Below are 120,541 nucleotides of genomic sequence, written 5' to 3' on the forward strand. Positions count from 1 at the left end.
GGCCATTTATAAAACAGGATGGTCTCTGGGGATAATATGCCATGCAATGTGATCCTATTTGCAGGTATATGATGGGCATAATAGAAAAATGACAGGAAAATTTATCTGTCTGCTGCTGTTAGTTCCCCTAATACTCTGACAACCTCTCTCAGTTCAGTACACCATCCTGACACTGATATATAGCTGTTCTTCAGTTTGAGAAAGCAGCCATTTAAAAACAAAACTAACTTCCATTTGTATTAGGGACTAGTAGCATTTGCTTTCTGTTGATATCGTTACACTAAAGAATTAGCCTAAGGTTTGAAGCATTATTTTAACAATCTATAATCTGTTAAAAGTTAATATTGTTTAAAATCTATTTTGATTTGAAAATAACACTTCGTTTAAATGACCTTCTATTAAATTATACTAATTCCACTGGCTTTTGTCCCCCTAAATAAATACAGACACACATACACACAATTATTCATAAAGCAGTTTTAGTTGATATCACTGCTACTTTGACAATCACTGATCTAGTTTAATATTTCCTATGATTTGAAGAAAACAGAGCCAATTTTCATCATTAGAAATGCTCATATATGGGGGCTGGAGAGATGGCTCAGAGGTTAAGAGCATTGCCTGCTCTTCCAAAGGTCCTGAGTTCAATTCCCAGCGACCACATGGTGGCTCACAACCATCTGTGATGAGGTCTGGTGCCCTCTTCTGGCCTTCACGCATACACACAGACAGAATATTGTATACATAATAAATCAATAAATATTTAAAAAAAAGAAATGCTCATATATTACATTTACTGTGGAGCACAAATTTATGCTTCTTATTCCTTTTTTTTTTTTTGGAGATGGGGTCTCACTACATTGTCCTGGCTAGTCTAGAACTTGTCACATACAACAAACTGGTTTCTAACTTACAGAGATCCAATTGCCTCTGCACCCTGTGTGCTGGGATTAAAGGCAGAAAAAGCTTAATTTAGAACAATACAGAACAATTCTACTCCCCTGAGCCACAGTCACACAAATATTTGAAGACCTCTTCTTCTTAAACTTACTCTCTTCAAAAATAAATACCACCTATTCCTTCAACTACATGGTGTCCTACACAAGCCTGTTTCTCTTACTTCGTAGATTTCCAGATTTAATCCAATGATGTACAATTTCCAATCTAAACAATGTTTGTGTCTCCTCAGTACAATTTCTAATGACCAGCTATTTTGGCAACTTTTAACAATCTATCGAAAATGCCTTAGGTCTACAGGACTGACAGTACCACCTGACAAGGTGTTCTGTGATCCTTAATGATGAAATAGTAGTTCAATTAAAGTTATTTAGATTAAATTTCTCTCCTTTATTCTGAGTTTATTAGAGGACACTGTTTCAATAAAGTAAGAGTGATAGAACCGGGTACTTTTTCAAGTCTTTACATGGCAAAAGTCAACAATCATTTTCAAAGTATCTGTCTGAATCCTAAAATACTCATGTGAAACAGTTTCCTTGTGACAGGCCTATGGATGCAGACCTATAATCCCAACACTAGGGAGGTTGGGGACAGCCTTGGCTACACAGCAAGGCAAACAGCACATCACTTTTACTCCTGGTTAGTTTATAGCAGCAAAATAAACTCAATGTATTTCAGCAAATACAAGACATCAAGGTGCTTTGACATCAATCTCTAAGAGTTCCTAATTTTCCCTACTTCCCACTTACCTTTGTGAACATTCAGTAAGAAATCCAGCCACTGAAAATGCATCAAATTAAAAGAAGGCTAACATGGCAGAAACATATAACCACCTGCTGCAGACTATGGCTAGATTATTAGCTGACTTTAAACTACAAACAAATTATATCATTTAGGATAAGAAATATTAAATTATGGTCTGCAGGCCAATTGCAGCATTCCATCTTAGTATAAATTAAATTTTTATTAAACATACACACTTTTGCTTGGTTACATGTTGTTTATGGCTGCTTTTGTATCACAATGGCACATCAGAGGCCAGTGTGGCATATGAAGTCCAGAAGGATTATCGGGTCTCTCAAAGAAAACATCTGCCAACACCTAGTCTAGGGGGGAGGATGAACTACATGTTTCCAAAGCACAAAGTACAATAACTATAGCCATAACCATTAATTAGAGCTCAAGAAATAACATCCATACTGGACTGCACAAATACTGGCATTGGACTCTCACTGGTTCTTTATTCTTTATACGGGCTTGTTATTTCCAGGGCAGAATACTTACTTACCTGCTCAATTAGCTTATCTCTAGAGTAACATTTCTTAAGGACTGACTAGTGGGAGAGAGGGGACTCCACAAATACGCTTTTCTGTGTGATTTAAGGTAAATAAAAGGTTGCTGAAAATAATTCATACATTTTTAACAAAGGAACTGCATTACAGAACTATATATCTCACATTTTATATTTGAAATACAAAACTTTTAAAGGCACTTAAAATAGGAAGGCTAAGTCCAATGATTTAGATGTTACCTCCATTTAATAAATTAATTCCTACTTTCTCTGAAATAACAAGGTTTTCACTTTCATAACCTGAAATAAAATATTCAGAACTGAAATAAAAATCTAAATATCTAAATCAATCATATACCTATCTAACATGTCATGCCAAAATCTATTAAAAACTAAAGTTGCAAAACCCAGCACTCTGAAATAAGACGGTGCTTAAGAGGTCATCTACACAATGAACAGACAAGGAAGCGCCAGCAGGAAATGGACACCACTTCAGAACACTGATTAGGGGCAGGGGCAGAGCTAGACTTGAACACAGAATCAGTTTAGAACTGTTTCTACTCCAAAAACAGATAATTAAAAAAAAACACAAAACCTGTTCCTTCTAAGAAATGACAAGCTGATGCAGGAACAGTCTAGTTTTAAAAGAGCAGAACAAGCTGGCGCAGCACTGCATGCCTGCAATCCCAGCACGAGGGAGGCTGAGAAGCAAGGCTGGTACATGAGTTTGAGGACATCTTGGGCTACACAAAGTTCCAGGTCAGTGTGGTCTACACAGGCAAACCACGTCTCAAAGCAAACGAACATACAAACATGTGCAGTATGATGCACTCCTAAGACTAGACGTCTCTCACGATGTTTTTCAAAACCCATTCTACATTTATAGAAAAACAAAAAATGACTAATTAGAAAGGAACTCTTTAAAAAAAAGACATAACCAATTACTTGCTTAACAATTTGTCAAAAATTAGAAGAAATTATGCAGATGAGGGGACACTGATAATTTGGTGCAACTAGAAACATAATTTGGCACATTTTAGGGGGCCTAAGAAATTCTTACTATGTAAACCACTTATTTCATTATCATGATATTATCCTAGAGAATAGGTCTAATATTGAGATCATATTTTACATAGAAGGTCCATCCCATTATAAAACTGTGGAAGATTAGAAACAGTCTAACACGTTCAAATATAGAACTGGTTATTTTCAAACAGTGTAACACATTAGGCAGCCATTTTTTAAACTGAGTTTTCAAAGACACAGGTAGTAGGTTCTTAGGCAAACAGGGCATAATGCCACTGTATGAGCACTATAATCTCAATTCTGTTATTGCACACACACAAACACATACACACTCATAACAACACAAGGACTAAAAGTAAATACAGAAAAACATTTAACAGTATATCTCTGGGTAGTGAGATTGTAGATAATTTTTCTTTCTTCTGACTTTTCAGTATTTTCAAATTTTATACTCAGAAAACATTATTTTAAAAATTCATTATTGTCAATTCAGAAATTTTTATAATATGTATTAAACAAAGAATAAATATTTATCATACTCAAAAGATTATCTAAATAATAGAAAATAAATCGTTGATGTATAAGAGTATAATCCCAACGTGTAAGTAGGTAATTTTGAATCTCTCATTCTTGAGTATATAAAATTGATATTTAATAAATAAGAAATGCAAATCTCCAAAGGAAATTGGTGCAAGGCATCTAAAAATTGTGCTACTTGGGCATTAACACTGAAGATATAACACTCTCCAATGTGATATAGACACCCATTGTTCTGTTAAAATAGGTATAATGGAGAACATGCAGGATAGCTTAATGAACTATAGTTTGTTTTTGTTTTTTTTTTTTTGCCAAAATGACTAGAATAAATCTATGATAAAGAATACAACACCATACCATTATTTTAGTTGGAAGAGCCGCACCAAAAATCATGCCCCCCCAAAAAAACACAAATTTGCAGGACTATCACAAGTCCAGTAGGCCTTGTTACTGTTATTGTCAATGATTTCTTGCTAAAAATTCAAGTAAAAGAGTCAAATTGCTTAAAGAGGTGAAAAAACATAGTGGTGTACAGTCTGCAATGACTTGGAACACACTAATAACACTCTTCAATGTTTCCTCATTTGCAGACTCTCAAACACAGTATTTGAAGGACTTCATCTATTTGTTTTTAAAGCATTCATGAATTTATATTCTACTACAAAAACGGGTATTTCACACACAAAAAAGCAAATAACTATTAATTTTGAAAGTTAACTTTAAAATTGTATGACTACAATTTCTGTGATTTAAAAAAATCACATAAATATAAAAGTAAAATATATTCTAATACTCTTACATAGGAGCTGAGGTTTGCCATTTCAACAAAAATTCTGAGATGGAATTAATAAAAATCAAATTTCCATTTATAACACAAAGCAATAAGTTTAAATCAGACTATTTTGAGTTGTGTAGCCCTTTATTAGCAACTAAAATAGAAGGTATCTGTTGTACAACATGGGTCGTCATTGTCTATAACTGGAGATTTCTTATATTCTAATACAGATCATTTATAAATGCAATTTCTTTTATTAAAAAGCTTCCACCCTTTTGTCTGTGTACAATCTGCAAAACTATTCTGAAAGCGGAATATATGTGCATGAGTCTGCAAAGAGTGCAAATTTCAGATATGCTAAATGCTTTACAAGTCATTTTCAAAAACTGTGCCAATTGGGCCTTTACACTGTCATCTTTTTTTTTTAAATCAAAATATTTTGATCCCAGCCTTCCTTCCACTGCCCCAAACTATAAAGCATTTTTTAAATGAGTTGAAATTAAGGAGGACTACACCTACTAGAAAAGAAGAGAAGAGAGTTCTATTAGTCTGAGGTTTCAGAATCCCCCCACACCAGAACCAACATCTTGGTAAAGGCTAGGCTGGACCCTGGACAGAGTATGAGTCTGTGCAGGTGGTGTCCCTGAGGGTCGGAGCTTCAGTGGACCGTGAGTGCTCCAGCTGCATAACTCACTGAACTGTCTTGCCAGCTTCTACACTGACTTGACTGGGCATAATTCAAAAAGGAAAAGCTCATATTCATTCCATTCTTCTGGAGTTCTGTGATAGCCTAAAAAAAAAGAAAAAAAGTTGATGAGAGACATTTTTTTTAAAAAAATGAACATTGTAAATGTTTGTAAAAAGCTTGACTTTGCACATTTGAAAATCAAATTGTTTTACCCTTTCTTAAATGTCTCCTGCCTCATGCTAAATTGAGAAAAATCTCATTATTTCACCCTCACAAAGATTATGCTCTAACCTAGCTTCTTAATAATTGGTATATGTTTTTCTCTAGTCTTTAGATCTTAGCCACCTCTGTCTTAATATACTAAAGGCTTTATTCATCTGACTTAGACCGAATCTGTCTATATAACTCATAGACATAAAAGTATAATTTTTACTTTAACTTTGTACTGGTTTATAATTTCTTTCACACAAAAAACAAATCTATTTGATTCTATTCAGACTTTAGAAAATTAGTGTGGCAAACTCTAACCTAAGTTCCAGAAATTAATTCAGGTCCTTGAAAGGCTTTTCCTTCAATCAATCTAAACTATTTTATTTTTTTTCTTTATTTATTATGTATACAATGTTCTGTCTGTGTGCATGCCTGAAGAGGGCAGCAGACCTCATTACAGATGGTTGTGAGCCACCATGTGGTTGCTGGGAATTGAACTCAGGACCTCTGGAAGAGCAGGTAATGCTCTTAACCGCTGAGCCATCTCTCCAGCTCCCAATCTAAACTACTTTAACAAAACAAAAAAAACTTCATAAAAATCCATAATATACAACTATCAAATCATGTGAACATCAAGCGCCTTGTTCCAACTGTTGGTTAACCCTCTTCTACACCTTCCGAAACAAATGAGCCCACTGAATCTTCCTGAAACATTTTCTTATTCCTCTTAAAGAGCATTACATTTTCTTTAAGAAAATTCATGTTTATTTATTAAGAGGCAAACAAATGTAATTTAGCTTTATAAATCCAACTAAACCAAAACTTCTTTCTTAAAATTCTTTTTGATTGTTTTGTATATTTTGAGACAGGGTCTCAACTATGTAGCTTTGGCTGTTCTGGAACTCACTATGTAGATCAGGCTGGCCTCAAACTCACAGAGATCCTCCTGCCTCTGCCTTCTAAGCGCTAGGATTAAAGGCATGCACCATTCATTATACCTGGCTTCTACTGACACCTTTTAAATAAAGTTAAGTTTTACCATTATTGTTTAAGAGAAAAAGACATATACAATCTATTTTACATTATTAGATAATGAAAAACATCCATTTAATTTCTCAGTGTCTAACACATTCATGTGTATATGCATCCACATGTTTGCATAGACACACAAACCCAAAATCAATCTTCTGAAAATGAAAAGTGTATCAGCACTGACTGAGTCAAGAGAAAATATGACTATCTCTGTGTTAACAAAAATTATTGATCTGTGTTCCAGTGGTAAATTTATTCAAATAAACAAAGTAGTAGAAACCTATAATTATGTTAAAAGTTACCAGGAAGAAACTGACACTATGTAACAAAACCAACAAAGTTATCGTACCAAAATGGTAATATTTTAGATATTTTGAAATAGGACAGCATCAGATGTCAAAGTTCGAGACTTCCTAAGTATACTCACATTTAATAACACCCCGATGGGATGTCTTCCACATATAGTATTATGATATTTCTTCAAATAATTGCTAAAAGATACAGGATCTAATTGTTCTATAATACTCATACCCTAAAAGAGGGGGAAGGGAATAAAAGACAAAATTTATTATGTCTTAATTATATTTTAAATTTACTTATAAATTTCTCAGTTAACAAGAGTCAAAATATATTAAACAATCCTTGGAAAATATCAAAATCATTCATAAACTGTAATCTCATAATAGTCAACCATTGGCAGAAAAAAATCCCAGGCTATATTCTAAGTCTGGGTACTTATAAGTCACCTTGACCAGTCGACATTCACCTCACAACACACTTTACAATGCTATATTTTCCTCTAAAGAACAGTTACAAAAGCAAATCAGTGAAAATTCACACAAAATAATCTGAAACTAAATTTTATTTATAGCTGTTTAAAGCTGTAAGTTTGATTTAAAGCTGTATAACATTTTAAACAGTTAATGGTTATCCAGGTACCTGATAAAATACAGCAATCTAAGAAAACATTTTGCATAGTTATTTCAACACCCCTATGGCCAGTGATGAGCTTAGTGACAGGTTGGGATAGGCCAGCTTGAAGAAGGAAAGCTTTCACTCTCTCTACTTTAGAGCAGTGTCTTTGAAGGTTATAATTAAGACATTTTAGAGTACTGCTAAACAAACCACCATGAACTGAATACTTGTTTATACTAAATTCTGCAGTCTCCAAAAGCATTAACATATTTTTGTTTGGCATTTATTTTTATATAGGTACACATGCACAGATAAGAAACTATAGCCATTCACTTGCCATGGCATGAGTTAGAGACAATTTGGGGAAATCAGTTCTCTTCTTCTACCAGTGGGTTCCAGGGACTGAACTTAGGTGGACAGGGCTTGGTTGCAAGCATCTTTACCAACTGAGTCATTTCACCAGTCCATATAACATATTTTTAATCCATTAAAAGAGAGCCTCATTGTTTACTGAAGTAGCAAGTAAATCATTGAATCTAACTAATTACATTATTTTATCTAGATCAACCCCTTTTTATATTTGTATTTGCTATATTAGATTAATGTCTTTGAGAAAAATGTAAGTGGTCATTTCACTGGACTGAACTGACAATTCTATGTGATTGCTAAAGTCTAGTCAAGTCTTAACAGTCTACAAGTACAGACAATAACCAGGCAAATGACTCTAAATAAAGTCATCTGGAAAATGGCAGCCATTAATAAGTGATGTAAAGCTTTATAATGGAAGCTTCAAAACCGAAACTGTACAAGAAACTTTCTCGGAATACCTAAATCTTCCATAATCATTATCCATTCTAGAATAAGACTTAATATGAGTGTAGAATCACTTTGCTTATATATTAATTAGCCAATCTGAAACTAGTTTTTAATGCTATCTTGGTTTTCTTCTGACAAGCAGGGGACGTTTTTGAGTCAACAATAACATTTGGTACAAGATTAAAGAAAAATTAAACATTAAAACTAAAATATACAATATGATGCAAAGAAACAGTGCAATTCTAAACCAGTAAGTAGTAATACTAAGATGAAATTATAACTCTTCCAGAAATATGGATAGTCAAGATATGGTGTGGGACAATTCTGTATTCTGTCAATTATGTTGTAAATAAACACTGACTGGCCAGTAGCCAGGCAGGACGTATAGGTGGGACAACCAGAGAGGAAGTAGAGGTGGGGCAATGAAAACAGGTGTATTCTGAGAAGAAGGAAGCTCTCCCGCAGTCCTACCCAGACACTGAAGAAGCAGGATGTGACCTGCCCCACTGAAAAAGGTACCGAGCCATGTGACTAACATAGATAAGAATAATGGGTTAATATAAGTTGTAAGAGTTAATAAGAAGCCTGAGCTAATGGGCCAATCAGTTTATAACTTATGTAGAATCTCTGTGTGATTTTTCTTTGGAGTTTACCAGCTGTGGGAACTGGGCAGGACAGAAACCCTAACAAGCCCGCTCCTCATGCTACAAAGATATAACTTTTCTATGCATGAAAATGGCATCAAAAGTTTCTAATCCTAGGCTTTGTCTCCATAATCACTGGCTTTACCACAGTATAAAAAGAATTACACTAATGATTCTTCAAACATCAACATAACTACAACTGGTGTACACATTATGAGAAATCTAATGCTCCTGAATGAAGCCATAAACAGAATCCACTTTTAATAAGCTCTAGGATGAAAAGTTTCAACAAACATTTTAGTAATAAAATTTCCAAGCACATTTGAAATAAGCATCATACTTATATACTGATATGAATTCTAAGAGAAGAAGATGAATTACATTTAAAGCAAGGAATTATAAGTAACTGGCCAAGAAACCCTTAGTGAAGAGATAAAATACTACAAATGTAGAGAAGATACTACTAAATAAGGAGCTCAAAATGAAGATTAAACTGGTTAAATTATAAAGATAAACCAGAAAATACACAATGAAAAAGTGGAAATCAAGAGATAAAATATGTTAAAATTTTAATTCTTTAAGTGTATTAAGTGCCTACTACTAGATAGGAATTAATTCGATTCAAACCTGTGACAAGCATGATGGTTTAATGGCATGTCTTTATAAAGAGAAGATAAAGGGAATAGGAGCTTTTCTCGTGAGTGAACCTCTTCAACCCAGAAAATTCACAAAGTACATAGATAAAAGCATGAGGATAAAATTATAAAATGGGACATCCACTGACTAGTACAGAATACTAACAAACACATCACATATACTTGATGATAAGTGTAAAATTACTTGTTCCAAAATTCCAAAAATGTCAGTTCAATGTTTACTTTCCAAATTCCAAGATAATGAAAAACAAAATGCTTCCCAAATATGCCTAGACAGCTTACCTATTCTTAACAACCCTGGAAGATATAATTAGTGAGTCTAAAGATCAGGCAACAGATAGCTCTCTAGGGCTTGTACAGTTTAAAAACTTGATTATTTACATAAACCCCATATACAAAGAAATGAACCAACACTTATTTCAACCAAGTCTGTCTGTCCCTCCAGAGTATGGAAATACATCATAACTGAGCAATTTCCGCTAGAAATTTGCAGAATACATGTTTCTAACTTTGGGAGTATGTGTGCTGAATTTATTATTTTGCTGACTCTCAAACAAATGGCTAAAAACCCATGATGCCAAGTCCCAAAGGTCAATCTGAAACTGAACAGTAGATACTGAAAGAGCTGCAAATTCAGAATTCTGATAACTACTTTCCCATTTTTAAAACAAAAGTAAACAAAAATGTATCTACATTAAACAAAAGAAGAAAATCTTATTAAATATCGAACACAAAAGAGTAACATATATTTTACATGCATTTATAAATAAGAAAAATCATGCCTTTTTAATAATGACCACATAATTAATGAGCACATCATCAAGTATCAGAAATATAATCCATTCATTTGAAGATAACTATATGTTAGAGAAAAGGAAATGTCCTAGTTTCCTGAAGAGAAATCAAGATAAAAATTTTAACAGTACAAGTAATTCTATGCCAAAAACAAAACAAACCCTATTCTAAAGTAGCAGTGCTAAGAGCCAATGTACTAATAATTACAGAGAATGCAGCCAAACCTAATAAAGAAGATATGGTATAAATTCAAGAGAAAGAAGCATGACTTAGTAAATTGCAACAATTTATCCTTTTAAAATAGTAGGAAGAAAGGAAAGCTGCTGATATTCAAACTAAACAAAGTGATTAATAAATTAATAAACTAGATGGCTGTGATGACATTTTCAGATTCTCCCTGCCAAATAATTTGCCAATATCAGTAATGAAACCCCCTAAACTAGCATAGTAAAATGGTATACTCCAAAAAATTAGCATAGTAGAAATGATATCACATACTATATATTAAAAATATGTGTAAATATGGCTAATATTTTAAGACATCAAAATTTATAAGATTAGTTTCTTAAAATACATTGTTTGTCAGTATAAACACTGAAGTTACAAGAGACTATTTACCAAAAAAGAAAAGCCAATAAAATCATAAAACTTTCAAATTGTCCATATTCTACAACATAGCTGTTTTCCCAACTGTAACATTTATGAGACATAATTTTCCTATAAACATTTTTGTTTTTTCATAATTAGTTTCTAGATATTCCATGGTTACAGCTGTGAACAGTTTTCAGAAAGAACAGAAATGTTTTTGGCAACTTGAAAATAGCTTACTAACATTTTAACCGTAATAATAAAAATTTTTTCCATTAAAAAACAAAGCAAAACTTGATTAACGCAATTAATTCTGAACAGATACGTAGCTCTGACAGAGTGAGCGTTCTTTATTCAATACTTGACAGCAGAAGTGTTTCAGATTTGCTTCTGGTAGATTTTTGAGTATTTTCATGTAAATACAATATTTTGGGAGTGGAACAAAAGTCCTAAACACAAAATTCATTAATATTTCACATATACTTTCTATGTCCCATTGCCTTGGGTGACTTTACATAATACTTTCAGTGTACTTTTAAAACTGTGATCAGTCACATGAGAGCAAGTGTGCCCTTTTCACCTGTTGGCATCAAGAGTTTTGGATTTTGGAACATTTCAGACTTTAGATTTTCAGATCATCGATACTCAACTTTTAATATACTCAGAATTACGAACATTTTTACATACTTAAACAAAAAGCCATTTGAGTTTATTGAGATCTTACCACTATTTTTATTCATATACTCTAAAAATTAGCTCATAAATCAAACTAGCAATATGCTAATAAAGACAGACATTTGCGAGCCTTTTAAAAATTCTACATATAACAAATACTCTATTTATTTTGAAGTTCTATCCCATGATTTTTTAAATAAAAGTTTCAAGTAAGTTTTGGTAATTTGCCATCTAATGGAAGGAAATCTGGGGCCGACTTAGAAGTCAGCCTGGGCTTACTGGTTCTTGACATACAGCCACTCACGTAATTTAGACAACTTTCCTTTCTGAGCTAAACAGGAAAAGCTCTAAGAAGTCTGCCCGTGTTCTATATCAGCACATCAGGTAGTTTGCACAAATTCACCGACAGAGTCACAGTGAGGAAGATGCTAAGACTATGCTACAGAAGGGGCGGACATGGGCAGCTCCACTCTCAGGCTCCCATGAGTGACTGCAGTGTAAAGACAGGGTTGCTTAAAACCACCATGGGCAATCTCTTCCTGGCTGCAGCCTTACTACCAGTATGGTAAGACTTCCCAAACTCACACCTCTCTGAGCTGCAGCCAGTAAAGAGCCTATTAGCAAAGATCCTCTGCCTCTTGTTTATAAGTATCTTAATTTGATCCACTTCTTTCCACCTTCACTGCCACCATCTTTTATCTTTTCCCTTAACACTGCCAACTGGCCCCCCGTTTGCTACACCTGATCTTGTAGTATCTGCTTTCTCTACAAGAATGATCTTCAAAACCATGTAAATTACATCAGTACACTTTATACCTCACATAAACTTTCACTGTGAATGACAACACAGATGATAGATAGATAGATAGATAGATAGAGATAGATAGATAGACAGACAGACAAAGAGGCAGTCACCCAACAAAATAGAGAAATGGAAGTCTCATAGCACCAAGTATAAATAATGGAAATAAGCTGGGCAAGTTGACACACTCTTCACAGGAAGATCACAAGCAAATATTTTTGGCTGTCCCAAAACCAAGATATTTTGAGGTTCGGCAGGACTAAGGAGTCCTACCAATTCTATACACAGTTTCCCGCCCTTAAGACTTGACATGTAACTTATACAGAACTCCTAATTACCTGTACCATTTCTACCTCATATGACAACAAGAAAAGTTTTCCATAGTTTTAATAAAGAATGAAATTCCCAGGAATACTCATCATCTAAAGTGAGGGAATATTATGGTTTCTTTTATTTAAGTTTTATTTTATTTTTTTTATTCTATGTATTTCCTAAGAATTACTCACCTATTGGAGAAAAAAAAAATCAAGTCACCCAGCAGTGACTTACAGTAATTTGAGCAACAAAGGCAAGAGCCAATTGGAAGTCTGTGTTTACTGCTGTCTTACTGACACTTTATATACACAAGAATCTAACTACTTCCTTGTGTCTTCTAACATTGCTGTTTCTGAACACTAACATTTAAGACACAATTTATTATAAATTGCCTTCCTTTTATTTCACTTTCATATTAATGTGCTCATGTTTTTAATTATATATATAGAAAGATTTTATATTCATTCATTCATTTGAAAAAATATTTGAGTTTTTATGTTCTAATCACTATTCAGGCCCTTTGGATACATCAGAGAAAAAAAAATAAGTGCTTGACTGACGGAAAATGCAGTTCTTACACGTGAAGTTCTTACATGTGAAGAAGATTAAGGCAATTAGGGAACAAATGCTGTCAGGGTGAAGTACAGAATGTAAAACTAAACAAGGTGGCCAGCAGATCCTACTAAGAGGATAGATAAGAAGCCAAGCATGATGGATGTGCCTTTAATCCCAGTACTGGGGAAACAAAAACAAAAGCAGAAGCAGGTGGATCTTTGTGAGTTCAAGGCTAGTCAAGGCTACATAGTTGGACACTTTTTAAAAAAGCACAGCCTAAGCAAAGACTTGAGCTAGGTAAGTGAAATAGTTAAGTACAAAAAGAGCAAAAGACAAAAGCTGGAAAAAGTGTGGCAGTATCAACCAATAGTCTACCCACAAATCTGCTTGGGGCTTGGTGGTGGTAGTGCACGCATTTAGTCCAAGCACTCAGAAGGTAGAGGTAGGTGGATCTCTGTGAGTTTGAGGCCTGCCTGGTCTACAGAGAGTTCCATGATAGCCAGGGCTACACAGAAAGGCCATCTTTAGGGGCTGAGGGGAGGGGGTCTATTTGGACTTTATTTTCAGCTACTTGAGATTGAAAATGACAATAGCAGTTGAGAAAATGTAAGCCACCATCAAGTGACTTAGAAAAGACATGTCGAGAGAAAATCAGAAGTTCTAATTGTTGCTATGTTGAGGTTGCAAATTATAACATTACAGAGAAAATACTAAGCTAGTACCTAGTAAATAAGAAGTATAATAGAACAATCCTCGACCAAGGTGTTTTTTACTGGTTTTGGTGTTAAAAGTACTGTTTCATAAAAATCAAATACAAACTGTTAAACATAAACACACTACACACATGCACACGCACGCACACACGCATACACACACCTACCTACTCACTTCAAGGAAGGCTATTTGCTTTGGAAATCCTTTGCTCTTAAAGCACCTTTGAGCCTAGTGTTGAGGTAGGGTGTTCTGGCAGATGCCTACCAGGCTAAGACCAGGAGGTAGCAAGTCTGGGGTCAGCTTAGACTATAAAATTACCTTCTGTATAGTTAAATAAACAAGTGAAGATAATTCTAATGAAAAGGAAATCTTTACATACATACCATTAATAAACAGTTTCTATTTCATACATACACAGTCATTCTTCCTTATACATATTTGTGGGGCAAAGGCACATACTAGACCCTGTGCATGCTAAGTGTGTTACTCTACCACTGAGCTACCAAACCCCATCCCCTAGACAGTCATTCCTAAATAAATAGAAGAAATGAAGAAGTAAGCCAGGTGGAATGGGAACCACACTAGTGATAATATTTAGAGTCAAAAAAATCTGAGATTTAGTGATTAATGCTACTGGGGATTTTGAAATGATCTCAACTTCCATCTTGATTTAGAACACAAAGTTGGTATGAATGTAGATACAGTTTTGTATTATTGTCATATAAAGGATGGATATTGTCCAAAGAGAGTACACGGAGTAGGAAGATAAGGGGAAAGACCACGTCCTTCTCTATGTTTGATGGATCAGCTTATTCAAGCCAGATAACACTCAAACATTGGTCCTTCCTATCACAGTCAAACTGACAGAGAACATTATTGTCAATTTGATACCTCTTTGTTCCAATTTAGCTTCTAACTTGAATAATTCTTCTGAAACTGCTCTTATAAAGTTCCTAACTTGATATTCTGTCCCCTGTTAGTTAAAAGCTTTTTCCTCTCATCATCCATTCTTAGTTCCCCTAAGCAGAACTCTTAATGGCTGTCCTCTGAACTCCAACACTTATGTCAGTGTATTCTTTGACCTAGCTACCCCTTCCTGCCCTCCATTCTCTCTACACGATGGCTCTGACCACCTTTCTACCTGTCCTCCACACAGCAATGATTTTTAAACATTTATCTCCAGCCAAATATAAGCACACAAGAGGAATTCTCTGAATTTGAGGCCAATCTGGGGTATGTAGTAAGTATCCAGTCAGACAAAAGCTACACAGTAAGACCTACCTCTCAAAAAAAAAATTTAATGTTTACCACCATCCAGATATACCTTTCTGTTCTAAACCAGAAATGCACAATTAAAATATAATATAGGCCATATGTATAATTTTAAAATTTTAGTGGCTGTATTAAAAGATAAAATGAAATAAGTGGAATTAATTGCAAAATATTTAACACAATCTATTACGTTTTAATTTCATTAAACAATCAAGATAAATCATTTTTGAGGAGGTTTTGTTAGTTTGTTTCATTCTAAGTGAAATAAATGTATATTTTATACCGGCAGTAGATAGTGAGTGACAATACCCATATTTCAGTACTCAATAAATACACATGACTAATGGACAATTACAATTTTGAAAGGTGCAACCCTATGCCATATCTATTCCTGTACAGTATATTCAAATGCAGATTCCTTACTTAAATAAATTAATTACTTTTGACCAAATAATATTCTACCAAAATGTATAAAATTGATATAAACAAACCACAGACTTGTAAACAGAGAGACTCAAACAGTGACTCAGATATCTAGACAAGGGTCTACTGTTAACAGACAAATGAGGCTAGAGAACAGAAAGGGCCTTAGAGATCACAGAGCAACTGAGGGACAGTCCTGCTACAATGACTATTCCTTAGGAATACACACCAAAATTACTTATGTAACTTTTTAAAATTATATTTAATAAAAATCTCTGTAATAATAGTACACATTCAGGTGTGGCTAATGCTCAAAGAGGAGCTAGTCTGAAATAGAGTTTACTCACTTATGTACACCTTAGGCTTATGCATCCCACACACCCTGTCATCCTTCAATCACTTCTGAGTCCTGGTCCCAGGTTACACTTTGAACAATTAAGCAGGAAAAGAAAACTGCAAGTCTGACCACTTAGGAAGAGGGAAGAGTTATTCCCCATAAAAAACAAGATAAAATCCAACACTGGAAAACCCAGTGGCATAAATAAATAAATAAATAAATAAGAATAAAAGACAAAAGGGGAGAAAAGCAAATTATTGGTACTCATAAAAAGTAATCTAGCTTTCTTAAGGTACTTTCTCTAATAACCTTAGAAGACACAGGCTAAAGACCACAAACACTTCAAGTTCAAATTTAATATAAGTGAAAAATGAAACTAAAATTCAATATATAACAATAAGACTTAAAGGAGGTTTTATAGAAGTAAACCAAAACAACAGTTTTAAGTTATTAATTTCACTAAGGTCAAATTCACTTTAGGAGGTTTTTGAAAAATCTGGAATATAGTATTAATTCCTAAGTATTTCTAGAATTTTAAAAACTTTAAAACATTAAAATGATGTCGTTATAAAAGTTCCTGCGGTACAGCAGACAAAAGCTAAGTTTGCTAAATGCCTAAAGTCTGTCATCACAAACTTAAGTCACCAGACTCGGCATGCGGCTTAGCAGGACAACACTTGCACTATATTCTCAAAACTCTGAATTTAATACCCGGCAAAGCAAAAACATAAAATGAAAAGGCTATAATAAAATTAGTTCCAGAAGGAAAAAGGTAATAAATGAAAAATTGGAGTATCAAGCAATCAGACATTTATGATTTTAGGTTATATATATTTTATCAAGTAGTTCATAAAATCTTCAGCATCACTCAAGAATAAGTTTGGCCTATTAAGAAACCAAATCTAAAAATTAAATACTAAGTTACTTAATAAATTTCAAAGAACAGTAACAGTTCAGAAAGAGTCGAAATAAGTGACTTCAGATGGCCATCAAGGAGTTACAGCCATGTACCCCACCACTTCCTACTGTTGCAGCTTACAGAGTTAATAGCATTAAATGCTGCTGCCCCTTAAACCAAATTCATCTCCAAAAATATCATTAAAATCTATATCCGAGTGCTGTTAAATATTCTCACTAATCAAACAGAAGTAAAAGAAAGTTCTTAGAGAAATTATTCATTTGAGGATACATTGCAGTTTGAACTTTTAATTCAAAAAAGGGAAAGAACTGTTAGCCCGTTGTATATTTTAACATATTAAATCTCGAGTCACTAATCTGGAATGAAAGAAAATATTTTTAGAGCATTAAAACCCCACACCTGAAAGACTTACCATTTTATCTAGATGTTCAATGGATCTATAAATCTCCCCCTGGGATTCATCATAGTAACTGTAACGGAACCTTTGACCTTGAAACAAATATCATGTACAAAATAAAATAGGGAAAAATTAGAAGCTAAAAAAGAAAGCAAGCGCTTACCAAATAATTTCAGTTCTCACAAAAGGCAAAGCACAGCTAAAGCCTCTGCAAGAATCAATTCCCAAAAGCCCTCAACATAAAGATAAAGGGCTTATTTGGGAAGGCAATAAAGAAATGACACATCACCAGAATTTTAAGATGTTAAAAACTATTTCATACTGCAGAAACTTTAAAATCACCAGCAATACAAGAATAAGGAAACAAAAGAGCTTAAAGTTAGAAGCATTGTTAAACATTCTAACAGTCTATCATTGATAGTAAACCCACAAAGAGTATGAATCAAGAAAATCTGACTTCCAGGATCCTATCTCAGTGTAAGAACTCAGTGAGTTTACCACTGTTGATCTCTCAGACAAAGCAAATGTGTGTCAGCAATACTTGAAGGTTGTGTGATTTTTATGGCTATCATATTTTTAAGGAAAAGGATTGATACATGTGTCTTATGCAATGTGAACAGAATTCACAAAAGAGTCAACTGTCCTACACTGACATGAAATCCCGGCTAAGAAGAGTATAAGCACAAAATAGTCAATGTTCAGCTGTTCTTTAAATGCAGAGATTAAAAATAAATTTAAAAAAGAAAACAAAAATTCCAAAAATAAATTGCTTCCTAATATAATATGAAACTCAAAAATTAATACCCATAACAAATTATAGATTATTTAACTATGACGTACTTGAGATACATCTAATATAGCTTTCAAGAGTACCATTCTTATTTATTTTTATGTTTCTTTGTTAAATTTTAATTATTTTTATGTATGTGGGTGTTTTGCTGCACGTGTGTCTGTTTACAACATGCATGCCTGATTCTTGTAGAGGCCAAAGGAGGGCATCAGATCTTTTGGAACTGCAGTTACAGCTGGGCGCTGGGAATCAAAGCTGGGTCTTTTGGAAGAGTAGCCAATGCTCTTAACCACTCAATCAATATTTTAATAATTTTTTTTAAAAAATTAGGCTTGAGTTATTTTTTTTAAGATTTGTTTATTTATTTTGGATACAGTGTTCTGTCTGCATGTGTGCCTGCAAGCCAGAAGAGGGCAGCAGATTTCACTACAGATAGTTGTCAGCCACCACGTGGTTGCTGGGAATTGAACTCAGGACCTCTGGAAGAACAATCAGTGCTCTTAACCTCTGAGCCATCTCTCCAGCCCCTATTTTCCTAATTTTTAAAGCTTTGCCAAAATGCATTTCTAATGGTATATCGAGTACACACAACTGTGCCTTAGGTGTCATGTCTAGAACTATTAATAAGTCCAACTTCTAGCCTCACAACTGAGAAAGCAGATTCGGTTGGATTATTATGATATTTTTAAATTTCCTGTTCTTCTTATTGAAAACAGTATTGTATATATAATAGTCAGGGCAAAGTTATAAAACTCTCTTTGGTATATTTTTTAAAAAACATTGTATAACTCAGTATTTCATCTGTTCATGCTAACCTTTTTTATGCTTATTTTCCTAAAATACAACATATTCTTTAATTTTCATATTTTAACTGTTTACATTATCTCCTAATGCCACTCAGTATAATAACTATTCACTTCCCACAAAGCTATTGTTGAAGTTCTCTTATAACTGGTATCCTAGAATTGGACAGGCTGTGAGCTAAAGTCTGTTTTCTTGGAACGTAACAATGATGACTGACTGCATGCATCCAGCCATGGTTTGAGACGTACTATAGTCTCTGAACTGGAAGGATTCTTAAAGACACAATGATCACCTAACACTCAAAGCCTCTATATTTTAATTTATTTTTATGTAGGTGCACGTCCAAGGGCACACACATGCTGCAATGTGCAAGTGGAGGTCAGATGACAACCTGCAATGTCTGTTCTCACCATCTGCCTCATGGGTCCCAAGGATCAAATTCAGATTTCAGGTTTGTTGGCAAACACTTCTACTCATAAGGTCATCTTGCTAGCCCTCGATACCTTTATATTAAATACATCAAGTATTTCTTTCAAATTTTTGGAAAGATAGGTATTGCTTTTCTTTTCTTTAGAGAATGTGTATTACACATAAGGACTGTCTGGCCATGAAGACTGCAAAATTGGCCCTATTTTCCACACTTGCCGAGCACTTGTAACAAGAATACATAAAGCCAAATCTACATCTCAATCAGCCTAGCCTACTGATTCAACTCATTGGTACTATATTCATGTCTATTTCAAAGTTTTTTTGATAAAATTGCCAATCATTTCTGAGACAATTAAATGAACACCAAACAAGGAAATTCTGCTTCCTTGCCACTATTCTAAAAATAATATTCTAAAAGCAATAAAAGTACTCTTCCTCGACTCTTTGAAATCTGGGCTATTTCAGGTTTAGACAACTGTTGTTACTTTCAGCTACTATCTGTAGCCCTATGTCTATGAAAGACTGCTATTGCTGGGTACTTTGTGACAGCCACTCCAAAGTCCTTGCTCACTTCCAGGTGAGGAACTGTTTTCAAATAACAGCCCTGCCAGAGAAGAGAGAGGGGTGACCGCATGTTTATGTGATGTTCTATCACACAGATAACATTCCAGCTAACTTTAAAGTATTGCTGAAGAAAGGCACAGATGTTTGAAATACTTTAAAATACTGGAATCATTATGTAATTTAATGCAAATGAGAGTATACATTAAAAACCAACTGGAACACATGTTTAGTATTTTGCTACCTTTTTTTTAACTAACTCACATTTAGTGGTATAAAAGTAAAAAATAAAGATGACTAGCTCTTATCAATAAAGAACTAAATTTTCAGTACATGTAGCTCCTGAATATTTTACTCATAACAGTCCATAATGTCTGATATAATTTTTAAAATTGTACAAGTATTTTCAAAGTATCTGAACAGCCCATTCTTGTTAATAAAGATACAGTATCTAATCTGAAATAATAGTTGCCTTCATATTACCTTAGCCTGGATGTGTATATATGTATGCATACACAAAATCATACATATGCATGTGCATACACACACAAATACAAAAGTCAACTAACTGCTGTTTGGAAACTGAATTAAGATACTTATTATTTAAAAATTAATTTCTCAAGATTTTGTTCATTAATAAAGAAAATGATTGTATTTGCATAATACAAATTAGCATAATGAAAAATGTACCTTTAGTTTTGAATCGTTCATCTTAAATAAATTCTGCCTGCGTGTATCTCATGAGAAAATATTTTATTCTGTAAATTTTTATATCTGACTTTCAGGGCAATTATGAAGCTGACTAAGAACAATCAGCTGTCTCTGTTAACTGGAGGACAGGAAGTGTACACCCTTTTCTAACTAAGTATGAATAAAGCATATCACATAGTAGAGAAAATTACTTACCTGAAACTTATCCTTTCAGAAGGTACACTGGGAAAATGGATTCTCTGAGCCCCTGTTTCAACGTCAAGTATGAGCTTTCTAGCTTTAAGAGCCATGGACACCGCCCTAGGGGCAGGACAAGCTCTGGAACTCCCTAGTGAGTATGTCAGTGGTTTCTTCAGGTGCCTTCCCTCAGTTCTTTTCAAATTCAAAAGATGAGAGGAAAAAATAACCCAAGGAAAAAAAATCCTGTAAAGCAGAAACCTTACTCTTTGAGGGAAGGAGGGTAGCTCATTTGTGAATCCATTCCAGAGCACGCTTTCTGAGAAAAAGAAATACAGGTAAGTAATTTTCCCATCTCCAAAGGTGACTGGTGATTAATGAGTGGATTCACAGAGTGTGGAGAGGAAGCTCCAAGGATGTCTGTTTAACACACAACAGTCAACTAATGAGGACAAACAACAATGGATGGTACAACAACCAACACTATGTTTTAAGTATCTCAAAACAAAAAGAAAAAAATTAAATACCTCAACATTAAGCTATACACTAGACTGCTGAAATAAGCAATGACCTAATAATGTTAATCAAAAAAAAAAAAACCCAAAATATCAGGCAGTAGGAAATTCTTTCAGATACATGACTAGTAGAAACTGTTCTTAGTACATTTACTTATCACTTTGCTAATGGTGAGCCATTTTCCAAATATTTGAACCCTTATACAAATCCATTAGGGAGATTATCAGGTCATTCTACAAGGAGGTCCTAAACCTGGAACACCTACACCTAGAATCACAGTCAAATAAAATACTTCACAAAGGAAACACTATCTATGTTCTATCAAATAAGATCATCCTTTCTAACAACTAGATGCTGTCATCCGTTCACCCTGAATTTTGTTACAATGGGAAAGAAAGTATCAGTCTTATCCCAACACTGCTTAAAAGGTCAAAAGCCTGTGATAAAGATGTACAAAGACTTGAGAAGACTAATGTATAGGCTTGGATAATAACATTTTAGGAATTAGATAACATATTCAAATCAACTTAAAGCATTTAGAAAGTAGAATTATCCTTGCACTAAGAAACTTATCAGGAAAAAGAGTATATACAAATCACTTAATGAACAGTACAGGAAAATCTGAACATAATATAAATCTTACAAATACTTTGGGTAAGGTCACTTTGAGTAAGTAGCTAAAAAAGGTGATATAATGCTGTGAGGGTTGGTGGCACACGCCTTTGATCCCAGCACTCGGGAGGCAGAGGCAGGCGGATCTCTGTGAGTTCCAAGCCAGCCTGATCTACAAGAGCTAGTTCCAGGACAGGCTCCAAAACTAGAGAAAAAATAAAAGTGATACAATTCTAAGAAATTTTTAAATTGCTGAAGATACTACAGTAGATTATATTCATATTCTAACAAAATAGTGTCATAAACATTTACTTAGTAAATTTATTAAAACTGATTTGTAAAACCACCATAAAGGCAAATTAATAGAAGAGTACTTCACGTTCAACTTCTTAGGTCTAATTTTGTTTAGAAATTTGTTAATAGTTTGCTAAAAATTATATTAATGAAAGCTATTAATCTGAACTTGGAAACAAATTTCTGTGAAGGCATAAAACAAATAATAATAATAGTATATATGAAGAATGTCAGATTGACTAGTTAGATAACTGAAAGAAGTGCAGGCAATTTTCTCCTACACAGAACCATCCAGAACTTGGTAAGTATGTTAAATAGTAAGAGAACTTGATAAGTATATTACTTATTAATAGAACTTTGTATGATTAAAGAAAATCAAAAGCTAGTAGCTAAGGTGAAAATTATTACTATTATCCCATACTGTGGTGCTGATATGCATTTTTCTATGTCTAAGATGATGACAAGCACAGACGACTAAAATGCAGAGCTACATTTTAGGGACTCCACTGCGGAGACCGAAAGAACACGATAACAGAATGTAGCTTCTTGACCTTCCCATGTCTTGTTTCATTCCAAAAAAAGACCAAAATATTTTAGTCTCTATGTTTTTATTTTTCTGGTGTCTCTTTAAAGATGATTATCTATTAAAGCAAAATAAATGTATATAGAAAGAATCATTTTTGTAAAGGGATACTGGCCAATAACAAGGAGACTACACTTTATCAATCAGCTTCCCAACCACCTCTATGAGAAAGGTTTTCACTATTTCCACAAAAGCTAGACCAAAAACAAAGAGAATACCCACCAATAAAAACAGCACTACCAGTAACCTAATTCAATAAAAACAAAGGCCTACTATGTATAGCTACCTAAGTAATTTGTGAGGGATACCAAACTCAAGATAAGTAATTATACTTCAAAAGCCAGCTACTTAAAATTATGAAGAGCCTAAAGCAATGATATGCTTAAGATCTATCTATATACTGAAGAGCTGAATCATTTCTCTGCAGTTACTGAGAACTCACCCATTACGATTGCTTTTATATTGTTAAAAAAACAAACAAACATGTGCCATATCTTTACAAGCAGGAAAAAAAAAGCATGGTGCAGTGGTACGTGCCTCTGATCCCATTTAGGGAGACTGAGGCAGAAGGATGCAAATCCAAGGTCAGCCTAGGATGACAAGATTCTACAAGAGGGGGAAAAGGAGAAAGAAAAAGAAACGAGGCCGGGCGCTGGTGGCACACGCCTTTAATCCCAACACTCGGGAGGCAGAGGTAGGCGGATCTCTGTGAGTTCGAGACCAGCCTGGTCTACAGGGCTAGTTCCAGGACAGGCTCCAAAGCCACAGAGAAACCCTGTCTCGAAAAACCAAAAAAAAAAAAAAGAAAGAAAAAGAAAAAGAAAAAAGAAACGAAACATCAACTGTCAAAGAGAGCTAAATTGTTGACACGAAATATAAATTTGAAATATATGAAATTTGATTCCTACGATGGCTTAACTTGTAGTTGGCTAATGATTCAGCTTAATAAGCATGGAAAACAAACTGTTATGCTTTACAAAGTGGCAATTACTACCTCCTGTAATGTCAATTTCCAAATATTATCCATGTCACACCTAACACTGTCTGCCATACTACTGGCCAAATTACCCAGAAAGACTTTGTGCCTTTTGTAAGTAAAGTGAGCACATAATGAGATTTAGTGATGATTGTGTCAGCTAAAAATGGAGCACTAGAAAAAGCTCCATCACATAATCACTGAATGTAAACACACACGCTTGGATGGTCTTCACTGCTAGCATTTACCAGCCTTAGAAATTTTTGAGGGTTTTCCTTTCTTTTTATAATTATCACCTGGAAATCCTATATTACAAATGAAATATTAATGTTTTTAGAAACTGAAGAAAACAACCTATAACTTTCTAAGAATCTTGTTTAACTATAAAAAAATTATTTTTTTTCTCTCAACTATAGAATAATGTATGTTTGCATTAAGTATTCTTTATTAGCCAGGTGGTGGTGGTACACTCCTTTAATCCCAGCACTCAAGAGGCAGAGACAGGCAGATTCTGAGTTTGAGGCCAGCCTGGTTTACAGAAGGAGTTCCAGGATAGCCAGGGCTACACAGAAAAACCTTATTTCAAAGAAGAAATAATAATTCTTTATTGGTGAAGTAAAAAGGATGATGACCCACACATATGTAAAGCAGGAATATTACATCTATTATCCAGGCATGGTGGCTCACACCTGCAATCTCAGCACTTAGGAGACAGATGCAGGAAGACTGTGTGTAAGTTTGGGCTAGCCTGGGTAACACAATGAAAGCTTGTCATAAAACAAACAAAACCCCCATATTTTATGCAAGTTTACTTGTGGTTGCCTATATTGCCAACTAGAAAGACAATCTGGAGAACAGCATCAAGAGAACAGTATTAAGTGATTCACAAGAGCCTTCAAAAATAAAATAGGAAAAATATTTGCTTCACAATTTTTATTTACAAAACATGAGCATGTCATGTTCCTGAGAAAAACTCACAACACTGAGAAAAGCAGTTCTTTTTCCTAACAGTACTCCTTACTTCTAAGATCAACTATGACTAAATTTCTAATTCCTGAGTCAGGAATTCCCTTCTAAGCCTCTACTTGGGCCCTAGAGTCTAAATAATATAGTTACATGAATATAAAATTACTTCTGCCAGAAAGAATAATGCAAACTAGACAGTTGAATGAGTTACTGAAGAACCCAGGGAAGGTCTTTAGAAGGATGCTCAGTTACCCATACAACCTAAGGATGGGTTTCTAACCTCAATCTATAGACACTTTGGACCAGACCTTTCATTGGGTGGAGGTTGGGGATTGTTCTGTGTATTCTAAAATGTTTAGCAACTTCCCTGAATTCTACTCATTTGATTCCAAAGCCTCACACCATCCTTCAAATCCCTTCCCAGTTGTGACAATAAAATCTAAACGGTCTTCTGGTATTCTCAAACTGGCCCTTGGAGGAAAACCATACTCATGGAAAACCAATGCAAACAGTGCTAATAATTTACGTATTCTAATATTTATACCATGGAAGAGAGTCAAGTAGAGAGTACAACTTAAGAAATCTATTCAGAGAAGAATGCAAGAGAGAACCCAAGCAAGGCAGATAAAATGCTGACTCAGTTCTCACAAGAGAAAGCAAAGGGCTCCCTAAATAACTCACTGAGGACGCTGTCTGGTATCCTAGTGTTTTATCCTAAAAAGTTTGGGTTTACACTCCCTTAGAATAAAAGTGGAAGAGTATGAACAAATAGATATGACTTAAAATAGTGAAGAAAAGAGTCAAAGAGATAGAACTTAAATATTCTGAAACAGTTAAAGGTAAATGAGAGCAAATAGCATTTAAAGAATGCAAAATCAGTTGCCAGGAAGGGGATATCCACAATGCCTCACTTCTTTACGATCTAGCCACTGCAAAATCCCCTTCCCTCTTAGTTTACAATAATCACAAAACCCACTTAAGAAACCATTTTATAAAGAATTACCAGTGAAGATCACAGTGCTGATAGCCCATATGTTCTAGTATTAGAGAAAACTGACTGAAATCTTGGACAAAAAATATTCACCAAAAGAAAAAAGAGAGACTAATTACAAAAAAGGATAATCAGAGAAGGACCAGTATAGCACACAGTACTCATCTACATTGTTAAGAATTTGTTCTATCTACCAAACCTGACCTCCAAAACTCTACACCATACATATGTACACAAATATGGGGCTAACAGGTTTTAACTCCCGCTAACAGAAGTGTTCAAAAGCAAGGATGCCCTCACAGTGTGAATCCAACTGTACCAGTCGCCTTTGGAAATGGACCTATCTCCTCTCCTGACCCTTTTTAAATGACCAAAAGGCTGTTTATTCACTTTTAAACATGGCTGCTATAAATAAAACTTTGTGAAGAGTGATAAAAAAATTGAGACTCGGAGCTTGGAATGAAAAGAAACCTTTAACCACAAATACATAGCATCTTCCGTATGTTAAAATCTAGGACTTACCCCAGTGGCAGAAATCAGAAGACACCACAAAGAGATTACTAGGATCCGCTAGATATTTACTGAAGAGTTTTCCGAATTCCTGTTCTTTTGACTCACTCAGAGCTCCAACCAGTACAGGAATAATGGTAAACTCATCTTTATGGCTTAAAGAAAACAGAAAAAATAAAAATAAAAATACAAGTCATTTAAGCTGTTTAAAATTAAAAATATTTTTCCAATTGTGTTGGCACTAAAAAGTGGAACATTTATTAACAGTGATAATAGTAACAGATATTTTATTGTTGAATTCTAAAAAATCTACAAAAGAAAATTTTAAGGAAGCTGATTTAAAAACAAGTACAGAATACTAAAAGTATCTATTTAAGTTACCAAAATGCACATACTACTGTAAGCGAAGCTACTGTACTGCTAGGTATAAAATGTCCAAAAATAAGTCCACCAGATCATCCCCAACTACTCACAAAGGATATAGCCACCTACCCAGTCCTGCCATTTTCACAGAGCATTAAAGTCTTCCTCATCTACTTTAATTTGATCCTATAAACATATACCATTTTTGACGCTTATTCTATAAACCAAGTGTGACCTACAGAACTTGAACTTGGCTCCTGTGAGATTCGTAGATTGCACTCTCATCACTTAGCCTTAACAGTCAGATACATGCCGGCCTCGACACAACTCAAATTTCACTGACATCCACGTTAACAAAAGAATTAAAGGATATATTCATTTCTAGTACACTCCCCAAAGGCACACCCACCCACCCACACATTGATGGTATATTCAGTTCCTTCTGACTGACAAATTAATGGAAAAGAAACAAAACAGATTAATAACTGATTTAAGTAATTGTGATTTACATCATTTTATAAAATATTTTACTATAATAAGATAGTGTATATATATATATTCAGTATTATTTATATACCAGTTATCCTAAGAGTTAAGAGTTTTAGAAGCATGAACTGTTTGTCTAAACTTGTTTTGAATAGGGCTTTATGAATTCAGCATTATAACCACCACTCTTTAATGTTAATAACCAGACACAGGACAAACAGACTTCAAAAAAGGCTTTGTTTTTAATACTAACTTTAAGTAATCTCAAAATAAATGTTGACTAAACTATATACCACTACTTCAGGGCACCCAAATACCTCCCCCATAGTAGCCCTCTTACCCTCGTCAATTGCGAAATAAACAGATCATACAGACCTCCAGTCCCTCTGCAATGCAGGGGCTCCTTGGGCAGAATCTGCATCTATGGTGTAAGGAAAAAAAAAAAAGAAGCTGGCAGAGGAAGCTGCCATGGGGCATCTTTCTGTGATTCTTACTAGTTTGCTAAGTAACTACACAGAGCAAACAAGGGCTTTCTCTATAATCGGGTTAATTATTAATCCAAAGAATTTTGGCATCGAATAAAAATTTGGTAACTGCCATGAATTAGTCTAACCTCAAAAGTACCTCCAAAAATAAATAACAAAAATCATCAAAGAGATTGCAAATAATTATAATACGGTAGGGAAGTAGCTGTTTTGCAAATTATAAGGAGCAAAGGAAAGATGAGTTTAGAGACCATCTCTAAGGCACTTAAAATGACTGCCCATATCTTTAGAAGGATCACACCTACAAAAGGTATTTGATAAGTTATCACATGACGCATGTAGTCATAAAGTGTCAACTACAGATGGCTTGCTCTGAGACACAACAACAAATCTACTCTCCACAGACCCACCATCAAAAAGAAAAAGTCTAGTCCTCCACAGAAACGGGTGGAGTTGGGATCATTGGCTTGCCATTTCTCAAAACTTACTTTTTCTCTGTCTCCATGAGCATGAATTATAATAAAAGAACATTTGACTTGGAAAAATAAGTACTAGGACTGGAAAGATGGCTCAGCATGTAAAAGCATGGACATTGAACCTATAGTTCGCGATCCTAGAAAAGCTAAGTAATAAGGTGAACCCAAAGAAAAACATACATAGACCCTCCTAGAAATTGGAAACAGACAAGATCGCCAGGCAAAAGTTGGGAGCATGGGGGGGGGGGGGGGTCAGAGAGAGAGAGGGAGAGAGAGAGAGAGGGAGAGAGAGGGAGAGAGAGAGAGAGAGAGAGAGAGAGAGAGAGAGAGGAGAAGGGGATGGTTGGGGAAAGCTTGGGGGAGTGGGATGGTTGAGATGGAGGAAGGACGGATATGGGAGCAGGGAAGAAGATATCTCAATTAAGGGAGCCATTTTGGGGTTGGCAAGAGGCTTGGCTCTAGAGGTGTCCCAGGTGTCCATAGGGATATCCCCAGCTAGGACCCTGGGCAGTGGAGGAGAGGGTACCTGAACTGGCCTTGTCCTGTAGTCAAACTGATGACTATCTTGAATATCACCATAAAACCTTCGTCCAGCGACAGATGGAGATAGAGACAGAGACCCACATCAGAGCACTAGACTGAACTCCCAAGGTCCAGTTGAAGAGCGGAAGGAGGGAGAAGATGAGCAAGGAAGTCAGAACCACGAGGGGTTGGTCCATCCACTAAGCCAGTGTGCCTGATCTAATGGGAGCTCACGAAAGCCAGCTGGACTGGGACTGAATGAGCACAGGATCAAACTGGAACTTCTTAATGTGGCTGACAATTGGGGCCGACTGAGAAGCCAATAATAATGGCACTGGGATTTGTCTCTACTGCATGTACTGGCTTTTGGGTTCCTAGTCTATTTGGATGCATACCTTCCTAAGCCTGGATAGAGAAGGGAGGGCCTTGGTCTTCCCGCAGGGCAGGGTATCCTGCCCTCTCTTAGGACTGGAGGGGGAGGAGGAAAGGGTGAATCAGGTAGCAGAAGGGAAATGGGAGGAGGGGAGGAAGTGGAAATTTTGAATGGTATTAGTTATAAAGCAATAAAAATTAAAAAAAAAAACTGGGCTCAAGAGACCAGGTATGGCACTGCACCAGCACTGAGGAGGCTGTCAGAAGAGGATTGCAAGGCAAGACCAAGAGCAGCCCAGGTCACAAAGAAGACCTTGTCTTAAACTAAGGGGATAGGGGGAAAAAAAGATTAATTTAAAATATTATCTAATTTGAACAGAAAAACTACTGAAGAAATATAAAGAGAATTAGAGAACTTAAGACAGTATGAAGCAACCGAACTAGCACCAGTCCCAAACAGAGGAAAGAAAAAGGAATAGTTGCTGAAAATGTTCTAAATCTCATGGAAAACACTAACCAAACAAATCTGATGAAACAGAATTTAAAAAAAAATAAAATAAAAATAAAAAGATTCTCACCTACTCATTTAAATAAAGATGAATGAGGTTTTGCCACCAAAAGAAATATACACCTTCTGCCTCACACAGTCACAAAAGTCAGTCAAACTGGAACCAAGGATTTTAAGAGCGAAACCGTAATTCATCTAGTCTATGGGATCAGGGAACATCTTTTTTCCTTTTTCCTTTTTTTTTGGAGAGGTGGGGTTGGCAGGTGGGGGTAGGACTGATTTGATTTTTCAAGAGACCGGGTTTCTTTGTGTGGCCCTGGCTGTCCTGAAACTCATTCTATAGACCAGGTTGGCCCCAACTCACAGAGATTCGCCTGACTCTACCTCTCAAATGCTGGGGCTAAAGGTGTGGGCTACCTCCACCCTGCTGAGAACATCTTTGTAAAGGGCCCATAAAACATTTAAGTTTTCTGGGCCATACGATACCCAGAACAAAATCATCCAATATTACTACAGAAGGACAGAAGATAAAGACCATAAAGGAGTTCCCGGGTGTGGCTGGTTGCTAATAAAATCCTACTTACAAAACAATTCGCTGACACACAGACTTGTACAAGACATGTTTTAACATTATACATAATAACAATAAATAACAGCTTTCATTATTTAAATGGACCATGCAAAAATGAGGGCGTTTTATAAGAATCTCCAAAACAAGGCTAGAGAGATGCCTCAGAGGTTAAGAGCACTGACTGCTCCTCCAAAGGTCCTGAGTTCAATTCCCAGCAACCACATGGTGGCTTACAACCATCTATAAATGAGATCTGGTACCCTCTTCTGGTGTGCAGGCAGAACACTGTATACATAATAAGTAAATCTTTAAAAAAAAAAGAATCTCCAAAATGTTATCAATCCTAGCCATGATGAACCTTTAAAATTGGAAAGAGCAAATCAAAGAAGAAGATTAAAAAGCATTAAGAGCACGCTCCAAGTCGTCCATGTCCAAAACAATGGCAATAACAAAAGTAGCATATGCTTTAAGGAACCTGAACAGTTAGTTGGTGATGATTGTGTTTTGGTTTAGTTCAAAGACAGGTTTTGCTATGCCATGCAGATTAGGTTTCCCCATCTTTGTTTTCCTAAATACTAGGATTTCAGGCACACACACTATCCCATGCCCAGCTATGAATAGTTTTTATGCTTGTTTATTTTTAGAGTTTTTTTAAAAAGATTTATTTATTTTTATTTTATGTTCATAATGGGTGTTTTGCCTGCATGAATGTCTGTGAACCGTGAACAGGCAGTACCTGAGTAAGCCAGAAAAGAATGTTGGATCGCCAAACACTGGAGTCACAGACAGTTGTTTAAAGCCATATAGGTGCTGGGAGCTGAATCTATATGAGTTTCTCCATAAGAGCAACAAGTGCTCTTAACTATAAGTGAATGCTCCATCCCCAAAATACTATGTTTTTTAATCAAACCCTTTCAATCCTACTTTTCTTATTACTTGTGTACATTTTTTAAATTAAAAACTTTAAGGTATAAAAACCATAATAACAAAAAAAGTAGTAATTATAAAAAAAAAGATCAAATTTAAACTCCAAACAAAACACCAACAACAACAGATTCCCCCCACAGGAATTATGATTTAATAATTATTTGAAGTTTACTTTTTTAAGGTATAATTTTTATATATCCTAAATCCTCAAAATCAATTAATTGTTTGATAATAAAATCTGTTATGAATTGCACTATAAAGATTGTAGATTTATAATCAATAAAAATTGATGGTTTCAAGGTTGATGGCCCACGCCTGTAATCCTCGCATTTGGAAGGTAGAGGCAGGCATACCTCTGAGTTCTAGGACTGTCAGGGATACACAGAGAAACTCTGACTTGAAAAACCCTAAATAAATAAACAGTTGTGCATATATATTTAAGTGACATTAAACTACAAGATGAGGCTTGGTCAGTCACACATGCCTTTAACCCCAGCATTCAGGGGGCAGAGGCAGGCGGTTCTCTTGAGTTCATGGCTAGTCTGGTCCACAAAGTGAGTCCTAGCACAGCCAGAGCTACACAGAGAAATGAGAGAGAGAGAGAGAGAGAGAGAGAGAGAGAGAGAGAGAGAGAGAGAGAGAGGGAAAGGAAAGAAAGAAAGAAAGAAAGAAAGAAAGAAAGAAACAAAAAATTCTATGTATAAAAACTTATATGCACATGTTAGTGTATTGTTAACAATGTTCACTCGTGATAAATAGGTTAAATGGGACCAGAGAGACATCACTGTTCATTTTATATTTCAAGATACTATTTAAAATTTCAAATCACGTATTGTTATTTTTAAGTATCAGAGGAATAAGCTGCGCAATAATGAGTCATTTTATGTTTTCTTCTATACAGTATTTTTTTCCCAGGCAGTGTAAGGTGGAGTCCAGGGTCTTGAACATCTATGCAGGTACTGTACTATTAGTCTGCAGCTCAGGCACCCACTGTTTTAAAGGGCTCCGGTGAGGGCTGCCAAGACAGGCTGGTCAGTAAACAACTTGATGCAAAGCATAAAGACCTGAGTCTTATACCCAGCACCCAAGTAAAAAGCTAGACATGTGATATGCATCTGTGACCCTTGTTTTTGGGAGACAAAGAAAAGATCCCTGGAGCTCAGTGGCCAGCCTGTTCAGTCATGCATTGAATTCTGAGTTCAATGAGAGACCCTGTCTCAAAAAGCAAGATAAAGAGAAATCAAGAAAGACATCCGCCTCTAGCCTCCATCACTACATGCAAATGCCTGCACAATACATGTATAGAAACACACACACTAAACATGTAAAATAAACAAAAGCTCTAATAAACCATCATTTTTTAAATTTAAGATAACAGAAGCCGGATGGTGGCGATACATGCCTTTAATCCCAGCACTTAGGAAGCAAAGGCCAATGTGGTCTACAGAGCAAGTTCCAGGACAATCAAGGCTACACAGAGAAACCACGTGTTTGTGTGGGGGTGGGGGATGGGGGTGGAGGATGGGGGTGGGGGGACATGGACAGACGGACTCTGTGTGAAACAGAATTATAAAAACAGAAAAATTAAATACATTTATAAACAAAACATTAGATAATCACCTTTTTAAAAAAATCATGTATTTGTAATAATAAAAACTGGGAGGGAGGATTAAGTTAAATGTTTAAAAAAAACTGATTTAGGGGCTGGAGAGATGGCTCAGATGTTAAGAGCACTGGCCTCCTGCTCTTCCAGAGGACATAGATTCAATTCCCAACACCCACATGGCAGCTCACAACTGTGTGTAACTCCAGTTCCAGGAGATCTGGCACCCTTACACAGACATACACGCAGGCAAAACACCTAAACACATAAGTAAAAATAAATAAATCTTTAAAAGACTGATTTAAAAAGTAAACCAGGTGTGGTAGCTCTTACCTACAATCCCAGCAAGAGGCTAAGAAAGAGGACCACTGTGAGTTCCAAGCCACCCTACGCTACAGAGTGTAACCCTGTCTCACACAACAAAGACAACAACAAAACTCACAAGCATTGTGGTCATCCCTCCTCAGCCTCCCAAATGTAATGATCAGAGGCATGTGCTGTTACAACAACTGGATACTAGTAATTCTTGTGTAATCACATGGAGCAAGAAAACTACCATGGATATGCTTCATTATATGAAAATCATTTCTTAAAGAGTATTTGATTCTATATTTAAGTAAAAGTTTTAAATCAATTAATAGCTATCTATTTCCCATAACTAATAACTGAAATTATTTGAGCCAGGGCTTATACTGGGCACAGGGGATATGTTATAGACTAGCTGCTCCAATCAGAGAATTTACTAGAGAACTATCATGGAAGAAAATCAGAATTACTTATCATCCAAAGAGCTATTCAACTTTACCATCTGCAAATATGACCATTCAAAATGACTCCCACCTCCAGGTTCAAAGGCCTTCCCCCATCACATGTAGAGACTACATTTCTACTCCCTTGAATTTAGACTCATAAATTGTTCTGAACAGTAGAACACGATGGAAGTAAAGCTGTGCCAGTTCCAGACCTACATTTATGAAGTCATGGAAGCTTTGCACAACTGCTACCTTCAACTGCCAACCTAAAGTGCAAGACTATCTCACAGGAAGAGATAAAGCCTGTAAGATGAAAGGCAGGTGGAAGTAGATGAAGAGCAAGATGAGAACTGTGAAACCTCAGAAGGTAGTCAGCATCACAGCTCCAAGGCGGGAAGGCATTCTGCAGCCTCCAGTCCATACCATGCTGCCTCAGCAAAAAATTGAGCAGACAAGTCATCACCACAGCCTCTGACCAAACTCCCAACTCAAAAACAGACAAATAAGTAAATAAGTAAGTAAACAAATAAAACAGAAAGACGACATGCTGACATGATTCACTATGCAAAACAGACACAGAAGAAAACAACATTCTTATCTGGATGAGTTTAGTGTAAGACAGATACCTAAACATCTCACAGAGGCCTTTGTCACACAGAGTAAAGAGAAGCTGAAAGAAAAAAAATGACCATGGAACTGAACGAACAGTGTAAGATGGAATGAAAGGGAATGAAGAGAGGAAAGAAGAAAAGGAAAGAATAAAGATAAAGGAAAGGTAGAGAGAGCAAACAGCCAGCGTGGGGAGGGGGGAATAGAGTAGGGCTCATGCCCACCACACGAAGTGCCTCTCTAACTAAGCTCCCTTCTTAAGAACTTAAGAACGCAAGCTTGCACAGCCTTTCAAGCTAAAGCGCTTCCCTGTCAACCATAACTTAGGTCCAAAGAAGAGAAAAGGTCAGTCTCAAAACAAATCTCAGGTGGCATTTTTTCTTAACAGAATCAGCTCTTATTTGATATACAAAAAACCTATAAAATACTTGGTCAGTCTGAACTCAAACACTGAGTGAGGCCTCTGGCTTTCAAACTAATACACTGTGAACCAAATGGAAACTGAGGTACAAAACAGAATACACACACACACACACACACAAATACACACACACACACACACACACACACATACACACACACACACTTTTTTTTCCAGTTTTTGTTCTTTTCCCATTTTCTGGCTTGGAACTGTTTTTAACTTTTTTTTTTCTTTTAGTGGGTAGCAGGGTCTCAGTCTATTGTCCACATTGGCCTCAAACAATGATCCTCCTGCCTCAAGCCTTACAAATGCTAGTACTACAGGCTTGCACTATGCCAAGCCTGAAAGCCCATTTCTTAAGGAAAAGTAAAGAAGCCCAAATGACCCAGCTAAACAATTAAAAGCAAACAAATGTGGCACTGAAAAAAGAAAATTCGAGAGACAGTTTATGCTTTATTTTACCAAACAAATCAACAATTATGTATTGGGCAAAAAGTGGGCACTGAAGCATCTTGTAGAGAATTCACTTCGCATCCAGGAGCACCTGATCACAGGAAGACCTTAACAGGCACTACATCATTATCACCATCATGCTCAGGTAAGGGTAAGAGTCTTATGTACCTTTACAATATTCTGAAGAGTGACTTTTAAAGATATTTCCAAATTTAAAGTTTTACAATTACTGTACTGTACTACAAAATAATGATTATCCTAAGATATTGAAATGTCTATTTGCTACCATGCAAACCAAGATACATCAACCCAAACACACAGATGGGTTGTTGTTTTAATTTTCACATTACCAAAAAAAAAAAAAATTCAGATCAATTCATATGTTCAACCTTAATAGACATCTAGTTAAAAATCAACTTATAAAGACATTGAAACCTCCAATTTTATTTCATTTTAAATGAGAAATTTTTAATCTCCTTACTCTGACAAATTATCCCAGGCTAAAATAATTCCAAAGACATTAAGATCTATGACTTCTCTGGGAGTCCTTCTATTAATCAATATACCTTTCCATGGCTTTAGCTGTATAAGGCAAATGCATTTCAATACTGTGTTCATCTTCATCTGTCTGCAGAGACATGCGTTCAAACATTCCTGTCTTCCATAGTTCTCCGTAAACTAAAGAGATTTCAAAATATATTAAAACAAATATTAATGCATATATTATTTTATGAGCTCCCGCCCAGTAACACAAAATTATAGGCTATGACAAGAAACAAAAGCACCACATACTCTATTTTTTCTATTGTAAATGAAGGCACAATGACTAATTTTATTACATAAAATAATGTATGTAAAGACTTACCATTTGGAAAGAACACAGTATATTTTCATTAGTTCCTTTTAATATTTCTAAAATAGAGTATAGTTCTAAAACCATTCTCTGGATTTTAATCTAAATGTTCTAGCCAAAACAGCTCATTAAAATTCCTACTATAATAGAAAAATCACCATCTATTTACATAAGATTAATAATATCATTTTTTAGGTTTGTTTTGTTTTTGTAATAAATTCTATAGCTTTTTATTTCACTTCATGTATCTACCACATGAACAACATAAAGTTCTCACTTTTAATACTATTTTTCCCAAAATTCAAACTTTAACTTATGGCAGAAATCATAAATCTACCACAGTACTATGCCAACTTAAAATGATCTAGCTATCCAGATATTTCTGATGACCTATACTTCAACATCAGTCTATCAGCTGGATTGATCAAGGAAGACTCCCAGCATTAGCTTCAGATTCAATTCCTAGCACCCACACAGTGGCTCACAACCATCTACAGCTCCAGTTTCAGGGAGAATCCAAAGTCCTCTTCTGACCTCCTCAGGTACTAGGCAGGCCCATGGTGCATGGGCATGTATGAGAGCAAAACACTCCTGCCCATTAAAAAAATAAACAAATCTAAAAATATGAAAAATAACAAAAAAGGAAAGTGTGTCCCTTAAGTCATCTCAATCAGGAAGGGAATAATTTAGTTTGATTAATAATATCTATTCAAATAACAAACTGCTAATATTCTATGAGTCAACCTTAAATTATAAAAATCAAGGCCCAAATAAGGCCTAAAAGAGTTAAACATATCTTTTTCAGATGATACCTTTTATTTAATGTAAATTACTGCAAACTTTAACAAAACAATAGCATCTCTTACATATTTAAAATATTAATTTATTGAGCCCAAGTTCATGAAAGGTGGTTATTATACAGAGTCAGGAGGGAAAATCCAGTGTAAACCATGGGTAAGGAATATATTAATATTTACTGTTCTCTGTATACTGTTTTATAACCTTTTACATTACATATAGTGTAAAAGAAACAACTAAACAAAAATATGACACTGGGGACTAGCATGATGACAGCTCAGTGGAAAAAAAGCTTTTCAAGACGGCATGAGAACCTGAATAAGAATCCTAGAATCCAGACAAAATGTCTAACATGGTGATGCACGCTTAAGATCCCAGGGGAAGTGAAGACAGTCAAATCCCTGGGGCTCCTGGGTCAGCCAGCCTAGTCTACTAGGTGAGGTCTAGGCCAATGACAGACATGGTCTCAAAGAAACATACAGCATACAAACACAAATGTGCGTGCACTCACTCACAGGAGAAGACACACACACACACGTGCGCAGACATACACAAACACAAAATATAACCTCTAAAACCCTAGAAGGAAAATCAATGTAACAGACATAGGAGCTAGACAGATGTCTTAGCAGTACAATGCTTGCCACATGAGCCTTACGACTGGAGTTTGGACCTGAGAATCCATGTAAAAAGCTGGGCAGGTGTAGAATTCCATCTACAATCTCTCACAGAGGAAGAAAGGAATCCCAGATAGATAGATAGATAGATAGACAGACAGACAGACAGACAGACAGACAGACATATATATGGCAAGCCAGGTAAGCCAAAATACCAAGTTCTGAATTCAGCAAGAAACACTGCCTAAGTATATCAGCTGGAGTGATCAAGAAGACTCCCAGCATTAGCCTCAGGCTTCCACAAAGCACATAAATTCACCTTTACACACCAACATACACACACGCCCACAGAAATACAAGCACATATGTATGTATACATGCATATGCACAAAAAATAAATAATACATGTTAAAACAAAATATTTAAAATTTCTATACCACCGTTCAGAGCCTCAAAACCTATAGAATAATGTTCCCAAAACAAAAAAATGAGAGGAAATGAAAGTATTATCACCATAATTTAAAGTGAAAAAAGTGACACACATAAAAACAGAGTCAACTTGCTGAGTCTTTCATCATGTTGTCATGTATTCTAATTTCTTGTGTCATGGTGCAACACAAAAAAAGTATTTCTCTAAACATAAATGTAACCACTATGTTATGGAGCCAAGTGCCTACAACAGATTTTTGTTATGAGGAAAAGTCTACTTTTGTATGTCTGATTTATACAGATTAGTTACAACAAAATATTTAATTAAATAGTATTTAATATTTGTATCTCTAAATGTTTTAATTAAACTGTGATCCTGATTAAATGAGTTTCAGCTTTTTGAAAACTACATGGTTTCTATATACTTACTCTTTTGGTCAATACGAAGATCATACAGAGGAGTCCTATATATATCCACACTGGAGAGTGCACATCGAGACAGGGGCACATGGTGGGAGGGCCCAAGGATGAAAATTCTCCGGCTGGGAGATACACAACAGAAACACAGAACAAATGTACTTCTAGACAAATCTTATTAAGTAACTGTACTTGTTTTTCCATGCTGACTACCTGCATTTACTACATTCTGTGAACATAAGAGCTAAACTATGTTCTCACCAAAATTCATATAGTGAAGATCCAACTTCCCATATCTGACTACCAATTTGAAGATAAATTTTTCAAGAGCAATGAAGTTGAAATGAGGCTCTTATCAATGTGACTGATGGACTTATATAAAAAAGACTCAGGGCCAGGAGTGGTATCCCATATAATCTCAGAATTTGGGAGTCTTGAGGCAAGGACTGCTGCAAGTTTGAAGCCAACCTGGGCTACATGGGTGGGTTCTAGCCAGGCTGGATTATATATAACAAGATCCTGGGGTCAGGGGTGGAGGGACACATGGGACATGATCACAACATATGACTCCAAGAACATGCCTAATAGTCATGCAGTAGGGGGCCTGGCAGCCTCAAAGCAAGAACCTCTACCCTCCCAGGCACCGTGACGCCAGACTTTAGCTTCCAGAACTGTGAGGAAATAAGACTTCTGCAAGCTGAGCACACAGTCCTTGGAATTCCATGTCAGAGTTGATTTGATGGTTTACTCCTTAGTTTTCAACTGAATTTATATCCAATAAATGGAAATACCAGCTATAAATTTTTATAACATGCTATACATAAAATCATTTCTACATATATAACTAGACACATTTCAAAGCATACTGTTAGCATGAATATTTCACAGCTATGAAAATTTAAAATTCTAAATTTTTTATAGAACAAAATATTGATATAAATTGCTAAATATCTATTTCAAACAGCATTATAAAGAAGCATTCTAATAAAGCTATTTTGACATTATTTTATGGTAGCTAAGAAATAGGACATCTAGTTGAATTCTATGTAATCAACTTTCTCTATTCTCATTCAAATATAAGTCATCATCAAAAAAGCAACTTTTTAATGTATGATTTGTACTGTAGACTATCCAAAAACAATAACTGGGCTACATAGTAGCTACAATCTTTACAATCCTTTTGTCACAGCAACAAAATTAAAATTAGCTTACTATTATTTCATATCAAACATCCAAATTTGTCCCACAATATAAATTTTGAAAATATTAATATTCTGTTTTCTAAAATTCAAATAAACCAATCTTATCATACCATATACAAACATAAATAAGTTACAGATCCAAAAATTGCAAAACTGTGAGAAAGAAGAAAATGGGTAATGGGCTTATGTATCTAGAAAAAAAATGACCTAATTCTTTCACTGTCAGATGTTTGGAGGACAAGGACTGTGTGCTGTAGCAATATGCTCTGACAAAAGTCTATTACTGTACCAAGTGTGATGGCATTCACCTACATTCCAACACTTAAGGGTCTAGGATGATTAGGAATTCAAAGCCAGAGTGGTCTACAAAAATTAGATCCTATCTCTAAAAGAAAAACAATGCCAAGTAAAGTAGACACATCTTTAATCCTAGCACACAGGAGGCAAAGCAAAAGCAGGCCTGGCTTGCACATTGAGACGATGACCATGGATATGGATGGATGGATGGATGGATGGATGGATGGATGGATGGACAGACCAATGAACCAACCAAAATCTATTACTAAGATAAGAAAATTAATTGTTTTTTTTTAAGATGCATCACTTAAAGTTGGAGAAGGAAGGAGGAGATAAGGAAGTTTTGGATTGTTATTCTCAGGAGCCTCAAATTTGAAGAAATCACACAGAAAACTATTTTATCCTAAGGCCAAAGAGTGAGTAAGAAACTCTTCTTCTACCCTCTCTCTTCTCCATCTTTTTAAGAAGATTTTATTTATGCCTGCACACCAGAAGAAGGCACAGGATCCCACTATAAAAATGGTTGTAGATATCTTTTGAGGATGGAAACTGATCTCAGGACCTCTGGAAAAGCAGTCAGTGTTCTCAGCTGCTAAGCCATCTCTCCAGCCCCTTCTCCATCTCTTCAGCATTGTAATCCATATTTATCACATGGATCATCAGAGAGAAGGGTCAAATTCAGATTATTAAATGAACTAAACCAAGCGATACCATTCTGTTCTATCAGTAGTATACAAATATTAATAAATTTTTATTAATGTCTAATGTGAAATATGTATAAAATGATAACCTGGGAATGTTTAGGTCACTTGATTAATGCCAGGGATTACATGAACTCAAAATCAACAACATTTGACCAGGGACAGTGGTACAAGTCCATAGTCTACATACTCAGCAGATTAGAGCAGGGCACTCAGTTGAGCTCAGGAGCATAAAGCTAGCCAAAGCAACTCAGTTAAAACCTCACTTACAAAAGAAAAGGAAGAAGAAGCAAGGATAGAGCAGGGAGGGAAAGGAAAAACTCAACACGAAGGGGTGTGGTTCTCATTAAGGAATCAATTTCTATGAGAAAAAGGCTTTTGGAAAATTCTAAGGTACATCGTATAAATGATAGTTTTATTTATACTTTATACTGGTGGCACACAGCTTTAATTCCAGCATTCAGGAGGTAAGGCAAGCGGATCTCTGTGAATTCCAGGCCACCCTGGTCTATACCCTGAGTTCCAGGACTAACAGGGCTACACAAAAAAATTAATCTGTAACACTGTGCATTGCTCCAGAAATGGTCTTCTGGGAGCCTAACGGCCTTCAACTGAGAGGCCTGGGTGCTTTCTTTGCCTACCTTTTGTCAAGCCAGTCTATACAGAAGAGCCCCCACCAATGGAAATTAGCCAGATATTTTCCTAATAAATTCTTTCCAGTATGGTAAAAACTCACCCACAATCAGTCTAGTACAGTTCCAGAACTGATTTAGAGAAACAAGAAAAAACTGTGCTATCAATACAAAATTCTTAAAACTGGCATACACGAAATACAGAAGGGTAGACATTACTGAAACAGTTAAAAGGGGCACATTAAGACAACAGTGACCTCAACAAAGGCCTCTGTGTTAGCTAAAGTGCTAACAAAAGAAAATTAACAAGGCACACTGAAGTTCATGTATTTCCTCCTCCACAAACAGTACAGCAGCTACAATGGCTGGAAGGAAGGCAAGTCAGCAAACCTATGCCCCTTCCCTTTAATTAACTGCAAAGTGTTTAGTCTTTAAAAAAAAAAAATCAGTACTGGTATTCTAGCTGTGACTAGATTGGAAGAAGAAACCTTTAATACTAAATATCAGAGAGATGGCAGGGTGTCATTTTCCTAGAAACAGTCCACACACTACAGCTCCTGAGAACTCACCTTTTCAAAATTACTATAATAAATATGGTCTATGAGCACCTGTCCTCATAGTTTTCAACTACCTATTCCAACTAATAGAACATAAGTAAATTTTTAAAGATGTTTCACAGGGAGGACAAATTTTTTAATGGAAGACTAAAACTGTCATGAGCTTTTACTCTTTGACCTGCAAAGCTCTTTGAAAACTATAAATTCAAGTTTCTGCCTAATTGCCGGTTGAATTTCAGATTTTAGCTAGTTTTGTTAGCAGCCAGGAAAGACTTTACAACTGTCAATATGAAAAATAATTTAATGAAATGCCCAAAGTAATCTTTGGAAACTCAAATCTGATCATTTCACTGCCACTTGTCTTTTTGTTTGTCTGATTTTTCAGACAGGGTCTCTCTGTGTAACAGCCCTGGCTGTCCTGGAACTCACAGAGATGTGCCTGCCTCTGCCTCCCAAATACTGGAATTAGAGGTGTGCACCACTTCATCCTTGCCCTTAAATCCTTCCTGAGCCAGGCTGTGGTGGTGTACTCCTTTAATCCCAGCACTTGGAAAGCAGAGAAAAGCAGAAATCTGAGTTTGAGGCTAGCTACAGGACAGTAAGAGATACACAGAGAATTCCTGTCTTGAAAAATAAAAAACAAACAAACAAAAAAAAAACCTTCCTGGCTTTTCATGGTTATGAAATCAAGTAAACCCCTTAAAATAAGTGGGATTTGGCCGGGGGGGGGGGGGGGGGGGGGTTAATCCCCTAGTATATGTGTATGGCTTTGGGCAGGATGTGAGAGGCATAGATGCAGAATGAGGGGACATGTTGAAGCCAGAGTTTGACACCAGGTATATCTTCCACAGTAGCTCTCCACCTCATTATTTTTTGAGACCAGGTCTCTAGTTGAAAGAACAAGCTCTAGTTTCAGGTGAACTATCTAACCAGCAAGTCCAAAGGTCTTCCTGTCTCTGCCCCATCCACCCTCCCAATTCCCTGCACTACGTTTCAGAGGCACACCACCCCACAAGATTTTACAGGAGTTCTGGGGATCAGAACTCGAGTCTTCAAGACTGTGCAACAAACACGACCCAACGTAGTACCCACTTCCTATTCCTAAAATGAGTTTAAAAGGCTCAAATAAACTAGCAACTTCTTGTACTCCTTTTACCTCCCCTTGACTGTTAACATCTATGAATACAGTGGTCTTACAGGTCCTAGATGAACTAACAACTATACATTGTCATTCCCTTTGATTGGTTGGTTTAACTTAAACACCAATTACTCAGTGAAGAATGCTTTCCCATGCTTGAAATCAAATAACCCTTTTAAGGTCTATCATATCAATTATCATAGTGTGAACCGTACATTTGTAACAACATTTGAGACCCTGTAAAGAAATGTAAAAGCAATGTCTCCTTTCCCACTATCTTTCACTATGATAGGGGGAAATGTTCTTGTTTCACATTTAATGTTTCATTTAGTTCATGGTATTTGGGAATTAAGGATAGTAGAGAGTTTTGTTAACATGTATAAGATCCTGGATTTGATTTGCCTCATTACACACACACAAAAAGTCATTTTCACTAATAACCAATGATTTATTGTTTGATAAATAGCTTTAATTTTATTCTAATTTTTTAAACATTTTTTATGTACTTGATTATTTTGTCTACATGTATGTATGTTCAAAACCTGCATGCTTGGTGCCCTTGGAGGTAGAAGAAGGCATCAAAAGCCTTGGGACTGGAGTTACAGAAAGTTGTGAGCTGTCAAGTGGGAAGTAAACCTGGGTCCTCTGGAAGAATAACTAGTGCTCTCACTGCTGAGCCATTGCTCCAGCCCACACAACTATTTCTGTACTTGGAAATTTTTTATTTTTCACCCTGAAAATGATTTGATAATTCTTTTAAAATTAAATATTATTTTAAAGAGTTTACTTATAATTTTAGCTTATTAAGATCTTTTTTAATTAAGATTTTTTCATAAAAAATACTCTAACCATGCTCCTTCCTCCCCCGACCTCTTTACCTACCCAACTTTGTTTTCTCTTGAAAAAAGATACCAACAAAACACAGAAACAAAAATCAAAATAGGAAAAAGACTAATATGATAAAAAAAAGTCATGCCCATTATTATCATTAATATTTTATAAATTCTTTAGAAATTTCATACATTTTGATCATATTCACACACTCCATTACTCCCCAATTTATCCATTCTTCATATTTAAAAAATACTTAGGGGCCATGCAGTGGTAGTGCACACATTTAATCCCAGCACTTGGAGGCAGAGGCAGGCTGATCTCTGTGAGTTCGAGGTCAGCCTGATCTACAGAGTAAGTTTCAGGACAGGCTCCAAAGCTACAGAGAAACCCTATCTTGAAAAACCAAAAAGAAAATAAATAAATAAATAAATAATAAAATAAGTAAATAAATAAATAAATGCAGTGCCCTGAGGAGTTCTGTGGTATCATAAGCAGCCAATGGTTTCTGGGGAAGAAGGAGTCATCCTTAGTGATATGATCACTCATGCTCATGCATGCAGTCCCAGGTAAACTTGAATCAGCTCATAAAAAGAAGGGACTTGGTGGGATGGGGGTAAAAATACAAAATAGGGAGTAAATATGATCAAAAAACTTTAAATACATGTATAAAATTATCAAAGAATAAAAAATTTCAACAAACATATACAATATATCATCCATAAATAACTGTTTTTTTAAATGTTCTTATGAAAAATTTTACTTAATACAGTACATACTTTCTCCTCAATTCAGTACAAATTTATAACCTCCTTTTAGTTTATGATGTAGTATCTTCTAAAATTACTATAATCTCCCATAGCATATTTCATTTTATTTAACAATGGTCTCACAGTGTAGCTCCAGCTGTCCCCAAACTTGTTATCTCTTAGCTCAGCCTCCTCACTTCTGGGATTACAGGTGTGCATCACCATGCCTGGCAATATTCATTTTCATTATCTATAAAATATTACATTAATTAAGCTGTCATATTATTTAATTCACTATTCAATACTGGATATTAAAACAAAATGCTATTATTGCAATCTTAATACACTTAACCTTCTGCATTTTAGGACTCATAAAGATAGTTTAGAACTTACTTAAAATTCAAGTCAACAGTTATATGTTTATTATCCAGCATTTATTGATATTAAAATGATTTAATTGATTTCTAAAATACTAACATGCCATCTAATATCAATTAAACTGTTTAAATACTTTAACCTCCTCCTCTTCTTTGTCCTTTACTCTTGGCTTTTTCCCTTACCTTTTCCTTCCTCCTTTAACTAAAGTTTCCATCAGTCTGCTTAAGGCCCACTTTTTACCTCCCCCAGCACAGTTATACTTATTTACATATTCCTAAACCAACCTAATACTAACGCATACCTCTAGCATCATCAGTAAAAATTCTACCAAACTGAGAAAAGTTTAGAACTATTACTTAAAATAACCTTGATTATAGCTGACTTTCAGACCAAGGTGAAATAAAAAATAACTAGAATCTTTCAATTTAATTTCTCTTTACTGCTGTAAAACTTTTGCTTTTAGTAATTACAAAGGAAATGTCATTTTTCTTTAAAATTTTCACATCTAGGTTTTTAAATGAAAACTAAAACTCAAAATATTTTAACTTTGTAGTAGTTTCAGAACTAAAGTCAAGGTAAAAAGTAAATTCTCAAAGAAAAAGTATTAAGGTATGTCTTAACCAACACAAGGAATGACAGATTCCTGGAAAGCCCAAGCAGAAGGAACTCTTGCCATTACGACACTCCCAGGCTACTCCTAATGAACTTACGTAACGGATGGATCCACTTGTTTGTAAGCATGGGCAGCACAGGAGCCGCAGTACGTGTATCCTGCATGGCTACAAACAAAACAATTTTGATTGAATCTCCATGTTCACAATCAAGGTAGTCCAAAGAAAAGAAATCTTACAGTAAGAAATATAAAAACTATGATATATATAACAGAATTGAGCATATAAATTAAAAAGTAATATAATTAATGTTGCAACTTCTAGAAGGTAATAGAAAACATAATTGTTTCATACTATATTCCAATTACAAACCTCGAAAAATATTTTTAGGTGTCAGTTATGCAATTCAGTGATCGAGCACCTGCTTAACATGTTTAAAGTCTTGAGTTTAATCCCCAGCACCAATTTGAGGTGGAATAAAGGATGACCAAGAGATAGTTTGATTTCGGGTGGGAAGGACAATAACATCTGGAGATATTCAAGGCTTACTTTAAATTGCTAATTTTTGATATTCCTCTGTAGTGAATTAGCAGACAGCGCCAAAGCAAATAAATATCTCTGCCTTTAGCAGTAAAGAAACTGAGTTGGCTTCTTGTATTATACCTCTCGTTTTCTCTTCCTTTTCTCTTTTCACCCTCCAGCTTCACATTCAGTCAATTCTCTTATCACCTACAGAACAGTTTTGTTCTCTGATCATCTCTCTTGAATCATTCCTGCTACATGAGTCTAGACACTTCTTTTAGACAGTGTATTCTGTACCACTGTCTAAAGGGCAAGAAACTTGGTGAACATAGCTCTGGCAGGTCTTACCCTTCTCCCTGTTCCCTCTGCCTTCAGGGAAAAACAAAACAAAACAAAACAAAACAAAACAAAAAAACTGTTACATTGGTTACATTCCTAAAGCTAGCCACCAAGGTCTATTCCCTTATTTGGCCATTTCCTCTTCCTGAGGCTGACTACCAAGGTCCAGCTATCAAAGTACTAAAGTTCAGCAATCAAAAGCCCTTTGGGTCACCTTAATGAACATGCCCAATTAAAACTGAACACTTCATCTTAACACCAGGTTCTCCCTTGTACCTTTATAAACCAGCATTTGCCTCTCTATCCAGAGGCAGGCCTTTGTTTCCCCATTCCACTCCCTCACCATCAAATACCCCTTCTCCTTTGTCCTTATTCCCTTCCCTTTTTCCCTTTTCCTCTGTCACGCGCCTTTGTCTCTTATTCCCTGTCCTTTGTTCTTCTGGGGCAAATAAAACTCCTTTGTGCTGAGAACTTGGTCTTGGGGTGCCCTGAGCCAACACCAGTCACTTTCAGGTACATCACTGTAGATAGTATACTGCCCATAGGGTAAATATTTTAACAACTGACTCTGAAGGAAATGAAAACTGTACATTCATATGCACATAAGCTTTTACACAATGTTACTGAGATAAAATGTAAATACAGGAGCTGGAGAGATGACTCAGTGGTTAAGAGCATTGACTGTTCTTCCGAAGGACCTGGGTTCAATTCCCAGCACCCACATGGCAGCTCACAACTGTCTGTAATTCCAGTTCCAGGGGATCTGACACCTTCACACCAATGCACATAAAATGAATCTAATTATACACGCACACACAAACACACACACAATTTATTGTTATTGTAATATCGAGTTGGAAGTGTCACCCCAGCCCCTGGCCTGGGAATTGCCAAGCACTTGGACTCCAACTCTCAGCCTGCCAAGCGCTGACCCCTCCCCAGGATGGGTCAGGACCACACCCACAGGGTACTTAAGTCTACCTGGAAAAAGGAACTCTTGTGCTCTCCCTCTGTCTCAGTCTCTTCTCCACATTCATTAAATGTGGGCATTTTTGACTTGGTCTAATCTGGCTTGATTGGAGTTCTTTGCACCATTAGAGAGGCTCAGTTAGGAAATATTCCTAACATTTATGAATAATGATAAAAATATGTAATACTTTATCATAAATTCCATAGTCTATTGTTTATATATTATACGATATTATTTGCTGAGCTCCTATAAGCCAACTATGACTGCAATAATAGAGAATGGTGGACTGGGTGTGATGACACATGCTGTGGATCCAAGCACTACAAAAGCAGAGGCAAGCAGATTGAGTCCCAGGGTATCCAGGACTACACAGTAAGATCCTGCCTCAAACCAAAACAAACAAGAAGACTGGAACAAATCCAATAGTACCACATCTGGTGATTTACATAAGATGTGAAACCATATATTATAAGACATGTCTTCAAGTCCATTTTCACTACTGACAAAACCAAATGAAGCTACAGAATCAACCTAAGTGTCAGTCAATAGATGAATCTATAAAGAAAACAGAATACACATATATATTTTACTTAAAAGAAAGAAGTCACAAGGACCAGGGAGATGGCTCGGTGGGTAAAGCTCATGTGTCAAACTTTAAGGACTTGAATCCCAATCCCTGAATCTGTGCAAATACAGACCCAGAGGCATACCAAATTCCGGTAGTCCTCAAGCAGGCTTGGAGGTGGATACAGGAGAATCCCCAGGAGCTCAAGTGTAAGCAGCAGCAAAAAAGAGACTCTGTCTCAAACAGGCAGGAGAAGACCAACCCCATCAAATCATCTGGTAGGTATGTCCGAGAGGTAGTTATTTGTTAATGTCTGGCATGAGAGGGTCCCCCAGGTTGTCTAAGAATGCAAACAGGTAAGCATTCATGATCTTTACACTTCTGCCCCTGCCTTGAGTTCCTGCCCTGACTTAGTTAGCTCAGTAATGAATTTTGATCTAAAAATGCAAAACAAAATAAACCTTTTCCTCCCCAAATTGTTTTTAGTTTTTAGTTTTTGTTTTTTAGTTTTATCATAGCAACAGAAAAAAACCAATTAGGATACCATCCCACCAAAAACATGGATTCTTCTAAATCCACAGAACTCACAGATTGTAGAATCATAGTTATGGGGAAATAGTAACAAGGTTACCAAGGGTACTGATGCCTCAGCCAAAGAATTTTGATGAATAGCAACAGTTGAATACTTTGTGTTTCAATTTCACTTGAGGCTAGATATCAAATATTACCACTACAGATGTCAAATGTTTCAAGTGTACTGACTGGCTTGGTCAGCTCATGTTGCATTCAAAACTGTAACATCACTCTGCATCCCATCCAAAACTGAAGCATTTGTCAACTTCAAACTTGAAAGTAAGAGGAACAATGAAGACATAGGCATGAAGTTCAGTTGTTATGAACAATTTTACCAATTTTGATGATCAGATAATAGTTTTCCCATACTAAAAAAAACTACCCTGGGGGCTAGAAATGTGGTTTGGTGGTTAACAGAGTTTGTTGTTCTTCCAAAGGATTGGACTCTGGTTTGCAGCACCCATATGTTGGCTATGGGGAGTCCCACACCTCTTCTGACCTCTGAGAACATGGGTTTGATTTCAGTAACACATTCTTTAAAAGTGAAAGAAATAAAAAAATGTGTATAAGGAGGTATTAATTAGCATTGTATAAAGTGAAGATCAGGAGATTAATAAACTTGCACACTACAGCTTTTTAAGTGATAGAGTCTGACATCATCAATGTTGTATCTCACAAAGTATTTGGCATTTAAAATGCTTATCTACATCATCCACACATTAATCTAGGTTATTGGGGGGGAGGGGGAGCACACATATGTCCAAGCGCATGTGGAGGCCAAAAGTTAAATGTCTACCTCAATCGTTCCCAATTTTTTTTGTAAAGATGTATTTGCTCATTTTATTTTATATGTATATGTGCCTACTTGAATGTGTACAGATACTCACAAAGCCCATGAAAGGGTGTTGGATCCCATGGAATTGAAGTCAGAGGCAAACTTAAGCTGCCCAACTCAGGTGCTGAGAACCAAATAGACCTCTCCAAGAAAAGAAAGCAACATGGATCCATCTCTCCAGTTCAATATTTGGTTTTTAACTTTTAGTTCAATATACACTCATTTTTATCAATAATAAAAATGCTAAAGGAGAACTCTAAAACTTACGGTGCAATAATGGCTCTAGCAGGTCTTTTTGTAGACTGAACTTGTGAAAGCCAACCTTCTAACTGGGCATTTAGCTGAGGTCCTATGAAAAGACAAGTGGAAAAAAAGAGTCAGCGAAGCAATGTATTACAGACAACCACACATGTTGCAGTGTCCTCACTGAACCTCCACAGTACTAAAATAACTTACTAGACAATAGAATCATCAGTCTGAATGTTTAAAGTTTCAGTTTAATAAGTCGTAGGTTTGCTACCAAACAATATGATAGGGCTGTATATTGACAAAGTAAAATTTTGTTTTTATCCATTTACTTCTTAGAAGCATCTTCATACAGATCAATAATTTACAATTTGAGGTGATATTTAAACAAAATGCAACAGGGAGTAGTATACTCTTAAGTAAATGAAAAAAGTAATTAAGCAAACTTGTTTTTTCACAGCACAAACCCTAACTTCACTTGATCGCTGAAATGATATCTATGTAATTGAAAACTCACACACTCAATGATCCACCCCATCCATTCCACCCTCTTACTCCCCTATCAATAAATAACTAATAACTCCTTCACGTCAAAAAGTTCTATTTCCAACAGCTCACTCTCTTTACTCTTTCCAGTTTACTACTCTAGGAATCCACTGACTTCAACAGATCAAGATTTATTTCATGTCCTTCATCCTCTCTTTCTTCACTTCTTGTCTTGTCCAAAGCGAAGCAGTCCATCGCTATAATCATGTCCTTTTATATGGAAATATAAATAATTTAATATGAATGTATCAGTCAAAACAAAGTTTTTAAACTTCACTTAACACAGTATCTCTGTGAGTTTGAGGTCAGCATGGTCTACAAAGTGAGTACCAGGAGAAACCTTAGCTACCTAGAGAAACCCTGTCTTGAAAAACAAAAACAAGCAAAAAGAAAGAGAGACAGAGACAGAGAGCGCATAAGCAAGCAGAGGTGGAATGTGCTCCTGCTGCAAGCTGGAGGTAGAGACAGGAACATTCTCTCCTTTTTCAACAAACTGCCCTCACTCCTACTAAAAGCCATACACACCGAGTTCCATTATGATTATCTTACTCAAAAATTCTGTTCTCACAATTGTTTCAAATCTCCTGCATCAACCTTGTCCTTTTTGGACTTGACTCTCACCACTAAAATCTAAGCATACCACTGATTAATTTTTTCTTCTACTATATCCCATTTCTCTGTGCCATTCTTCAGCAACTATGAATGGATATCCTTATTTCCCTCCCACTATTTATTTTGTGTTTTTTTTCTTATTAAATAGATTCATTTTCTTCAAGGTGTGTTTTGTTTGTACATATGTGTATACCAGATATATGTTTGGGGCCCACAGAAGTGAGAAGAAGGCATGGATCAAACCAAGGCCCTCTGCAAGAACAAGTGATGGAGGAAGGTCATTGGTTAGTTAATAAAGAAACTGCTTGACCTGATAAGTTAGAACATAGGTGGGTGGAGTAAACAGAACAGAATGCTGGGAGGAAGAGGAAGTGAGGTAAGACGCCTCAGACAGACGCCATGCCGCTCTTCTCTGGGGCAGGTGCGATGAAGCTCCGACCCAGGATGATGTTAGGCTAGAATCTTCCCAGTAAGCACACCTCGTGGTACTACACACATTAATAGAAATGGGCCAAGCGGTGTTTATATGAATACAGTTTGTGTGTCATTATTTTGGGGCATAAACTAGCTAGGCGGCCGGGAGCTGGGTGGCAGGAACGCAGCCCACCGCTCCTTCTACAAACAAGTGCTGTTAACCTCTGAATAATCACTCCAGCCTCTTTAAACTTTTGAGAAGACCGGTCTTGCATTTGCTAGGTCTGTATTCTAGATCAGGCAATAGCAAGAGAACAACTACCATCTGTTTTTAAAAGATGAATCAATTTCAACACCAATCCTATAATACAGTATTATGTTCCTATTTTAGAGTATCTTGCATTAAGATTTTTAGATGGGCCAGGCAGTGGCAGTGCATGCCTTTAATTCCAGCACTCGGGAGGCAGAGACAGGCAGATCTCTGTGAGTTTGAGTTCAGCCTGGTCTACAGAGAAAGTTCCAGGACAGGCTCCAAAGTTACAGAGAAACCCTGTCTTGAAGGAAAAGGGAAATTGAGGGTGGGGGGAGGTTTAAATGGTCTAACATTAAATCAAGCAAATTAACCAGACACCTTGGTTTTCCTTTTATAGAATCCGAATTCTTCTTCCTGAAATAATCCAGAGATGGTTCACACACCAGAATCACCTGACCTGCTCACTTCAGAAAAAAAATCTGTCAGTGTTGCCAGAGTTAAGTCAGCATGATCTCTGGGGATAGTGCTAAAAGATGTTAACAAGCTCTCCAGGTGATTCACACACTGAACTGTGAAGCATTTTGCCAACAAGGAGTTTATTTACACATGCTATAATGATTTTATCTAAAATGTCTGCAAGGTTTATGATTTTTCATTGGAAATCATAAATTACAGATATTTAAGTTAAAAATAAAGAGTACATCAAATTTACCTCCAAACTACGTTGAAGTCTGAAGTGAAGTGACCTACACTATTTCTCAAGATTTACATGTTCACTTTTTTTTTTCTTTCTTTCTGTGACAGACTCTCACTATATAGCCCTGGCTGACCTGTTTTTAAAAACTTAAGTAAAATAACAATTAATAATAATAGGAGGAGAAGAAGAGTGGACAGTGGAACTTGGTCCAAGAATGGAGTGGTATGAAAATTCTGTGTGAGAACACTCCAAGAAAACAAGAGTCTTATGGCCTCAGTTTCTTCAAAACACGGAATTGTTCTTGGAATGTGTCTTTGTGCTCCTCCCAGGTGTGGCAGGTAGGGCTAAGCTGACTTCAATTACTTACTCAGTATTGCTTGCAGCTGTTATTCAATTACGTGTTTAAACTCTCCTTCATTGGAAAACACATGTCGTCACCACAGCTTGTTTTAACGCTTGAGAACATTACTCGGGTGATATATTTTTTTTTCTTAACCTCAGAGTATAAATTGTCTGGTGCTCTGAGTAAAGTTGGCTATTGCGTGAGACTTCAGTCTGCCTCATTTATCGGCTCCTTTCTCCCAGGTCCCATGGCACCTAGAGTGCTGACAAAGACTAGTTATAAACAATGATGTTGCAAACATGATCCACTCAAAGCTTATTCTAAAATGAAGACTTTGGGACTGGAGAGATGGCTCAATGATTAAGGCCACTGGTTGCTCTTCCAGAGGGCCTGGGTTTAGCTCCCAGTACCCACATGGAAGCTAAAAATGTCCTGTAATACCAGCCCCACCCAAGGGATCCAACATCTCTTCGGGTTTCCATGGCACTGCACTCACATGGTACACAGACATAAATGAAGGCAAAATGTCAATACACATAAAAAAATTTAGAAAAGAAAAAAATGGCAGCAAGGTGGTGGTGGTGGTACAGGCCTTTAATTCCAACACTCAGGAACCAGAGCGAGTTCCAGGACAACCAACCCTGTCTCAAAAAAAACAAAAAACAAATAAAACAAAACAAAATAGAAACTGATTTGAGACAAAATAAATTATAGTACATAACTCTAGATGATGTTCAAGTGGTAAAAAGTAAGACTCTAGGGCAGGAAAAGGAGTTGAGAATGAGTCATAGATTTGAGAATCAAGAGAAGAATTATGGGGTGCATGGACAGATGATGGCAAAATAAATGTTAAAAGAGACCAAGAAGCTGTGCACTGTAGTATATGTCTGCAATCCTAGCACAAAAAGACCAAGAAGAATTATGGATTCAAGGCCAGCTTAGAGAACACAAAGTGACCCTACATCAGAAAGGGAGGGAAGGAAGGAGGAGGGGATAAAGTATGTAATAAGATCGACAACTGGGCACAGAACCAAGAAGATGTACTAATGAGGGAGGGGAAAATGATTTAGAAGACTTGGGCAGAAGAAAGTAGGTCCAGAAATTCTCATTCAAAGTCTTATAAAATTAGCATATAAAAAAACAAGTAGGCGAAGAAGCAAGCTGGAAACCAGTATCAGACAGAGTATGGCTAAAATTGCCCAATGATACAGATGAGAGGCACTCCAGTGTGTCAAGACACACCCTTGAGTAGACAGCGAGAGTGAAGTTGTATACAGAACCACAAGTAACAGCATGCACAGAAAAGCCTGCCTTATACTAATGAGCCAAAAGCCCTGGGTAAGCTAATATAAAAACACCAACTCTTTGTACTCTGGCGCCCTTTGAGCTGCTGAAATATATCCTTGGTTTGGCACACTTCCTCTCTCATAATAGTGTAATATATCATGTTTCAGCTACAAATGTATGCTTGTGCTCTATTTCTTCTTCAGGAACAAAAGAACCTGGAATTCCTCTAGAAATGTATATCTGGATTATCAGCTGATATAAAAAAAGAAGCAATTCAAAAGATTTAAAAAAAAAAGTACAAGCAAGGCAAAAATAAGAGATCTTCAAAAACATTAAAAACATCCAAAACTCTTTAATGAACAAAACAACACAGCTAGGATGAACAAAAAAAAAATGCTCATAAGGTAACCTTGCAATGGCTACTTCTAGGGATTAAAAGCTCTGTGTGCAAGTAGTTATAGACAAATGGGTCTACAAAAAATAGAAAAAGGCAAATGAAAACTCCAACAAGGAACTGAAAGCAGTTCTTCACCATATCTTAAGATATAACCTGCCGGCCGATGGTGGCGCACGCCTTTAATCCCAGCACTCGGGAGGCAGAGGCAGGCAGATCTCTGTGAGTTCGAGACCAGCCTGGTCTACAAGAGCTAGTTCCAGGACAGGCTCCAAAGCCACAGAGAAACCCTGTCTCGAAAAACCAAAAAAAAAAAAAAAAAAAAAAAAAAAAAGGATATAACCTGATGACTGCAACACTTCAGGTGGGATAGATTAACTTCATGAGCATAAAACTGGGCATAAGCAATCACATTTTCATACCTCATGGCAAAGAAAGCTATCTATAAATATCACATAAAACCAGCATTCTGAGATTTAACGTTTCTAAAACTGTATCCATATAGACAGCAAATAACTTGAATCTAAAACTGCATTTTTCTGTACTAACATGATTGCCTTTCAAAAAAGTTAAGCACTTCTGTGATTAAAAGTAAAGTCAGGGCTAGAAAGATGGTTCAGCGGTTAAGAGGACCTGAGTTTGGGTCCTAGAAACCACATAGTGGTTTACAACATCCATAACTCCAGTTCCAGGGAATCTGATGCCCTCTGCTGAGCTCTAAAGGCATCAAGCTCACAATTGGTATATATGCATACATGCAGACAAAACACTCATAAAATAAAAATGAATAAATCTCATTTTAAAAACAATGTTAAATATACAAAATAGTTTTTACAGTCTATCTAGGAGCAGCAAACATCTAGAAAATAAATTTTTTTAAAATTATCTAAATATCCTCAAATAATACAATTTTAGTGTGTGTGTGTAATATGGGGGTGGGTACATGTGCCACAAGGTGTATCTAGAGGTTTAAAGGACAACTTTGTGAAGTTGGTTTTCTCCTTCCATTTTTATGAGTTCCAAGGATTGAATTCAGGTTACCAAGCTTATGCAGAAAGTGACTTTACTTGCTAAGTCATCTCATGAGTTCCAAAATATTAAAATTTTAAAGATAAATTTTAGACGTAATTATCTTTATCACTACACTTAGGGGGTGGGTAGTGATCATTTAATAAAATTTAACGTCCATTCCTGTTCACAATTCTTTGAAGCGAAGGAAGGCCTAAAGAAGGGAAACACATCTATGACAAATCTATGGCTGCCACCGTATTTAACAGTGAAACCTGAATTCTATTATCCTAACATCAAACAAGGATATCTACTCTCAACACTTAATTTATTAATTTCTAAGTAAATGGATCTTGGATCTATGTTTAGAGATTTTTAAAAAGTGCATTTTTGAATGATAAGCAGTTTCTATAATTTTCTCTACATATTCACATTATGTATTACAGACTAACAATCCTATAGTTAGCTCTACAGAACTCAAGCCAGTATTTCACGCTAAGGAGAGTATAATTAAAAACACTAGCATTTAGTTTTAGTAGCACAATTTCTATCTATAGATATCAAAGCAACTTTTAAACATATTAATTATGGCCTTTCTAAACTATCCCATCTACCATTAACAAGTATGAACATGATTCTACTACACCAAGATTAGACAAAGAGTATAAAATTAAATTGTGAGACTCCATAATTAAACACTATTTTGTATGATGTTCTGAGAGAGGCCTAGCTTTCCCTGAGTACTGGGCAGTAAGTAATACAAACATTTTAAAAAAATTAAAATCACTACTTATTGGACTGGAGATGGCTCAATTGTTATGAGAACTTTTTGCTCTTTCAGAGGACCCAGGCAAAACACCCATACACATCAAATAAAATAAAATAAAATAAACCTAAAAATAAAAATCACTAGTATTAATGCTAAGTTCTTTATCTTCACAGTTAATACAACACTTTCTGACATTTATTTTCCTGCAAATAAACAAGGACCCTGGGGATGGGCAATTTGACTCCTTAATTAGCAGCTGCTGGACTGTCCCTTGCTGCCCTGGCTGCCTTGAAAAAAAGACTATCAGCCTAACAGTCAGCTAGACTACTCTTTTGCCAGCACCAGCCATCCTGAACACACTCCATGGATACCTTGAGACAACTATGAAAAGACTACAGCTGACTGCCCTGGCTCCTGAAGGCACAGCCCCAGACAGAACTGTGTGAAACAGTTTGCACCAATTTTTTTCCTTTCACAATCATGAATGAAATCTAGATGACCTTGAAATCATTTCCACTTTGGCCAGAGGGGAAGCACTTTCCCCTCACAAAGGGACTACAAGAGGCAAGCCATGATTGGTCCAACTCAATGACTACGATGGGTACTAAAAGATAATGCTAAAAATTAGCTCAAACAATTGGTACAAACACCCACCCACTCTGAGGCTAGATAAGGCTGGTCAGGCCAAGTGAGCTAGCCAGGAGTCAGGCTCCTGTGCAGCTTCCCCTGAAATTGAAGCACTGGTTTCAATAAAATGCTTCTCTAAGGAGTCTTTTCTTGCCAACTTTCAGAAGTGTGACTCAACTAGTCACAAAGAGGGAAGTGGGAGAGGGAGAAAAGCAGCAGCCACAGCAGCCGCAGCAGCAGAAACAGCAGAGAGCAGCATTAAGTGAATGGCAGAAGCACCAGAATGGCAGTGGTGATGACAACTGAAAGCCTGACAGATGAAGAGGCTTAAATAGCTGAAGAAGCAACTGTAGTCTGGCATAGAGGCAGTCCTGGTGGTGTGCTCTTGCCTCCAGTGTCCCAGCTTCTGAGTAGTTCTCTCCCAAACGGCCCAGTTCACTCCCACACCCTAGTTCATAAGCAAACTTGATGTGGGAGTGTCTTCTTTCTATCTGTTGCTTTCATTGGTTAATTAATAAAGAAAACTGCTTGGCCTGATAGGGCAGAATTTAGATAGGTGGAGTAGACCGAACAGAATGCTGGGAAGAAGGGAAGTGAGCCAGTCGCCATAGCTCTCCTCTCCAAGATGGAAGCAGGCTAGAATCCTTCCCGGTAAGCCACGACCTCGTGGTGCTACACATTAATAGAAATGGGTTAAGCAAGATGTGAGCATTAGCCAGTAAGAGGCTAGAGCTTATGGGCCAGGCAGTGTTTAAAAGAATACAGTTTCTGTGTAATTATTTCGGGTAAAGCTAGCCGGCGGCCAGGAGCCGGGTGGGAATGCAGCCCACCGCTCCTCATTATATCACAAACTACTCCCAAAAAGCCCAGCTTGCATCAGAGCTGGAGGAGGGGGGTAATAGACAACTGAAGAAGCAACTAAACAGTTGAAATGGGCAGGGAAGGAAGAAGAGAGCAGAGAGACACAAGCGGCAAGAGGAAGTGGAGCATAAGAATAAAAGGTATGTGCTACTACTAAAGAAGAGATCCTACAGGTCACCAGATTTTCAGTTCTAGGTCTTCATAGCCCAGGCTGAGGATGTACCAACAACCACTGAAGGGTTATGGCCTACACAGGGACTGTAACAATTATAGGGCTAAGAATTCAAATCCCCCAAGACTGCATGAGGACTATAACCCTACAGGGTGCCTCCTGCTGCTGCTGCTGCTTCTGCTTCTGCTTCCTTACTGCTACAGCCTGTAGATGCAAGACACCAATGCAAACAACAGCTGCTCAGAATATACAAAATTGTGGGTTCAAGTCCCCAGCACCACAAAATTAAACAATTAGGTAACAAGGGCCATCTTAACAAAGTAGCATGACAGCACAAACTTGTAGCTTTGGGACTTGGGAGCTAACAAACAAAGAGTTCCCCAAATTCAAAGCCATCTTAAAGTATATAGTGAGATGAAGGCTGGCCCAAGGCAGCTTTTACTCTAAGTAAATACTCATCCCATTTAAGTCCGTCCATAATAAGCTATACCAAATCCCAGCTCTCCAGAGTCAAAGTATCTCACCAGCAAAAAAAAGAAAAAAAGAATTTCAGCACAATTAACAAAACTTCAATTTTTTTAGAAATCTCACCAAATATCCAACTTACAGGCAAAGGAATATATATATATAAATCCCTGTGTTTCCCAGGTGGCTTCTAGTTTCCCCTAATAACATCATTTCATAGCATCTCCAGAGCCACCTTTTAAGCTTGCTTTGAAAAGGAAAAAGAAGCCAGTGATGGCTCAGTAGGAGAAGGTGCTTGTCACCAAGCCTGACAGCCTGAGTATCAGGACCCATACCCATTTGGTTATGGTAAAAGAGAATCAACTCCTACGAGATGTCCTCAGATCTCCAAATACTCACCAGGACATGCATTCACCCACACACATACACACAAATAAATAAATGTAATTTTAAAGAGGAGGTGGGGAACAGATTATCATTTTTCCCCACTGAAATTGGGCCAAGGTAAGAGAACGCCTAACTAGTTAAGCCCACAGTGTGATCAAAATTGACCAGTCTCAGGACTGGAAAGATGGCTCAGTGGTTTAAAGCATTTGCTGTTCTTGCAGAGGGCCGGGGTTCAGTTCCCAACATCCATATCAGGTGGCTCATAGCCATCTGTAAATACAGTTCCAGGGGATCCAATGACCTCCCTTTGAATCTGTAGGAACTGCACACATGTGATAAACTTACATACATGCAAGCACTCATATACAACATATACAAAATACTCATATACAACATTTTATGATTTAAAAAACAAGCACTCATATACAACATATACAAAATACTCATATACAACATTTTATGATTTAAAAAACAAAAAACTAACTAATCTCAATAAAGATTACTTCAGTCTCCATCCAGTTCCTACCTAAGACCCTTCAAAGGCCAGTGGGTAGGGCAGCAAGTAGTATTCCTCCCTTGGAACCTCTCTCATTTGGATTTTTCTCCCCTTTCTTAATAAATCTATTCTGCTAATTCCTTGTCCAAATTTTCTTGTCCAAAGTCTTATTGACCATGAAATAATGAATTTGGAAGCCACTGGCTCAGGGTAGACTGGGTGGCCACTGGTCACCTAGAACCCTTGCTCCATAAGTTAAGCCCACCAAGAGCTAAGAAAGGCCTGTCATTCTTTAAAAACAAATAAACGAATAAAATAACTGGCTATGTCTTAACTTTCCATTGTACTGTGTTAGCAAGCAAAGCCACATTTAGTGTATCTTTCTGAGCACCTCTTTCTCCTTAACCATCGTACATGAGACCATTTCATAATATCGTTAATAAAATCCCAACTCTATTTCATTATACTGACTAGTCCTGAAATTCTTTTCAGCACTGAGGCCAAAATTCAGTTTTTTACAAACTAAGGTCCCAAAGGATTAAGGATTTGGGCTGCAAAGGGTTAACAGCATGGGTTAGGTCTCTGCCCCTTGTAGTTAACAAATTAACAAAAACACATGATTTCCTCGAGGTAATGGAGCTAATAAATGACAACTATTCCAAGTCAAACAAAGTCAGTGTGACTCTGAACTGTGGCACACCCACTACCAACAATGACCACAGGCAAGCGATTCAGGTTCTAGTCCTTGTCCACTAAGCAGATGGATAATTCTATGCTATAATTTATTAAGAGAATTGTTTAAGTTGATACTGGGAAGAAGGGAACACGTAGTAAAGTTCTACTAAGGGAAAACTAAGTCCTGCTGGCCAAGAGGATGAAATTTATCTAGCCTGAGTGGAGACCTAACATTCCAAGCTACTGATAATATAAATTATAATCCAACGAGGCCATCAATCATCTGGCCAAGGAACCGGCCTTCAAGGTGGGGCCACCCCTAAGAAGGTAGACTCACTTTAAGCCCTGATAAAATGAGAGGTATAATAATTATCCTTTTAATAAAATATTGTACTTTTCCTTTCCAGAATTCTTGTCCTGCCTAGTACAGTGCCTGTAAGGAGCCAAGATAGGCTGGGTTTGCCTATCTTTCTCAAGAGAAACATTCAATTCTTCCTTTTCTTCTGTCTTCAGTTTTTTTTTCTAATTTTAATTTATTAGTTCCTTGACAATTTGTACAATGTGTCTGGATCATATTCACCCCCTCTCCTACAACTCGAGATCCATCTCCTTTCCCCATCCCCACAATTCTGTGGCTGTGTGTGTGTTGACTCCATGTATGTATGTGGACCATGCTTTTCCAGTGCCTACCAGAAGATGTCTGATCCCCCAGAAATGGAGTTACAGACAGCTGTGAGCCATCATACAGGTCCTGGAACCAAACCTCAGCCCTCTGCAAGAACATCAGGTGCTCTCAACTGCTGAGCCATCTTTCCAGACCACACTTTCTCTCTTGGATGATGGCCAGACCCCTAGCATGCTTTTTTCCTGTCATTTGGGCTTCCTTCCCACCATGTGACTGATCTCCACAAGAGCCTTAGTCAGAGGCTAGAGAGGCTAGAGCCTTTCCCTCCTCTGCCCCAGTCTCCTCTTGGAGACAGCTATAGAGATTCACAGCTTGCCACCCTGGTGTTTCTCTTTTAAAATTCTTATTAAAAACTGGCCTTAAAATTCCATTTGAATTTATTTTAAAATTTTTTTACTAGTGAAATTAAGACTCTGAAGATAGGCTCCTGATTTCCCTGGTCTCATCTAGGAACCCAGATGGAGCTCTCGATAGCTCTGGAACCCCTCTCATTCACTAGGAGTCTGCTTCTCTACTTGTAATTGCCACTTTGAATAAACTCTAGACTTTCAGATTTTTTCTGCCTTTTAATTCAATGGAGAAAGTGAACCTGGTCCTGCACCTCTAGATAGTACCAATATGAAAGTATAAGCATTATAATTTTGTGTGTACATATGTATCTCCTCTAGATAATCCCATGTCACTGTTACTAGGAGAGCTGCTTAGGATCATCTAGTTGGATTTTTACCACATCCTAATCTTATTTATCTTAGAGGCTAAAATACCTGTAGGCCATTTCTTTTTCATGTAGGTTTGTTTCAATAGCTTAGACTAAAACTAATACCAGAGTAACTGCCAGACCACCCCAACTTCACTATAACTCTGTCTCCATGCTAAACGATACAGCCACTCAACTATCAGGACAGCTGACAACCACAAGAAAAAAGAGAAGAAAAAAGGAGTTGGCACCTGTACCCCTGGAAATTTTCCAACCATTTCAAAAAAAAAAAAAGAATATTCCTGTCATTTATTAATCTATCCCTCCCCTTCATTTTTCACTCAGCATTTATAGCCTCTCAACCCCTAAGAGCAGAAAAACTGACTTGCAAAATTATCTACTATGGTCAAGAATAAAAAAGTCTACTTGCCTATGCAGTTGGTGCCCAGTTATGTTACTGATTCCATAATTTTGAGAAGGGAATGAATGGGCTCTGTTTGAAGGCAAAACTTGTAACACATGCTTTTCTTAAGCTATAGTAGAAATTAAGAAATAACAACATGGCAGTAACAGAGTATACATTTATACAGAGCAGGAAAAACTGGCTCAAAGTGAGAAAAGAAATAACAATATCACTACTTAAAGACAATCTAATAACTTTCATAAAAAAATCTTTAAACATTCTGATGTAAAGCTTTGAAAATTATTGATTTCAAAGTGTTCTGTCAGAAAAAGATACCAAAAATATTTACTGATTTTCCAAATTTTTGAGATTTTGATTTTTTTTCAAAGTAGTAAAACTCCTTACTGATTTTTTAAGCACTAAAAATCAGAGTTGCTTGGGAAAATGGTAGATTATGTACCTGTGACAGGGAATGTACAAAATGAGTCCAGTACATTTAACTAGAAGTGACATTTTATATAAACTTTGTCTAGGACACCCTGTATACAGTATTTGATCAAATATTATTCAGAATCTATCTTTAAGGGTGTTTCTGAATGAGACAAACATTTAAATGCTCTTTCTAAAAAGTGAGTGACTGTCATCTAATTAAGTCTAAAAAGAACAATGACTTTCAACCTGTGGGTTATACCCCCTATGGGGGTCAAATATCAGATATGCTGCATATCATATATTTACATTATGATTCATAACAGTAGCAAAATTACAGTGATAAAGTAGCAACAAAATAATTTTATGGTTGGGGTCCTAACATGAGGAATTGTATTAAAGGGTCACAGCATTAGGAAAGTGAAAATAGAACATAAACAAAATAGAACAAAAAGTTGATCTTCCTCAAAATAAAGGAATTCCCTGGCATAAGTGCCAAAAGGCTGGAGCATCAGACTTTTCCTGTCTTCACATTCAGCTCAGGTCATGGATCTTCCAGGCCTGAGAGTCTTTAATGGGCATCCGGAGCTCTTCCATTCTCGTGGGTTCTCAGGCCAAAGCAACCACTGGCTATTATTCTGGGTATCCAGCTGGCCGACTACAGATCTTAAGCCTTGGGGTCGGGCAGTGGTGGCTGTCAGCCTGGTCTACAGAGCAAGTTCCAAGACAGACTCCATAGCTACACAGAGAAACCCTGTCTTGACAACATCTTACTTAAATACACAACATCAATAGCAGAAAACTGACGTTGGTTCAATGACATTTCACTGTCATTCAGTGACATTTCACGTGAGTAAGACACAGGCCTCTTCTACCATAGACACTCCTTCAAGATGCCCTTAGGTCACACCTATTCTCCCTGCTCCCTTATCACTAATACCTAACAACCAGTTCTGTTCTTAGTCACTATAATTTTCTATCTGGAGACTATTCATAAGTAAAATCATAGAGAATATAAACTTTTTTTTGGTTGCTGGGATAGGGTTTCTCTGTGTAGCCCTGGCTGTCTTGAACTCACAGAGATCCACCTGCCTCTGCCTTCCAAGTGCTAGGATTAAAAGTGTGAGCCAAAACTGCCCAGGTTCTGTCTGTTTTTTTTTTTTGAGACAGGATCTATTATGTAGCTCTGACTGTCTTGGAACTCACTCTGTAGAACAGACTGGCCTCAAACTTACAGAGATCTGCCTGCCTATGCCTCTCAAGTACTGGGATTAAAGGCTCTGCCACCAACATTAAAAGAACAGAATGAGCCAAAGAAATGAAGAAATGACAGAAAGAGGAAATGCCAACGGTCTTTAATCATACAAAACATGCTCAGAAAATAGCCCGTGGGAAAATTTTAAAACTGAAGCATTTTTGTCTTTGAGAATGTGAATAAAAATGAATATTTTGGTGTTATAATAAAAAAAAACCATGCACAAAAAAAAAAAAAAAAGGCTCTGCCAACACCCCCACCCATTTACTTTTTTTAACAATTTAAATTTGTCTCCAAGATGGCTCAGAGGTTACGAGCATTGTCTGCCCTTCCAAAGGTCCTGAGTTCAATTCCCGGCAACCACATGGTGGCTCACAACCATCTGTAATGGGGTCTGGTGTCCTCTTCTGGCCTGCAGACATACACACAGACAGAATATTGTATACATAATAAATAAATAAATATTTTAAAAAATAAAAAAAATTTGCCTCCAAGTACAAATTAAAACATTTGCACAGAGCGATGGTGGCACACGCCTTTAATCCCAGGACTCGGGAGGCAGAGGCAGGTGGATCTCTGTGAGTTCAAGGCTAGCATGGTCTACACAGTGAATTCCAGGAGGAAAGGCTCCAAAGCTACACAGAGAAACACCATCTCAAAATAACGATCAATCAATCAATAATACATTTGCCAATGCATAGTTTCTATATTCATCTAGCATCTCAAAGAAGGCATCAATAAACATATGAAGCATCTATGGCAACAGAGTATGTCTTTTGGTATTACAGAGCCAAATATTAAATCAACTGAATCTGGTGTTTATAATGCTGCATGCCAAACAGAGAAACAAACAAGGCTCATAGTAACAGACACAGGTAGGACATCCATCAAGGAATATCATTTTAAAATTACATATATGGCTGGACATGATGGCACTTGCCTTTAATCCTAGCACTTAGGAGGCAGAGGCAGGTGGATATCTGCAAGTTTAAGGTCATCCTGGTCAAAATAGTGCAGTCCAGGACAGCCAAAGCTATAAAATGAGACCCTCTCTCCAAAAAAAAAAAAAATGCATACATTATATGGATTTGGGTGTGGTAGCACATGCATAAATGTGTATTACTTAAATCAAGGCAAATATTTCTTAAGATTATTCTTGCTGTAGCTAATTTTAATTAACTTTAACAAGCATTTTTCCTGAAATTAGTGCTCCATAACTGAGCACTGGGGAAAAGATAATGTAGCAAGAGAAAAAAGCACTCTCTCGCTCTATCTTCCCACCCTCACCCCCCACACACACACACACACTCTAAAATGTAAGCTTTTAAATGGAAAAAAAATTTTTGGTTTTTCAAGACAGGGTTTCTCAGTAGCCAGTCCTAGAACTTGCTGTGTAGACCAGGTTGGCCTCGAACTCACAGGCCTGTCCCTGCCCCCAAGTGCTGGGATTAAAGGCAAGTACCATTTAAAGGTCTTAAAATAAAAAAATTTTAACACTGGACATAGTGACACATGCCTTTAATCCTAGAAGCAAGTGGATCACTTTGAGTTTGAAGCCAGCCTGGTCTACATAATGAGTTCCAAGCCAATCAGCACTACAAAGTAAAACCTACCTAAAACAATAAAATTTTAAATGGAAAAAATTTAAATACAGGGTATAGGGAGATGGCCTAGCAGGTAAAATATGACTTTGCAAGTGTAAGGACCAGAGTCTGGATCCCCAGAAATGACATAAAAGTAAGGCAGCTATAGTGGCCCACCTGTAATCTCAGAATGCAGGAGGGAGAGAAGAGAGAAGATTCGACAGAGCAGGCTGGCTAACCAGAAGAGCACAAACAGCAAGCCCCCAGTCCAGTGAGAGCCCCTGCTTCAATACATAAGGAAAAAAACAACTGAAAAAGGCAATCCTGGGTTTCCATATGTGTACATATATTTACATGAGTGAGCACACACACACAACACACACACTAGAATTAAAACTAGAAAAACACTAATTAACAGCACTAGTAGGCTAAATTTAAAAGCTTTCCGGGGCTGGAGAGATGGCTCAGTGGTTAAGAGCACTGCCTGCTCTTCCAAAGGTCCTGAGTTCAATTCCCGGCACCCACATGGTGGCTCACAACCATCTGTAATGGGGTCTGGTGCCCTCTTCTGGCCTCCAGGCATACACACACAGAATATTGTATACATAATAAATAAATAAATAAATAAATAAATATTTAAAAAAAAATAAAAATAAATAAATAAATTTAAAAGTTTTCCAAATGGTCACAGAGGCACACTGTAGTCCCAGCTACTCAGGAGACCGAGCCAGGTCAAGTTCAAGAGCAGTTTGATCAACAAGAGCCAGACCATGTGTGGTGATTTAAATGATATGCCCTCCATAGACTTAAACATGTAAATACTTGACCTCCAGTTGATAGCATTGTCTGGTAGGCTTAGATATGGCCTTGACTGAGTAAGTATGTCACTGGGGGAAAGGCTTTTTAGGGTTTCAAAAGCTGTATGACAATCCCAGTTCACTCTCAGTTGCTGCAACAGTCACTGTGCCTGCCTGCTGCCATGCTTCACCACCATGACGGTCACAGACTCTTATTCCTCTGGAACTGTGAATTCAAATAAACCTTTCTTTTGTGAATTACCTTGGCCATGGTGTTTTATCACAGCAATAGAAAAGTAACCAACACACCATGTCTTTCAAAACAGAAAGTGTAAGAATAAAATTGTTTACATACATTTCAAATTTAGAAAATATAATTCTAACAGAGAAAGAACTTAATTTTCAAAAGAGATGGCCATGTGTGGCAGAAGGATCAGTAGCACAAGACCCACCTTAACTATATAGAAGCTCAAGACTAGCTTGGGCTACAGGAGACCTTATCTCAAAAAAAAAAATTATCAAAATCAGTAAGATATTCAGAAAATTTGCTAAGTAAATAAACAAAATTTCTAAAGACTCAACATTTGACTTTACTAGAATCATAATTTGCCTTGATAATTTGCTTAGAAACATAAAGTACAGCTTTTTCCTTCTGGAGTTATTTTTGGGGGATGGAGTGAAGACATAGATTCTCTGTGTAGCCCTCACGGTCTCTGCTATGTAGATCAGCTGACCTCATCAAGGATTCACCTGTCTTGGCCTGCAGCTACACCAGGCTCCTTTTGGAATTCCAATGTGTCATTTCACCATGAAAGGAAACACCAGCCTCTCTCACAGGAACTTAAGCGTCAAGCTGGGCACAGCACTCAGAAAAGCCGTGACAGGAAGGTCACAAGATCAGCCTGGGCCACAGGATGAGACATGTCTCAATCAATAGTTTAACAAATACACCACAAAATGGTGGTCTGAACCCTAAAAAGATTCAATTTTTAGGCTATCAACAACAAGTCAATAGGATAGCTTCAGCGGGGGAAAAAAACTCTTACTCAAATAGAAATGAGGACTAGATAAACAGTGTCCAATTGGTCCTCCTATTTATCTTCATCATTCAGTTTTAAGTTGGTCAACAGCATCAATTAAAGGGAGCAAAACTAAAAATCTAATGTGTCATGTCAACACATTATAGCAAAAATACCCATCATAATCACCTCACATAAAAATCACACAAGCTCACAATCCAAGTCCTGGAGAAGTCTGACTGATCTAATAGACCTGCTATTGAGCAAGGACAACCCTCAAGACAGCCTCCCTCCAGCAAGACCACTTTATTAGTGGAGTAGTTAGGACTCCCCAGTTTCAACCACAGTTCCGGCAGACACCTGATAATGCAGGAGCGAAGGGCTCTGTGTTTCTTCCTTCCCACAGTAATTATTACTTAAGGTAACCTAACTCTCTCATTTATAATCTAAATATGAAAAGTATCTCACAGTATCTCCAAGTATTCAAATGTTAAAAGCAGTCACTTGGCACATGTGATTTCTGGCAATGTTTAGTCTGAAAAAAAAAATGAATGAAATGTATGGCCTGGCAATGCTGAAGTGTGCATGGGCAGCCCATATATGGTGATTTGGTTGAACTTGTCCTGTCCATATTGTGTTTCATGGTCTAAGTTGATGAGGATGACTGGCCAGGTCTCTTCCTCAAGAAGGCGCCAGATCTCATTACAGATGGTTATGAGCCATCATGTGGTTGCTAGGAATTGAACTCAGGGCCTTTGGAAGAGCAGGAAGTACTCTGAACCACTGAGCCATCTCAGAGGTCAAGGCAGCAGGAAAAGAGACACTAGGCTTGGTTTGAGCATTTGAAACCCCAAAACCCACCCCAGTGGCACACTTCCTCCAACAAGGCCACACCTCCTAATAGTGTCTACGGGGGCTAATCTTATTCAAATCACCACAGGTCTACAGCAACATTATCTGATTTATATTTAAGCTTTAAAGTATAAATTTATGAGACAAGTACAGCAAGAAAGCACGATCTAATAATACATAAACTAAGAGTAACTCTGCTATCACTTATACTCATCTAGTCAGATGAGTCACTATCATTCATGATCATGAAGCATTCTGTGAACTCCTGCTCTGTGCAGAAGATGCCCCAGGAGCTGGGAATACAAAATTCACAGTGGTGATGTCACCTTCTACTCAGAGCAGTAAATTTTTAAAAAATAACTACTACTCTCAATAAACCAATTTTCTTTCTAGAGGCTCCAAGTAGTAGACAGACATCTAACTGTACTGTGTACTACGACTATTTTTTAATTTTTTCTTCAAGAGCAATCTGGGTCTCACCTTTACATAATTCTACTTCAATGGGTTTCTGATCATTCTTTACCACAAGAAGCTAGGAAATGCATCAAAATCAGGTGTGACATAAATTACTCTTCCCATAGCCCCCTTGAGAATTATATCAAAATAAAGCTACTGTAATTAATGGAAGGGATATATAGTAACTCGCACAGGATATGCTGAGTAGGGAGGTATAGAGAGGAAGATTAAATCTATAACCATGGATTAGAGAGACCACTCAGCATTTAGGAACACTTACGACTCTCCAAAAGGACCCAAGTTTGGTTCCTCTCATCAACATCAGGCAATTCACTAGTGCCTGTAACTCGAGCTCAGGAAAACCAACATATTCATATGCATATACCCACAGATATATACATAATTAACTTTTAAAAAATGTAAATACCTAGAAGGAAGGAAGGAAGGAAGGAAGGAAGGAAGGAAGGAAGGAAAAAGGCAGGCAGGCAAGCTGGTAACCACTATAATGAAGCATTCTAATCAGGTGCAGTGGCAGAGCTGTAATTCCAGCACTTAAGAAGAGGCAGGCGAGAGCTGGAGAGATGGTTCAGCGGTTAAGAGCATTGCTTGCTCTTCCAAAGGTCCTGAGTTCAATTCCCAGCAACCACATGGTGGCTCACAACCATCTGTAATGAGGTCTGGTGCGCTCTTCTGGCCTGCAGGCATACACACAGACAGAATATTGTATACATAATAAATAAATAAATATTTAAAAAAATAAAAAGAACATTAAAAAAAAAAAAAGAGGCAGGCGAATCTCTGAGTTCAAGGCCAGCCTTCTCTTCAAAGTGAATTCTAGAACAGAAACCATGTAGAGACTCTGCCATAAAAATTATTAAAAGAGTTCTAAAGTTCAAAGATGAAGTGCTTGCCTTTGAATGGTGCTTGCCTTTGAATGGTTTCCAATGAGGAATGTCCCCTATAGGCTTGACTATAAAAACACTTGGTCCCCTGGTTGATGGTGCTGTTTGGGGAGATAATGGGACCCTTAGAAGGTAGCCTTCCTAGAGGAAGCATGTCACTGAGGGTGGAATTTGAGAGTATACAGTCTCACCCCACTTCTAGTTCTTTCTCTCTGCTTCATATCTAAGGTTAAAAGTGTGAGCCGGGCGATGGTGGCGCACGCCTTTAATCCCAGCACTCGGGAGGCAGAGGCAGGCGGATCTCTGTGCGTTCGAGGTCAGCCTGGTCTACAAGAGCTAGCTCCAGGACAGGAACCAAAAGCTACGGAGAAACCCTGTCTCGAAAAATCAAAAAAAAAAAAAAGTGTGATCTTCTCCTGCTGCAATGTCAAACCCCAAACCTCACCATTATAACTTCTCCCTCTGGAATCATAAACTAAAACACCTTCTTTCATAAGCTGCTTTTGGTCATGGTATTTTATGATAGCCAACAAAAAATAACTAATACATCTCGTATGGACAAGGCCCTAGATCTAATCCTTAGCACTCACGAAAGAAAATGTTGGGTATGATGACACACTTTTGTAATCCCCGCATTCAAGAAGCTGAAGCAGGAGGATTACCAAGAGTTCAAGGCTCAAAGCCAGTCTGGATAACATAGCAAGACTTGTCTGAAAATAAAAATAACGGGTTTGGGTTTTGTTTTGCTTTGCTTCACTTTGCTTGTCTGGCAATGATGGATTAACCCCATGTCTCACGCATGCTGGACAAGCACTCCACCACTGAAGCACATCCTAACTTCTCTTCTTTCCTTTTCTATAACTGCCATTGAAGAAGATAGTTCTTTTATGGGGAGGTGGTGGAGAGGTTCAAGACAGGGTTTCTCTTTGTAACAGCTCTGGCTGTCCTAGAACTCACTCTGTAGACCAGGCAGCCTTGAACTCACAGAGATTCACCTGCCTCTGCCTCCCAACTGCTGGGATTACAGGCATGCGCCACCATGTCCTAGCTCAGAAGTAAGCATTTTTAAAGCCTGGGGTTCTCACAAGCACACTCTTCCGGATCCCCAAGACTCCTTTAGAAAACACAACTTTCATAATTATACTACAGGTCAAATTTTTCATAACACTGAAACACTCTTTGCTGCCTTCACTAGACTGGTATTTGCCCTTATGTTTCCTTGACAACCTGGAGGCCTTCTCAACTTAGATTGCCCCATTAGCAGGTGCAAAACTGTAGTAGCACTCACTGCATCCTTCACCACCACACCTTCAACTAACAGTTCATATAGGAAATGCCCCAATATAGCTCTAAGTATTACGCAATAGATCTCAATCGTTGGGTGCACAGCCTTTCATATTCTGCACACTAGAATAGGAGATGGCTATGTCAAGGAAGGGCATGACTGAGCTGCAAGGAAACTAACCACTTAAAAATGGAACACCACTTTTCTTGAGAGAACAACTGACAAATGATGGTTACTTAATCTTGAGTATTTAGCAGACATTTCTTTGAAAGTGAACAATAAACCTGTCACATCAAAGGAAAAAGTGACAATATTTATTGCTAAATTATACATTTCAGGCTTTTGAATTTTGCAAATGTTGCTTCTACCACTATGGGTTTAACAACTTTCCAAGTCAAAAAATGTTCTGAAAAGAACAGTGATTTAAAGTGATTCTTTGAGGGCTGGAGAGATGGCTCAGTGGTTTGAGAGCATTGCCTGCTCTTCCAAAGGTCCTGAGTTCAATTCCTGGCAACCACATGGTGGCTCACAACCATCTGTAATGAGATCTGGTGCCCTCTTCTGGCCTGCAGGCATACACACAGAATATTGTATACATGATAAATAAATAAATATTTTTAAAAAAATAAGGTTATTCTTTGATAAAGAACAATGAAATACAAACAATTAGTAGATCTTATAACTCAAGGAATAAATATTTTCCAAATGACTAATGCATGATATTTAATGAAAATCCTGGCTAGATTAAAGATTAATTCAAAATAGACAACACACAAAACTGATCTTAATAAAAACTAAATATTACAGTGTCACTACTGTGGCTTCAACTTCTATACTGCTATTAATCCTTAAGTAGCTACCCTTAGGGGTACACCATCTTGACTCTGTTGACAGTTCCACATGTATATGAAATGTTGTGTAATAATGTCAGTCAACAGGATGGTAATAATAGGATTTTTAAAGGGAAAACTACCATTTGTTGAGTTTCAGGATGGCATCAAAAGGCATGTGTAAGTATCTGAAACATCTTGAAAAACATTTTGCCTTTTCCAAACACTTACCTACATGGGGCCAGATACTACTGACATGGCTCAAGAAAAATAATGTATCACAAGAGTAGCAATACAGTAGGAGATACAGGAATCTAACTATTTTCCCTTAAACAACACATTAAAGACATTTGTGAAAATATAAATTAGGCTAAACTCCAATTATTATTGTTTTCAAGATCATTATTTGCATTTAAAATATCATTTTAATTAACAGGTGTACTGTCATTTTTTAAAATGCATTAAAAGCAAATATCTTTCCTGGGTAATGGTGGCACACATCTTCCATCCCAGCACTCCTGAGGCAGAGGCAGGCAGATCTCTGAGCTCGAGGCCAGCCTGGTCTACAGAGCAAGTTCTAGGACAGTCAGAGCTATTACACAGAGAAAACCTGTCTTGGGGGCAGGGAATATCTTTAAGGTTTCCCAGTATTATTCTGTAATTTGATAACTATTGATAAATGTAACTCAAACTTAAAAAGCAAAAACAAAAACAAAAAAACTACTAATTTTATCTCTGTGCCAAACTGAATACATAACTGTCTTCCTCTGAAGAATATCATAAGCAGAACAGATTCCCGATCTACAATGCAAACCAGATCTCAATATTTTTATTTTTTATTTATTTATTTGATTTTTCAAGACAAGGTTGAACTCAGAGATCCACCTGTCTCATCCCCGAGAGCTGGGATGAAAGGCGTGTACCACCTCCGGCTAGATCTCAATTGTAATAAGTAATTTACAAAAAGATGGGTACCAAAATGAGACCCTGGGGGTGAGAGGTGTTAGGACAGATCCTAAGGAACAATACTTGAAAGTGACTTCTCAATTTCCTTCTTCTACCCTGGGGGTGAGAGATGTTAAGACAGATCCTAAGGAACGATACCTGAAGGTGACTTTTTGACTTCCTCCTCCTCCTCCTTCTCCTCCTTCTTCTTCTTCTTCTTGTTTTTTGTTTGTTTGTTTGTTTTTTTGTTTTTCGAGTCTTGAGACAGGGTTTCTCTGTTGGACAATTCTGGAACTGCCTGTTGTAGATCAGGCTGGCCTAGAACTCACGGAGACCCACCTACCTCTGCCTCCCAAGTGCTGGGACTAAAGGTGTGCGCCATCACCACCCGACCCTCTCTACTTTCATACACACAAACACCTACATATGCACATGCATGCATATACACACATACATACATAAAGTGGCTTCTCAATGTATACAATAAAGCATGTATACATCAATTCATTGGTTTTATTTTATGGGTCTGGGCATGTTGCCTGCATGTTTGTCTGTGCACATACATACCTGGTACCCACAGAGTACAGAAAAGGGTGTCAGAACTCCCAGAACTGTAAGTACAGATGACTGTGAGTCATCATGAGGACATTGGGAATTGAACCTGGGTCTTCTCGAAGAAGAGTCAATGCTTTTAACTACTGAGCCAATTCTCCAGCCCCTAGAATACTTTTTAAAATTTTATCTCTTATCCTGGTTTCAGAAAAACAAAAGGCACGAATCTTCCCCTTTTATCAGGTATGATGCAGAACACCGACCACTGCTAGCAACTTAATACTTAATTGCAGAAGAAAAGGACTGATCAATCCGAGTTCTACGGCAAAAAGGAGAATATTTTGTTTTGTTTTTGAGTCAGGGTCTCATGTATCAAAGGCCAGCCTCAAACTCTATGCCAAGAAGAACTCCTGATTCTCTTATTTCCACCTCCCAAGCACTGGGCTTGCATGCCTGGTTTTATGTAGTGCTGGGGATTAAACTCAGGCCCTTGCGTATGCTATGCAAGCACTCTAAAAACTAACTACATTCCCAGCCCCACAAGGAAAACATTTTTTGTTTTGTTTTGTTTTTTTCGAGACAGGGTTTCTCTGTAGCTCTGGAACCTGTCCTGGAATTAGCTCTTGTAGATCAGGCTGGCCCCAAACTCACAGAGATCCGCCTGCCTCTGCCTCCCATGTGCTGGGATTAAATGTGTGAGCCACCACAATCTGGCTAAGGAAAACATTTTTAAGTTTATCATAAATCAGTTATGAAAAGCTCAAAGCAAGGATAAATTAAGCGATTACTGATAAAGTAAGAAAAGTGGTAAGACCAGAACTCTTTTACTTTTTAAAGTTGTACTTACAGCTCATTTGTAGAGAACACTTGCCTAGCAAGAAACAGTCCTGTGTTCTATTCCTAAGCACCATAGAGAGAGGAAGTTACACTATGTTCTGTGCCTTCAGTCACAAATAACTTAATCTCTGACTATTCCAACTTCAAATGAAGCTTGTGTAATATCTAAGTGTTCACATCTTTTTCTCAGAGGTGAAGTAAATTTAATTTTTAAATTACTTCTGTTACTTTTTCTAGTTTTTTGGGGGGGAGTTCTTTTTTTTTTTTTTTTTTTTTTGGTTTTTCAAGATAGGGTTTCTCTGTAGCTTTGGAGCCTTCCCTGAAACTAGCTCTTGTAGACAAGGCTGGCCTTGAACTCAAAGATCCGCCTGCCTCTGCCTCCCAAGTGCTGGGATTAAAGGTGTGTGCCACCACAGACAAGCCTGTTACCTTTTCTAATAATCTAATATTAAAGGGTATCACTTCTTTCTGCAATGATTAACATAGCATGCTATCTAACCGAGTTACTGCCAAATCTTTGTAAATAAAGTTTTATTGAAAAACTGCCACCTATTCATTTACATAATAACTACAACTATTTTCAGAGTGCAATGACAGCACTAACTAGGTGCAAAAGCACATATAATATAGCCTGCAAAACCAATGTATTAACAACCTGAACCTTTAGAAAACACTTAAAAATTTTAATTTCAACTGAAGATGAAAACCCCAAGACAGAAAATCTTATCACTGCTTAAAGCAGTGATTCTCAGCCTTCCAAGAAGTTCCAAGAACTAATGCTGCGATCCTTTAATACAGTTCCTCATGTTGTAGTGACCCCCAACCATGAAATTATTTTCATAGCTACCTTATAACTCTAATTTTGCTACTGTTATGAATCATAATGTAAATATCTGTGTTCTCCCATGGTCTTGGGCAACCCAAGGGGTAATGACTGACAGTGTAAGAACAACTAGCTTAGAGTAAGAATTATACCTTGCTGTTCATTCGTGCTCTAAAGGAAGCAAAGAGAGAAAACAAGTTAAGTTCTCCTAGAAAAACCTCAGGGTCCACACATTAAGTTATTATCTCTGGGAAATTAAGAACATGTCTGGTGTGTGTGTGTGTGTGTGTGTGTGTGTGTGTGCGCGCGCGCGTGCATGTGCATACACGCATCCCTAAATCAGGTAAGAATTTAAAAAGGTTATAAACTGCGCTGATGGCCTAAGTTCAATTCCTGAGACTTCCATGGCAGAATAGATTCTAGGAATCTATTCTTTGGCACATGTACATACATACACATACACACATACACACATACACACACACACACACACACACACACTAAATAAATGTAATAACATTTAAAAAGAATGTGTAAACAAAAGCCCTGTCATGCATAACAGATGAACACAAAAGCAATTCCATCAGCATCACACTGCTAAATATTACTCTCCAGGTGGGTACTAGACAACACTATTAGAGAAGAAAAAACTTAAAAACTGAGGGCAAAAAAAAAAACCTTGGTAAGCAGGCAAAATTATCACTGAATACAAATATGATGACATTTCTTGAAAATTAACAGAACCAAATATAAAATATTATTAAAAACAATAAAAATAGTCAAGTTTCAATACACACAAAATTCTTCTATGCATACAATTAAGGAAACCTAATGAAGAAAACTGACCCTGTAAATAAGCAATACTAAAAATCCAGCTCAAAGATGGAGTGCTTGCCTTGTGAGCCCAAAAGCCATAGGTTTAATACCCAGCACTGAAAAAAACAATTAGGAAATTAAATGTCTATTTAAAAAAAGAGAGAAAACTTTAAAAATCTAATTTTTTTCAAAGTTTCTTTAATAAGCTTAGTAAAATATGAGTAAAAGAAACTATCAATAGGGGGCTGGAGAAATGGCTCAGTGGTTAAGAGCACTTTCAGAGGACCTAGGTTCAATTCCCAGCACACATGGTGATTCACAAGTGTTTGTAACTCCAGTTCCAGGGGACCTGACATCTTCACACAGATATAGAAGCAAGCAAAACACCAATACACATAAAATATAAATACATACATACATACATCAGTGGTGCTTTCGTTTTGGTTTTAGTTTTAGTAAGTAGAAAGCCTAATTCTAAATTTATGTGTAAAATAAGCAACCAATAATTAAGCTCATAAAAAAGTAAACAAGGAATAGCAAGGCATGTAGCACATATGAAGACCCCATATGAAAGCAATAAGAAAATGAAAAGTATCCAGGAAATTCCTGAAGCAGAAGAAAAATAATAGTGACTCTAAAACTACCATACTAAAAACTGTATTAACAGACCTAAGAATAAGTCAATGACATCAAGCAGGCTGTCTGAAGAGAGACACAAACACTAGAATTCAATATAATCATAAATCTAAATTTTCATATTGTGTTCAAAATAGAATATAAAAGGGATATTATGGTAATGGCAATAGATTCATATCTCAAATTTAATTATCATAAACTCAAAATGGATAAAAGATGGAAATGTAAAAAGTGAATTAATGAAACAATTAGAAGCATACACTGGGAAGCAAGCCAAAAGCACATAATGAGAGCATTTCACACAGAAGCCATGAAAAAAATTATTGAACATCACCAAATTCTCAGAGTCAGGCATATTTGCTCATGTCTGTCCTAGAACTCAGGAGGCTGAGGCAAGAGGATCACTTCAAAACAAGGCCAGCCGACATCTCACATCGCAAGTTTCAGGCTAGCCAGCAACACAGTAAAAACTCACAAAAACCAAGAGGCTGGAATGAGGGTTCAGCAGTTAAGAGCCCTTCCTATTCTTCCAAGTGAGCTGTGTTCAGTTCCCAGCACTCACATCAGGAGGTTCACAATCACCAAGGAATCCAATGCACCCTCTTCTGCCCCCATTGTCTCAGTGTGTGGATGCACCCCTCGCGGTCCTGAGTTCCTTGCTCGTGCTCTCTCTCCTTCTGCTCCTGATTTGGACCTTGAGATTTCTGTCTGGTGCTCCAATGTGGGTCTCTGTCTCTGTCTCCTTTCATCACCTGATGAAGGTTAATATTCAGGAGGATGCGTATATGTTTGTCTTTGGATTCCTGAGTGAACTCCAGTAAACATCCTAAAAACCAACATCTAGATGAGCTTCCCTGGATGGCAATACATGCTACATGCCACAGATAGAAAAGAACAGCAGCCCACTGTTTCTCCTAGACACCACCTCATGAAATTTTTTTCCTCTGTTAATGTTAGTCTGTATCTTTTCTCTGTAATAATTTGTAGCCTTAAATATAACAACTTTTCTGAATTCTTTGGATCCTTCTGCCTAATCATCACACCCTAGGCTAGTCTTAGTGACCCTATAGACAGAAAAACATGCATCACTGTTTGTTGGCGGAGGCTGCTTGTTCATTTCCCAGCTGCCCAGACCCAAAATAATCACACAGAAACTATATTAATTGCAATACTGTTTGGCCATACTGTTTAGTTTAAGCGTATTCACATACTCCTACAATTGTTCCAGCTTGCTTTAACTGTCAACTTGACAGCCAGGAGTCATCTGAAAGGAGATGCTTCAACTGAGGGATTGTCTAGTTCAAACCGGCCTATGGGCATATCTGCGGGGGACTGTCTTGATTACCAATTGATACAGGAGGGTACAGATCATGATGGATCATGCCACTCCTGGTCGGTGGTTCTAAAAACAAGCAAGCTGAGGAGGCCATGGAATACAAACCAGTAAGCAGCATCCCTCATGTCTGCTTTAGTTCATGCCTCAGTCCCTGGCCTGACTCCACACAGTCAAGACAGTTACCTGCAAATGTGAGATGAAATAAAGTCAAGGTAAGGGGTCCTGGGCTGAAGACGAAAACTACCTAAACATGAACCTGTGAGACCACAGAGAATAAACCAGCAAGCAGCATTTATCCATGGTTTACTTCAGGTTACTTCATGAGTTCCTGCCCTTGCTTCAATAGTGCACTGGAAATACAAGTCGAATAAACCCTTTTTTCTCTTCTCTTAAGCTGCTTCTGGTCAAAGTGTTTTATCACAACAACAGAAGAAACCTAGATTAACTGTGTAAGCATTAACCATAAGAAAGCTGGTCTGGTAACAGGTCACACCACCCTGAGCACACCCACTCCCACTGATCTCAGAAGCTATGCAGTGGTGCAGCACACCTAAGGGATAGGAGGCTTGTACTTTCAGGAAAAAGACAAAATGAAACAATCAATGAGTGAAACCAAAGGGGTGGGGACTTAAAATTTTCAACAGGGCTTTAGGAATATTTAGAAATTGTAAAAAAGAAAATCAACACAGATGTTACAATCCAACTTTATCTAATTACAACTAGTGAGCATCCAATCACACAATTAAAGATACAATATTTCCAAAAGACTATGGAAGCTCACAGAAACTATAATAAACCATAAATGAGTCTATTGCACGCTATCAGGAACCAAGAGAAAAAAACAGATGCAAAGTTTCCTAAATTTATTTGACCATAAATTTTTGAAGCAAAAGGAATCTCAAGTCCTACTGTTTCTCAAAACACTGATTCTTAACATTCCTTCCTACTTTTCCTTCAAACTGTAACAAAATACAGGAATCAATAAAAATTTCCTTGCCTTGATCATCAGTCAGAATTAGTCAATCTTCTGAAGTACAAGCAAAAGCCCTAAAACAAGAATAAGCTTAACATATCAGGAAATGGCTGGGAGGCCAGAATGGCTAAAACAGCACAAAAGAAGAAAAAGTGTAGAATACAAAAATCACAAAGGTAAGCTGAGATCACAGCACAGATGACTGTGCATCTTGGTAAATTTTAATGTGATTTTAAGAAAATATTACCTGGAGCTGGGCAGTGGTAGCGCACGCCTTTTATCCCAGCACTCAGGAGGCAGAGGTAGGGGGGAATTGCTGTGAGTTTGAGGCCAGCCTGGTCTACAGAGCAAGTTCCAGGATAGCCAGGAATGTTACACAGAGAAACTCTGTCTCAACAAAACAAAAGCAAAATAGTATCTGATTTATTTTTTTTCACTTTTAAAATTTATTCAAATGTAGTATAAAGTATATTTTAAAAAATTCTGGTAAACATTTCAGTTATATACTATAGAAGGAACAGCGGGCAGGCCTGAAATTAACTCCTTCATCAATATTTTTTTTAAAAGTTAAATACATTAATTGTGAAGTTCACATCTAGTCAAAGACACTAGCCACCTACTCCACTTCTTCTCTTGTATGACTCTTGTCCATATTCTCTGCAGTTATAAAAACAGTTTGTTAAAAATTAAGACAAGACCCTAGTGGGGTTAAGAGAACCACAGACTTGTGTAAGCAAGCCCCCATTAAGTTCATACAAACACCCTGCTATCACAAATTTATTAATTTACAAATTTACTAATTGTAAAATATAAATTCCAGGAATTTACAAATTGTGATATGTACCATCACCCAAGATTTAAACTCAAATTTTAAAAATTCTTCTATCGCCCCTGACCCACACACACACACACGCCTGTGGCTTTTGCTTTAAAAGGGTTACTCTCTCTGTTCTGGGTCATGGTGTCAGAACCCAACCTGCCCGTGGTCCTAACTAGTTAGAAGTCCTTGTACCACACGGTGATGGTAGACATGGGAGGATCAGAAGTTCAAAGTCATCCTCAGTCACACAATCAATTGAAGATTAGTCTTGGCTAAATGAGTTGGAATTGTGGGAGTTGGAAAATTAAAAACATGGCTCAAGTGGTAAAGGTGCTTGCTGCCGAACCTGACGACCAGAGTTCAATCCTCAGAACACAGAGTGAAAGGAGAGAACCAGTTGTTACCTGACCCCAAGTATGGTATGCTTTCTTATTTTCTCTCATTTTTGGTATTTTGTAATTCAAGGTATTTATTTTACAATTATAAAAATTATTTTTAAAAAACATTTACTTTACAATGATAAAGATGCTTACTAGCCTACTAGCAGGCAGTGCTGGTGCATGCCTTTGATCCCAGTGGATCTCTGTGAGTTCAAGGCCAGTCTAATCAACAGAGTTCCAGGACAGCCAGAGCAACACAGAAAAACCCTGTCTTGGGAAAAAAAAAAAAAAAAGAAGGAGGAGGAGGAGAAAGAGGAGGAGGAGGAGGAGGAGGAGGAGGAGGAGGAGGAAGAAGAAGAAGAAGAAGAAGAAGAAGAAGAAGAAGAAGAAGAAAAAGAAAAAGAAGAAGAAGAAATAAAATAAGTAAAGATGCTTACTGATTCCAAATAGTTCAAACTTCTAAGCTCATATTTTTCTAGAAGTGTGACTCATAAAATGACATCTCTTACAAGTCCTGTTTCTCAGCTATAAAATGGCAGGCCAGGAGTGATCAAAGCCTGGCTGTATCAACTGTCATAGACCTAATAATAAGATTATTATTAGCTAAAGTTTTTAACATACAAGCATGTTTTATAAGCTATAAATGATATACAAGTCCAAGTTAGGTGCCCACAATATACTGTAGAAATATTTTAAATGAAACAGAGAAATTTCTGTGTCAGGGGCACCTAGCTCACCAAAGCTCTCTGGCCCTAACAATAAATTTATTTTTATAGTCAAACCGGCTCTTCCACTTACTTGTTACACCTTAAACAGGTTACTCAATCTCTCTCTGAGTCATATCTATAAATGGATATAATAGCAACTTGGTAGAATAATGTTGTAGGTTACAGATTATACACATATACATGTGGCATGCCTGTGAGACATCTAATGAAGGGTGTCTTAAGAATTATTTCATTATTTTTAATTTTCCCATGAAGGTCAGGAGTTGAATCCTCTGGACCTAGAGTTACAGGTGGTTGTGGGTGTTGGGAATCCAAATCTGGTCCTCTGAGAGAGCAGTACACATTCTTCACCACTTAACTATCTCTCCAGTTCCAGGATTTATTTTAGTGTGTGTATGTGTGTGTGCACGTGCGCGCCTGTGTGAGTTTAAGTACACTCCTGGAATTGGAGAGGCAGGCAGTTGTGAACCACCCAATATAGGAACTCTGTCCTCTTCAAGAAGAGCATGTGATGCTGGCCTTCGATAGTGGAGTACACCTTTAGCCCTGGTAGGCAGGGCTACACAGAGAAACCCTGTGTTGAGAAAGGAAAAAGAAAAGCTACTGAACCATCTTCCCAGCCCCATGAAGACTTCTAAAGATTCATTTTTTATTTTATGTGTATGAGTGTATGTGCCTGATGCCTGCAGAGGCTAGAAGGTGTCAGATCCCTGAACTACAGTTATAGACAGTTGTAATCTGCCACATGGATGCCAGAAACCAAACCAAGGTTCTCTACAAGAGCAGCGAGTACTCTTAACCACTGAGCCATCTCTCCAGGCCCAGGACATTTTTTTACTTTTTTTTTAAATGAGTATGGGTATTTTGCTTATATGTATATCTACACAAACCATGTGCATGCCTGGTGGCCACGGAGACCAGAAGACAACATTGGATCCCCAAGAACTAAAGTTACAAATGGTTATGTACCATCATAAAGGTGCTATGACTCAGATCCAGGTCCTCTGGAAAAGCAGCAAATGTGCTTAACCATCAATCCCTCTCTCCAAACCCTCAATGACATTTTTATTTTATTTTGTTGTCATTCGTGTCTTCTTCAAACAGACAACACCACAGAAGCAGATGACGAGGAACTATACCACTGAGATAGAAATGACTGTGTTCACTTAAAACCTGCATGCAGAGGGATAAGAAGGAGAAAGAGAAAGAACTGCAATAGCCAAGCAACAACAGCAGTCTGTTATTATAAGTCTTACTTGCCTGCTCTTCTCTAAGGTGAAATAATAGGACAAAATTAAAGAAAAAATAAATACATAAAGAGTTCACTATGGATGGAAAGATGGCTCAACGGCCTGATTCCCAGCACCCACATGGGGACTTATAACTAACTATCTGTAACTCCAGTTTCAGTTTCAGGGAATCCAATGCCCTCTTTCAAGTTCTGTGAGCCCTGGACACACAATGCAGACAAAACACCTATACACATAAAATAAGAATAAAGATTGCCTGCTGGGAGGTAGTGGCACACACCTTTAATCCCAGCACTGGGAGGCAGAGGCAGGCAGATCTCTAAATTCAAGGCCAGCCTGACCTATAGAGTGAGTTTCCAGAGCTACACATAGAAACTGTCGAGAGAGAGAAACTTATTTTTAAAAAGTCACTTTAAAACTGAACATCTGAAGGAGATGAAGAGATGTCTCAGCGGTTAAGAGCATTGGCTGTTCTTCTAGAGGTTCTGAATTCAATTCCCAGCAACCACATGGTGGTTCACAACCATCTGTAAATGAGATATGGTGCCCTCTTCTGACCTGTAGTAATACATGCAGACAGAATACTGTATACATGATAAATAAATATTTTTTAAAAAACTGAAAATTTAGCCAGGTGGGGGCACACAGACCCACACTTAGGAGGCAGAGGCAGGCACATCTCTGGGCCAGCCTGGTCTAAGAAACCAAGTTCTAGGATAGTAAGAGATGTTACACAGAGAAACCCTGTCTCTGAAGGGGGGAAAAGAATATTTGTCTTTTCAAAGAAAAAACATTTAAGAAACTCTTAAATTTTTTTCACACATCAAAATATCTAAGTCAGTCATGGTTGTATAATACTAACATTAGAAGTCAAGACAAGTGGCCTACATAGTCACTTCAAGGCTAGTCTAGCCTACCAAGTGAGACCCTGTCTCAAAAAACTAAAAATCCAACCAACAAAAAAAAAGGTATTTTAGGAACTGGAGTTGCAGCTCAGCAATTAAGAGCACTTGCTACCTAATCAGAACTGAAATTCTGATCCCAGCATCCACAAAACAAGTGGGGTTTCATGTGATGCACTTAACTCCCGCTGCAAGGAGGGTAGGGACAGTAAGACTGCTGGGCTTGTTGGCTGCCAGCCTAGCTGGGAAAGCCCCCTGGGGTTCAAGGACTGATCCTGCCTCAAAGAAAACAGGTAGAGATTGACAGGGAAGGGCACTCAGTGCCTTCTTCTGGCCTCTATAAACACACCACACACAGACCTGAACCCAAAGACATATGTATACACACTAGACACATATACAAACAAATTTTTTTTTAATATAATGTTGGGGCTAGAGAGCTGGCTCAGAGTTTATAAGAGCATTCTATCCACTCCTTCACAGAACCCAAGTTCAAGTCCCAGCATCCACATTAAGCAGATCACAACTATCTGTAACTCTAGCTCTAGAGAGATCCAATATCTCTATGGACATCTGCATTCACATGCAGGCACACACAACTTAAAATAATAAAATTAAAACATTACAAAAATACACACAATTATGATACTCTACAACTCAAGGTAAATGCCAAAAGAAAAAAAATTAGCTTGGACTTAGCTTAGGTTTGTTTCTAACTAGCTCTTCTATTAGCTTAAATTAACCCATCTCTACCCATCTATGTGCTGTCCTGAGGCTCTTTTACCTCATCTACTCATTGTCCATCCTGCTTTCCAGCTTCCTCGGAGTCTGGCTGGCCCCCCTTTTCACTCTGCCCACCAACGCTGCCTATCCCTCCTCTGCCTAGCTATTGGCAGTTCAGCTTTTTATTTGGCCCATCAGGTGCCTTAGGCAGGCAAGGTGAAACAAGTGTAACACATCTTTCTGTAGTTAAACAAATACACCATAAACAAATGCAACATATCTATATAGTTCAACAATTCTGTAACGCAAATGCAACACACCTTTACATATTTAAACAAATATTCTATTCCACAACACAGCATAAATACAAGAATCTAGAACAACAAACTCTCATGCAGAATTGATATGCAAATTTGCTTCAGAAGGTTCTACTGAAACAGTATGTATACACCATACCCTAGTAATTCTCTCAATTAGATAACTGGAAAAATCATAAATACATCCATCCAAAACAAATATAAAAGTATACAGAGCAGAAAAAAATATTTAAAATTGAAATGTCCATCAGTAATAGAATGGATAAAAGAAGTCATATTCACATGATGTAGGAATGAGAATAAGTTTATCTCACAACTGCAAAGTTGAGCAAAAGAATTTCAACAGTGTTGGAGCCTTCATGAAGACTTAGCTGTCCTTTTGTCCTTCTCCTGGGAATTATCCTGACTTTAATCTAATCTTCAACCTGTGGGGGCTTTCAGATGGTTCGAGCCCACCAGGCTCCTAAGGAGGCCCCTGCCACTTCTTTTGGTCTCAAACTCTTTATCCCCACCCTCAAAGCCTTCTAGGCTGAAGCAGACTCAGGACTTGGGATGAAGTGCTTAGGTTGAGATGAAATGAGGCTGTCTGCCTGTGACTCACTGACCACTTAGAACCTCCCTGTCCTCTCTCCCTGGACTTGTGACCTCACCCTTGTGGCATCCTCATTGCCGTCCTGTGAAGGCCTTCCCTTCCTAAGAACACCAACTGGCACTGCCACTAGGCTGTTTCTGCCATGCCCAGGACACAGTGAGGACAAGGACCCACTAGGGAAAGCAGTGTCCTAAGCTGGATTTGAAGCTGCTTTCTGGCAGGTAGTCATGTCCCAAAGTGGGATGTGTTGTTCTGAAAAGTGCTGTGAGCCAAGAGACTAGAATGGACTGGAAGGGTTGGCCATGCTCTTCCCATGTCTCCTAGAGCTGCACTAGTACAACACTGTGTGCCCCATTGCCTGAGCTGGCCCTAGCCAGCAAGGTCAATGGTACCTGCAGAACAGTAAGGTGACCCCACTTGTTTCCAGCTCAGGTAGTCCTTGTCAAAGTATGAGAAACTCATCAGAGCAGCCAGTGACAGTAGAGAGCAGATGGGCCAGTGTAAGCAAGGGGGATGAGAGTATTTCAGATTGCTGCAATGGGCCCTGAGCAGCCTGCCTCAGCTGCTGAGGGTTTCCCTAGCAGGAAATAGTTTCAAGTCAAAAAAAAAAAAAAAAAAAAAAAAAAAAAAATAGGAAAAAAGGAAAGAAAAAATATTGAAGAAAAGAAACTCGATAAACACACTCCACAAATGTTGGGTAAACTATCACTCCTGTGTTGGGTGCACATCAGAGGACTGTGTCTGTCTGGAGAAAGCTCACCTAGCAATACACTTCTTTTCTTCACAAGTCATACATTTTGGGAAGGTGTTTGAGACAGGGTCTCACTATGTAGCTCCAATTGTTCTGAACTCCCTCTGTAGACCAGGCTGGCCTCAAACACAGAAATCCATCTGCCTCTGCCTCCCAATGTGCAACACCATGCCCAACCATCATTTGTATTTTATATTTAACATTAAATGGGTTCACCAATGGTACCACCTATACTATGCTCAAAACACCTGGCCAGTCCTATGTCATTTTCACTGATCTTTAGAATTGAAACATCAGTATCTCTATGAATACATCTACTGTCAATACTCACTACTTGCTAATTTACCCACTATACTAGTTACTGTCTCATTACTCTGACAAGACACCTGACAACAAGCAACTAAAGGAAGGGTTGAGTTTAGCTCACAGGTGTAGGGACACTTTATCAGAGCCAGGTGCTGGCAGCAGCTGCTCACATTGCATTCCCCAGTCAGGAAGCAGACAGCAACAAACAGGCACTCAGCACTCACTCACCTTTTCATGTTGTACAGACCCCCAGCACCAGCCTGGCACAGCCCACATTTAGGGTGGGGTCTTCCCACTTCAAGGAACCCAACCTAGACAATCCTTCAAGGACATGCCCAAAGGCTTGTCTCTTCAGTGAATCTAGATCCTGCCAAGCTGACAATCAACACTAAATATTCTATTAGTTAACTACCAAGCACTATGAACATTCATTTATGTAAAGGTTTGCTGAGAATCTATGCAAAAATCTGTGCTTCAGGCCACTGACATGGCTAGGCATCCAAATTTTGTCAACTTGAGTTTGGTTCCCAGGACACACGTGCTAGAAAAATAAATTCCCACAAGGTGCCATCTTCCCTCCCTACATCCTTCATGGCATGCATGCCTATACACATGTACGCACCTGTATACAAACTAAATAAAATGCACTGGGCAGTAATGGCGCACGCCTTTAATCCCAGCACTCGTGAGGTAGAGGCAGACAGATCTCTAAACTCAAGGCCAGCCTGCTCTACTAAAACTAGTTCCAGGACAGGCTCCAAAGCTACAGAGAAACCCTGGCTCGAAAAAAACAAACAAACTAAACTAAATAAAATACAATAATGAAATAAAAAAACTGTGGTAGGCTATTTGTATAATTAAAGCAATTTCCTTGCTTTAAGGGGTGATAACCTTATATATATATAAATAATAAAAGTACAAAGACACACTCTTGGTGCTACAGGGACACAAACATCAAAAAAGGCAAAACATAAAGCAGATTCTCTCTTGGAGGTATAAACACCCCCTAAATGATGAGTAGAAACTATCCTGTTAAGGGCATTTCCACACAAGGAGCAGTCTGAGCAAAAGGCACAGAGCTAAGAAACAGCATGCTATATTTCAGGAAGCAATGAACAGCTGCTAAATGTTGCTTGAGGCTTAGTAACACCAAGATGGACCACTATGGGGGGAAGCTGTCAAGACAGGGAAAGAAGATAATAATCAAAAGACTTACTTCAGCCTCATCCAGAAGACATGGGTCAGGAAAGAAATGATCAAACAGGAAACAATGTAGAGGTGGAATTAAAGACATAAGGCTGGAAAAAAAAAGTCTAGCTAGCAGGCAATGTTAGTTGTCCCTACAGAAAATATAAGAGACAAAACAATAAAACAACAGCTATACCCAGATGGGAGTAAATTCCAGTACTCCAAGAGGCAGAGGCAGGAAGATCTCTATGAGTTTCCAGAACAGCCTGGTCTACATAGCAAGTTCCAGAACAGCCATGACGATATAGAGACCTTGTCTTAAATGAGGGGGAAGAAAAGCCATTGCTAACCTGAAGAAAAACTATATATACAAAATACTGTGGCCTTTACTCCTAGCACTTTGGAGGTAGAGGCAGGTGGATCTCTGCATTAGAAAACAGTGAGGTCTACTGGACAGTCAGAGATAAGATACACTGAGAAACCCTATCTTGAAAAACCACCAGTCACACTAACCATTAACCTACCCTAGTGTAAGCAGATTTTCTTTTTGTAAAGGGTCAAATAGTAAACATTTCAGCTTTATGCTCCACGTACAATCTTACTTTTGTTTAAGACAGGATCTCTCTGTGCAGTCCTGGCTTTCCAAGAACTCAATATGTAGACCAGGTTGGCCTAGAACTCAGAGATCCATCCAACCGCCTCTGGCACAACTAGCTCCTTTTTTTTTTTTTCGGTTTTTCGAGACAGGGTTTCTGTAGCTTTTGGAACCTATCGTGAAACTCTCTCTGTAGACCACGCTGGCCTCGAACTCACAGAGATTCTGTCTCCCACTTGCTGGGATTAAAAGCATGCACTACCACCGCCTAGCCTTCTTTTTGCTTTTTAAGCAACCACTTAGAAAATAAAGCATCCAATTCCAGTGGGGATTCAATCACTCCAGCTTCAGAGGGCACCTGCACTCACATGCACATAGCCTTACACAGACACAAAGATAATTAAATATAATTAAAATACATCGTTTAAAAAAAACTTAGCTAATGAACTTTCTTTTAAGGTTTACAGAGTGCACTTGGGATGTGAGCCATTGTTAGTTTGCTGATCCTTGTTGGTAAGGAAATGAGGATTAACCTTCCTATGAGATTAGCTATCCTAAAATGACACTTGCACTGTATTAATACCCTACTCTAAAATCTCCATAGGTGCTCCCTGCATAATACATACAATTCCGATAGTGCCTAACAGTCACTGGCATTTCCAGCTCCAATCTACTATCCCAGGCATTCAAACCAAACCATTCTTACTAAATTGGACTACCTACATTTACCTGCTTCTGTAGATGTGTTGTTTCCCAACCCAGTGTTCTTTTCTCCTGTTTCTAACTTGACTAAATATCCTTCTTTCAGAGCACAATTAAAATCCTACCCCTGCATGACTCCACCCTCCTCAAAACTTCCAAATGCATTATCTCAATTTAACAGATATTTAATCGCTGCTCTGTAGCTATAATTTACTTCAAATATATTCTAGTAATGAACTATAGAAATTATCCCTGAAAGTATAATCTTTTAAATAAATTCTAAATTCATTGAGGGCAGGCAGCAGTTTACACCACCCTCAGTCAACGGATCGAACAACATACAACAAAAAGTAAGTAAGATAAAGACATGGGTATAAATATAAGTAATAATGTACAACCTTTTCTCTGAAATAGCTAGTTAACTGAATCAATAAACGAATATTCTTCCATTACATGTGTACAACCTGAATACTAGACAAGACATAAAATGACAATCAATACATATTTCCTCAGTTCTTTTGTTTCTTTTATTTTTTTTATTTTTTTTTATTTTTTTTTTGTGACAAGGTTTCTCTGAGTAGCCTTGGCTATCCTGGAACTCACAGAGATCCATCTGCGTCCCAAGTGCTGGAACTAAAGGCATACACCACCACCACCACCCAGTAAATGCCTCAGTTCTTTATGGACTAGCTGACCAGAGAAACAATAGCAGAATGTGAGAAAAACTCCCCAATAGTAGGTCATTAGTTCAACATAGGTACACTATCTTCACACTACAGGTACAAGTTATCAGACCAATTTGTTTTTAGGATACAAATTGGGCTTCTAAAACTAAACTGCTTTAAGTTTTTACCTTAATTTCCTCAATATTAGACAAGTTAAAAAAGTTTCACACACTCCAAGAAGTCATACATCTGAACTCCAGTAAGGTAATATGAAGTCCACCCAGATTTTACGGAAGAATATAATTACCTATAAACACTTTTAAGGAAGTATCTATAGTCAGGATTTTTTTGAACCAGATTAAAGGTTACATCTTGTGTTTGAACATTAAGGAATTCTAAAATCAAGTGTCAACTGCGTCCAATTTTACTGCCAATATACATGTTTAGCATCTAAAACAATTCTCTCTGGAATATTTGCCCAAATTCTAATGTAAATTACAACAAAGGTTTACAACATTTGTAACAAATGAAAAGTGGGTGGCGCAGGCCTTTGATCCAGAACTTGGGAGGCAGAGGCAGGCAGATCTCTGTGAGTTCAAGGCCAGTCTGGTCAACAGAGCTCAGCAAGGGCTACACAGAGAAACCCTATCTCAAAAAACAAAACTACAGCTGCTGGGCAGTGGTGGCCCAGGCCTTTAATCTTAACCAGCACTAGCAGAGGCTGAGGCAAACGGACCTCTGTTAGTTCAAGGCCAGCCTGGTCTACAAGACCTAGTTCCAGGGCAGCTAGGAATGTTACACAGAGAAACCCTGTCCCGAAAAAAACAAATGAAAGTATACAAAAACACACTAAATAAATGTCAAAAGATTGCCATGATATAAAAAAATGTGACTAATTCTCCAAAACATGGGGGCGGGGGTGGGGTGGACAATGACACTTATAAACCTGCTGTTTAATAAAGAATAATATTAATTTGGTTTTGGATGTTTTTTTGTTTTTTGGGTTTGTTTTGTTTTCTTTTTGTTTGTTTGGTTTTTGTTTTTCAAGACAGGGTTCCTCTGTATCCTTGGCTGTTCTGGAACTAGCTTTGTAGACCTTGAATGCACAAGAGATTCACCCGCCTCTGCCTCCCCAGTGCCGGGATTAAGGGCGTGGTCCAGCCAATAGTGCCTGGATTTAAAAGGGACAGACTCGGGAAGGAGCCAGAAATCCTGCTTGATTCCTATTTCACCACTGGCCTAGTCTTGGGTGCAGCACTAAATGTCTCTGTTTCCCCATACACTGACACAAGAACAGCTTAACTGACATTTTCAGGTTGTGAGAACTGATTCCAAGTGTCTGAAGTACTTCAGGAGCACGAAGGGAACCACGCTGTAGGCATAAAAGGTCATACTTAATGCAAAAACTGCAGCTACCTGTTAGCAGCAGTTCCAAACTCAACCATAATTCTTTTGTGTCTTAGAAGGGGGCATGTACTTCAGGAGCTGGTCGAACTGTCTCAGAGAAGACAAATAACTACTTTCCAAAAAAAAAAAAAAAAAAAAAAAAAACCTCGTGTCGCTATCCAACCCTAGTACTAGCAAAGGAAAACAAAGTTCAGAGCCGGTTGTTGATAAACCTAGCTAGACTAGAGACCGGCAGGAATCATGGAGGAACTTTTCTTTGTTACCATACCAGAAATGTGACCCCTAAAAATAATCTCAAAAAGCAATCCTTGTCACTAGAGTTGTACTAATGGGAAACGGCCCTAGCCTTTCTTACCTAAAGAACTGCACCTGGTGGTTGTTAAGAGGCTGCAGCCAAGACTTAGGGAGAATTCTCTCAAAATCTAAGCTAACTGGACAGGTAGTCCAGCACTCGGTGCTGAGCGCTGGGTACTGAAGAGGGTTGCTCGGGAAAAGTGCTGATCCATCTCCAGCTGCCCCTGGATGACAGTAACAATGCAAACACTGACAAAAGAGCTAGGAGGCCACCCAGAGCCCCTTGCCTGGCAGCACCTCTGCCCGAGCCTCCACATACAAAGCGACAAATCCCCGAGAGGCCCTCGGCTGACAGATCTTCCAAGCGAGACCTAGCGTGGCAACATGCGGTGGGGGAGAAAAGTACGGCTTGTCACTCCTTCCAGGGGCGCGGGGTGCCCCGAAGGTGAGGGCAAAGCCTTCGGTCCTCTCGGCCAGTCCCCAACCCAGGGACCGCGCCGGCTCGTCCTTCCCCGCGGCAGCGGCCGTCCGCGAGGCTGGGAGCCCAGCAGCCCGCGCTCGTCGCGGTCCGGCCCGGCCGGCAACTACTCGCCCAACTCCGCGGGCGCCAGGCGGCCCGCCCGAGCGCCGGGTGGGGGAGGCGACACGGCCCGGCCCGTTCCCTCCGCACGCGGTCAGCGCTCGCCGCCCTCCGCCCGCGTCCCCGCCCGCCGGGCCCCAGCTGCCCAGCTCGACCGCCGGGCGGCCTGGCTCCCTACCTGAGGCGGTGTACCAGCTCCCGGCGTGGCTGGCTTCCCGGCAGACCACTCGGTTGGACATCTTGGTGCCTGTGCCGCCTATGGTGCACGAGGATGAATGAGGAGGAGGCGGCGGCGGCAGCGGCGGCGGCGGCTCCGCGAGGGGACGAGACGCCGCGGGCCCAGCCCAGGAGGAGGCGGCCGCGGGGAGGGGACCGGCCCGGCCCAGGAGGAGGAGGAGGAGGAGGAGGAAGAGGAGGAGATGGCAGCCGGGGCTGGCGGCGGTAACAATCACCACAAACTCCGCCGGCCGCCGGAAGATGGGGCCCACGGTGGATTCGCCCGAGCCTCGCGGCAGCCGCGGAATCGCCGCCGCTGCCCTGACAGGGCTGCTTCCGCGAGCCGCCCCCGGCCCCGCCGCGCGCGGCCTGCCGAGCCTCCCGCTGACCCCACCCCCGTGACTCCGCGCCCTCCCCCCACCCGCCCCGCCCCCACCGCCAGGCCTCCCTCCTGCCGCGCGCCCGCCGGCCCCGCCCCGCGCCTCCGCCCGCCGTGCGGCGCGCTCAACGGCGGAAGCGGGCCGGGCTCCGAGCCATCCGGGGTCGGACGGCCTCAGGCCAGGTGGCGGCGATCGGTGCTAGCCCCTCCCCCTCCCCCGTACGGCCCGGGGTCGGGCCCTGAACCCGGGAAGCCCAGGCGTCCTTACTCTCCGCGCTACCGGGTCCGGCCCACTGAGCATGCCCAGCGCCGCGGCCGGGCCCGCCGAGGAGGCTCAGCGTGCACGCTCCGCTCTCCGGGGTTTAGCACCAGCAGAGGCTGGGGGCAGGGCGCGGGGCGCAGGACGCAGCCGCGAGGCGGGGAGAGCCCCTTCCCTCCCCACCCCCCACCCCCGAGTCGCCTGACTTGTCCCCGCGCGCCGCCGGTTCAGCACACACACACGCACGCACGCACGCGGTTGCTGCCCGCCAAGTCCGGCCGGGGTTCCCCCTGCCACTGCGTCCTTGGTGGATTCCCACCCTCGGAATGTCGCCCAGGAATGCAAGTCTGGGGCCGCACCGTGAAGTTTCATTTGTTGAGACCGAAGTGCGGCGAAGCGGACCCGGGGGGAGTAGGGGAGCTGTAAAAATGCAGCCTTCGCTTCCCAGGCTCGTCCCTACCACCTAATAGTACCTTTGGCAGAGTTATATGTACTAATTGTATCTTAGCTGTAACTGCAGTGTGGCAAAGATCGTCTCAGTTATTTCCTACTGGGTGAAATGGGGCTGGGGGTTGACACTCGGGTAAGGCACACTACAAATGTCACCCCTTCACTTATTAAATCCCGGTATTCCACGTATGTGTCGGCAGCAAAGGATCCCTTTACAAGTTGGGTAGAATCACAAAGAAAGTGGGTTTGGTTTGAAGTGCAGGATTCCCAAACTAGGATGTGTAACAGTTGCCCATTTCCCAGAAAGTATTTGGGACCAAAATCATACAACGGGTATGGGTATATCATAGTTTCACATGAAACTAGCTACTCAATACCCAAATACGGTGTTACTTAATACCCTAAGAAAAGAGTTTTATTTGGTTGGGTTTTTTCGCCAGGTTCTCAGGTGTTGTCATGAGGAAAGCTCTGTAATAAATTTCAATGACAAGAAAAATGGTAGATTGCTTCTTTCTCCCAAGAGCTTGTGTTACTTAGCAAACGTAGCAAAGACCACACTAAGGAATAAAATACAAGCTCTTGGGCTGAAGAAATGGCTCCAAGGTTAAAACACGTGCAGCTCTTGCAGAGGACCTAAATTGACTCACAGTGCAGACATTGGACAGCTCCCAAACATCCCTTAGTCCAGTTCCAGGGGACTTGACGCCCTCTTCTGGCCGCCAAAGGCACCTACAATTACGTGCACATACCCCCACACAAATACACAATTAAATCTGTTTTTAAAGATCTCTAGAATGCTTCACTTTGTAGCCTTGACTGGCCTGGATAGAACACCCAGTGTAAACATAGCTGTCCTCTCTCTGCCTTTAGAGGGAGAGATGGGCAGCCAGATGCCACAACTGTTTTGGGACAGGATCTCCTATATACCCCATACACTTTTTTTTTCTATTTTTGTTTTTTCGAGACAGGGTTTCTCTGTGTAGCTTTGGAGCCTTGTCCTGGAACTCACTTTGTAGACCAGGCTGGCCTCAAACTCACAGAGATCGACCTGCGTCTGCCTCCTGAGTGCTAGGATTAAAAGCATGAGTCAGCACCACCTGGCATAATTAAATTCTTTAATCCCAGCACTCTAGGAGCAGAAGCAGAAGGATCTGAGTTCCAGGACAGCCAAAGCTATGTAGAGCCCTTACCTCAAAAAGGAAACAATGAATAAATTATTAATGTAGCTCTAGTTAGCCTTGAACTCTTTTTTTTTTTTTTTTTTTTTTTTTTGGTTTTTCGAGACAGGGTTTCTCTGTGGTTTTGGAGCCTGTCCTGGAACTAGCTCTTGTAGACCAGGCTGGTCTCGAACTCACAGAGATCCGCCTGCCTCTGCCTCCCGAGTGCTGGGATTAAAGGCGTGCGCCACCACCGCCCGGCTAGCCTTGAACTCTTAAGATCCACCTGCCTCTGCCTCCCAGTATTGGGATTAAAATTATGCACCACAGCGCATGGCCATTAAGGGGAATTACAGAAGGCATCTGATTAACATTACCTGATTAACATCACCTTTGCACAGGCTCTTAACCTAAAGACAAGATTAATATGCTCCCAGTGCAGGGCTTCTCAACTTTAATACCACTCTTAGTTTGAACTGGGTGACTAAGAGGGAGAGATGGGCACATGGACTGTCCTGAACCTCCTGAGATTCGTAATATCCTGGGCTCTACCCTGTCAGAAGAATCCCACCTCACTCACTGCCCATACATAACCGAAGGAGGAAACTTGCCTCCCATTTGAGAACAAGAGTTCTAGTAATTGTGCCCCCTAGCTTTCATCACACTACTTTATCTCAACTTCTTCATGGGGGACAATAGGAATACACACAAAATACAAAAATACTACGTTATTTCTTTTTAATTTTATATGTATAAATGTTTTGCCTGAATGTATATAAGTGCATCTTGTGTGTGCCTCGTCAGAAGAGAGGGTCAGATCCCTGAAACTAAGTTAGACCACTGTGAGCCACTGTGTGGGTGCCAGGAATCAAATGTGGGTCCTCTGAAAGATAAATACCCTAAGATGTCACCTCTTCAGCCCCCTACTGTTTTGCAGAGATGCAACAAGACTAAGGAGTTGAAGAACGAGAACATTGGTGGGACTGCGCTGCACGCCCATGTAAGCACTTACCAGCAGTGTTGTCTTAAGCAGGCTTTTAACCTCCCCATGCTTCCCTGCAAAGTGGAAAAAAGCTCCTCTACAGAGTTCAATTCCAGAGGTCATTTAAGTAAAATATTGCAAATGTGGTGGCTACTATATGATTACTACAAAGTATCACATTCAAAACTACAAACAGTTCATGGAAACAAACATAAAAACTATGAATTAATGGTGTTTTAACAGTTTATTTTGAAGGTCTTTTAAAAACAAAGTAAAAGACCATCTGAGAAAAAAATTGCACAGATGATACTCATTAAATAAGTATGGTGATTAAATCAGACAGAGGATATGTTCTCTTCTGCAACTCCAGAAGTGAGTTCTGTGGTCCGGAAGGTTCCAGAGTGGGGAGGGGAATCATGGCAATTAAAGCTGCCTCGTAATCATGTAAATCTACAGTAGCAACCAAATGTTTCTTTTCTTCCCAAGTAATCAATTTCGGTCTTCAAACTGTGCCTTATTTTTTAAAAGATAAGATGCTAGAAACTCGATGGGATTTGGCGGTCTGTAAGGGAAAAGAAATGCAAAGGTTAGATATTCTGCACATACGTTAATTTGTTTGTTTTGGTTTTTCGAGGGGGAGTTCTCTGTAGCTTTGGAGCCTGTCCCAGAACTCACTCTGTAGACTAGACTGGCCTCGAACTCAGATCTGCCTGTCTCTGCCTCCCGAGTGCTAAGATTAAAAGTGTGCACCACCACCGTCCAGCTACACCATTTTTTAAAATGGATGTTTCATTTCCAGTTAAAGGCTATCTGTAACAAATATGGTGAAACAGGCAAACTAAGAAGCCAGTATTAAAGTTTAAAAGGACTTAAATTGTTTTATAGCTAAAACCAGTACAAACTCAATTCTAAAACACATGGGGTCTTGTTTAATCTTTATTTATTATTATTGCATGTATGCATGGTGGGAACAGATGTCTCACCCATGTGGAGGTCAAAAGACAACTCGGGAGCCGGTTTTCCCAGCACCCTCATATGAGTTCTGGATACTGAAATCAGGTAACTGGTGGTTAGGTTTGCTCTGCTCAGCAAATTCCTTTACCTACTGAGTCCAAAAACACAACCCAGGGGAATGAAATGCTGCTTGCCTCAGGGAGATTTCTAAGATACAAGCAGTATTCGGCTTCATGACCTTAGTGTACGTAGCATAGGTGTTTAGTTTCAAGAAAGCCCAGCACAATGGGGACAGAGGCTAGCCTAGTCTACATAGCCAGTTCCAGGTCAGTCAAAGCTACACAGTGAGAACCTTTTTAAAAACAAAAGCAAATCGGGCGGTGGCCTAGAGGCAGATCTCTCGGAGTTCAAAGCCAGCCTGGTCTACAAAATGAGTTCCAGGACAGAGTGCAAAGTTACACCGAGAAACCGTGCCTCAAAAAAACCAAAACAAACTCAAGTTGTATGCCTACAGTATGTGTGGTTTCTGAAGTATTATCCTTCAGCGAAAAAAAAAAAAAAAAAAAAAAACAATAAGGGACATGCCATTAGCAACATTAGCACCCAGATGAACCCACAGATGACTGAAGGTCCAATGAGGTCCAATGATTAACGTTCATTTAGACAACCTGCTTCTTTTTAAAGAGACTTCAATCTTCCTCCAAATTTTTTATTACATATGTTTTGTGGGAGGCATGACACTTGTGGGAAAGACAGCAAGTCTCTGTTATGTGGGTCCTGGGGAATCAAACTCAGGGCATCAGGCTTGGTGGCAAGCCTCTTTATTCACTATCTTGACAGCCCAAATTTTTTAAATTAATATTTATGATGCTACAACAACCAATTCACACATGAGAAAACCACTTATAAATTTAAATAACTCCACATTTGCCATAGATCCTACTCCAAAAGGCAGGGTGCGGGAGAAAAAGGAAGGCGAGCAAGAAAGCATGCGGAAAACTGAGTTACCATAACTAGTTCTAGGACAGCCAGGGCTGCTGCACAGAGAAACCCTGTCTCCAAAAACAAAAACAGAAACAGAAACAAAAAAATTACCCTGTGCTAGGGGAATGTGTGGCACGTGCCCTTTTTTATGTGGGGGGGAAGGAAATCAGCCAGGTCGTGGAGCACACGTTTAATCCCAGCACTGAGGAGGCAGAGTCAGATGGATCTCTGAGTTCAAGGCCAGCCTGGTCTACAGATTAAGTTCAAGGACAGCTAGGGCTACACAGAGAAACCCTATTTTTAAAAAATTGATTTATTTATGTAATATATAATATATGCATATGTATGATCGGTCTGCCTGCATGCATGCCTGCAGGAGGAAGAGGGCATCAGATCCCACTATAGATGGTAGTGCAATACCATGTGGTTGCTGAGAATAGAACTCAGGACCTATGGAAGGGCAGCTGGTGCTCTTAACTGCTGAGCCATCTCTCCAGGTTTTGTCTTTTTGTTTGGATTTTGAGACAGAGTAGATCCTGGCTGTCTTGGAACTCACTCTGTAAACCAGGCTGGTCTCAAACTAGGAGATCCTCCTGCCTCAACCTCCCCAGTGCATCACCCCATGCCTAGATTGCCCACACTAGAAAGATATGAGGAACTCTGTAAGTTTTAGGACAGTTAGGGCTATGTAAAGAGACCCTGTCTCAAAAAATAAAACAAATAATTTCCTTTTGCATTTTAAACAGCATCCAAGGTAAGCAAGCATTCTACCACTGAGCTACAACCTCAGCTCTAACCCCTTCTATTTTATGTCTTGAGAAAGTTACATAAACCAGTCCACCAGGAACTAACAGTTCTCTTGCCTCAGGCACCCAACTGCTCACACCAACACACCTTACCAGCAAAATCTTCTGAGCTGCCTACAAACCCACTTTCACCAAATAATTAGGTTAACCTAATGACTGATTTTATAAAAATTCTTTGCCTAAGAATTCTATTTAAAAACATATTACTAGTTAAAAAAAAATCGTCCTAGTTTTTTCTTTTAGCATTTAATAGTAGTATTTAGAATTTTAATCAGGCACAGTTGTGCACACCTATAATCCAAGCAATCGGGCAGAGGTCAGGACGCAGAGGTGGATCATCAGTTCAAGGTCATCCAAGTTACAAAGGAAGTTTGAAACCAATTTAGGCTACTTGAGACCCTGTCCCAATAAAACAATAATAGTGATTTAAAATTTAGAATATATGGAATTTCTAACATACCAGCCTTCTTTGGAAAAAAATGAAAAAGTAAAAGATTACCTTTTTGGGATGGTGCTGGGGACTGAACCTGGGACCTCAGGCACACCAGGGCAACACCCTACCAATAAGCTCTTACTCCAGCCCAGCCACATTCCAGTCATCAACAGCAGAGTCAAGATATATTCAGTCATAAATAAATCTTATCTTATAAATAACCAAGCAAAAGCAAAAGACAAGTATTTGTTGTATTCATTTAGTCAGTAACAGCCTGTATTCCAAGCACATGCTCTAATGGACAGCGTGTGTGTGTGTGTGTTTCTTTTAAGCATGTATAGGTGTTTTGCCTACATGTATGTTTATGCCCACAGACGCCAGAAGAGGGCGTCAGATGCCCTGGATCCAGAGTGACAGATGGCTAGGAGCCTCCATGTAGGTGTTAAGAAACAAACACAGGTCCTCTCCAATAGCAGTGAGTGCCAAGTCATCTCGCCAGCCCATTCTTGTTCTTAAAGACAGTGTCTCACAACAGTACCCTGACTGGCCTGAACCTCAACCATCTAGAGACCTGCCAGTCTTTGCCAGTGTGATGGGACTGGAGGTGTGTGCCACCACAACCAGGACACATAACTTTTAAATAAACTAATGTATCAATCTTGGCCATGAGGATGGCTTATCAGGGAAGACCCCTGCCACCAAGCCAGACAAGCTCATAACCCATGTGTAAAAAGAAAAAAACCAACTCCTCAAAGTTGTCCTCTGACCTCCACACTCACACTCAGGCATACAAACATGCATGTGCTGCACATATACACAAGCACACACCCTAGCGTACACACAAGCAGACATACACACTCGCACACACAACTAAAATATAATAAAATTTAACTAATCTATGTTACTAACTTATATCCATTTACTACAGCAATTATTACTGTCCTAGAGTTAAAACACAGCACACACCTAATAGAAACTAGTTTACAAAACAAATTTCCTTATTTGTTTACACAAAAAAGAAATTAGAAGCTCGGTATGATGGCTCACATCTGTAATTCCAGTACTTGGGACACAGAGTATGCAAATGAGTCCATAGCCTTCCTCAGCTACATAACTAATCCAAAGTCAGCAGGAGCTACATAAGACCCTCCTTGAGAAAAAAAGATGGGCTAGAGAGATGACCCAAAGATGAGTGGTTAAAAGGACACTGGCTGCTCTTTCAGAGAACTGAGGTTCAATTCCTAGCACCCACTGTTGCCTAGCAAACAGGGTAACTCCAATTGCAAGGGATCCCATGCCGTTTTCTGGCTTCTGTGAAAACCAGACACCCATGTGGTGCACGCACACGCGCGCACATACACACACACATATGCAGGTGAAAACACACATATTAAAAAATAAAAATAGGGAGGGCGGGCAGTGGTGGCACACACCTTTAATCCCAGCACTCGGGAGGCAGAGGCAGGTAGAACTCTGTGAGTTCGAGGCCAGCCTGGTCTACAGAGCTAGTTCCAGGACAGGCTCCAAAGCTACAGAGAAATCCTGTCTCGAAAAGCCAAAAACAATAAAATAAAATAATAAAAATAAAAATAGGGACAAGGTGGCAAAGTGGTTAAGGCGATGAACTGCTAAAAACTAAAAATAAAACAAAACACAAAAAAAGATTTCCTGTAAGGATTATAGCAATGCATCTAGAAATAAGAGAACTGCTCCCGAAGGGAGAAGTTACTGCTGATGAGCAAGTGTACTGGCAAAAAGAGCCCTTTGAAACCAGCTGGTAACCTAGCCTGATAGTGGAGTGCTTGCCTTTCATGAGCAGGGTCCCCAGTTTGAAGTCCAGGCACAACCAAGGAGACTATAATAATCCTATACTTGAGACAACACTGACACCGGGAAAAAACTTAAGGAACAAATTATTGGACAGAAATACAAATTACAGCAAATACCACAATATGTCAAATACTATATAAAGTCAAACTCCATAAAACTAGAAAATCAATTCTTGATTGTCACTAAAAACAATAAGCAAGCACAGGCAAAAAGGTTTCAAATAGATAAACTATAGTGACAAAGGGTAATGGGCAATGGATCTGGGTGAAACCTAACTGCAAATCTAGCAGGTAGGCACTAGAGGCAAAAGGATCAGATCAGACAGAGTTCAAGGTCAGCCTGAGCTATTTGAGACTGTCTCAAAAAAAAAAAAAAACAGGAATATAGATAAGCAGGCAGAGTAATCATGCTTTAGACTCAATCACAAAAACAAGATCTGGAAATGTGGTATCATACTTCCCACAACCCAAGCACTGGGTTGAAAGTTCAAGGACATTCTTGGCTATGTAGTGAGTTCAAAGTCAGCCTAGGCTGCCCGTCAAAAAAAAAAAGCAATGGTAAAGTGGCTAAGTTACTGTGGTATTTTTGTAATTTTAATTATAAGCATTAGCTAAGCCGTGGTGGCACACTTCAACCCCAGTACTCTGGAGGTAGAGGCAGGCAGATCTCTGAGATATGTATGTGTGTCAATGAAGACAACCTAGAACAATGTTATCCTTAAGTAAAAACTTTATAATATTACCTGCAGCCTATGATTCCAAGTCTGTATACATGAGTCCAAGTCCCAGCATCCACCCACATGTGACCCACAATCATCTGTGTAATTCCAATCTCCATGCAATATCCTCTTCTGGCCCACATGGTGCACAGACATACACCCATATAAAATACCCACACACATAAAATTAATAAATAAATCATTTTTTAAAAATCAAAATTTTGGGGAGGCAATCCAAGTTCGAGGCCAGCCTGGTTTACAGAGCGAGTTCCAGGACAGCTAAGGTTACACAGAGAAACCCATCTTGGAAAAAAAAGAAAGAAAGAAAGAAACAAAGAAAAAATAAGTAAATAAAATGAAAGTTTAACAGCAATAGGGCCAGTAAGATGATTCAGCAGGTAAAGGTGCTTGATACTAAGTCTGATGACCTGAGTTTAATTCTCAAGATCCACACACACACACACCATATATAAATGTATTCTAAAATAAAATACGCGTGACATCACTGCACACAAACTCTACAGCAAAGAACCACCATACATAACTAGCGGTATCTGGGCACAGGAACCCCACATTCTATCTCCAGTCAGACGGTATTATCTCACCTTTCCTTTGCAAGCACAGCAAGACCCTGTAATAAGATAGGCACGACTGTCTGGTCCAGGTAGGCACGGGTTGGCAAAGACTGTAGATCCACCTTCTGTTTTGATGACTTTTCTGCATTAATCTTCTCATTTTCGACTATCCTCTAGTGTTGTAAAAATAAATAAATAAATAAATATCTCAAAGTACAAGATTATTTTGAGAGCAAAACAAAAACTAATGCGAAAAACACACTCAAAGGAAAGCAAATCCTGACTAGAATACACCAGACGGCAAACCTCTTCACCAAAAGAAATTAAAGCCAATCCCTAAATTCCTGGGGTTTTTTTGTTTTTTTTTTTTTTTTTTTTGGTTTTTCGAGAAAGGGTTTCTCTGTGGTTTTGGAGCCTGTTCTGGAACTAGCTCTTGTAGACCAGGCTGGTCTCGAACTCACAGAGATCCGCCTGCCTCTGCCTCCCGAGTGCTGGGATTAAAGGCGTGCGCCACCACTGCCCGGCTTAAATTCCTGTTTTTATTATTTCATGGGCATTAGTGTTTTGCCTACATAGATTTATGTAAATCATATGCCCAAGAAGGCCAGAGGGGGGCATCGGGCACCCGGAACTGGAATTATACATAGGGTGAAGTTGCTGTGACAGTGCTGGAAATCCAACCTCAGTCTGCTGCAAAAACACTTGCCAACTCACCAGCCCCAACCCCTAATTTTATGGTTTTCCCAGACAGGGTTTCTCCTGGAACTCACTCTATAGAGCAGGCTGGCCTAGAACTAGCAGAGATCTGCCTGCTTCTTGAGTGCTGGGATTAAAGGAATGTGCCACCAACACCAAGCAATAAATTCTTTTTTCTTAAATAATCTACTTTAGGGGGATGGAGAGATGGATCAGAGGTTAAGAACACTGACTACTTTTCCAGAGGTCCTGAGTTCAATCCCCAGCACCCACATGTTGCCTCACAACCATCTATAATGAGATCTGGTGCCCTCTTCTGCCCTGCAGGCAAACATGCAGGCAGAATATTATATACATAATAAATAAATAAATCTATGAGGCTGGAGAGATGGCTCAGCGGTTAAAAGCACTGACTGTTCTTCCAGAGGTTCTGAGTTCAATTCCCAGCAACAACATAGTGGTTCACTATCATCTATAATGAGATCTAGCACCCTCTTCTGGAGTGTAGGTATGCATGCAGGCAGAACACTGTCCTTAATAAATAAATCAATCTAAAAAAAAATTTACTTTTATTTCATGTGTATTCATGTTTTGCCTGCCTGCATGTATACATGTGTGAAGTGTCAGATCACCTGAAACTGGAGTTACAGGCAGTTATGAGCTGCCCTGTGGGTGCTGGGAATTCAAACTGGGCACTCTTAATCGCTGAGTCATCTCTCCAGCCCAACAAATTCTTCTTAATTCTAGTAAAGAACACTATCCTTTTTTTTTTTTTTGCTTTTCAAGACAGTGTTCCCTGTGACTCTGGAGCCTGTCCTATGGACCAGGCTGGTGTCGAACTCACAGAGATCCGCCTGCCTCTCTGCCTCCTGAGTACTGGGTTTAAAGGTGTGCACCATCACAGCATGGCTCACAGTCCTAACTTAGCAGAGTATTTGTGTATTAAATTACATGCTATTACAATGTCTCCAATAAGAAACAGCAATTCTAGGGAGATTATATACATGCATGAAGTCCTGGGTTCAGTCCCTGCATTAACTGGGTATGGTAGTATGGTATGGTAGTATATACCCGTGACCCCAGCACTTGGTAGGTAGAAGCAAAAAGATCAGGAATTCAAGATCATACTCGGCTACATAGCAAGTTCAAACCCAGCCTGAGCTACAAGTAACTATCTTTTAAAGTGGGGCACTGAGCTGGGGTGCCCTCCCTTCAGGAGGCAGAAACAAGCAGATCTCAATGAATTCCAGCACAGCCAAGGATACATAGAGAAACTATCTCAAAAAAAAATGTAAAATACAGTTTAAGAGGGCTGGAGAAATGACTTGGTACTAAGGAGCAGGGCAGTGGGGGCACACACCTTCAGTCTCAGCACTGAGAGCCAGAGGCAGATGTCTGTGAGTCTGAGGCCAACCTGATCTACAAAGTGAGTTCCAGGACAGAGAAACCCTGTCTCAGCAAAGAGTGAGTACTCCTCTTTCAGAGGACTAGAATTGAACCCCAACACCCACATCAGGCGGCTCACAGGCTCACAATGTCTGTTATTCCAGTCCCTGGAGGGCCCAACCCCTCTACAGGCACATATACATACATACAACTAAAACTTTTTAAATAAATCATCACCAAAATAAACAATTCCTATATACTGCCCGTAACTAACTTCACTCAAGCACTGACGGAGCGCTTACGACGTGTCAATTGCTATGCTTAAGTTAAGAAGTCAATGTGCCAGACAATATTGGCCACCAACTTGACGTGGTCTAGAATCAAGTAAGAAATAGGACGCCGAGCACCTGGAAGGGATCATCTAGATTAAGTCATTCTCTAGGCATGCATGCGGGGACTATTTTTCTGAGGCTAAGGAGGGCGAGGTAGCAACCTTCACACAGCTTCAGTCCTGGACTGCTGGCTGCTTCAGGTGAAACCTAGCTGGGTGGGAGCCTTTGCTGCGCTCTTCTGACTGTGGACATAGATGACCAGCTACTTCAAGCACCCCATTTTGACTCTCCCTACATAATGCACTGAACCCCAAGACTACGAACCAAGGTAAATCCTTCTGTACTGAAGTTGCTTTTGTCAGGATAGTTTGTCACATCAGGAAAAGGGGCAGTCAATTATCACGGATTAAATATACACAATACAGATAGACCACCAAACACAAAGACAGAAAGATCATAGTGCACTACAGTGACAAAAAGAACAGAGAGTGAGGTCAAGTTTACAGTCAAAAATAAAAAGAATTATTACAGGGGCAGTGCATGCCAGTGATCCCAGCACTGCAGAGGCAGGCAGTTCTCTGTGTGTTCAAGGCCAGCCTGGTCTACAGAGCTAGCTCCAGGATACAGCCAAGGATACAAAGAGAAACCCTGTCTGGAAGGGTTTACAGTAAACTACAACGAAAAGGGGGCATAACTGAGGTAAACCCTACGATTGCTCCCTGCTTGCTACTAAGAAAACTCACAGGATGCAGCAGCATCAAAGAGGAACTAAGCAGAGTCTGGCAGTCGCCCCGAATTGAGAAGACAAATGTTGGAAATTGTGAGAAACCAAAACAGCTCCTATTCGCGAGGCAGGGCACTACAAGGAGAAAGCTGCACAAGCAAGAGGGACATAGAGGCGCGCAGAAACCAACCAGTGAGGCTGCTTTAGCATCTAGATGAATACAGCTGCCAGAGACCTGAAGAAAACCACCTGGAAGAAACAAGGACATTTACACAGCTCACACACTCTGGGAACATTTGGTGGTCCAATGGTATAGAGCAGCAGACCCTCAAAAATACGTGGAACAAGCCGGGTGGTGGTGGCGCACGCCTTTAATCCCAGCACTCGGGAGGCAGAGGCAGGCGGATCTCTGTGAGTTCGAGACCAGTCTGGTCTACAAGAGCTAGTTCCAGGACAGGCTCCAAAACCACAGAGAAACCCTGTCTCGAAAAACCAAAAAAAAAAAAAAATACATGGAACATTAGATAGAATACTCAAGATGATGAAATTGGACTTAAAGCCTGCTAGTCTGACCCTACCTGACAAAGGTTGAAGCAAGCCTTGAAAAGTCAATATTCGGGGCTGGAGAGATGGCTCAGAGGTTAAGAGCTCTGACTGCTCTTCCAGAGGTCCTGAGTTCAATTCCCAGCAACCACATGGTGGCTTACAGCCATCTATAATGAGACCTGGCGCCCCTTTCTGGCTTGCAGGCACACGTGGAAGGAATGCTATACACATAATATAATAAATAAATAAATATTTTTAAAAAAAGTCAATATTCAAGAATGTTTGAAGATATACCAAAATATCTAATACTCTACAAAGTAAAATTCACAGTTCCCAGCAGAGTATTAAGAAATCAGTAGGCAGGGGCTGGAGAGATGGCTCAGTGGTTAAGAGCATTGCCTGCTCTTCCAAAGGTCCTGAGTTCAATTCCCAGCAACCACATGGTGGCTCACAACCATCTGTAATGAGATCTGGCGCCCTCCTCTGGCCTAAAGGCATACAGACAGAATATTGTATACAAAATAAATAAATAAATAAATAAAAAAGAAAAAAAAAGAAATCAGTAGGCAGTGAGGGCAGGCATGGTGGCACATGCCTTTTCTCCCAGCAGGTAGGAAGCAGAGGCAGAAGGACTCAAGATCAGACTGGGCTACAGAGCAAACGAAGGACAGTCAAGTCTCCATACATAGTGAGACTCTGTCTCCCCCCTCCCCCCCAAAAAAAAGAAATGAAAAAGAACTATTCCTGGGCAAGACCAATGAGATGATTCAGTAGGGAAAGGCACTTAGTGTGGCAAACCCCAGAACACATGTAGAGGTAGGAAGAATCAACTCCAAACACATACAAACAACAATAATAACAGAGGCTCTGTGGTTGGTTGAGAGCACTGGCTGCTCTTACAGAGGACCGGCACAGTGGCTCACAAGCAGTTCCAGAGGACCTGGACCTTCTTCTACCCTCTATAGGCATCAAACACGCCTGCAGGACACACACATACATGCAGGCACAGCACTCATGCACAGTGCTGGCTAGCTTTTATGTCAACTTGACACAGACTAGTAGAGTATCATTTGAGAAAATTCCCAACCAGACTGGCTCATAGGCAAGTCTGGGAGGCTTTTTTTTTTCCTTTTGGATTAGTGATTGATATGAGGACCAAACCCATGACGGATGATGCCACTCCTGGGCTGCTGATCCTAGGTGCTATGAGCAGGCTGAGCAAGCCGGTAAGTAGCATCCCTCCATGGCCTCTGCATCAGTTCCTACCCTGACTTCTCTGGATGATGGACTGATTACAGTGGTAGGATGAAATAAACCCTTCCCTCCCCAAGTTACTTTTGGTTAAGCTGTAAGTGCACGTGCATGTGTGTGTGTGTGTGAGAGAGAGACAGAGAGAAAGAGAAAGACTAGCTCTATTTTATACCCTTTGAGAGAGAGAGATTATCTCTGTTTTATACCCTTTGCAGTCCTGGAAACCAGAGATCCACCTACCTCTACCTCCTTAGAACTGGAGATTCTTTAGAGAGAGAGAGAGAGAGAATATCTCTATTTTATACCCTTGGCTGACCTAGAACTCAAGAGATCCACCTGCCTCTACCTCCCTAAAACGGGAGATTCTTTTCCTTTTGGTGCTTTTTTTTTTTTTTTTTTTTTTTTGGTTTTTCAAGACAGGTTTCTCTGTGTAACAGCCCTGGTTGTCCTGTCCTGGAATTCACTATGCAGACCAGGCTGATCTCACAAGAGATGCACCTGCCTCTGCCTCCAGAGTGCTGGGATGAAAGACTTGTAGCTCCCGGCTCCCACTTCCAGCTCAGAGCTGAGAATTCTAAATATGTGTGCCACCACACTCAGCCTGAAAAATCTTGGGGAAAAAAAAGGTGCATTTCCTGCTCTTAATATGTTTTATTTATGTATTTATTTATTTTTATGTGCATTGGTGTTTTGCCATGGGTATCAAGTCCCCTGGAACTGGAATTACAGACAGTTGTGAGCCGCCATGTGGGTGTTGAGAATTGAACCCGGGTTCTCTGAAAGAGGGGTCAGTGTTCTTAGCCCCTGAGTTATCTTTCCAGCCCCTACTTCTTGCTTTTTTTTTTTTTTTTTTTGATTTGAGACAGGGTTTCTCCTTAGCTTTTTGGTTCCTGTTCTGGAACTAGCTCTTCTAGACCAGGCTGTCCTTGAACTCACAGAGATCCGCCTGCCTCTGCCTCCCGAGTGCTGGGATTAAAGACGTGCGCCACCACCACCCGGCTCTAAGTTCAGTTACCAACACTCCAATCAGAAAGCCCACAACCACCTGAAACTCCAGCTCCAGGTGATTTGACACTTTCTTCTGGCCTCAGGGGTACCAATACACATATGGCATACACACACATAAAAAAAAATAAATAAATCTTTAAAAAATAGTAATGTTTTAAGAAAGAAATTACTAGGTTAAAAAAAGAAATAAAACATCTATAACAAAGAAAAATCAACCTACAAAACAGATCAAGACACAACATATATTGTCAGGCATGGTGGCATACACCTTTAGTCCCAGCACTAGGAGGTAGAGGCAGCAGACCTCAGAGTCCAAAGCCATCACAGACAGTCCACATAGCAAGTTACAGGATAGCCAGGACAATTTTGAAACTATCTCAAAAATCCCAAAACAAACAAACAAGATACAAATAAATTATATATATATATATATATATATATATATATATACACACACACACACACACACACACACATACACCATAGACTGACAAGGCCATTAAAAACAAAACAAATCAGTTTAGGGCTGGAGAGATGCCTCAGCAGTTAAGAGCACTGACTGTTCTTCCAGAGGTCCCAAGTTTGATTCCCAGCACCCACATGGCAGCTCACAAATGTCTATAATTCCAGTTCCAGGGGACCCAACACCCATGGCAAATCACCAATGGACATAAAAACAATAAATATTTATTTATTTAAAAACATAAAAATAAATCAGTTTATCCCAGCAGTGAGCCGTAAGCCACAATAAGTCTGTCAGGCAAGACTTAGCCAATAATGTTAAAGTGGTATGATGGTATATGGGGGTAACCTACTGCTTTCTGACTGGATGTGTGGCCTACTCCACATGCCTGCTTGGTACATAAACCTGGCCAAAAGCCTATATCACTCTGGAGGCCACAGCCCTAGCGAGTCACCTACTACTGTTGTTTTTCTAAAAAGTCATGTTGTTAAACTGTGTAAATATTTCTGTTTCTACCCACAGATTAGTGCAGCTCTCAGCCTTGGCCAGAGGCACCGCTTTTTGTAGGGGTCAGCGAGAAATGAAGACTCAGAACTGGTTAAAGTGCTAGTACTCAGCCCTAAATGGAACTTCTAGAACTCCCACTAAGGCTCAGAGAACACTGTCAAACATGAAGCAAAAAAATGTGAGAACTAGCTGGGCAGTGGTGGTGCACACCTTTAATCCCAGCACTCGGGAGAAGAGGCAAGCGAGTCTCTGAGTTTGAGGCCAGCCTGGTCTAGGGCAGCCAGGGCAACACAGAGAAACCCTGTCTCAAAAAACAGAGAGAGAGAACCAGTCACTCTTGCAGAAGACCCTGATTCAATTCCCATCACACACATGGTAGCTTTCTGTAATTCAAGTTTCAGGAGATCTGCCATCATCTCCTTATGAAAAACAACTACCCAGGTAAACGACTCACATACATAAAATAAAGTATTAAAAAAAAATACATAAACCAGGCATGATGTCACATGCCTTTAATCCCAACACTCAGGATGTAGATGTGTAGGTGGATCTCTGAACTCAAGACCAGCCTGATTTACATAGTGAGTTCCAGACAGTCAGAGCTACATAGTGAAAACCTATCTCCAAAAACAAAGAAACAAAGAAAAGAAACATATATACATATACATTGAGAGAGGGAGAGAGATATACATATACACTGAGAGAGGAAGAGAGAGCACGCACACATAAATACAATGCAATTCTTTAGTCAAAAAAAAAAAATGTCAAGCCGAGCGGTGGTGGCGCACCTTTAATCCCAGCACTCGGGAGGCAGAGGCAGGCGGATCTCTGTGAGTTCGAGACCAGCCAGTCTACAAGAGCTAGTTCCAGGACAGGCTCCAAAACCACAGAAAAACCCTGTTTCGAAAAAAAACAAAAGAAAAAAAAATGTCAGCCCGTCAACATTGAAATACAAACTCTAGGTAAAATGGCTCAGTGGGTAAGGTTTGCTACATCCAAGCCTGATGACCTGAGTTCCATCTCTAGAACCCCCACCTAAGGGTGAAAGGAGAAAACCGACTCTGTGTAAGGTTGCCCTCTGACTTACACATACACACATACAGAGAGAGAGAGAGAGAGAGAGAGAGAGAGAGAGAGAGAATAAAAAATATAGAAAACAACTCTAAGCTTACTTGCTAGTGACCTGGAACAAGTTACCAAGCTACTGAACTTTAAGCATTCTGGGGCTAAAGATATATCCAAATTGGTCGGGTGTATATCACACAAACAGCAAAGCGTTGAATAAATATTAACACCTGTTTCTACAACAAATGCTTAGAAACGCTCCTACTTTTTTTTTTTTTTAAGTCCAAACTTAATCCCGCAAGTCTCCTATTCACACACAAATTTTCTCCAGGAAGCCTCTATTTTCCTAACCAAACCTACCCAGCTCTGGTTCCGGGATTTGGTCATTCATTTACAAAGTACCTTTATTTTTAGGCAAGTATTGGCATGCTAGAAAAAGAAACCGCTTATAATCTGATCCTACGGAGATCACGGCAGCCAAGTGTTCCCTCGTGCAGAGTAGCCTAGTAAACGGATCCTAAATTTTCTCCGGCTCTCAAGAGACCCACAGAGGCGGCAGAGGAACTGGGCGAGTTACCTCAACGTTGTCCGTAAGACCGTACTCGGAGTGAGGGTTTTCTGCAACCTAAAAAACAAAATAGAGTCACAGAGACATCCGCCCGTTCGGCGCTGCCTCCCTGCACACAGCTACTCTGAATCCAAGGGCCTCCTGGTACCTGCGTCTGTCCCTCCAGCATCTGCTCTGACTCCATGGCGGACCCTGCAAACCGCAGTCAACCGGATACCAGTCTTGCAAAACAAGAAGAGCCGCGAGTTAGTTACCCGGGAGATTTCAAGTGGAAGACGCCAGGATGCGGTGTAGCCCAGCCCGGGACCCCGCCCCTCACCCCCGCGGGCAGCAGACGCGCGGGCTGGGACGGTTCACGGACTGGCCGTCCGCGTCGCATCGCGAAGCTCGGAGGTCGTCCCGAGGATCTATCAGTGGGAGGAGTAGGTCAGGGAGCTGATTACCCGCGCCAATGCTGTCGGTTCCTAAGTGCCCTGCACGGCGCCACCGACTCCCAGCGCGAACCGCTTCGGCCGTAAGTGAGGGACGTCGCGCTGCGGCCGCGCCTGCGCAAAGCAGCCCGGCTGGCAGGAGTGCCAGAGCCCGCCTAAGAGGGCCTGCGCCTCTGCGGTGCACGGTGAGCCTGGCCACCTGCCGGCTCCTCCCTGCCGCAGACCTCCTGGAAGCAGCCGTTGGTGCCGCCCGAAAGTCTCTGTCCCCGAGGAACTGAGACCGTTCAATGCTGAGTGGTTCTTATTAGGAAATCGTAGGCCCAGTCTTTTCATTAAAGCCAAAGAGGGTCTGGAGAGACCGCCCAGGAGTTGATTTACTTGCTGTGTTTGCAGAATACTTAGGTTTGGTTCCCAGCACCCACGTGGTGGCTCACAAAGGGATGTGACGCTCTCTTCTGACCTATGCAGGCACGAGACACGTTTGTGCTCCACACAGATGCAGGCAAAACACGCACACATAAAAAATCCTATATATTTTTTTTAAATATTTATTTATTATGTATACAGTGTTCTGTCTGTATGTATGCTTGCTGGCCAGAAGAGGGCACCAGATCTCATTACAGATGGCCGTGAGACACCATATGGTTGCTGGGAACTGAACTCAGGACCTCTGGAAGAACAGTCAGTGCTCTTACCCTCTGAGCCATCTCTCCAGCCCCCCTATATATTTTTAAAGGCAAAATAGAGGAGGGTTTGGGGGTGACTTATCCAAGTCACGCAGTCTGTGAAGAGACCACACTCAGTCTACTCTATGTCTAGATGAGTAAAAAGATAAAGACTTTCCAGGGTATAGGGACTCATCTCAGTGGCTCAAAGCACAGCCCGGGAATGACCAAGGACCTTGGTTTGATTTCCACAAAAGAACTGAAAGTGGCTGTCCAGATATACTACTAATGGGAACCAGTCTGGATTTTGTTTGTTTTTAAATTTTAAAGCCAGGTGTTGTGGTTCCCGTCTGAAATCCCAGGCTTTAGATGGCTGGGATAGATAAGGAGGGTCCTGCACCTGAGCTTCCGGAATGTGAGATCCAGATAAGCGTGAGTTTCCGGAAACAAGCTCTGACTACAAAGGCTGATACTTGATTAGCTAGAATTTCTGTACTGTGGAGAGGTTGGAATATTTCAAGTCCAGACACTTGAAATTGTCTTGAGCCTAGATAGCTCCCAGATAGCTATTTAGTACCCAGCTCTGTAAGTGACCCAACATCTTTGTAACTATTAAGCCTATCTTTTGGAATGTCTAGACACCTAGCTAACACCAACCAAAAGGCTTCTAAGAAGGCCTCAGAAGTTCCTAAGATGCCCATTAGCTATGATTTCCTCACTTTTCTATGCCCACACACCTAATGTATTCGCGAAGTTCGTTAATGACAGGTGTGGCGGCCCAGGCCTTTAATCTCAACACTGGGGAGACTGAGGCAGGTAGGTAGGTCTCTTGAGGTGCTGGCCACCCTGGTCTTTATAATTTTCTTTGTTCTGGTACTATATAATGGGACTGCTACCACACTGGAGCATGGAATTCGAGGTGACCTGAATCTTTATTCTCAAGCCATGGTCACTCTGTTTGGTTCCAAAACAAACCTTCCTATCTTATCCCCATTGGGTGAGAGCTGCGTCTGCATTAAGGGAGAGCCTGTCTCAAAAGAGCATAATAGGAAGGAAGGAAGGAAGGAAGGAAGGAAGGAAGGCAATAGAGATGGACCAGCCATTAAAAAAACGTATTGCTCTTCCAGAGGACCCGAGTTTAGTACCCTGCACACACATAAAGTGTCTAACAACCACTTGTCACTCAAGAGACTCTGACACCTTCTTCTGGCCTCTCTGGGCACTTGGACTCATATGCATTCACACAGAGATGTGGTATACATGTACACATGATTAAAAATAAACTTTAAACTGGGCAGTGGTAGCACACACCTTTAATCCCAGCACTCGGGAGGCAGAGGCAGGCGGATCTCTGCGAGTTCGAGGCCAGCCTGGTGTACAAGAGCTAGTTAGTTCCAGGACAGGCTTCAAAGCAACACAGAAACCCTGTCTCAAGAAGACAATAAATAAATAAATAAATAAATAAATAAATAAACTTTAAAACTGATCATTTGTTTCCTACAAACAATGCATAGCCTGGGGTCATGAGAAATTGAGTCATGCTACATAGGGCAATAGCCCCTAGCCATAGAAAATTGCTTGGCATAGACTGACCATTTGGCTCCAACTACAGGAACAATATGCCTCGCTGTTAAGCAATCCACCCAGGTCCTGTCAAACCACAAAAAAAGTTGTAACTTACTGATAGTTTGCTACAGGTGTGTGTATATATGTGCATGTCCCCCAGCCCCTCTAAATGTACCCAGCCTTCATCACACAGGAAAGATTGGAGCCCCTCACTGTTCCAATAATGCAGTTTCAATCTGTCGAGATAGAGTCTGTCTGCCTCATTTTCCTTAAAACAGATAACAAATATGAAAAATTTGGAATGCCTTTAATTCAGAGCAGTTTTTTTGTTTTTGTTTTTTTGTGTTTTGTTTTGTTTTTTTGGATTTTTCAAGACTGGGTTTCTCCGTAGTTTTTGGTTCCTGTCCTGGAACTAGCTCTTGTAGACCAGGCTGGCCTCGAACTCACAGAGATCCGCCTGCCTCTGCCTCCCGAGTGCTGGAATTAAAGGCCTACGCCACTACCGCCCGGCTCAGAGCAGTTATTTTAAAACAACTAACTGTACAGGATACAACTCTGATTTTTTTTTAACTCAATCCCATTTCTAGTTGCACTTTTTTTAAAAAATATTTATTTTATTAGTGCTGTGTGCTAGTGTCAGATCCCCTGGAACTAAAGTTATAGACAGCTGTGAGCTGCCGTATGGTTGCTGGGAATTGAATCTGGGTCCTCTGGAAGAACAGCAGGTACGTTTGTGCAACAGTTGGCATATCTACTGCCTCTGAAGGCCAGAAGAGGGCACTTGAGCCACTGAAACTGGATAGTTGGTTGTGAGCTGTCTTGTGGGTGTTTGCATATTGAACCTGGGTCCTCTGGCTGGTCCCCTAGGATCCTCCTGTTTCTGCCTTGCATCATACCACTGAAATAGGTTTTCTACATAGCCACTGGGAACCGAGGTAGGGTCTGCAGGATTGTGTAGCATATACTTTTCCCTCTGAGCCATTTCCCCAGCCTAGATCATTAACTCTTATTTAGATTTGAGGCTCCATGCTTTGTTCAGAAGTACCCCCTTATCTGCCGGGAACAAATTCTATAGTGGTACTTACCCCATTTTGTCTTCCGTTTTCTTAATGAATGGCTAAACACAATTAAATTTTGAGTTCTTCAAAGGCAAAGCCCATATCATTATCTTTGTACTTGTTTGTTTCTTACATTTAGCAGATAGTGTTAGAAAGGGGGTGAATTCCAGGAGTAAAAAACACCTCCACAAAGATAATTCTCTCTACAGTTAGAGCTTCTAGAACAGGAATCATGGAATTGGAATAATAAAGCAAACTATGGTGTAGGAGTTCCTTCTGTTTGTGTGTTGCTTCCATTGGTTGATGAATAAAGAAACTGCCTTGGCCTAGCTGGCAGGGCGGAAATTAGGTAAGCAGGGAAGACAGAACTGAATGCTGGGAGGAAGAGAGGCAGAGTAGGAGAGAGAGGCCATGGAGCTGCCAGAGACAGACGTGCTGAATCTTTTCCCATAAGCCATTGCCACGTAGCGATATACAGATTAATAGAAAAGGGTTAAATCAAGATGTGAGAGTTAGCCAATAAGAGGCTAGAGATAACGGGACAAGCAGTGATTTAATTAATACAATTTCTGTGTGGACGCCTTAAATCCTAGCACTTGGGAGGCAGAGGCAGGCAGATCTCTGTGAGTTCGAGGCCAGCCTAGTCTACAAGAGCTAGTTCCAGGATAGGTTCTAAAAACTACAGCGAAACCCTGTCTCGAAAAACAAAACAAAACTAAATAAATAAATAAAAATCGGAAGGGGCTCGAGAGATGACTCAGTGTTTAAGAGCATTGCCTGCTCTTCCAAAGGTCCTGAGTTCAATTCCCAGCAACCACATGGTGGCTCACAACCATCTGTAATGAGATCTGGTGCCCTCTTCTGGCCTGCAGACATACAGACAGAATATTGTATACATAATAAATAAATATTTTAAAAAAAACAATTTCTGTGTGGTTATTTTGGGGCTAAGCTAGCCCAGGTGGCCAGGAAGAACAAGCAGGCCCTCTCCCTACAACACAACTGTGCTGGGGTTTGAAAGCAAATGGCTCCCAAAGGGAGTGAGTGACACAATTAGGAAATGTGGCCTTGTTGGAGGAAGTGTATCACACCCTCGATTAAATGTTTTTATTTATAAGAGTTGCTGTGGTCATGGTGTCTCTTCACCGCAATAAAGAACCCTGACAAAAACATATGTTTAACTTTCTTCACGGACTTGAGGCAAAGCAGAGTGACAGGGCCTAGAGAGATGGCTGATCGATTAGGAGCTAATTCTGCCTTCAAAGAGGACCTGAGTTCAGTTGCCAGCAACACACTGCAAGACTCACAACCAACCACCTGTGACTCCAGTTCCAGGGGTTCTGCCATCCTTCTCTGGCATGACACTCACATGCATCTTTCCACACATACAGCACACACACACACATAAAAATAAAACCTTCTAAGACATTAGAATGATGATAACCTAATGTACAGGCAATGTGCATTTAGGTATAATATAGTATATGTGGTAGCATTAAGTAAATATGAAACACTGATCTGCAATTAGGCAGGTATTGAGCCTGGTTCCTTCATTTGTTTGCTATGTAGAATTTTTGGCTTAGGGAGTTATGGGGGTTTAGTTAGTTAGTTAGTTAGTTAGTTAGTTAGTTTGAGAAAGGGTTTCTCTGTGTAGCCTTGGCTGTCCTGGAACTCACTCTGTAGACCAGGCTGGCCTCAAACTCAGAGATTCACCTGTCTCTGTGAAATCCCAAGTGCTGGGATTAAATGCGTGAGCCACCGCCACCTGGTCACTGAGTAGCCAAGGATGACTTCAAGTTCTTGATGCTGTTCCCTCAGCCTCTCTGTCACATATATGACAATTGTGAGTTCCTAAGAATGATCAAATGAGATAACACAAACTGCTTTGAAACAAGATAATATAAACGTAACTGAAATTAGTCTTCTATTATCTTTGCCTAAGAACTTCATTAGTACAATAATGCTCTGTTGGGGACGGGGCAAAGGAGCTCCTGCTGCTTTTAAGCAATTGCTGGAAAAAAAGTGATCCAAGTGCTTGCTGCACACCTTGGAGCCAGCTCCCTGGTGGTCTCCTCTCCTTAAAATTGTCTATTGTCTTTATAACCCTGGGGAGGTACCTGTGATTATTGTAAAACTTCCTCACTTTCCAGAGTCTAACAAATCCCATAAGCTTGGTGGGAAGGGAAGTTTCAGCACAGAGGACACAGCTACCTGTGAAAGGGCCTTCTAAAGCATATAAGCACAAAACTCCTGGGTGATAGCCCAAGCCTATGCTCTTAGAACGCAAAAGAGGAGACTGAGACAGGAAGATGAAGTTGGAGGTGATCTTCAGCTACAGATGGAATTCAAGGGCAGACTGGACTGCACGAGACCCTTCCCAATGTCGTGTGTGTGTGTGTGTGTGTGTGTGTGTGTGTGTAGTTTGGGGGTTTTTTGTGGTTGTTATAATACTATAATAAAGTTAAGATGGGATTAATGGAAAGACTGACTTTATCATTTCTTTTTTACTTATTTTGAGCCATGGCCTCACTATATATGGCTGTCCTAGAACTCACTATGTTAATCAAGCTGGCCTCAAACTCACAAAAGATCCATGTAACTCTGCCTACTAGCACTATTGGCTTTTTTTTTTTTTTGGTTTGGAGGTTGTTTTGTTTTGTTTAATTTTTTTTTCAAGACTAGGTTTCTCTATGTAATACCCCTGGTTGTTCTGGAACCCACTCTGTAGACCAAACTGGCCTTGAAACTTCTCTTTCATTTTAAACATGTTTTGTCTCATGGTTTACAGTTTCTTTCTGGAATACAAATGTTTGTAAGTAGGTCATAGGTTAGTAAAAGGCACAAAAAATAACTTTGAAATCTTAATGTTAAGATGGTCAGCCAGCAAGATGGTGAAGTTGTTTGGCATCGAGCCTGACTGAGTTGGATACCCAAGATCTACACTGTGGAAGGAGAGAACCAACTGTCACATGTTATTCTCTGATCTTCACGTTTGCACCCACACAAATAAATAGTTGCAATTTTAAAAAGTAAAGATGCCCAGAGCTATTCTGTTATGCAGAAACTATTTTCCCTTTTCAGAAGCTTTATTATTTTATGTGTATGGGCACAATGTGTGTGCAGCACCCTCAGAGGCCAGAAGAGGGTATCAGATCCCTGGAGTTAGAGCTACAGATGGTTGTCAGCAATAAAATATAAATTGAATTACATCACCTAATTTTAAGGGAATACTTTTAAAAAGCTTTTATTAAAGCTTTTTTATTCTTTCATCATTGTGGCTATGACCCATTTTCAATTAATTTGGACACAGTATAAAGTATAGATTGTTGATGGACACTGCTCGTTCATTTCCCAACCACCCTGACTTGAAATAATCACACAGAAACTATATTATTTGCAATACTGTTTGACCAATAGCTTAAGAATATTTCTGGCTAACTCTTATACCTCAAATTAACCTATTTCTATTAATCTGTGTATCACCATATGGCTGTGGTTTACCAGCAAGGTTCCGGTTCATCTGTCTCCTGCTGGCAGCTACATGGCTTCTCTCTGACTCTGCCTACTCTCTCTATATCTCTTTCAGCCTGGCTTTAAGCCATTAGCCAATAGCAGTTTCTTTATTAACCAATGGTAATAAAACATATTCACAGCATATATCAGCAAAATTCAATAGGTGAATTTTTTCATATGACTATTTGAACCTATACATTTTTATTATATTTCTTTGAAAATATTTTAAATTTAATTGACTTTCTTAATTTTATAGTTTTTTTTTAAAGATTTATTTATTTATTATGTACACAGTGTTCAGCCTCCATGCCTGCAGGCCAGAAGAGGGCACCAGATCTCATTACAGATGATTGTGAGTTACCATGTGGGTGCTGGGAATTGAACTCAGGACCTCTGGAAGAGCAGTCCGTGCTCTTAACCTCTGAGCCATCTCTCCAGCCCCCTATTTTATAGTTTTTAATTACAGCATCTTACACGTGTTTTTTTTTCTTTTTTAAAATTTATTTATTTTTACACGTGTTTTTACTATACTTACTTGGGTTTTTATGCTTAAGGATTTCATATATATTTAATATGCATAATATATATACTTTTAAAGTGAAACCAAAAGTTACACATATTTATAGATACTAAGATGTTTAAATCTCCATTATCAACTTGATGGAATTTGCAGTCTTCATGGAAACAAGCCTCCGGGCATATCTTTGAGAGAGTTTCTAGTTTACCTTAATTAAGGCGCAGAGACACGCCCTGAATAAAAAGGAGACAGGGTGCTGAGCACCACAGTATGTAACGAGTGACCATGGCCAGCTTCTCCACCATAGCTTCCTCATCATAACAGACTGTACCCGGGGACTTCCTTCCTTAATTTGCTTTGTCAAGGACTGTCTCCCCCCAATATGAAAAGCAGCGAATACAGGTACCATGTGGTGTGTTTTGCTTTGTTTCCGTGTTTATTTATGTATTATTTTTTTATTTCGAGACAGGGTCTCTCTATGTAGCTCTGACTGGTCTGAAACTGACTATGTAGATGAGGTTGATCTTGAATTTACAAAGATCATCTCCACGCCTCCGTCTCCCAAGTGCTGGGGTTATAGCCACCACAGCTGCTACCATACTATGTTTTAATGCTTATATACATTCTATAATATTCTTTTATTTTTTTTTTCTGAGACAGGGTTTCTCAGTGTAGCTCTGGCTGTCCTGGAATTTACTCTGTAGACCAGGCTGGCCTCAAATTCAGAGATCCACCTGCCTTTGCCTCTGGAGTGCTGGGATTAAAAATGTGTGCCACCACCATCAGGCAGAATAGCTCTTTTTCAAACACGTATAGCTATTTTGTAGTGAGAGTTTTCAAAATCCTTTATTCCATCTTTTTTTACTGTTTGTCTTTTTGTTTTTTGAAACAGAGTTTCTCTGTAGCTTTGGAGCCTGCCCTGGAACTCCCTCTGTAGATCAGAGATCTGCCTGTCTCTGCCTCCTGAGTGCTGGAATTAAAGGCGTGCGCCACCACTGCCTGCCCATCTTTTATTCCAGCTTTTTTTTAAATATGCATTATTAAATAGCACCAGGACTTAACTCCTAACTGTAACTCGGAGCTCCTTGACCACCCTTCCCCCAATCCTTACTTTGCTTGTGGAATACACAAGCTTATTATGCCATAAATATAGAGATGTAAGAATAAGCTTGGATATCCAGGGTTTTCTTTTGTGTGTTTTGTGGTGCTGGGTAGTGAACTCAGGACCTTGTGTATGATAGCCACGTACATTAAACCACTAGACTTATCCAACTGACCATGCCCTTTTGTAATAGAGTTTTAAATTCTCTACTAGCTGGCTGCTGTGTTTTCATGGCATCATAACTTCAAATTCAAGTTGAACAGGTCGGGTAACAGTTTGTACTGACAGCCTAGTATTCAAACCATGAGCTCATTTACTGCCATTGAAATGACAGATCAGGTGTAGAGAAACTCTGGTGACTCACAGTTTTATTTTTAGTTACTGACTGCATTCTGGTTTTTGGTGTGTGTGTGTGTGTGTGTGTGTGTGTGTGTGTGTGTGTATGACTCTTTGAGCATCAGATATCCTGGACCAGAGAGTTACAGGTTTTGAAGCACCATGTGGCTGCTGGGAATTGAACCTGGGTCCTCTGAGAGAGTAGTCAAAGCTCTTCATGGCTCAGCCGCCTCTCCAACTATTCCCTCCCTAGTTCTCTTTTTATTTTCATTATCTATCTATCTATCTATCTATCTATCTATCTATCTGTTTTTCAAAACAGTTTCTCAACTGTCCTGGAACTAGCTCTTATAGACCAGGCTAGCCTTGAACTCACAGAGATCTACCTGCCTCTGCCTCCTGAGTGCTGGGATCAAAGGTGTGAGCCACCACTGCCTGTCTCTCATCTTCCTTTACCAAAAACCAATCTTCTCCCCCATAACTCTATCACCTTATTGTATTTATATTTCAGTTGAAAAGATCTCATTCACAGCTGCTGTCAGTCTCTACTTCAGGTACCTTACAGTTAAAGGTTTCAGGACTCCCTTAGTAAGTGCATCCATCTGGGGAAAAGGCAAACAAAAACAACAACCCAGACAGAAGACCATCTGCTGGTTTTGGCTCTTTGGTAAGCAGAGTAACAGGTTGCAGCGACAAGGAGGCTGAGTGTGCAGGCTTGGTTACCTGGGTCCTCAGCGCCTCTTTTTTGTCCTAGAGAAACTGTTCCAGATTCAGTTTGAGATTAAGTGTCCTGAAAGTTCTTATAACCTAAAAACTGGGAGGCTGTCACACTGGCTAAGAAGGCTGAAGGTCGTCAGTCCAGGTAGATCGTAAGTTTTAGGTCAAAAGGAAACTCTAATTCTCCAAACTCCAAAAGGCAGAATATCCAGATATCTAGAGATGAGCTCAGACTTCAAACACTTGGGGTTTTAACAATACAATAAGAGGAATATTCCGGCACTGTTTTTCTCAAGAAAAATTTAGAAATATTTTAACTCACAAAGTGAGTATAATTCCAAGGGCAGAAGCTATCTGGGCAGTCACTGTAGATAAAGGGAGAAACGTAGTCAACCTTGTTATATCGCAAAAAATATATTGGAGGTTTTAAATGGATTAATTCCTTAATTTAGCCATTATTATATTCATTTTACAGAGGACTTAACTGATCTTACTACATGCAACTAATAAATGGTAGAATATTAAGAACAATCACAGTTTTGTTGATTATCAGTCTCATTTTTCTTAGTTATTTTTTGACTCTTTGGGACAAATTCTCACATAGCCCAGGTTGGCACAGCTCTTCCGATATAACTAAGAATGACCTTGAACTTCAGACTTCTGTTCCCATCTCCTTGGTTCTGGAATTTAGGTATATGACACCACACTTGTTTTATATAATGCTCGGGGGCTATTAGCAGGGTTTCGTGCATGCTAGACAACCATTCTACCAATTGAGCAACATGTCCAGTGTCCAAAATTATAAGCCATACAAACAATAATATCAAGGCATATAAGGAATGGGTGGCTGTGGTGGTTTGAAAGAAAAGGGCCCCCATAGGGAGTGGCTTTGCTTGGAGTAGGTATGACCTTGTTGGAGGAAGTGTCCCACTCTGAGGTCTTCTATGCTCAAGCTATGCCCAGTGACACAGCTCACGTCCTGTTGCCTATGGACCAAGATGTAGAACTCTCAGCTCCTTCTCCAGTACCATGTCTGTCTGCAGGACACCATGGCCCATTACGATGATAATAGACTGAACCTCTGAAACTGTTAGAGAGCCACCCTAATTTAATGTTTTCTTTATAAGAGTTGCCATGATTGCGTTGTCTCTATACAGCAAAAGAAACAGTGGCTTACACCTACAAGTTCATCACTCAGAAGGGTGAGGCAGAAGGACTGCCATGAGTTTGAGGTTAGGAAGGACTATGTACAGTGAAGCCTTGCTAAAACAACAAACAAATAAAAAAAAACCCAAAAAAATTAAATATAGGGGTCAAGAAATGACTCAGTGGTTAAGACCACTGGTTGCTCTTGAAGTGAATCTGAGTTCAGTTGCTAGCACCACATGGTAGTTCTAGTTCACAACAGTCTGTAATTCCAGTTCTGGCCTATGAGGGCACATAAATGGCACATGGACAAACACACACCAAAAACCAAAATACAAACAAACAAACAAGACAGAGTAAGAGGCTTGGCAAGCAGGCCCAAAATGAAAGTTCATGTTGGGCAAATCCCAAGCCCTAGGAAACAGAGACAGGAGAATCTATGTGAGTCCAAGGCCAGCCTGGTCTACATAGTGAGTTCCAGAACAACCAGGAATATACATATATTACAATTAATAAAATATTAATGCCAGGTGATGGTGGCACACGCCTTTAATCCCAGCACTCAGGGAGGCAGAGGCAGGTGGATCTTGTGAGTATGAGGTCAGTCTGGTCTACAGAGTGAGTTCCAGGACAGCCAGAGAACACAAGAGAAACACTGTTTCGAAACCAAACCAAGGGTGGGAGAGATGGCTCAGTGGTTAAGAGAACAGGCTGTTCTTCCAGAGGTCCTGAGTTCAATTCCCAACAACCACATGGTAGCTCACAACCATCTATCATAATCTCTGGTGCCATCTTCTGGCCTGCAGGCATACATGGAGACAGAAACTTGTATATGTAATAAATAAATACATCTTAAAAGAAAAACCAACCTCCCCCCCAAAAGAAGTCAAATATAAGTGGATTGAAGAAAAATGTTATTATAGGATCTGTGGTTTTTGTTTTAGATTGCTTTATAGGTATTTGTCTGAAGGTATGTCTGGGCACCAAATGTATGACTGGTGCCTATGTAGATAAGAACAAGGATGGGGGTCACGTCCTCCCAAACTAGTTACAGATGATTGTGAGCCACCCTATGGGTGCTGGGGACCCAGGTCCTCTGCATGAGGACCACAGACCTATCTCTCCAGCACAGGAACTGAGATTTTTACCTTAAATCATTGAAGCAGATGTATAATTGATGTGATATTGAATTAATACGTGCTATTGGGCAAGTAGCAGGCCCCAAGAATCTCAAAGTCTCAAAGTCCTTTTTAAAATCAATGTATTTTCATTTATTTATTTGTGTGTGTGTGTGTGTGTGTGTGATGTGCACTACAAGCTATGGCCCGCAGAGGCCAAAAGAAAGCATGAGATCCTCTGGAACTGTAGTTTTGGGCAGTTGTGAGCTGGGAAATATGGGTGCCAGGAACCAAATATAGGCCTTTGGCAAGAGCAGCAACAAATGCTCTTAACCACTGAGCCATCTCTCCAGGCTCCTCACCTCCAACATCACTATTGTTTGTGAGACAAGATCTCACTATGAAGCCTTGTCTATTGTAGAACTTACTAAAGAGATATGGCTGGCCTCAAGCTCAGAGAGATCTGCCTGCCTTTGCCTTCTGAGTGAGGGAATTAAAGGCTTGCTCCATCAGACCAGGCAGCACAGAGAGGTTATCACGTTCTTTGATAACAACATACTTTTGAGTTCCTATTTGGATTGAATTGCAAAGGAAATTCTACACAGAATCTTTATGCTGAATTTCCTCCAAAGATTGCCACAGTAACCAACCCCTCCCTATACAATTTCCTTTCACAATGTAACTTTCCCATCAACTTGC

The 120,541-nt window shown here is 39.3% G+C and overlaps 2 protein-coding genes across 6 annotated transcripts; both read right to left on the reverse strand.

Annotated features, from left to right (window-relative positions):
• Positions 1 to 4,220: 4,220 nt before the first annotated feature.
• Memo1 (mediator of cell motility 1) lies at positions 4,221 to 90,365 on the reverse strand. 4 transcript variants are annotated; one of them, XM_041631067.1, is made up of 10 exons: positions 90,248 to 90,365; positions 89,563 to 89,640; positions 49,089 to 49,170; positions 45,117 to 45,185; positions 37,934 to 38,046; positions 35,374 to 35,485; positions 26,272 to 26,414; positions 20,830 to 21,130; positions 17,355 to 17,431; positions 6,944 to 7,048 (listed from the first exon to the last, which is right to left on the reverse strand). In XM_041631067.1, the coding sequence occupies exons 2-9, from the start codon at positions 89,621 to 89,623 to the stop codon at positions 17,404 to 17,406; spliced, it is 909 nt and encodes a 302-aa protein (XP_041487001.1). In that variant the 5' UTR covers positions 89,624 to 89,640; positions 90,248 to 90,365; the 3' UTR covers positions 6,944 to 7,048; positions 17,355 to 17,403. The 4 variants fall into 4 exon arrangements, with proteins under 4 accessions (XP_041487004.1, XP_041487001.1, XP_041487002.1 ...); XM_041631068.1 differs by lacking the exon at positions 90,248 to 90,365 and adding an exon at positions 27,484 to 27,529 and having other exon boundaries at positions 89,563 to 89,622; XM_041631070.1 differs by lacking the exons at positions 20,830 to 21,130; positions 90,248 to 90,365 and adding an exon at positions 4,221 to 5,376 and having other exon boundaries at positions 89,563 to 89,976.
• Positions 90,366 to 93,056: 2,691 nt separating this feature from the next.
• On the reverse strand, positions 93,057 to 108,318 carry Dpy30 (dpy-30 histone methyltransferase complex regulatory subunit). Of its 2 annotated transcripts, none has more exons than XM_041631215.1 (5): positions 108,117 to 108,318; positions 107,822 to 107,894; positions 107,683 to 107,730; positions 99,158 to 99,300; positions 93,057 to 93,389 (listed from the first exon to the last, which is right to left on the reverse strand). In XM_041631215.1, the coding sequence occupies exons 2-5, from the start codon at positions 107,855 to 107,857 to the stop codon at positions 93,317 to 93,319; spliced, it is 300 nt and encodes a 99-aa protein (XP_041487149.1). In that variant the 5' UTR covers positions 107,858 to 107,894; positions 108,117 to 108,318; the 3' UTR covers positions 93,057 to 93,316. The 2 variants fall into 2 exon arrangements, with proteins under 2 accessions (XP_041487149.1, XP_041487150.1); XM_041631216.1 differs by having other exon boundaries at positions 107,993 to 108,117.
• Positions 108,319 to 120,541: the final 12,223 nt, after the last annotated feature.

The sequence above is a fragment of the Microtus oregoni genome, unplaced genomic scaffold, assembly GCF_018167655.1.
Source record: "Microtus oregoni isolate MIOR12 unplaced genomic scaffold, Mior012 000036F_ref0000092, whole genome shotgun sequence".
Taxonomy (NCBI): domain Eukaryota; kingdom Metazoa; phylum Chordata; class Mammalia; order Rodentia; family Cricetidae; genus Microtus; species Microtus oregoni.

Excerpts from the sequence above, each read along its gene's own strand:
- Memo1 (XM_041631067.1), bottom strand. The coding sequence starts at position 89,623 with ATGTCCAACCGAGTGGTCTGCCGGGAAGCCAGCCACGCCGGGAGCTGG. Across the intron at positions 38,047-45,116 it reads CAAGTGGATCCATCCGTTAC|CCGGAGAATTTTCATCCTTG; the intron begins GTAAGTTCATTA and ends TGTATCTCCCAG. Across the intron at positions 26,415-35,373 it reads ACAGCTAAAGCCATGGAAAG|CCATAAAGATGAGTTTACCA; the intron begins GTATATTGATTA and ends GTTTTCTTTAAG.
- Dpy30 (XM_041631215.1), bottom strand. The coding sequence starts at position 107,857 with ATGGAGTCAGAGCAGATGCTGGAGGGACAGACGCAG. Across the intron at positions 99,301-107,682 it reads GTCTTACGGACAACGTTGAG|AGGATAGTCGAAAATGAGAA; the intron begins GTAACTCGCCCA and ends TTACAACACTAG. Across the intron at positions 93,390-99,157 it reads GCTGTGCTTGCAAAGGAAAG|ACCGCCAAATCCCATCGAGT; the intron begins GTGAGATAATAC and ends TTTCCCTTACAG.